The sequence below is a fragment of the Oxyura jamaicensis genome, chromosome 7 (assembly GCF_011077185.1).
Source record: "Oxyura jamaicensis isolate SHBP4307 breed ruddy duck chromosome 7, BPBGC_Ojam_1.0, whole genome shotgun sequence".
NCBI classification, from domain to species: domain Eukaryota; kingdom Metazoa; phylum Chordata; class Aves; order Anseriformes; family Anatidae; genus Oxyura; species Oxyura jamaicensis.
The window spans coordinates 37,494,240-37,610,862 of NC_048899.1; the positions used below are offsets into that span (position 1 = coordinate 37,494,240).

The following is a 116,623-nucleotide window of genomic DNA, read 5'->3' on the forward strand; positions in this document are numbered from 1 at the left end:
GTGCTTGAGGTGCCCCAGTCCCTTTTATGGCCACCACTTGATGAGACCTGCCAGTATTTCCCACAAGATGTGCTCCTCTGGCCAAAGCAGTGCCCAGTATTTAACTGGGGATGCCGTAACTTCCTTCTCGAGTGGGCTTTCAGGCTCCTGCCCTCTCCATCCAGACACTGCCTGCTCAGCACCCAGCTCTCCTCCACACCCAGCCCTGACTAAGGCCTTTTGCCCAGGGCTGCCATCTGCCTTTCAAATCACCTGCCGCAGCACTCGGTGTCCCGGCTCTGCCCTGGACCCCAAAACACTCGGTACCTCGGAGCAGGGCAAGGAAGGGCATCGTGTCCTGCCCACGCAGAGCTTTGGTCCCCCATCCCTTTACCAGACCTTTGTATTTATTGCCCCTCCTGCTAGATGTTTCCTCTCATTCCCAGGCATTTCTTCAAGTCGTCCTTCAGCTGACCTGTGGGATGTGATGGTCTGTGGAGGTCAGCCCGTAGCTTTTTTTTTAAAAAACTTTAATGGGTGATCCATTGCACAATATTTTTCCTGTGAAACTACAGAATCTTTAAAATGAATGCTAATACTACAGCTACCCTAAAGGAGTATGTGGACCTCTGTTTTCCAAGTTGCCACGCACATAAATCCTAAGCAATCAGTCTAAAGCTTTGCAGCCTTTCCAATGAGCAAACCTCGCTTGTGTCGACAGAACAACTCTTGAAAAAATGGAATTACACACAGAATCGGGCTCAAAACCCCCCAGAGGACAAAAATACCTTTGGCCGTGTTGGAGAAGTGCTTGAGAGAGCTTGCACTTGCAGATTATGTTCCCGTAAACATGCAGAGAGGAAGCAGGAGCAGGAAATACCGGTGCTGCCGCGCCGGGCTCCCGCCGGAGCCCCTGGTTTGTGCACAGGGAGCAGGAGATGGGGATCGGGGACGGGCTGCGCAGCTTCAGCATCAGCAAGAGCCTCCCTGCCTCTATGAGCAGCTTCCAACTGGCAGCCAGCGCTGATTTAATACTAATGCTTTTTTGATGAATTGTCTCTTAAGTCTGCTTTGAATACTTTCTGCATGACTAATTAATGTACCGAAATAAATGAAATTGCCTTGTTCAACTTTATGCTAGGATGTACAAACAGGCGGCTGGTAGCCATGGCTCGCATTCGATATTTTATCTAATCTTTGCACTCTCAAGGACGGGGCACCGCTTGTTATCTAAAAGCCACTTAACTGCGTGAAAACGTGATGTCATGCGTCTCTAAATATGTGTAGGTATTTGTGCTCAGTCTGTTGAGAAACAGGCTTGAATATAGCGAGATGTACGTAATTACATTCTTGTAATGATAACAAAACCCACTTGAAATTGGCAAGAGATGAAAACCTGCAGCCTCATATATGGAATTTTGCTTGAGTAAAGCGTTCTGTAACATTATGCTGGGATAAAACAGCGTGATTCATCACTGGAAGGACACTCCCATCTGGAGCAGATAGTTAGAAATCATTCGCCATTGACCCTCCTGAGCTGTGGCATCGGCCCCTCCGAGAGGAGAAGCAGCAGGGTAAGGAATCGCACGGCGGGTGGCTCTGCGGTGCCCGGGCACCTTGCTGCGGAGAGCAGCTTTGGGATGCCATTCCTCTCCCTTTTGGCTGCTCTCCCAGACCTGGCCGTGCTGCGGGGAGCTCGGGAGGGGGGAGCCTCTCTGCTTGCCCCGTGGGGCTGTAACCCCCCCGTGCAGCGTCTCGTCTCCTGCTTACATTTGTGCGGCCACGGGGCTCCGCTCCCACTTTTGAATTTACACTTTGCCATCTGCAGATTTTCTTCGTAAAGCAAGGGAGACTTGTGCGCGAGAGCAGAACAGCAAAACAATTGGTTGATTTATATATGTGCATATATATATGTAGGCTTGAAATAGTTTTGCATCTCATTTCTAACGACGCCTGAAAGGAACCTAGGGCTCAGCACAATCTCTGCCCTGCTAAGATCCTAATCTTCCCCCCTCTGCCAGGCAGCGGCCAGACGTGCAGCGGGCACGTTTGCTCCATGACGGAGCAGCCTGGCTGCCGCAGGACGGAGCCGGGGCACTCGTGGAGCGTGCAGCCGGAGCTCCCAACGCGGGGAGCTGGGAACCGGCCGGCAGAGAGCACCGGGAGGATGTGCCCGGGGTCCCTGCTCTGCTGAGAGCACGATGGGAGCCCCCTGACCGGCGGGGCTGAAAATACATGGTGCAGAGGTACGTCTCTTTTTGTTGTAATCTCCTCTTTCTAAACCTTTTTTTTTTTTTTTTTAAATTATGTTAAAAAAGTGATCTAAGTGTAGAAGTCAGTTCAGTTGACGCGCACTTAGTAAAAACATGTTGTGTTTTAATTTAAATGTAAATGTTTTCAGCACTGTACGCATAGCAAACACCAGCCAGACTATTTAAATTCAGGTTATTTACCAGCAGCTCCACTAAAGGTGGAGCAGTGGGGCGAGCCCCTCCTGCCCACGCATGGGGTTTTGGTACAACAGGGCAGGAGTTTCCACGGCTGCGGGTGGACCCTGGTGCCGAGGAGTGGGCTGCGGAGTGGGGCTGGCAGCACAGCCCCATCCCATGGGGTTGCAGCAGCTTTGCGCTGCTCTCAGTGGCTTCTCTGCAGCGTGGATGTGCCTGCCTGCAGGGCTCAGCCCTGTGATGCTGAGAACTGAACCTGGGAGACGCGTGTGCCCAGCTCTGGGGGTGCTTTGTCTGGGCACTTTGTCCCATTCGGTGCTGGTTGGGTGATGGAGCGTGTGGATGCACAGTTACGTGTCTGGCATGGACTGCCCTACTCCCCAGCGCGGTTATTTTGGATGTGGCAGGCGTTACGAGGTGAGGGGGGTGATTCCTGAGTGTCTGAAACCGTGGGTCTTCACCAACTGTTTTCAAAGTAAAAGCAAATGCAGTAATTATATACGGTATGATTCTGTAAGAGAGAACTGCGTTGCTGAATATAAGAAATATGAGAAATAATTGCCTTTTCAGTTGTATCCAGAACATGCCCTCTTTTCTGATAAAATATGCTTTATTTGGAGGCAATATTGACAGCTTCTTAATGATGGTTACGCTCTATAGCTAGTGGGATGAAAAGTATATCACTTGCAAAATATAATGCTATATTATTCTTTCACACAGCTGTGTGATTTCTTTCATGTCTTGGAAACTCTTCCTCAGTAATGGATGTGGACTGAGATAAAAACCTTCACAAAAGTGGCAGTACCTGCAGGAATATCCATCCTGCCTGATACATTTTTTGCTGTGTATTTGTTGATTTTGCAGCATTAGATGCCCAAGGCATGCAGGGGTGTTGTGGTTTGTGATTTTTGCCCACACAAGATTTGTTGTAAGACCAGGTCAGGATTGCTATTTGTAGTAAGGACAGGTTGGGTTGCTGTCGTGGACTGAACTTCCAAAGGGCAGAACTGGCAGAATAGATGTATTCTCTCAAAAAAAACAATTACGTCACCTCAGAGAGCTTGTTCCGTGGAAATTAATTGTAAATAACAAAGGTCTTAGTGCAAACTGGGCAAAGATCCCCAGTGTTGCCATCAACGTACCTTCAGAAAGATTGTTGTTGAATTTTTTCACTTCTCTCACCGCGGGAGCCCCGTTTCGCACTGACACAGCTACGAGGTCGCAGCAGAGCCCATGGCCGCTCCGCGCGGCGGTGTCGGGAGGTTGGACGGGCCCTGCCTACTGCTCCACTTTCAGGGCTGCGGGGCCACAAGGATGTCCCACGTTGGTGTTTGGCCTTCTGGGTGACAGCACAGGGGTGCCATCCACCACGTAGAGGGCACAGGCACTGAGGGGAGGGCAGCAGAAATGAAAACGTGGGTGTTTCTGCCTCAGGAAGCCATGAACTCGCACGCCAGAGAGGTGTCGCGAGGAGGTTTCCTCACTGGATCTGCCTTCGCATTGCTGCCAAACAACATAAAAAATAAAGCATCGGCGGGATGCTCATGGGTGGGTGATCACTGCAGGAATAACAGCCATTTGGCTCATTAGTGCTGTTCAGACAGAGCAATTCCCAACCCGCCGTCGGTTCATTACACAGACACCGAGGACGGGCCTTCAGCCGGCCTTCTCCTCTGGTCTAACCCCGCGGCCTCCTGTAGGGCCGGGGATGTGCCAGCGGGGAGGGAACCTGACCCCTCAAGTTTCCACTGGCTTTTTTTAGGCCAATGCCAACATAAAAACCTCTGAAAAGTCGACCTGGTTGGGATACAGAAGAGGACTTGTTTGCTGTAAATCTAAAACTTTATTTATGCATCAGTGATCCGCTTGTTTAATTATCTGGCATTCGCACGTTTGATCTTGAGCCTGATTTCCTTGGACTCTCTGGTGTAAAAGGCAAAGTAGAAGTTACTGTGTAGTTTAGAAACAGTTCTTTTTGTTTGTTTTCAGTCCCTGCTCATGAGTAGGGTTGGGGTTTTCCAGTGGAAACCCAAGTCTGAATTTCTAGATTTGTCCCAGATTCCCACTGCTGTTAGAAACTGGTCAGCAAGGCTGGCAGGCGGTTTAAAGGGTGTTAACATAATTGCTGTACTTCCTTCAAGACGCTGTTTTATGAACCTGGCTGTGGTAAGCCGTAACGCACCCACCCACCCCTTTTCCTGGCCCCAAAACATCGCATCTAGCATCTGACAAATTGATGTGATGGAAAAGGCAGAGCAGCTCGCAGAGGTCAACCGAGCCAGCCGCAGAGCTCGGGCGATGTTGAACTGTGCAGGAAAGAGTGAAGTGTGTATTGATAGGCCTGATCGGTTAGTTCGATAAAACTCAGCGAGACGTATTTAGTTAAAATGAGCTCATTTTCCTTGAAACCAAATGCTTATTTTAATCCTAGGGTGGCTGGATAAAATGTGGCGTATCTTGATTGCTGATAGGTATCTTCCTTTTGTAAGGAGCTATTTACTAAGTGAGAATAGCACAAAGTAGGTGGTAAGGTAGAATTGCTGTTACTTCTTTGGCACTGTAGATAGATTTCTACATTAGACAATACCTTCTTGTGATATAATTAGAAAAGAATGACGTGAACACTAATATATTCCATGTTTATTTCATCATTTTCTTTACTTTGGATTAGATTATTTCCCCGGGAAGACAGGTTAGTTTGAATGACAAGACTGTTTGATGTTGGAAAGCCTTCTTTCTCTTAAAAAGCTAAAAATTCTTCGCAGTTTTCCTTTTTGCTGAGTATTAGAATGGTTGTATCGGTTCCTCGGTACCCATTTTCCCCCCGTTGAATTTCCCGTGTTCTTTGTTGTGGGGGGTGACCTGCTCACAGAAGAGCAGGGCTCTTATCCCGCAGTCACCATATGCTCCAGCAACGAACACCGCTTTCCGTGAGTGCCAGTATTTGTTCTCTTGTACATATGCAGTGCTTTGTTGTCTCTAGTGCAGCTCTTACAATGCCAGTGTGGAACTGTGAGATGTATGCTTAGAGGAGGAACAGTTTCATCACGGACCCTATATCACTGTTACCTTCTGAAATATTGCTGACGTTTGTATACCAAATGAAATCGTGACTAATTGCTTGGCACGTGTTAAAAAGAGAGAAGTTCCCTGTAAATGGTGCTGCCACTTGGATGTTGTGCAGCTTCATGCCTACGTGACCCATGGTTAATCTTCTTCTTCGGTGCAGCAGGGTGTGATTTGGTCGCAGACCACAACGCTGCTGTTTATTTGGATCGCCACAGAGCCGAGGCTGCTGTTGAGGCTGTGCCTCTGTTGGAAGGGATGCTGCAGATGCACACGGCAGGAGCTGCACCTCGTGCCAGGCATTTAGCTGGCTGTAATATGTGGAAAATTCTTCATGGGAGTTTAATACTGGGATGCACATTGAATGAAGATGTGAACCGTCCTGCTTGCTCCTCCACCAGCATGTATTTCTGAGTAAGCTGTGGCAAGGGCTCGCCTTGGTGCTTTGCCTGGTTTTTATATTAAAGAGGGTTTATATTAAAGAGGGTTTGCACTAGATAGAATGGGATGGGAGGAATAGAGTCAAATATAAGTAAAAGTTTGATTCCCTCCTCTTTCCTGTTCATATACGTCTGAAGATAATCAATGACATTCAGATTCTGGGGGGGTTGTTTGGCCTATAGTTCTTCTTCTATACAACTGCCTTTCTTTACCAGAATTACATAAATTTCTGTCATCAAACTCTGTCAGCAGTTCCTTTATATCAGCAAACGTTCTGCTTTTGTGTGCACCTACTTTCATCTCATTAGCTGCCGTGCAGACAAATTGTGGCTTGTAGGTAGCTGACTGCCTGCCTGCCAGCTGACTCCCCGTGTACCAGAGGTATCTGGCCAGCAAAACATCAGTGTAAATATTTCAGCGTCAGGCACGTTACAGAATGACTTGGGTTTGTACCGACAGGGGCGTTTCCTTCCTAAGGCCTATGCTGTGCAACAGGTTAACGAACCGCATTACGGGAGTTTAGGAATCAGTTTATAGTGCGGTGAAGAAAATATTCTGGAAGACTGGAAGTCATCTAAACCTGGTATTTTGCTGGTGTTTTATACCCAGAAATGCTGAAGGCTGCATACCCATGACCTTGCCTAATTTAGAGCTTATTAGATATGGCTATTAAGTGCCCAAGGACACCATAAAAATTCCTCAAAAGAAAAAATTAAACTTGCATGCCTGAGTTTGATCATTAGCCTCTGATTTATTGCAGGAACTCTCAAACACTAGCACAGCAGCAGTTTGTGTATTTTCCCCCTTCAGTAATAGGAAATTGCTAACTCCAACCCCGGCTCCCTTTCGCTGTTATTGTCCCGCTGCTCGTGCAGAGCCTTTCAGATGAAACCGCTTCCCGGACCGGCTCCGTGCTGCTTTCCAGGACTCGCATTGAAGCGTGGCCAGGGCTGTCTGCAGCTCCTCGTCCCTTGATGCCACGGTGTTTGGCTTGCTGCTGCTGCTGAAGGCAGTGCTCTTCTGCCTGGCTTTGGAGGGAGGCACTCATTTTGGGAGTTACATCGGCGGTAGGGTTGTGGGATGTGTGTTTTTATATCAATAGCTTGTGTCTGCAGTTCTGCTGTGGGAGCTGAGGTGAAGGCATGCCATAAAGGCGTCTGAAAAGAGGTAGGGTGGGAAGGAGAAGGGAAACTGACCCAAAGTGTTCTTCACTTGAACAGCTGCTTTTCTTAACCTCTGCCAGTTCCACATTTTCATCTGTTTGTTGCTCAGTATTGGCATGGATGACTTTTGAAGTAAATGATGCAGATTCAGCTGTGGTACTTCTCCGATGTTATTTTTGCACAATCGTACCCATCTTCTTTTTAAGCTAATTTGGCAATTGTTCGTACCACCCGTTTCCCAAAATAGCACTGATGCGAGTGGAAACAATAGCCGTTGTCTCTGAAATAATGGCAGTTCTTTATAAAATTTCAGCCTCTTAAATGTCGGTGCGCGCATCTGTTGCTAAAGTCATACGGTCGCGTTGGCTTCCAGCAGCTTGGTTGCAAAATCCCAAGGAGCAGCAGCTTAGTCTCAGTCCCCCAGATAACTCGAACCTTTTCAGCTGGCGTCCTCCTTCCCGGCGAGTGCGTGGGTTCGTTTGGATGCGCTAAGCAGAAGCGGCGGCGGCTGAGATGCTGTGATGTGTCGGTGAGTGGTCGGGGGTGAGACGCGGGGTGTTCGGGCTTCTTTTGGGAAAGTTACAGCAGTGCTCACTTTGTTTGAATTGGTCAGCCAAGTGTGTTTAGGCAGGATAATCGGCCTGATGGCTCTGATGTGCAAATGCAGCTGATTTAGACTGGAGCCGTATGCATTGTATAAATACCCACCTTAAATGGTGTTTGCCTGAGTGCTATCGGAAGGGGTTTGTGCTACTTCTGTGGGTCTAAATGAATGAAATAAAACAGGCTGTCTGACTTTTCATAAACAAGGCAAACCTTCATGCAAAGGTGGTTTTGATATGGGTGCCAGTGAGTTTTCACACCCGGTTTGGCTAATGCTGTTATTGCGGTGTTGCATGTGTCTAAATATTTAAAGGAGTTTGAGTTATCTTTACGTACTTTGTTTTTACTACATCTAACAAGAGCTTTGTTTTTGTGTAGGCTGATGAGGAAGAGATGTTAAAAGCACTCTCAAACTCTCCTAACCTTGAGCATTCAGCTGAGGAAGTTTCTTTTCCTAGGAGTCTTGGGTTAAGAGAGTCTAAAGCTAACCAAGTAGGGGGCTGGGTTTCGCAGAAATCCCTGCTGGTTTAAGAGCGTTCTTTCCAGACAAACATTCGGGGCTAAACTGCAGAGGAAGCAGATGCCAGCCTGCAGCCACGAGGAGCTAATATCTCTTCAGACGCCCTCGAGACCCTGAGGATTCTTCCTGTGGCCAGGTGAGCGCGGGGCAGCTCCAGGCGGCTTCAAGGCACGTCCAGCTGGGGAATTGCTGCTGCTGTATTTCAGAGGGAGAGCATCCGAGCCAGTCAGCTAGAAACAGCATTTTTTGGGGTGTGTGTGGGGGGACTCTTATGCTTACCCCCAGCCCAGGAGAACACCGAGTGTCCTTGTCCCCGTCCTTTTACTTCCTCTGCTAAATGATGAGTTTACGTGGATTTGTTGGTTGGTCTTGAAAGACTGAAAAGATTTAGAGGTTGTTTTATCAGTGCCAGGCAAGCTGCTATACACGTGTGAAAGTTTCCGTTGCTATTAAGTTGTTTTCAACAAGAGTTTAGCTTGCTTGCTCCAATTTCTGTGGTGCTTTAGCATATGACTTAGCACAGAGGTTTGTGTCTTTAAAAAGTTTTTAAAAACCTTACTGTAATTTTCTTAATCTTAACACGTTCCCAGATAAAGAGGTTTTAAATACCTCTATCTCAGTATACCTCAGTCCTAGATCTTTCTCGTTGTTTTTCCATGGTACTGCTCCATTGAACGCATCTCAGGTGAGGCAGCTACGAGCACTGTTAAACCAACACATTTCTACCCACTTAACCACGGAAGACTTTTGTCTACGCTAAAACATTTCATCTGGGAATGATGCTGTATGTAGTCTGGTGTTAGGCTTACCAGGACAGCAGATCTCTGGCTCTCTGGAGCTGACGAAATAAAAATGTTTCAGCATGAGCCAGTCTGACAGCCAAACAGCCGGCAGCGTGCGTTGCCTCAAGCAGACCACGAGCCCCGTGCCTGGTGAGACCTGTTTCCTTGTGGTTTGGGTCTTCCCGTGGTTTGTAATTGAATATTTTCTATGATGAGGGCACCCAAATGTTTCCTCTTCTTGCTCTTGCATCAGGTTGCTCTTCTGCCTGTCTCCAGTGCCAAAAGGTGCAGAAATGCTGGGTGACCCTGGGGTGGCTCGGTGCACTGACTGCTGCTGGCACTGGAGGTGGGAAACCCTTGTGTATGAAGCTGTCAAACGAGCGAAAAGTTAACTAACAAACTTGTTTCCCTCACCTTGACTGTCTGGTGCCGATAAAACTTTTTAGCACTTCTGAGGATATAAAAATACTTATTTTCTAGCTAGCTTTTAAATGCCTTTTAGTGGATTAGTTTGGATCACATCAACTAAGAGCTTGATCATCTGCCAGCCGCTAGAGTTGGGCCAAAGCTTTGTAAATTAATGAGCTCGAGGCAATTAGGACAGGTCTTGGTGCTATGGACTGCACACCAAATTGTTTGCCAGGCAAGATGTGCAGTACTGTATGCCTGTCACCTTTTTTCTCTTAATTTTTGTACTGTGAGGGTTCTTGCCTGGCTTGGCAGTCAAAATAAATGTGAAAGGCTGTGGCTGTGATGCCAGTGAATGGAAATTATATTGAAGTTCCAGAAACTAGGACCAAAATTATGACCACCACTTTCTTACAGTGATGCTGCTACAGCTGCCGTGATTCTGACTCCAGGCCAGACTCTGCACCAGTTCCAGGACATGTGATGGGAAGAAGATCTGAGGCCTTGCAGCAGCCCTCCGGTGTTGCTGTTATGAACAGGAAAGTGTCTTTGATCAAGTGCATTTGTACAGCCCTTGCACGGAGCTGTGGAAGGCTGCCTGGACCCAGGGACCCCAGCACATCTCCCTGCCTTACTCCTGGCTGTTGGTTATGGATTCCAGGCTGCTGTCTTTAGCATCTCCACTCGTGGAGGACAGCCTTTGTCTTTAGCTTTCCTCCCTGATCAGTGTCCTTACTACATAATGCTTTTCTGAGATCTTCGCAATCCTCTTCTTTCCATGGATGTCTGCAAACGGTTTACACTTGTTGGATATCGTAAGCTTTCTTGAGGGAGGATTACTTTCAAGGTGATTTGTCTTGAAATGATTGCATGTGCTTTCAGCGGCTGTCAGCAGCATCTGGCAGGGCAGGACCACCAGTTAGCAGTCTTAGATCTGTCTGATCGCCACTCATTCGTTGGATTTTTCGCATTATTCTCAAGCATTTCAAGTAAGACTTTAATATCCGCTTGTTCTTCTCAAATCCTAAGTACCTGCAGACCAGTGTCAGTTAGTTTTGTGTTTCTCAGGGCACCACATCCCACAACATGTCCCTAGAAATGGGTTCATTACTCAGGGCTGAGGCTGTAGCTGCAGCCTCCAGGGGAGCACCACGTCCACCTGCGCCTCCAGGAGGTCTCAGTGTCTTTGGGCAGTCCTAGGTCACCACATCTCCTGGGGTTTGGGTCTGTCCTGTGGGATTTGCCCAACGTGGGACATCGCCGTGCTCTGTGTGTGATCGTGCATGCAGCAGCTGCTTCTGAAACACCAGAAAAGTCGTGTCCCACAGGCAGACCATGCACGACGTGAGACTTGACTGTACGATACAGCGTCTCCTGTATCACCTGAAATGCTTTGCTCCTCTGGCACTCAACATGAAGCATCGGGACTGCTTCAAGCAAGCGTCACCACCCTAACTTTGGTGATCTTTTGACACAAGGATGCTGCTTTTACCAAGCCTGTGCCTTTAGGGATGGCTTCCTCCATGGCTGGTGCTCAGGGAGGTGATAACAGAGTGCACTTGTGCATGCAAAAATGCTTTTAAAGTTAAGCAGCCATTGCCTGCCTTGAGCAGAATTGTAAAAACTGCAGATTATCTCCTATTCTGACCCATAATTGTGCTCTTTAACATGGTTAAACCCCTGGGTGCCTACAGTTCTCAGGGTTGCATTAAGGTCTGAACCATTTATTGCAATTCAAACCCAATAATAATTCTCCTCTCTCCAGCTGGGGTTTTAGGTTACCCCTTCCAGCCCTGTGTCATGGGCTCTGAATTTGGAAGCGGGGTTTGTTGCCTGCCTCTTGTGGAGTCTCTGCGCCTGCCTGTACTTAACTCCAGGCACACTGTGTGATATCCCACACTGTAGTTTTGTCCTGTGCATCTAGAAGCTGATAATACGATAAGATGGTGACTGCATCTTGAATTAAACGTATATATTTCTATCAACCCCGAGGGGAAAGTTGTAAAAACGCTCTTTTGTTTCCAGTGTAGCACAGGAAGCTCGTTTTGGCTTCATTTAACATCACTGCTCAAATTGGCAGAGAGTCAGAAATTTAGTTACATGACATCATATCTCTGGCACAGCAGCATGGCTTGGAGCTTCTCAGAAGCCAAACCCTCCGATAATAAATCAAACGCCGAAATATCTCTGCAATTCTGTCATAGCAAGAGGCGGCTGTTTGTCACATTTTTAATTTCTTCTCTTCCGTTCAGAGAAGAAAGGGAAAAATTTCCGAGGGTCAGGTTGACGGGGATCCCACGGTACTGAATCGCTGCTGCAGGAGGGCTCGTGGCGTGGCCACCACTGCTGGCATGTCCCAGGGCTGGGGGGTGTGAAACCAAATCATAAATCTTCACCGGCAGAAGAACCTGGACAGCCTTAGCTTTCAAGAGGTGCGGCTATTTTCCTTCTGGTTTAAACTTGATTTTTATTTTTATTTTTTAGCTGAGAGAGTGCAAAGCAAGCACTTAAATCACTGTTTAGTTTTCTCAGCTGAATGATTTCCGTGGCCGCAGCGAGTGCAAAGTTTGGGCTTTTGTAGCAGGTGAGTCTGGAAGAAACAAGTCCCTTGTGAAGGAGTGAGACCTTTTTTGCTCTCCTGTTGGTTATACTGGAAGGCTTCAGAGACACACAGGGAGTAAAGAGAAGAGCAGACTCCATGCTGCTATCTAGTAATTTTTTTCTTTCATTTCTGTAACTTTCTTATCTTGATCAATGCATTTTTTCCCCCTATGAGTGTAAATAGAGTAATAGGTGCCAGGCTGTTCTGGAGGAGTCGGCCCCGGTGCCCGTCTTCCTCGTAAACAAAGCAGCGGCAGAAGGAGCGGACACCTGATCGGACACGGAAACCCGTCGTCTAATTAATTCCTGGTGCTTCTCACGCGGCTGTACAACTTTATAAGGTGTTCAGAAAGCTCCTATTGCCCTGGCCCGGGAGCCTTGGTTACTGCACGCCTTATCCAGCACATCTCGGCAGACCGGGATCTCCTCAGTTACCTGTCCTTCCCTGCACAAAGGTAATTTTCAGAGGCACTCGTGTTATGCCAGAGCTGATGGAGGCAAGGCTCCCACACGCTTCTGCAGCTATCGAGGCTTTATCCTTAAATACAGAACCAGGCCCTGCCAGACTTCCAAGGGATGGGGCTGACCATTTGTTGGAGAGGGACTGCTTGCTCAATTTATATCTCAGAATAACAGGTATTTTTTTATTTTTATTTCTCACAGAACTCTCAGCTCCACTGATGGTACCTTAGGGAGAATAATTATTGGAAAGGGGATCTGCCTGTGAAGGAGTCACGGATAATAAACTAGTTTTTGGTGGAAAAAAGGAAGGAAAAATAGGGAAGGGGACAGGGCGGTGGGATGACATTTCAAGAATTAGATGAAAATATTGCAGTGCTTGCGTGCACGTCCTCTGGTCACGTAATCTGAAATCCCCAACAGCCCTGAGGAGCCGGTGGAGGTACCTAGGAATTACGATAATGCAAACAAGGGCAGAATTTGTTCCCATGACAGCAAGAGGATTTCGGTGATATTATTTGCTGAGCTGTAATTAAAAAAAAAACATAATCGGACAAATCTGTTGGGGAGCTCTTCAGGGAGTAACCCATGTTGTGTGCGTAGGGAAAAACCTAACCCAGTAAGCAAACTTTGTGATCAGCAAAGCAGTGTATTTTGTCCAAAGGTGGTGGTTTGGGTGTGTGATGCTGCCTGAGAGCAGCGTACGGATGCCACTGAGAATTGCCGTGTGGGATTCAAGCATGGGGTGTAAATCCCTTCTGATTTCAGGAAGTAGCTATTCAGAAGGGAAACCCCAATGCAGCTCTTGGTTTTGGTGGCCTCAGCAGCACCGTTACTTCCCAAATACATCTTGTGAGCGAGGTTTATGTGGGGTTTGCGGTAGACTTGGGGCGTTATGGCCAAACTGCTGCTTACACCATTCTACTGCCTTGAGCCGGCTTCCATGCGGAAATGCCACGGGACTGTGCCTGGTGGCTGCTCCCAGTCTCTCTCCAGATTTTCTGTCCTTGTGGGATGGCTCCGTGCTGAGCATCCTCAGCGCTGCCTTCGTTCCTGGGGCCGGTGCAAATGGTGCGTGCCGGAGCTTTAGAAAGGCCTCTGGTGCTGCTGCAGCTGTGAGCTCTTTGCTGGATATCACGTGCTGCAGTTGCATTTTCCAGTGTAGAATTTCATCAGATAATCTTGCTGTCTCTTCATAGTGTTGACTTGCTTTGTAGTATACTCTCAATTTTTATCATTGTTTTATAAAATGTCCTTCTTGCCCTGGTAGTTTGAGCTATTAAGAGATAATGCATGTTTTCCCAGAAGGAAAACAGACATTCCTTCTGTCATTTTTCTTTAGTTAGAATCCAATGTGGACTTGTCACTGTTTTTACAGCCAGTGACTTGTAGCATAGCTAGAAATTACAGAAATTAAATCAGTCTTACAGTGCCAGGATGCATAACTGTTGGTGAGAGTGGTGGGGATGATCATCGATGTAATCTGTGTTGGAGATAGAATATTCTGGGAGAGGCCAACATTCTCTACAAGCAACTTGACCTGATTTAATTCTTCACAGGGTCTCAATACCATATAAAAGAGAGGGTAATTAAAATAGTGCCATGGAAAGCAATTTTTAATTGCCCTCATCAAATGTATTCTGATGTGTCCTGCAGTCCGGCAAGATTTCTGAACGTTCAGTCCATCTGCTGGTTAGCTTCTCTGCTGGCTTTAGGGAGTAAGGTTATCATACGTTGTTCTAGGCTGATGGAAATACTTTATTTTTTCAGTGATCTGTAAAATCTTTCAAGCAATCAGTTCTTACTAGTGCTTCACTTAGAGTGTTTTTTCTTTCCAGCTAACGGTGTGGACCACGTGTGCTGGCCTGGTTGCACCCAGCTGTAGGCATTGCGGGGTGCAAAGGAGCCCGCAGCCTTTTGGGGCAGCTTCTCAGGGCTTCGGGAGGACTTGGAGACGTTGGTTTTTAGTGCTTGGGAACATTTATGCCTACGGTTTATCTCGCTGTAATTTGCAGATAAGGAAATTGGAAGAGGATGATGGAGGAAGGTGCAGTTGCTGGAGCCAGGCAGCACCCCTGCGGCTACTGTCGGCAGGTGATTTTGGCAGGCTTTTGGGAAACATAAGGGAACAGTGCAATTGTGAATGTGTGTATTGAAGAAACTGGGGAGAGTTTAAAGGTGAGGTCATGTACTCTGCACTTGGGAGCCTTGTAGATGGCTTGAAAAAGCCAGTTTTGACAAATAATGCCTCTGGGGGAAAAGGGAGTCCCTCTGGTTGCTTCAGTCCCATGGCCTAATGCTGACATTGGCACAGTGCTCGAGATGGAAGACAAAACTGTACAAAGTCTCAGTGCAGATGTTTCAAAGAAATTGTTCTTCTTTGTGTTAAATACTCCTCTGTGCTTGTTCTGGTAGAAGTGCGGTGGTGGTTTGGCTATGACCAGGGGTTGTCTTTGCTAGAAGGCTGTCTTCTCCTGAGGCCAGAGGAAGAGATGTCCTCTCAGACCCCTTATCTGTAGAGGCATACCCTTACTGGCAGTGTTGGAAGTGATTGCCAGAAAAGGTCAATTTTAGAGAAATCAGTAGTCGAAGAGCCGTGCATCTCCAAGCCAGAGCAGCGTCTCACTGATCAGACCTGTATTCCTCAACGAGGTGGGGGTGGGACTGGGAGCAGCGATCGGGTCTAATGAAAACCAGTAAATCACGGTAATCCAGCAGTGAAAATGTCAGCCGTGACATAATGAAAGCTATATATCGTGGCCCGAGGAATGCCGGATGATCCATGTGTGAAAGTGAAGCAAGTGGTTAAATCGGGGGACACGTTTTGAGAACGACAAGCGCTTTAGCATGTTCTGTAGGCGAGCGTTCAAGGCAGATGAGTCGGAGCATGATTTTGAGGTATTCTTCAGCTATGCTGCAGATAACATCTCTCCGTTGGCAGACTCTGGAATTACCGATGATACTCCACAAACACTCCGTGCCTTGGGAAACTGGACTTTGTAATGCCAAGATGATGAGATATTTGGATCTAGCAACAGGCAGGGCAGATGAAGGGAGAAATGAAGGAGCAGAGAAGTCTGCAGCGAGGGGGTGGAGGTTTGGTGGAGCGGTGTCTGCACGTGGGAAGCACACCGCGGTCTCACAGGCTAAGGACACCGCGTTCCAGCTTCCCTTTGTGAAGGTGACTGAAGTTTTTCAGTCGTCCCTTTTCACCCACAAGTTAGAAAAATAAAGGAATTCAACGTGGCGTATCCCCCACCCCACCCCGGGGACAGGAGCCAAATAATTAATTGAATTCAAATAACTCTTGTAAGTCTTACGGAGCAAAGGGGGAGCTGTTTGTTTTGGGTTACGCCGGGTTTTGTTTTTTGGAAAAGCTATTGAAAACCTTAATGAATTAATGATGCTGGATGGGAGAGTTTGTTTACTCTGTGGATTAACCGGACAGCTGAAAGAGCACTAATTGGTCAGTTCTAATTTGGGTTTCTTTTACGTAACTTTAATGAAATGTAGCTTTTCTGATGTTTATACCAAATAAAGCATGCTTTAATATCTCGGGATGGAATAACTGTAGAGCTTTAAGAGAAAAGTATTTCAATTTCAGTTTCACATGATAGAAAATATGAAATCGGTTTAATTTTGTTTTTTAATGTGACTGATGATGGAAATTTCTGCAAAGGCAGATTTCCTACGATGTCTGCTACAGTCCCCGTGGAGCAAAGGGGGCAGCAGTGCTAACAGCAGAACAGTGCAAGAGGAAGGTCTGATTTATTTTGATGCACAGCCCAGGTTTTGGATGCCAGCTCTGACTTGGCCTGATGGGGATGAGCACAAAGGTGAACTCCTTTTTCTATCAGGAGGTAAACGGGGTTGGGATGCTTACTGTAAAGGATGGATGAGGCTGGGCTCGTTGTTTACTAACCTCGATGTGGGCGCTGGCAGCGTGTCGCTGGAAATCGCCCGTTTCCAATTATTTCCAGTTGCCTTGAGGGCTGGCTGCTGACACCAGCACCTCCTCCTCCCTAGCCCGGCTTCAGGCTCACTCTTTGGAAGCGAACAGAAGCGGGTCCCCACCGCGTCCTGACCGTGTTTGTGCCAGGATTCCCCTTTTGGTCGGCCACCCGGGCCTGGCATGAACTCTGGGTGAACCGCCGGGACCGTCTGCACGCGGGCTGGGCTGGTGGAAAACTGCCCGGGGTTCGTTAGCGGCCGCAGAAGCACATCACATTGTTCTGAAAAAAAAAACAATCCACGGCGCTGTGGCATGAATGGGCAAGGCAAGGGTGTTGGGGAGCATCTCACCCGTCACGAGGAGCAGGAGCGGGCTGATGCTGCTGACGCTGATGTCGGCGACAAAGCTCTCGTTTTCCATCCACGGGGGGAAAGCCCAACTTCTCAATTATTTCATAATAAAACCATCTTCTTTTCCCAACGTCAGGTTTTTGGGGCTGTTCTCCCGGCTTTTACAGCGTTGGGTGGGTGCTGGGCAGCCCGTGGTTTAGTGCCTAATCTAGCATGTCAAATGTGCGGGGTGATGTGCGATAAGAACTGTCACACACAGCTCTGAAGATCTGAGGGCGAGGGCAGGAGCAGACCGAGGACACAATGGTGCAGATTGATGTATGGTTTTATTAAAGCACAGTTTGTTGCATTATGGACAGGCATTTCAGCTCATTCTTTAGCAGCAATGTCTTCTGCAGTGGTTAATACTGCTCTGATGCCCGTGTCCTTGGCAGCTTTTATCAGCAAAAGAAGTTACTTTTTGTCGGCACTGTCGGTACAAAACTGCTGCACCTAACCCTGCTGGAGAGCAGAAAAAATAAGTATCTTTCCTTTGAGGATGCCTTTTTTTTTTTTTTTTTTTTTTTCTCCCAATTAGATCTTGCGATGCCACTAAGCTGTTTTTTAATTCTGCCTGAGCATGCTCGGTTAATTGGGCCGAGCTCGTTTTGTTGATCAGGTTTTGGTGCTTTGGCTCTCCGCTCTGGTCTCTCCCCAATTATTCCGTGTAACTGTCTCCTCTCACAGCCGGATCTGTAATCCCACCCGTCCGAGACTGACGGCCTTGTTTGAGACCCGTTTTCCCCATTCTCCCAACCATTCTCTTGCAATTTTTTACAGCCTGAATTTTCTGTTGCTGGAGCACAAACAAACTGCTCTGTGAGTTTATCCAGGACTGGCCTCAGGCTAAGCCGTCCTGCCTTTGATCTTTTAAAAACACTGAGCTTGTGCTGACGGTCTCCTGGTCCCTAGATTGCCCCGATTCCCTAGACTTAATAAAAATGTAACCTGAAGAGCCTAGCAGGATAAGTTGATCCTTTTAAAACTCCTGTGTCTATATGCTAACCAGGTACCTGGAAAACTATTTTAGTGAAGAGTTTCACGTCTGGGTTGCGGATTAGATAATTACCAGCTCTCTCACATGGGATATTGACTCCTGTTTGGTTTGGTTTCCCCTCTTACAATTTTATCATTTGTGTTTAGCAGACTTATGAGAAACTTTGGTCTTCTCGTGTGTCTTACTAGGCAGAGGCTTCAGAAAATGCCTTCATATTGTAAACTTTATTGGCCACTGCTATTTCACTTGTCTCTTGGTTTATTTTGGTGTTTTTAGCTGGTAATGCGGTGTGATTTTTTTCCCCTTTCCTGGCGCACACATTGCACAGAAGTGCGGACAGCACTTCCACCTGCTTTCACTGGAGTATTTCTTGCTGGAAACTCAGATAGGAGGGATGGGACTAGAGTGATCCTGCTGGACGTTGCCTCGTTTACCCGTCTGGACCAGATTAGGGGGCTGGAGATTGTTGTGGGAGACACCAAGATTTCAGCCGTGGCCCAGCAGAGCCCACGTACTCGCCGTGCCCCTGCCCCGGGCACAGCGGCTGCTTCCTACTGGCTTTATCTCAAGGAGCCGTGTGTGGTGCACTCAGACAGCATCCCCAACAGGAGCCCTTGCAGCCATGCCAGCAAACTGAAATCTTTGTTTGGCAGCAGAGAATTTAACAATTTAAGCCCCCCTCCTCTTTGCAGAGGGGCCCAGACACTGGGACTCGACAGATTTTTTTTTGTTGTTGTTGTTCTTATTATTATTAGTGGGAAAATCCCAGGATTTCTGTGCTCATGCATGGTTTCCTTCTCCGCCTGTGTGGAGCCGGGCTGTCTGGGGCTCGCGTGCATCGAGGTCAGCCCTGCGAACTGCCACCGCTGCAGCGGATGTCCCCACGCCATAACCCATCACAGAGCAGCGGGGCCGCCCGCCACAATTCCCAAATTGGGCCAAATCCATTGATTTCAGGGTTTGCTGCCTCTCCTGCCTCTGTGGCATGCTCTCAGAAAACTGCAGTATAGGTCTCACAATGATTTTTTGGATCTTCCCTGCCCATCTTCCTAATTCAGGACTGGTGATAGTCACAGGCTTGAATATTACATCTAATTAAAAATAAAATAGCTGTGGCCCTGCGCCACTGGGTTGTATGTGGTGGAGTGAAATGGGAATGAATTATGTCACACTTTGCATTTCTCACCTTCTCAGTTTGACAGATTTTAATTTCCATAAATTGTGTTTTCTCTCATGAAGATTATGCCCTGCCTGAATTTTAATCTAGCTTTATTTTCCTTTTTATTTTTATTTTTTTTAATTATTATTATTTTTTGGCCTTCTGTGCCCAATACCAAGTATCTGAAGCATGCAAGTAAAACCTATCTACTTGATTTTTCTTCTGTATTTACCTGGAGCCGAACTATCCTGCTGGGGATGTGTGAATATAAGCGAAGTTTTACTACAGCTCATTAAAACAACTGCACCTAGGTCAGGTGTTTGGACAGGTCCAGACAAAACGCCAGACTTGTTGTCAGACTGAAAGTAGAAGCAGTGAGGGTCATCTAACGAAGATGTCTTGCTGCTGTGTCTTGGTAAAGATGGGATTGCATCAGGGAAGAGGGTGGGAGAGGGAACATATTGCCCCCCCTGCACTGCCCCAGGATACGGGCTTTTAGCTCAATGAACTGCAGGCTTTGTAATTAGCAGCAAGGAGATTAGATTGTCCACGTTTCTGGGAGTAATTTGAGCGCTAATTTTGTTTGATTGTTTAATGACTCTTGCTTACTGGGATGGAGGAGAGGCAGTGAACTCTCTTCAAGAGCTCCTATGGGTTCTTCAGACAGAAGTTGCGTGCGCCTCGCTGCATCCCGGAGCATCGGGAGGCTGGTGTGTATTCAGACATTCCCAGGGCTGAACCAGAAAGAAAGTCTCTAAAATGCAGGTGGAAAGAAGCTTAACCAAGGTGCTGGTGCAGGGTTCTGTGGGGTGGGAAGACTGCAGCCAGAGGAGGTGCAGAGCCTCTGGAATTGCTGCCCAGGATCCCGCACGGCTGCTGAAGCTTCAGCTCACATTTGTCTTTGGACAGCAGGAACATTACGTGTGTAGAGGCTTGGGTTTGGTTTTTGGAGCTGTGGAGAGATGTGCATTAATGCATATACTGTAGTTTCAGAAGTGGAAATTCCTACCTGCAGCGATAAGGGAACAGCATGGAGGAAACACAAAGAACATAACTCTTGAAGGAACTGGGAAACTCACGCTGGTAACGTGCCCGAGGAACAATTGCACAGCATCCAGGAGCAGATCTTCCAGCATCGCCCTGTGTGTAGCTCCTTCGGCTTCACGTACCGCTCATAAATAATCATCCTAGCACGGCGTGGTGTAAGTCGCTACAGCTGCCCTTGCACGTGCGGTGCTTGTGGTGTGGTTTCTCGCAGATGTTGCTGCTTTGGCACGCTGTGCTTTGTACCTCGGGGCCGACACGTCTTACTGCTGAGAGGGAGCTTTCATTTGCTCCTGTTTTCTGCTTATCTGGAGGCAAAAATGCTGCTCTAGGGCACTGAGATGGAGGATCTTCCATGCGAAAAGATAAGTGTAAGATCAGAGAAATTTGGAGATGGGGCCTTGAGAGCAAGGAGGGGATGTAGGAGGAAGGTGGAGACAAGATGTCAGCAGAAGTTGTCTCAAGCCTCCTGCAAGACTGGGCAACCTCCATCTGCAGCAGACACCCACCTCCCACGGGGGGACCTGACTGCTGCAGCCTGTGCCTCACTTGTACAGAAATGCCCACAAACTGGGGATTCCTTCATGTCTGAGTACTTGTATGGGGAGAATTCATGTTTACAAGGTACTACAGCAGTGGCTTGCTGCTCCTGACCTTCAGTGGAGGCCAGCTAGGAGGCCTGGCACTGGGCTTTGGGGCCGGGGACCTCCCATTGTCTGCGGCGAGGTGCCGGCGAGGACGACATGCCGCCTCCCTAATGAGACCTGACAAACGGGCCATTGGGCTGCTGCTTAGGGAATTTAGTGGTTAATTTCCACAGCGGCGTGTCAGGGCAGAGGGCAGGAAGAAGTAATCCTGCTGCGGAGCGGGCCGAGGATGCCTTTCCGTCTGAAAGGTGCTGGTGAAGCTAGAAAGATTGAGTTAACTGGGGCTTCTGTGTCAGTGCCCCGGGCCTTTTGTAAACAGACTGTATGATCTAAATACCATGCGACTATTTCCCCTAATTACGGCCCAGTATCGAATTCAGACCGGGCCATGCCGTTTACTGTTTGGCTGGTGCGTGTACTCTGCTAAATCTGGAAGGGAGCGGAGGTAATTCAGTAGAAAAAAATGTGTCACCGTGAGCTGAAGAGCAAGGCAGCAGCTCAGCAATGGCTGATGCAGCAGCTAAAGTGGTTTGGAGAAATATTTTTGTCCAACATTTGGTGATTTTGGCTGGAAGCCATGAACTAAAAGGGTCTTGTTGGAAGGGGAAACTTTGTGTCCTTAATATGGAACTTCTTAGGGGTCGCAGGCTTTATGAATAGAAGCCATCCTTCTAGAAAAATATCAGTTTGGAGGGGGTAACTGAAAACTGGTTTTAGTCAAACGTTTGCAGGTTTTAAGTAAAAGATTTGCATCCATAATGACTTATTTTTCCTTTAAAAATGAAAAATATGATACTTTGTGTGTGCGTGTAAAAACAGAGAGAATGAGTGTGAGCAGTAATTACTGATCCATTGATTTTATTTGAAATTATTTTTGGTATTCCACTCTCCATGAAATATCAGCATTACCTTAAATATCAACAAGTATTTTATCAGTCAGATGTATTATATTCCTATGTGCATTTTGCCTATATAACAGAACTTTATGTGTACCCACCCATGTGCGTATACCCAAAGTATTGGTAAAATATTGTATATTCAGGTTTCTGACAATAGGTACTTCTAACTATGCCTGGGTATCTCCCTTCACACTATCTTTGTGTGTATTTGTGCAACAACCCGCTATAAAATGCTTGCTGTGAAGAGCAGTGTCTGCAACAGGGGCAGGTGTTTTGTTAAATAACCAATAACTACTTCAGCAACCCTTCTGCTCAGGAATTTTTGTAATATATATGTATTTTTTAATTCCTTACCTATAATTAAATCTGCTTCAAACATACAGAATGGAGGTGGGTAAGTGAATTCTCTCTATTTATTTGTGGTTCTTGCAACTCCTCGGAAGTGGTGTTGGCAATTAAGCTATTTGATTACAAGAGGCACGACTGGGGTATTTTTAGCGTGCAGCTGGAGGATTTCTGCCTCCCTTTCACACAGGACTAACAACCACTTGTCCCCTGGTTCTGACAGCTAGGCAAGTTCTAACAGCTACATGGAAATTTGGCTGAATAAGCAGCTGGTTCCCGAAAATAAGGAGCGTGCATGATGGAGGCACAACTGGTGTCCTCATCTGGCAGACTTTGAGCAGTACTATGGACACAGACACCTTTTGTGACTATGCTGGGGAAACCAAATAAATTGGTTTTTGTATTATATGTGGGAGGACGTGGCTACAGAGCCTAAACACACCTTGTTTGCTTGCGCTATGTGGTGTGTGACTTGTATTGCATGTAGATATGTGCCCCGAAAACAGGAGTATACCCGCTTGGTGCCATCACTTGTGCACTCAATGCTCCATCTCCTCGCGTTGCCCTCAGCTCAGAGACATCAGGACAACTGGTGGTTAAGCTCCAGGTCAGGGTGTATTTGGGCACGAGGAGCTCAGAAACGCGACTAGCCCTAAATGCAGGCAGGTAGCCCGCTGCCTCGCCAGGGTGGGCTCCGGATGGCTTTGCCGGGGCTCTTCCTGAGACCACACAGGCAGCCACCCGTCCTCGTTGTCTTTGCTTTCATGTGGCTGGGAGAGGCTCGTTTTATTTCCTTTCTGTTTCTAATCACGATTTCATTTTCCCCTGGCTGATGCACATCTGCGGAGTAGACCCGATGGAAACGGGCATTTCCTTCTCTGAAAGGTTAAAACAACAGCAGCTAATGCACCACACTAAGTGCTATCTGCTTCCGTCAGTATTTTTATGGATTTCATGGTGTTTTAATAACGGGGCTGTTTTCAGAGAAGAGCCAGCCCCAACAACAGGCCCCCAGCAGCCGTTGTGCTGCCGGTCCCACGCGGGCCTCGAGCGAGAAACAACCTCACCACCACCAGATGCAGGTTTGGAGGCAGCAGCGGGAGGCTGTGTCACGACCCCTGGACTGCCTCTACTTAAAAAAAAAATAAAAAAAAAATGTTTGATTTATTAAATAACGTTAAATAATTAGTACGTAAATGTTCCCTGGGCTGCAGATCTGCCCTTCAGAGCCTCCTCTGGCCAGAAGAGGGCTGGGCAGGGCTCAGGCTGGGGCTGGGGATGTCACTGAAGAGGAGCCGAGGTAATTGAAGGATGGTTGAGGCTGGAGGCACTGCTGGGTCCATCAGGCCCAGCAATGATCCATCCATCCTGCTCGAGCAGGGCCACCTACAGCAGGCTGCCCATGACCACGTCCAGGTGCCTTCTGAGCCTCTCCAAGGAGGGAGACTCGGCCGCCTGCGTGGGGGCCGGGGGCTGGTGGGAGCAGCCTGATTTTGGCGAGGTGGGGTTGCTCCATCCGTGCCATCTCCTCACTTCTGTGTTTTGCTCTCCCTAGGTGAGCTTTCTGACCGCTGCCGTGCTCCCAGGGCCACCGCATGAGCACGGCCTCGGCGGGCGATGGCCTCGCAGCCCAGGCTGGCCCGCATCCTGCTGCTCGGCCTCGTGGCCGGCTGGCTGAGGGCCGCACAGCCCCGGGACTTCACGGTGAAGGACATCGTCTATCTCCACCCCTCCAGTAAGCACGACCCGCTGGGTGACACCAGATCTTTGCTTCCCAAGGGGATTAAAGTGCTGCATGCAGCGTGCCAGGGGCTCTTGGTTTGCTGTGTTTTTTTGCTTCAAGGGTTTCTGGCCACCTCAGCCACACGGTTTGTCAAGGCACATCGATAGTTGTGAGCAAGAGTCAAATGTGACCATGCGCAGCTGTGGCACAGACTGTTCACAACTTTATTTCTGTAACTGCCTGAAATAATGATATAGCAGTGTTATGCATCTTCAGGTCTTCCATGGGCTGTCCTTTTAATAGTTGGTCTGTTGTTCGTGTACAAGCTTTGATTTAATTCCACGAGAGTGCTAGCAGAGCCGTGCCTGCCATCTGTTCCCAGAAAAAAACTTCTCCTTTCAGAATTTGGCTGAAAATTTTATATTCTATACAGGCAAGATGAAATTCTTACATGGTAAAGCCCATAACCATGATCTGCTAACTGTCCAGGGCAAGGTGGGTGAGTTTAATCAGTGCTGTGCTGTTGTCCCACCCCAGACTGTTCCTTTAGGGCAGTAGCAACCCAATGGAGATGCTCCCACCTGAGGAGACTGGGGAAAGGAGGACAGCTGACAAGCAGCGAGTCCTTCTGCATGGCAAAGGCCACCTCTGGTACCCAAAAGGGGTCCAGCCCACACCGCTGTGCTCTGGGAGAGGGCAAGGGGAGGTGGTGGGGAGGAGTGAGACATGGCTCACGAGGCCTCAGAGACTCAGCTTGCTTTGCCTCATGAAGATAAATGTGACCCAGTCACCATTTGGCTTCTGAGATGGTGGCAGCATCTTGAAGACGTATTGAGTGTGCTACAGAAACCCTGCCAGGAAACCACTTAGAAGCTGGGCTCTTCATTTGGTGAGATAATCAAGGATGGAGGCTGCTGTTAATGACTTGGAGGTTCAGCAGATTGATATTTTTTCCCTTTGGGAAAAATCAGACTGCCTTCAAAAGTGGTCATTCATTTCCTCGGTGGGACAGTGTCCAGAAGTGTTTAATCCATCTGATACCACGTTATCAGGACTGGTAGAGTAACAGTACTGGATGCGAGCTCTGAAACCAAGAGAACAAACACTCCTTGCTCTCATTAGTACCCTTTGAAGTGGGTAGTAGGCATTTTTCCTAGGTAAACACGGCTGAACAGTGTCCTTATTGCAGGCGTACGTGCCCTCCTGGTGCTGCCAGTGGTGGCAGGGCTCTTACAAATCCTGACCAGTTCCTGGTAAAGTTCAGTTCTGACAAAGCTAAAGCTATATTGGTAGTACGATATGCCTGAAAAGAAGGAATATTGCCATGTGCCTTTGAAAAGCAGAACCAGATTAACTGGGTCATTTTAACTGAATATAGTATATTCCTTTCAGCCACTCCGTTTCCTCACGGATTTAAATGCTTCACCTGCGAAAAGGCAGCAGATAATTACGAATGCAACCGCTGGGCTCCGGATGTCTATTGTCCAAGAGGTAAGCAGCCACGCGCTGGTGTTACCCTACCTTGCAACACCTGCTCGATGCCCCGGCCGCAGGGACAGCGCTGAGCTGTTCTTCCCTCTTGTCTGTTGTACTGCAACGCCGGCGGTCGCTGCTCCTGTTTGTGAGCCTCCCCTACGTGAAAGATGTGTAAGTGATACAAATAATCCCTTAAGCTTTTCTGTGCCTTTGCAGTGGGTGAAGTTTAGGACTTTCATCTACTCCCCGTACTCCTCCAGCTCAGTTACAAATCAAATCAGGCTGGCGTTTATTTAAGGGTTGTACTTCTTTACTGGTGTGTCTGGGACCAGTCCCTGCTTTGTTCACTTCCCTCCCTTATGGCACAAGGCTCCACCTCACTGACACACCTCAGGGCAGCTGAAACCACCTCTTTTTGGCTGGCATTCAGATCTTCGCAGTGTTTTGGGTTATTAACTCCCATCACTCTGAAGGTGAGGACACCTCAGGGCGTTGGGTGCCTGTATCCAACATCCAGATATCAGCAAGATCCTCAGCAAGCTCCCTCACCTTGCTGAGACCCTCAGGAGACATTAAGGTTGTCCCCAGCTCCTGATAGAGCCTGTTCACAACCAGAGGACGTGGGCAGTGCTACTGCAGACATGGGAACGGAACCGTGCTGGGGACACAGCTGTCCCCATGGCAGCGGGATGCTGCTGCCTGAGTCACCCCTCTGCTGGTGCCCTCTACAGGCTCAGCACCACTGCTCTGCCTCTATCTGGCACCTCTCTGGTCTCTTGGGGGACATTCCGAGTGACCTCGTGAAAATATTTATCTTGGAAAGAAAAAGACAGTAGCTTGCATTCCAGACTAACCAGCTGTGTTTGCAGCCTGAGTCAGAGAGCTTTATCTGCTTCAGAATTTATTTGCTCAAAGAGCTCAAATTGGTACAACATCAACAATAATAAAACGATCGGGCTGGTTGGCACCAGATGAGACCAATACTCCTGGACACTCCCTGTTTTGACAACAGTAGGTGGTATTTGAGGTGATTAATGACGATGTTACCAGCACACAAGCCCGTAGCTTGTGTAAGGAGACAGGCGTGACTCCGAGGCCTGCATTTAGCAATAACCAGCAGAACTGACTTGACCAAAAACTGTTAATCTGGAAAGAGAAGTTAGTGCTTAATAGATGTCAGGGGAGGGGAACACCCTGCCATGCATTTTCCTTGTTTTCTGGTATTTACTAGCTTCAGCTCAAACAGAAACTGTTAGTGATCTAATTTGTATGGGAATACTGCATAATACTCCCAGTCCTCTACCTTCGGACGTCCTGAGGGTGGGTCAGCAACTTGTGCAACAGGCAATCACCACTGCAGTGGTGGCAATGCTCCAGCCACTGAACACGGTGGCAAAAAACCCTGCAGGAGGTGGCAGTTTGGGAAGTTGGCTCTCAAAAGCCAACGTGCTGCTCTGGGCCACGTGGAGTACCAGGTCTGGGGTTTCTGTGCCCAGCTTAAAGCAGAGAGGTCAAACTTCTCTCGCTGGGCACATCCGAGCCCTGCTGGCTTGCTTCAATTTGGCCTGTCTGTCTGGGACCTGACTCGCCTTTTTGGAGCAAGCTGACTGTAGCCTACAGTACTACAGTGCTTAAGAGCATCACCTTTCATGCTGCGACATCTTGGTTGAATTGCTCTGAATTTCTGTTCTTTTAGGTAATAAAAATGTATAGGAGTTGTGCCCATGAGGCACACGGGGTCCCCCTCTGTCCCCATCCCCAGAGCAGTACCTGTGGGTTAGGCGTGGTGCTTCACGTTGTGCAGGGGAGCAGACGCATCTCCAAGATGGTTGCACAATATTTGCTAAAATACGTGGGTAACTGTTAACCTAGACAAGCTTGGAAACAAGAAGGAAACCACCCCAAAAGAGTTACAGGTTGCTAGAAGCTTTATTTGTTTCATCTGGGACCTGAGAATTCAGCAGAGAAGTGAGAACTGTTACCGTGATTATCCAATGTGTGCGTTGCTTTAGTTTGTAACGTACTGACCCACATTGCTGCTGAGAACAAATCCTTGAGTTCCAGAATGCTTTGAAGTCTTGGCTTTGGGTCAGAGCTTGCACCGTGCGTTTAGTGACATCTATGTATTGTAATAAATACAACAACATTCTCTTTTTTGAAATGCTAAGGTTTCTTTCCTGTTTCTTCTCGCATGTAGACTATCAAAGGCCTTGAATTTGTCAGTAAAACATGTTTTCCATGCTTTTTAGGTACGAGGTACTGCTTCAGCCAACACATGATGAAAGTTACCGGAGAAAGCGTATCCGTCACCAAGCGCTGCGTGCCACTGGAGGACTGTCTGTCTACTGGATGCACATACGTAAAGCACGAGGAATACAAGGTTAGAATTGCCTTTTCCTTGTATAAACACTGGGCAGAATCTCTCTGGCCCCCGTCAGGAGTCTGACTGGTTCGGTGGGTAAATCAGCCTCGTCAGAGATGGAGTTTCTGTTCTTAACGAGCTCCAGCTCATTTCCATTTGTTAGGGAAACAAAGGAATAGCCTCTCCCAGAACAAAAGCATAATCTCTATAAATAAGTGTCCTGGCAGCAGCTCAGAGGAGAAAACCGCTCCCCTCTGCCGGGAAGTGGGAAGTGCTTTGCCTGGTGCTGCAGCCTCTGCTCTCTGACCTTCTGCCTGAAACGGGCAGGGGAAAGCCCCCAGCCCACAGCAGCAGAGGTTTGTATCTGAACAGAACAGTTATGCATTAAAATTGTTTCTGAAGGTTGATATTTAACCTTTCTGAACTTCTCCAGCGGGTTAAAATCAAAGAGCTTTCTGGACGGTCAGGCACTCTGCAGTCCCTTCTGTGCTTTGCTCATGCTTACGTTGGTGCTCTCGGCCTCTGGTGCATTAGTGGCCTTGTTGCTCTAAATTTGTGTGCTCCAGCAGGGAAATATTGCAGCTGGGCTTTCCTGTCCCCAGGGAGCAGAGCTGCAGGCAGGCAGTGCTCGTGGACAGCCACGAGAAGCGTCTGTCAGCCCAGCGCCTGCATACAAGATGAAGGCAACAACAAAAAACCTATGGGAATAGTTGACCATTTCTTTGAGTTCTGGCTCCACTTCTGCCAAACAACTTTTTTTTTTTTTTTTTTTTCTTAGCATGGAGAAAACAAAAATAACCTATGCAGATGGACATTCTCTGTAATAGCCAATGAGTTGTTCCTGCACAGGTGGAAGAGCTTGCTAAATCATTCTCTAAGTAGCTGGGCTTAAAAGAAACCAAATAAATAAATAAATAAAAAGTCATTATGGTGACTGTGCTGGTTTGCAAATGTGATATAATTTCCTGTCCGTCTTTATTCAGTGGCAGGGGTATTTTTCAAATAACCGAGTTAACACCTTCTTTCTTTCAGGTATGCACTTCCTGCTGCGAAGGCAGCATCTGCAATTTGCCACTCCCGAGAAACACGACAGACGCCGTGTTCACGACCCTGTCCCCCCTCAGCAGCACAAAAGGACTTCCCAGTCCCGTAACGCTGACAGCCATGTGCCTCCTGATGGGGTTCCTGTCGTAGCATCGCCTTGTGCCGCTCCACGTGGCACACAGGCACGAGGATCCAGCCTCCTCACGCGTGCTCAGGATCTGTGTTTCTGAGCTGCCTTTGAAAAACTGACTTTTGTTAACAGTGAACTGGTGATCCTGGTATGTAGACAAATCTGAAAGGGGTTAAAAAAAAACATGTATCTTTACCATTTTGTGAAGAAACTCATGCAAAACGTGCCCAGAATTAGGGCTTAGACTGATGCATACCCTTTTCTAAATGTCTGTCTTTTCTCCAAGATATTTTTATTTAGAAGTACTCCATCGCTGCCACCTCCTGTTATCGCCACTTGCGCAGTTGAAACTCTCTCGTTGTCATCATTTGGCGCAGCAGTTGCTCCAGCTAGCCCGTTCTGAGAACAGACAGAAAATCACGCAGGGCTGCTTCGCCTCTGCAGGCTCCACCTCTTCTCCTCGTGTCAGAGGGGGGACAAGCCATGTGCTGCAAGGGGCAGGTCGGAAAGGAGCCGTGGCAGCTCGGAGCCATCCAGCACTGCGCCACACGGGTGCTTTCTCTGAGGCTGCCCGCAGCCAGCAAGAAGCAGCACCCCACAACAGCCCATGCTCGGCCATGTAGGTGGGTTGTGTTGGTGTGTCAAAGCGGAGCGACTCCAAAGCTGGAGCTCCTGAAGCGGTGCTGGGAGGGAGGTGGGTGAACGAGCCCTGACCTCCACGCGGGGGGATGGCAGCTTTGGCTTCATGGTGCCAGCACGGGGGCATTTACACGTCTCTGAGCTCTGGTGCGCGGTCCTGTGAGCTGTCACCGTGACCTTGATGCAGCAAAAGAAGCTTGAGCGGGACTCCAAGCACGAGTAACCCTGCTGAGCTGCACACCGAGGGCACGTTGGTCCACAAGCGACGGGGAGCGGCAGGTAAGCGAGGCGAGGCTGGCCTCTGCACGGCTCCTGCCATGGGGTCTCCCCAGTGAATTAGTGTTGGTCGTGTCTTCACGAGAGTTACGCAGGCAGCATCACTGAGGTACCGGGAGCCTTAAGCTGGAAAGGTTAAATTAAGAACCAGGGGTAGATGATGGCAGTCTGGACAAGGGGACACAAGGTGAGAGAGGCTGGATCCTGAACAGCTTGTTCAGTTTGTTGACACACTGCCATTGCAGCGTACGGAATACCACTGGCTGCAGCCGTATGTTGGTGACCTGTGGTTCTGCTTTTGTTTGGGCATCATGTATGCAATATTTATTTTTGTACATTGAGGAGGCTCTGAAGTGTTTGAACAACACTTAACACAGTTATTGCCAGGAAAAAAAAAAGGTGGTTTTGCAAGTGGGTGAGCCTGTAGTATATAAATTATCGCAAATATATATATAAATATATATCATGTTTTGCATCGCTGTTGAAAAAGACTTTGTTTTGCAAGGTCAGTTATAAAAACAGGGTGTCCACAGACTTCTTTTAAAGCTAAACAATTATTATTTTTTTATTTAAAAAAAAACCACCGTAGTCATAAATTGTTCTTTCATGGGCTAATTGTGGCTAGTCGTGCTCCAAGGTAACCTGGACATTTTGATGCGAGATAAGTATTTTTAAAATCTACCTGTATACTTATTGTCAAAATTGAACTTTGAGCACTGGTTCTTTCCTTTTTTTACCTTTGCATATAAAACTGACCTTCCGAGGACAGCCTAGCTGCTGGCACTCAAGGCAAAACCTTGCATTGTGAAGCCCTTTCAGTTCTCCTGTGACTTGCTCACAGCTCTCTAGTGTTAAGGGGGTAGTTGCAATCTGCTGTTTCATGCCAGCTAGACGTACCTTGGAGACCCTGAAGAAAAGAAAATCAGCCGTGCTGTGTCCGGCCCGTGCCCTCCTGTGCCAGCTCTCGGGAGCAGAGCTGGCTGCTGGCAGAGCCCCTTGCTGCGTGTACCTTGGGAGGAGGAGGACAGAGGGGACGAGTTCTTCTCCCGCTGCAATTTAAATATTTATTAATTACTATTATCCTGCAGAACTGGAGCTGAAGTTGGGAATGCCCTCGTGCTTCAGCTGCTCTGGCGTGTGGCATCGTGGTATTTGCCCCATCCTGTGCAGGTGGTGGCTGTTCGGCAGCAGGATTTGTAACCTAACTCACCCAGCCTAACCCGTGCTATGAGAACTCAGCCCGCTGCCTGTAACCACGTGGGTCACGCTGCACAGGGGCAGTTTTGTTCCCAGGGAGCTGGAGAGGAGCGCTGCCGCCATGCGAGGAGGTGCCAGCAGGGAGGTGACACGTGTGCCGCTGCCTGATGAGTGGCACGTGGCCACCCAGAGCAGCTGGCAGAGAGCTGCCTTCGTGCTGTGCTCGGGTGGACCTCAGGCAGACCAGAGAGGTTTTAGGGCACCTGGCAGTGCTCTCTGCCCACAAAGACTACGACTCCAGCGATCCGGGTCATACATCAGCACCACGGAGGTGCTAGAGCCAGCTGGGCACTTCAACTCCCTTTGCAGTCAGTGAAGGATAAGGTGGCCTTCTTCGTATGCTAAGGTGGGGGCAAATTCCGTCAGCTGCGGCACGCGATGGGACTGAGAAGCGTGAGTCCAGGGGATGGAGAAGAAGCTGAGACCCTGCACATGACTCTCCCCCTGCCGGGGGTCTCTGATTGCATTTAATGCTGAGCTGCACCGTATTTATTGTCAGGCTCTAGATAGGTGATATTCTTTTTAAATGGCTAACTTTTTAAAACTATTGTAAAATGCTGTACATTTGTATAAATAAATGTTTTAAATCTCCCGGTGACGTGTGAGGTGTCTGACAAAGGCCTCGTTGCAACCACCAGCCCTGCTCTTTGCAGGGACTTGCCCTCGGCCCCTTCTTCCTTCCCCAGGGTCCAGAGAGGAGCTGCACTTTGAGCGCTTTCACTGCTGCTGCTTCAACTCCTGCTCTGGCTGATGAGCCCTTCCTCCTGCCAGGCTCCCAAGGATTTGTTATGTGTCTTTTTATAGTGACCATTTAACAAACTAAGTCTGAGGAGGTTGCTGCTTTGTTTGTGACCCATGGATCCTCCTCTCAAAAAGCTTTGAGTTTTCCATACTCTGCTGCTGCTCGCTTAGTCCCAGTGCCTTCTGGTGGTTGTCATGCAGTTATTTCCCGTTTGTACTCCTGAAACCAACACTTATTTAGATGTAAGCTAGTGAAAGGATTCTGACAAAGTAAGCTTTGAGTTCTACAATCCATAATAATAAAAAAGTTACATGTTTTTATAAGTTAAAGATATGGGACTGTATCTGTAGTACAGGTTATGCTGACAGTCCCTGTTCCTCCCTGACGCAGACGTGAATTTCCACGTTTTTTCCTAATTCTCAGTCTGTGCCGAGGCTCTCCTGGCCACAGGAGGATGGGAAAGTAGCACATCAAAGCTTGCAGGGGCACAACGGCAAGGAACCAGGAACAATGGGTGAGCACATCGTGCAATTAATGCTACGTGCCTCAAGCAGCAGCAGGAGGCTTTAACAGTGTCAAGACGTTGGCAGGTCTCGCGTCGTAACAAAAGATGTGATAGCACCTTACGTGCGAGCTTTGACAGCTTGCAAAACAGTTGGGTAAACTCCTGACTAGGACCTTGTTTTGTTTTTCAGCTAAAGAATAAAGCAGCACAGCAAAGGGCACAAAAAAGGCACATCTCCAGCCTCTGGCCGACGGCTCACGGAGCAGTTCTGCCCCACCTGCGTGCACATGGCTGTAGCCGAACAAATGCAATTTACAGCAGTGCTTTTAACTTGGGCACACTGGCTTACCACTCCTGAATCCCCCCTCTAGGACTGAAATCCATTTCCCTGAGGGTTCGGCATTTGGTGCCCCTTTCACCTCGCCACATACCTGGAGGTCACAGCCCCTGTTAGCACATCTCAAGCAGCCCCCGGGTGAGCCGCAGCCCTGCAGCACTTCCCCAGCGCGTTTTGTTAACCACTGAGTCCCACAGAAACCAGTTTGGGCAAACTGGCCAGGCACAGCAGGGCCCTGCACTTTTTTTTAAAAAAAAACAAACAACAACACAAAAACCACAAATAAGTATAAGAACCAACCCTCTGAATCCAGGTCCCCATACACTTCACGATTTTGCACTTACTTGCAGCTGCACATCAAATTAAATCTCTTTCAGCTTATACATATTCATGTGGTTTACGATTTCTATCATTATTTTTTTAAGCCTTCATCAGGTTTAAGCACGTAACATTTCTACATTTCATCCGGGGGTGCTCAGACCTGCAAGTCTTACACCAAAACTAGGGGGATGCCTTCAGCACAGCGGAGCCTGCCCACAGTGAATGCAAACAAACGCAGCCGAGGTCTGGTGGTGGAAAGACAAGGAAAGGCAGTGGCACCGAGCTGTTAAAGGCTCCCCCAGCGAGGGTCCACGGGCTGAGGGGCAGCAGCCCGGCAAAGCCCGCTTTGCTGATGCGTGTTAACAACTCACTGCTCAGCGCGCAGCTGAAACAGGCACTGGTTATGCTACCGGGGCCCCCACCGAGCCCTGCTGAAGGCAGACAGCACGCCAAAACTCACTGGCCCCAATCATATAGAAACTAGAAATGGTGAGCCCCAGCCCCTGCCCTGGGAAGCGGGGGTGAGGACGGCGCCGAGGGGGCTGTGAGATCGCACGGCGAGCGCTGCGGGGAGCAGGAAAACACGGGCTTGGTTTTCCTGATCGTGCAGCAGGGGTCAGGGAAATCAGCAGCTCTCCTGCTGCTCAGCCCCAGCTGCCATCAGAGAACAGGTCTGATGAAGGAGGGTGCACCTTTAAAAAAACAACTGCACCAAATGAGCATTTTTTGCAAAAACCTATGTTTTTTTGCTTTGTTTTGTTTTTCTCCTCCCATGCATAGGGAAAGCAGCAGCGATTCTTCCCCGTCCCAACAAAAACCCCGGATGGCCGCAGCAGGCTGGCGGGGGGAGCCAACACCGCCAGAGCAGCTCGCTGCCTGGCCCCATCCATCAGTTCCTTGGGGAAACCAGCCGCGGAAATCCTCCCTCACGAAGGACTCCGACCTTCAGAGACCATGTTTCAATCTCCACAATTGCGCACAGGCATAAATCTCACCCTGTGCAAGGGGCTGGCAGGCACGCTAGCACCTATCTGTCTATAAATATCATACGTTTTACACACAGTAAATTTAGACCACGTGTCTAAAGGCACATCGCTTCGGACAAACAAGAGCAGGATGTGCGCGGGGAGGCACGAGCTGAGCACAGGTAACTGCTGACCATGCACAGTCGGTTCTGAAGGCTGAGGTCCCAACCGCCCAGGAGCCCTGCAAGCTCCTCAACACCTAATAAATAATTTCCCAAACAGAGCAGCCAGCTACATAGCCGGTGATATTTTATATGTTGCTTACCATTAAGCAATAGGCTGGGCACACAGAAGGAACTTTATAGGATGAATCATCAGGTTAAAAAAAAAAAAGCATAAAATCTGAGCAGAGCCACACGCGGCACGGTCTGGGCAGGGCTGGATCAGCAGCACGCCGCCGGCCCTCCCTGTGGTCCTGGCTCCCACCCAGTCCCCCCACTTGTTTTTTTTTTTTTTTTTTTTTTTTTTTCTTTTTTTTCCTAAGGGCATTACATTTCTGTCAGAATCAGCCCATGGTAATCGCGGTTTTGTTTCAAAGAGCGGCTCCGAGCCACTTCACAGCACCAGGCTGGCGTTAGCGCCCCGGCTCTCCTGTGCTTCCCGCCCAGATCGTGGCTCCGGCTGCGGGAATTGCTGGTGTGAGAGCGTGCTTCTGGATGTCCCTGAACCCCAGCCTTCCCCCATCTCCTCTCCCTCGCCTCTCCCAGGCTCCACGAGTGCCGAGCCAGCAGCGATGCCGTGCTCGCCCCTCGCACACCACCCCGAGCTCCTTTCTGTGCCATCGAAGCACGATGGGGATAAAAACACACTGGCCACAGCGCTCTGCTAGAGAAGGCAAAAATCACTGAAAAAAACACAACCAACCAACCCAAAGCTCAAGCACACTGCTGCAGGTGAACACAGGGGCTCTGAAAATCACTGCCCACACCTCCAGCTTGCCAGCTCCACTCCAGCACTTAAGTTCCATTCAAATTAGTAAATAACTGGCTTCAACTTTTTTTAGCTTCAGGTTTTCCGAGCTAGGACACCACTACGGGGCATGTGGCAAAGCCCTTAGGAAACCCCAGCTGGGACCAAACCACCCAGGTACGGCAGCACAAGATTTCACTGAACGTCTGGAGGCTTTTCTCCCCTCACCGTGACGCTTTCTCGGCAAATACTGCACCAGATTTCAAGCTTGGGTCGCCTTCCTCTAACTGTTCAATTATTTTCGGAGCCGAGAGCCTCCCGCAGGACACAACTTACCGGCTCCAAGGATTACCAGCAGGCCGGTCCCAGGAGAGCCGGGCTCGGTGGAGCAGCTCGGTGAGGTCTGTGCTGCAGGACGGAGCAGTGGGAAGCAGCTGGAGCTCAGGGCCCGTTAACCACCTGCGGGATCGCTGCTTCCCCCAACAGCAGGTGGGCGAGGGTGTTTTTTTTTCCCCTCTTTAATTTAAGAGCTTTTGTGTTTGGGTGTAATGTTTAGGGTGTGATCACGCAAACACTTCAGTCATAGTCATCGGATTCAGGCAGACGTTAGCATGCACACGCTGAGCTTAGACCCAGGTGAGAAAACCCTGGGCAAACTCGGCACCCCCTGGAGCAGCTGGAAGGGGACACGTGGCCACGCTGCGTGCAGCCCACGGCAAAGATGTGCTCCTGACAAAGACCCCTGTCAGACGCCGTTACCCCCCGGGGAACAAAGGGAACTATAACAGAGCGGGACCTCGTGAAAAAGCCAACACATCGCTGCTCTTGCAGCTGATACAAGCCGCTGTTGTTGGCCTCAAGCAGCTGCTGCAAGCCTGGAGCGCGTGGCTGTGCGTGTGTGTGCATGGGGCTCCCGGGCACCTCCCAGCCGCACGGAACATTTCCCTGTGCGAGGGCTGCGAAAGCTCCGACCTTCCTGCAACAGGGAGCCTGATCAGCTGCACCTTCATGTGGAGGAAATCAGAGCAGCTCAGCTGGCTTCAGCGGCCCCCAAGTGAAAAACAAGAGGCCCAGGGGCCGGCAGAGGCAGCAGCTCGTGCTCAGGTGTAGCAGGTGTTGATGATTGCTGCTCGAAGGTCTTGGGCCAACAGGGGCAACGTGTCGGTGCTTCACTGCTAAATGCAATTAAAGGTAGTTAGCCTCGCTTAAGCTACGCTCCTGGACAAAAGGTAATCACTTAAGCTGCCGGCCTTTCCCTCTGTATTGTTATTTGTAATTAATTCTTCCACCAAGCGCGCGTGCAGGGCCGCAGCACCCCATCTATACACGGCCCCTTCCCCACGCTCGGTCCAAGAGCAGCCCACAGCCGGCTGCAACACACAGTGACACATGATGAAATATTTATGCTAAAAGATGGATCTGTGGTAAAAACAGCTAGTCAGAAAGAACATCAGCTTTTTTTTTTTTTTTTTTTTTTTTTTATGGCTTTTGACTTTGTGTAAAAAAAAAATGGAAAAAAAAGTGTGAAAAAGAGCTAGAAAGATATATATATATATAAATACCCATGCATTAAATGTTTCATTTGGGGGCACATGAGGTATTTCAGCCTGCAATTATTCACTTGCCAATTATGTCACGCAGCGTTTCTGCTCCTTCACCAGGACAGCGTGAATATTTATTCACCTTCCTCATCCCCGCAGCAGTGCTGGCAAGGCATCTCCAGCACTCGCGGGGTCTCAAACTGCTACCGGTGTCCACTAAGTATGAACTTGAGAGCAAGAGAAGGAATTAATTTAATACACGGGGTCACACGGGCGGTTTTGAAGTGTTAACACTAAGGTTTAGCAAGTTACCTGATTTCTAAAGGGGATGATTTCCGAAGTATACGCTGGGTATCCTGTAATATAATGTAATAACCCCCTCACCTATATCCATCAGACATTTTAGAAGCTTCAGTTAGACCACACAGCCCCGAAAATAATTTCCATGCATATTTTGAACCATCAGCCTTCGTGTTTCTTTCAGTCCTTGAGGCAGCACGGAGTTGCCCTGCTGCTGGGAGCAGAGCTGAGGAAAAAGAGCCTGGGCAGAGCCTCTCAGAGCCAAACGAGCTCAGGGCGAGCTCTGCACCTCACTGGGACAAAGCAGCTTACGTCCCGCAGCCTTCCCTTGCGGGAGCTGTCTAAAGTTACAGCGGCGCTTCCCTGCAGGTTTATGAAGCAGAGTGTCTCTTGTTGAATGATGCTGCAATTAGCAAGAAAGGGCAATGAGCCTGCCGACGGGACAGCGCGTCAAAGAAAATGGGCCTTCTCCTGCAAGAGGCACCTTTGACCTCACGGATTATTTTGAGGTGGTTTTTTTTTTCTCCAGCCAGCTGGCTGCTGGTGGAAGGAGAATAAGAGTTCTTTACTGTTTAAGCTCTTATAAATAAGAGTTTGATTACCTGGTTTATTTTTCCAGTGCCCTACAAATGTATGCACGCGGGCTGTGAGTCTGATTGCCAATTTTGAGGATGCTGAGTACAAAAGAAGTGATGCTTAATAAAAAGAGGCTTTAAAAGGACTGAGCACAAGGCAAGCAGTGCAAAGATTTTGCTATTACATTTCAGCTCCACATCACCACTAACAGGCTTTCTACTCCCTCCCTCCATGTGATGGACTATACAGAGGTGATTTTAAACTCAGAGAACAACTGGTTTCTTTGCTCTCTCACAAATGAGCTAGTTGGGTATGAAGCTACGTTCCGAAGCATGCATGAGGATGTATCAGGAATAAATGAATGGTAAGTGGTTGAGTAGAAGACTGTGAATTCACCATAGCTCTATACACAGTCCCCAACGTGCTAAAATACTATCGCTCCGTCCAACCCACCACAGAACCATCTGGGGTTATGTGGGTAACAGCACGACTCCTGCAGTTAGCTCTTATTGTAGCACAGTGAACTTGAACACTCACAGCCCCAAGAACAGGTTGTGTGCTGTTTACTGAACGCAGAAACTTCTTTGGCACTTGCTGCTTCCACATTTCTACCAGAGGCCGGGTAAAAGTCTCCACTGAGTCCCAACTTCAGGAGCCTTCAGGTGGAAAGAGAGAGCTCCCCATCACAGGATCACTTCTGCAGGAAACTGATCACTTCTTCTGAAAAGAACCGAAGACCTCGAGATATTTCCCTGTGCTCCTTCAACTGACCAAGCAACGTCATCGTAATTCATTCTGAGCTCAGACGTGCAGTGAGGACTTTCATCTTCTACAGGACAGAAACCCATCTCCATCCAACTGCGAACCGGCCATTTCTCTCAGGATCTTGTCCTGGGTTCAACTTTTAGCCTGGTTAAAAATTTAGCTTTGAAATTTAAAATTAAAACCCTGTTACCACGACTGTCCTCAGTAGCAGTGCCACCCGCTATTTAGGACTACACTGGTGCAGAGCTCCAGCAGGATAACAGCTCACGTTAGATGAAGCATTTTTAAGGAGACTAAAAATAAACAGCTCTGTAATTTCTCTCTCCACCTTTAGTAGGAATTCTTTGAAAAGATATTTAGCTCAGTTCCTCCTATCTTAAGGCCCCTAAGTGACAAAAACTTCATCCCTAACGTTTCTTCAGCCTTTTGACTAATATGAATGATTTTGACTTGCAGCATTTTAAGTATATTCACCACGCATACTGCTGTGCTTGCAAATCTACCTACACAGTCACAGCACTCCTCTTGCGATGCTCAGCACCGCTTTACTGTATTTTTAATGAACTCATTCATTTTCTAGTAAATATGCCAAGTTTTTAGAAACTAATAGCCTCTCCAAACTAAGAACTTCCCCCAGAACATTAATCTTTGCTGGAGACAGATGTGACCTTACATGCAGCATCTCTTTTCATTTATTTCTTTACCGTAGAAACTAATTTTGTAACACTGATTTTTAATTATCAGAAATACATTTAATCACACTGCATTCAAGAACTTTTATTTCACAATAGCAAGTAATATACATTATAGCTCTTCTGATGTGAAGGAAGTAGAACCAGAGCAGTTCTAGCCTCTTTCGAGTTTTGACAAGCTTGTATGTACAAGAAAATGTTATTTAGAAAAATACCCCAAAATGCTACTGCCCCTCAAATTCTGGCAAGAAATACTAGTAACAGTGATTTCAAGGCAAAAACTCCCACTGGCTTCAGTGAGATTTTTGCCTTGGGTTAGAGCCATTTGAAAAGACAGTGCTAAATTCTTTTTTGAGTTCATACCCTGTGAAGTATCATGCTGGAAAACTACTGTCCCACGTTTAATTTGGATAGCTGCCTGAAAGTCCACCCCGCTTTATAAAACATATAAAGGCAAGTACAGCAAAGCCACTTTAGGAAAAAAAAAAAAAGACAGTATCAAAAGCCTTTGAGATATCTAAAATATATGTGAACCCGTTCACAGAACTTATTTTTCTAATATTTATTTCTCTACAGTTGTGTATACCTAGACACTAACCCTTTTTGCCTCTTGCCTCAACAGCCACACGCTTTTCTTGGAATGTGTGCAGGCCAAAGCCAACAATGATGACAAGATGGCGAGACGAGCTCTGAAGGGCTGGCCTAGCTATGGTGAGGTAGAGAAGGCAGCACTCACTTCTCCAGCAGAGCCTTCCTCAACTGCACCTCTGTGATGTGGCGATCATTAACAAGGACAGATACAGGCACTTGTAAAAGGGTTGGGTTCTAAACCCATTAGAACCAGCAAAAAAAACTTTGGAGATAACTGGCTTAGGTGCTGAGTAGGGAATAGAAGTAGCATACAAACCTAGTACCAGTTTTAAAGCTGTAGTTGTTAATATTGGAAAAAAAGTGAAAATCCCTAGCTACTTGAAAGGGTGCTAAACCTCTCAAAACATCTTCTTGGCAATCATTATCAAGACAAAAGTTGCATTAAGTTTTGTCTGAGTCAAGACCGAAGGATTCCCATTGTTGCATAATAAAAAATGACGGCAGTGACATTAAAATCTAGTTAGCTAGTCTCAGTAGGGAGGCAGCTGACATTTCTGGAATTTCAGGTACCCTTAATTTTTCTCACTACTCTTTCTGGAATAACTTCAATTGACTTGATTATTTCTATGCCACCTGAAGATATTCCAACCTTCCACTTGAAATATTTTTACAGTTGATGAAAATTGCAAAAAAAAAAAAAGTAATTGATCATAATTGCTGTTTGCTCAGGCATTTCTCAATTCCAGAGACAAATCTCAACTGCATCCAAAAAAACCCAATGATGATACCCAATCATTGCCCTATTATCTTTTTTCCATATCAATGTATTTAATGACCTATAAAAGTTACAAAAGTAACTCTAAATTACATTTACATATATAACACTGAGAAAATAAAAGCCCAAGCAACATGAAGACAACAAACATTGAGATGACTGATTCTAGAGTAATTTAAGACTTTTTACAGTCTCAGGATGTAGCAACCACGTGAACACTTCCCTCCTGAAGTATAACTTGTACAACTTTTGCCATTTATTGCAGTAAGTGGTGAAATTCCCAGGAAATTCAGTGGTATCAGGGTTCTTTAATGCAAAGAACCCAGATTTGTCAGGTATCAAAAGGCAGAACAGTGGGTAATACTAAAAGAGGCTATGCAGATAGCTACGTATGCATTCAAGTGAGTTTAAATACATTGAGGATAAAGAAAACTCACAGCTTAAAATTCATCTGTCACATACAGGTATCTCATAAAATGTTGTCAAATAATATTCTAAGTCACATGTGGTGAGCAAATACTCACAAGACTAAAATAAATAACATACTTTATTATCTAGGAATACTTCAGATTGTGGTATTCCTGACAATGCTTGTACAGAATCATCAAGTATGAAGACGAGTGAAACCCTGACAGTTCCTAGTTTCCACTTAGTTTCCTCATGATAGGGCTGTCAGGTTCAGCGTTGGTGAAGATGCTTCCTACAACGACATGAGTACCCCAGATGTTATGACGAATAACTTTGCAGCAGCCAAGATCATCAACGGAGAATCCGAAGTGGCGGTAGCGTTCATCTGTTTCAAACAGTGTGTTGTTTGTGTAAGGTCCAAAAAACTAGGTGGAAAAAGAATTTCACTTAATATTTCCAAGAACATTCCAGACTAAGCCCAGTAACCACACATAAGTTTTAAAAAATGTCCTCAGCCCAACAGTATCAGCTACATTTGTTGGAAGAAATTTTATGAAGATTTTTGTGCAATCTACATGCAGAGCACCTCTGATTGTACTGGTAGCCCATATTTAAAGGTTTCCTCTTACTGCTGACAGAGGTCTGATGGCCTATCAGCATGTCCAAATGTCCAATCAACCCTAAATGCCTTGAAAAAGTAGCAGAATTTTTTAAAAAATATTTAGGATAGAAACCTCCTGTAAAATAGCAAAATTAAGGCATACCTTTTCAACGCGCCTCCTATAACGAAAATGCTTTCAATAGTAAAATGTTATATAATGGTAACAGAAAACTGTTATTTCAGTTGCTTTATCTCAGAAGAGGAAGCTTCTGACAAAAGCCTACTGCTGCTGAGCAGGGTATGGGTAAGGGTGTTACTACCGAACTGCAGCCCAAAGACATCTTACTTTTATTAACCTGTCACTATTCTTTAAATGCATGGAATTCCCAGGGAAGCTTTTAAGTACTATAAACACCTTCAATCGCTTGTTTAGCTTATAAACAATCCCTGTTAAACCTATTTGCCTCTGATGACACAATATATCACAGCCTTTCATGGTATTTTTAAATAAAACCATGCTAAAATGAGCTTTGCCATGATTACGTTTAACTATGATATGGTTTTAACGCTTAGTTCTCAGACAAAAGTGCATGTGAACACATGTTTTAATAGAAATCCTCAGTGCTGCCTTGTAAATTTTAAGCCACTGTTGCATTTTACAGATGTCTTGGGAAGAAACTGTCAGCTCTCCAGAGAACTGGTGTAATCTGGAAGCGAATGCCAATGCTGTTTAAACAGAACAAGCCATTCGTTTTCTCTACGTAACAAATATTAACTAGTGCAAAGGTTTTTTTTTTTTTTAAAAAAAAAAAACAAACACATCCATCTAGACAGAGAGGTGTATGGACTGCCAAAAGACCGTTGGAGGGCACAAGGCATCAACCATGTTGTGATGAAGAATTTTTAGGCATCAAATTTCTAGTTACCTAAAATTCAACTTCATTGCTGAACGATGTTCTCAGAAGTGCCAACTGCAACAACAGCTGACATAGCGTATGAAGTGGCTGGGGGCCACTTCTAAATTTAGGAAAGGAATTACCCTATGGTAACAGCTTTTGATCAATATGAAAGAGTTGGATTTAACCCATATAGAAAAATACAAATACCATTGCTAGTTAGGACAACAGGGTTCCGCGCAGCACATAACTTACAGCCAGTCCTGAAGATGGATCAATGAAGTCGGCCCAATAGCCTTCAGAACAGATTGCATAGCAAATTTCCTTGGCACCATTAATGAACTTGAAGGAACAAAAAAAAAGTTGATACCTTTTTTTAAAATACAAATAGATCAGAATGCATATACAATTTTCCAAAAGTAACTTTCTATAAGTCTTAGATTTATGTGTTTTCCAGACCAAAAAAAAATAAAAATCAAATTTAAAGTCAGCTAAGGGTTAAAACAGATTTAAAATCAGTTCTGTATTTTGAAGTTTGCTGGCTCTGAAGGTCAACTGTCTTCCAACTTTATATCAAAATGTAAGCAATCCATCTGAAGGCATCATTTAAGGCGTTACATTTCTGGTACAACACTAGATCAAAAGATGCAGTGTAACAGCTCCACAGCAACCTCTTAGAGTGACATTAATAAATGCTTGAGATGAACCACTGTAAACACTGAGATCTGACTGTAAATAACCCTCATTGCTTCAGCACAAGCCTCTCACATTAGATTAGTATTTTTAATGTTACTTCTAACCATTTATGAAGCAAACAAACAGACCATTTTCTGGTGAGTTTGCTGTTAGTAACCTTTAGGCTGGGAGGTTACAGCTAACATCCCAACACCCCTACAATGACAGTATTAGACTTGACAGGGAGGTGCACAAGGAAGGAAGATGCCAATTAACATATAATTAGACCAGATTACAATGCCAAAGACCAACAGACCATAAATAATTCAGAGAGAAGAACACACTAAAATGAAGGGAATTTTAATTTGTGTGTGATTTTTATGTTGATCCTTCAGATTGTTTCTTCCTTTTTTGTGGTGACCCTTACATTGCTTCATACAGACCACATCTGCACTTTCCAAGGTTGAAAAGGACAGTAGCAGACTTATTTTCAAACATAAATCTGACCTTCACTTCTCAGATGAAAATCCCGTAGGATGATTTTACTGATTAAAAAAAAACCTACAATATATAAAAGTGCTGTATTTTAAGGTACAAAGAAAAACCCACCAGCAGTACTGAACATCGACACCTGCTGGAGCAGTCAGAACTCTGAAGAATGAGAAAAAGCTATTTTCGGAGAGACCTCTAGTGGCAAGAGTAGACAGCTCATGAGGCTGGTTAGCATGTAGTAATGGTCACTGATACTTAGATCATACCTATTATCAGAAGGTGAGGATGCACTCACTGACAGAGCACATGCTGGAATTTCAATTACATCACAGAAAAACACAGAGCAGCAAAATCCTACAAAATGAGTTGTACTACAGGTGAAATAAGGCAAGAAAATACTTGCTGCCCTTTAGATGCAACAGGACAACCACCTTTAGTTAAAGTGACAAAGCTGGAAAAAGTGGTCTCCATTTTGTCTGAAAGAGAACACGGCACTAACTCAGTCATGCAATACAGAATATTACTGCCAGAGCTAGAAATGGTCTGAATATACAAATCAGATTGATCCACAAAGATAAGCTGATACTTGTGTCAGCTACTTACGTTTTCTAACAGCATTTCTCTCTCATCTTCTACTTCTTGGCTCCATGCAGTCATATCATTTTTAGTCTTCTGGGTAACTGTTAACACCGTTAAACGGCTGGCATTCACTTCTGGAAACATTAACTCGAAGTCTAAAGAAAAGGAAACCAGCATTTTATGATCTCTCTTACTTTATTTAGGACTTCTCAGTTTTAGACAAATTATCAACCCTACTTCTGTGGTAATGCACATTGGTAAGGCCCTGCTAAAGGTCACTTAGGGGTTGGAGTTTGCTATTCCAAGGTCTCCTAAGATGACAAAAGCCCCAGCATTCCATACATTCAGAATATGCAATCAAGTAACTTTACTTGCAAAAATATAACGGTAACTATAGAAACAGTTCCATATTTTGAAGCTAGGACCACCACAGTTCCCTGCACACAAGATGCACAGATTCGTATTTTCTGGCTACACCACGTTACTTCACACATACTGATTTTTACAGTAAATCTCATGATAAAAATGTCTCAGATCCACTTCAGACTCTTCCTAGGAGATGAGAGCAAACTCACAGGATGCTGCTAGTTGGGACAGAAAAGGGCCCAAAGATTCCCCCTCTGGAGTACAAAGGGGAACACACCAAGTGACAAACAGGCTTCTTAGAGCCTTGTTTGCACTGGGGGAGAAAGCAGCGCCTTCCAGAATTAGAAGTCCAAAGGTCCAATCTCTTGCTCTCTGAGAAGTCTGCCCTCTTCAGTATCTGACCTAGGATTTCAGTCTTTCGTCAGCACTTCTAAAATCGGGAGTTTTTACTCCAATTAAATTCCAATCACTATCTTTTAGAACAGAAAGAAAAAATATAAAACCGATGCCTTCAGGAGCAATATGATTTCCATTCACTCTTTTAGTAAGAAGTAGTGCCAACACACTTGATTTTGTCACAACTTGTTTTTTAGGTAATGAATCAATTCCACAATTTCTTGACCCTACAGAAGCTGACAGAAGTCACTTCCCACCCCAGCTGATCTTAAATTTAATGGCATTGAATTTTATATGAAATGCAAAGTACCGTCAACAGCAAAATCTCAGTCTTCGTTTTATAACATGTTTTTCTCTTGTAAAATACTGACTTTGGATTACCTTACTCCATTACACATTCTGTCAATTTTATCATAGCCTTTATTTACATATTTTACTTCTTTTTTTAAAAAATACATTTTTTGACTGCCAAGAAAATACATACCTTTTTGTAACAGTTCAGGACAAGCTTGTACTGCACATTCTACCTTTGCGTTTTCAAAGTATGTTTCAGCATTATTTATTTGCTGCTTCTGTGGAACATCAGCACCCTGCGAAAAATGAAAATTTTAACTTTCCTATTAATACTCAACACGAGTTAACATTGCACAGACTGTAATTTTGCAACTGTGTCCACTGATACACCCAAGTAGTTTCACATCAAGTTGATTTGCTGTGACTTAAAACTTGGTTTTCAAACATTGAAATAAGAACTGATACATATAACCTATTACTTAAACAGAAATTTAAACTTTAGCTGTGTTATTCAAAGCCTTAGCCAACTTCTTTGAAAAACACCCCTTTGAAATAATAGCCTGAAAGTATTCAATCCAATGACCATTGATAGATTACAGACATACACATTGTTACTTGAACTAGAATAAAACAGTTCTAGAGCTCTGAACTGCCAGTAATTTCTGCTTTAGCAGCCTAAAAATCAGAAGTGTTTTCCAATAATACTATTTTTACTCTCTACAGCTTAGTTCTACAGTTTCTTAAAAGAAAAAAAAAAGATTCTTGCGGGGATTCTTGCAGGTATGTTACAAATTGAGCACTGTAAGTCAGATGTATAACATTTAAGCTTACAATGTTCTTAACAGGGAAGTTAGAACAGCTGCCTCCTTTGGCATAGCAACTGCTAGGGAACACTGGCACAGAATACCTAAATACAGGTTTTCTATCTTTAACTTTGCCATAATTTACAAAGAGTTTCTCTTAGGACTGAAATTACAACATAAAGTACATTGTGTCCTATCTAACACACACTTATATCTCCTAGTTCTCCCTAGAGCAAACTATTGCACTGAACACAAAGCATATTTTTGTTTCTGTTCTAGAATTTAAAATCAAGAACAGTAGCAAAAAAAAAAAAAAAAAGAACCACAAAACTCATGTAGACTAACAACAGACATTAACTGCACTTCATGTTTCCCCATGTACCTTGCATTGTAACTGCAGAAGTCAGCTCAGATGGTACTTTAAGCCTCCCAAATCATGCGGTTATGCTGGTGCACCCTTTCTGTTCTTCCTAATCCCAGGATGCTTCTCTTACTAAGAAAGGCATGGTGATGCTCGACTCCGATTTGTCTGCTGCTCCCATTCCATCCAGCTAATTTCCACCTACACAGTACCTCCACTTACCATGCATGCCATCAAGAGACAATGGCCATTTTCCTAGCATGAACACCATGTTTCATACTACTGGGCTGGTAGGTTCATTTACTCTGTTTGCATCAACTAATTTATCAGTCTGAGGTATAGAGGGGCCTGAGGGGTTTGCCATTCCTCTGACTGCTTCAAGGACAGGTGCCTGAGCTTCAGTGGCACCGAGCTTTTCTCCTGCTTGCTGCAGCAACCTGTGGCAGGAGGTATCAGCTGATGCCCAAATCTGGGTCTTCTCCAGAAGTGCCTGGTTTAGCATTTTCACTAGCAAAATGCTGCTTGTGGATTCCTGAGCAGCACTAGTATTAAAAAGAGCTGATTTGCCACACCTGGTTTGCATTAAAGAGATGACCAGAACTTTTTTTTGGTCTTTTGACCAAAGTTATGATCCACAAAAGTTGAACACAAATCTGTGAGCTCACCAGAAGTGTTTTATAAACATGTTGGAATAAAATATCACATTTACAGAAAACACTACACAGCATTTTTACAGCAGAGATTTATTAGCTGACTTCTGGTGTCTGAGCACGTCAGAAACTCAGAGGGACGGGAAAGCTGAATCAGCAGCTAGTAGCAATAAACATTTGTTGAAACGCTCTGATCATGCAAGTCAAGCTAGCAATTAGCAAGCTGCCTGTTGTTAATAAAGCATCTGACTCGCTCAAGTTCTGTAATTGCCAAAATGCCTTCTCATTTTGAGACATGAGGTTGAGCTGTGCTGGTCTGCTTCTCACATCTGAATTCAGTGGTAGTCAGAACTGAACAGGCAGGTCTAAGGACACTGTCTAAACTATGTAAGCCCAGGTCCATTAAATGAAATACTGAAGTTTAGAAACTACCAGTCCTACTTGATAAGAGGTGTTGGGGCTTGGTAAACAGTACATTTTGAACCTGAAGTTTTCTTTTTCACACACCTATATAGGTCATTACTAAGATACTATTTCACTAAGCACTACTTAGACATGCAGTTAAAAAGAAAAAAATAAATATTTCAGGGTTTGTTTTTGTATCTCCTAAAAGAAAAAAAAAGCCAGGTTCTTTGCAATCTTCCCCTCACCCTACCTGAAACTCATCTTTAATCACCATCTAGAACATCATCAGTATCTTTTTTTCAGGAGGAATAATTATGTTTCTTTTGGGCAAGAATTATCAGCCTCACAGGGGAAGCCTGTTCTTACCTGAAATTCATTTATGTATTGTGCCATTACAAATTCATGCCTTTCACTTGGTGAAGGCTCTGCTAATATATCGGGCAGAGGTTTTGGAATTTGGCTTTTCTTCTGTGAAGCAGTACCATTTAGGTGACAGTCAAACCCAATGTTACCAGGCAACTGGAATCTCTGGTCTTGAGGACCAAACGGACCCATTACTTCATCTGGCCATACAGTTCTTGGACCTGTAAGAGTCAAGGCCTTGCTTTAGTAATCACATTATTTAACAAGAAAAAAAAAAAAAGACAAAGAAAACCTCTCCCATTCAAATATCTGTATTTCAGCACAATCATATGTAACCAAGGCAACCAAAACACAGAAGTGTCCTGCAAGAAAACACCCTTCAGAATTCCCAGTTTTATACGGGGTGGACAGTTCTGATAGCACATGAACTCAAAGAAAATGAATTTGCTTTTTCTTACATAAATCAGGAGGTGTAGCAGCAACATGAGGCTCATCTGAGCCAGAGGAACCTGCTGTAGAAAAAGCCTTGGGGTTTACAACTCTTTTGACTAAGGAATAAAACCCCGGTAGGTAGGTGACCAATCTTGCTCTGTTACAGAGCACCTGAGAAGACAAAAACAAAAGCAAGTATTATATACTGCTAGCAAAATTACTAGTTTAAGTACAGTTTTGTAGATCACAAGAGAAAACCTCGCTCCACAATTAAAATTGTAATGTATCATCACTTGTTTTTGTAAAATCAGTATTTCAGAACATATTATCATCATTTTAAATTAGTAATAGTATTCTAAGTAAAGGAAAAGCCTTAAAAGCACTTAGTGATAGGCCTCCTCACTTTAGGAAAATAAAACCAAAAAATTTAAATAGCACCACTGAGACCCCATAACTTAAGTTATAGATGTGAAAAAATCATGCATTGTTTCCATGATTACAATTCAGTCATGTCCTTCGTTACCAGAAATATTAAGTAAGTGCTGATATCCAAAAGCTCTGCCCTAAAACTAGCCCGAACATTAGTTCACCTATAGTCCCACTTCCTAGAAGACTTGAGGGAGACGCAGGATAGCATCCCCACAGATACATCTTGCAGCTTTCATCTAGAAGCACACATACATATGTGCATACACACATTGCTTCGCCAGCAAAGCACGCGCACAAACAGCTCTGAGCCATACAGGGGGACATGCATACCAAAACAGGTGGGTATGGTAATTTCTGCTTCTGTATTTTGCTCTTGAAATCCATAAATATTTAACACGTGCAAAACTTCAGCTAGGACAACCAATGCTATTCCGATTTGCAAGCTCAGCACATTCACATATTTATAAACAAGCACTACTGCAAACAGCTCAGATCAGTACCCTGGGCAAACTGCCAATAAGCCACAAAACCTTTACGAACGCTGCGGTCTTGGAATACACCAGAAAATCTGCTTCACGCCACAGAACTCTACTGTCAACATAACTTTCAGTTGCAGAAGATGACTCTATCAGAAGCTGATTCAGCCACGCAGCAGACAGCAAGTGATGCAACGCTACCTCCCTCGGCACACAAATGGTCTCAGCAAAGGGCTCCAAAGAGCTGTTGGCTCCTCACCATGAGGATTAACTCTGAAGCCCAACGATGGTGTGTTATCTCAGCAGCATGAGCAACTGTCACTCATCTTTGTTTTTTTTTTTGAATAAAACATCCAGGTGACCCAACTAAACAGAATGGTACAGTCTATTTTTTATACTTTAAAAAGGGATGGATTACTTTCAGGACACAGTTCTGCACACGTAACAAAAGTAACCCATCATACACGCAAAAGATAAAGCATAATTTAAAAGATCTTAGATGTAGCACAAAGCTACTAACACTTTTGACTAGTTACACAAAACCACACGTTCCCAAAAAACATAAGCCCCCCCGCCACAGCCTATGTGCTTTCATAAAGCTTCATTCCCAGGTGAGAGAAAGAAAATTATTTCAAGAAACTGAAATTATGGGTTCTTCCTTAAAAACTGTACTACTCACATGTTCAGATAAAGACTCTATTTAAAGTGTCATGACCTAAGCTGGAAGCACCTGCTTCTTACATACCACCTCTACACAAACATACATTGTCTAATGCATCTTACTAACATCACGGAAACTCAAAAACATTAACACAGTTAATTTACTAACATCATCAAGTTTTCACAGTTAAGGTCTCAAGTTGTCTAGGTCTAAAACTGCAGGCGGTTTAAGATTCGCGTAGCAAAAACAAACCCTGCCGATTCCACTTGAGCCTTTTCCCTACCACGTAAAAGCACTGCTGAAGTAAGTTTCTGCGTAACAATTACACATATTGCAGATTAAAGTCTACAGAAATAATTACTGGTGACACATAACTACAAGAGAAACATTTTTCCTTATCAGCAGGTTCATTTAAGGCGGAGATGTTACCACTATTTATCGATACGTTGACTTAGCTCACTAGTCCAAATATTTACATACCTGGCGTCACCCCAGTAAAAAATCCCGCTGAAACCAGTGAGTATCCCCATCTCGATGACAAAACAGACTATATTAGTAAAGTATACTTTATGTTTCAGTCTGAAAGCACCCCAGCGAACCTGAAGGCTTCGCCTTAACACACGATACACTTCGGGCGCTTAGAGGGGTGAAGGATGACACTCCCGACGACCTCTTCCTGAGAATGCCTTTTTTGTTTTTAAAGGCTGCTTTAAAGGGGGAAGGAAGACGGGGACGCCCCCATTCCGCCCTCAGCCGCCGAGGGGGGTTGCTCACCTTGGCCATCGCCGCCGCCCGGCTGCCCCGGCCCCCGGCCCGGCTCCCCCTGCAAGAGAAGCGAACGCAGCGGCCCTGAGGCGCCCGGCCCGGCCCCGCTCCCCCCCAGGGGCCGCCCCCCGCTGCCTTGACAGAGGCCTCCCGCGGCGACGCCCGCTCGTCCCAGGCAAACAGCGGCGAGGACCGAGGGGGACCAGGACCGAAGGGGACCAGGACCGGCTCCGCTCCGCTCTTCCTACAAAATGGCGGCCGCCACCGCCCCGCGGCGCTCCCCCTCCGCCGCCTTCCCGCCCGCCGCCAGGCCCGGCCAGTTGCTCCGCCGACACGTCGATCAGATGGCCAGGCTAAGCGGGAGGAGATGAGAAGCCGGTCATCGATTGCTTGAGGCTGGGCGGGGCGGTGGCGGCGGGGCTCTCCTCAGGGCGGCCGCCGCCATGTTGTCCCCTCAGAGACCGCTGCCTGGTGCCTGTCGCTGCTTCCCTCTCGCCCGGGCCGCGGCCGCCACCCGTCTCGGGCACCCCCGGGCGCAGCGCCCTGCCGTGGGGTCCCTCACGGGCCGGGGGAGCCGGGGCCGGCTGCTGGGGGCGGCGCAGTGCCCGCCCGGAGCGCCAGGGGTCAGCAGCGCAGCGTGCTGCCGCCCCGTCCCCGAGCCGTGCCGGCGAGTGCAAGGAGAGAAGCAGGGCGAGAGGAGGCGGTGTTACCGGGGGGAATCAACCGGGACGTCTCAGGCCCCCCACAGGCCTTTAGGTGCCTTGAAAGTGAGTCAGAACTGGGAGCAAAAACGCCATTTCTGCTGACAGAACAGGTCCTCGAAGGGTGATCCGTACCTTTATTCAATAACTTCAATAAACTTTTCTTCAACAGACCAAAGTCTGTGTTTATTTTTTCCCCCACCTCATGTTTATAAGCTGCCTTTTCTCCCCAGTCCTAATTTTTTGGTGATCTGCCATGGCATGTGCTTGCAAGCAAGCCTTCACTTAAAGTTTTACATTACAAGCTGCACTTGTGCTGAGGTAATTCCCTGCACTTATTGCTCCCAGAGAAAAACAGGAACTCATATATTATTATTTTTTTTTTATTACAGGAAATCATTTATTATTTCATCCCTACTAACTATATGTATTCTACTCGGTAGGTATGTCACTATCCACAGGATGTGTTGACTGTACGCATGACGTTGGAGTGGCTCAGTTAGGGTGCTGATTCCAAAGCCCTCTCCACACAGGTGACAAATGCCGACACGTTCCCCCTTCACAGAATCGTGCTGGTTTTCTTTCACATCTTCAAAATGTTTTATACCTTCACAGCTCTGTGACATTGGTTCAAATTGTCATCCTTTCTTTTTTTAAGTCTCACCTGGAACGTGAAGTGTTTGTCCTCTGTGGCCTGAGATGGGTCTGTAAGAAGGATCATAGGTCCTTCTTTTTCATCTTTTTATTATTATTATTATTTCCATGCTTTTTCCACGTCCAAACACTGTCCATCATTCCATATCTACCAGTTGGAGTTGGACGCAGTGATCCTTACTGGTCCCTTCCAACTCAGGGTATTCTATGATTCTCTACCAACTCCACGGTTGCTTGTATGCTGCGTCTTTCCAGCTTTTCTAAGAAAGGTCTAATGATCAATTTTCTAATTTGGAGTCTGGAATAGCCTTCTGCAGGCACTGTACTGAACAACCTCCTTGTCTTTGTCTACAAGTTCACTCTGTTTTGTTTGCCTAGCACGGCGATCACCCTCTGTGTCTTCCCTTCTAGTAAATCTTGGCAGGAATGGAAAGGGGAAAGGAGAGAGCTTTGTAGCTAGCTTAAGACTCAGCATTTTGTTTTCAGGTAGCTTTTTTATCCTTTTTCCAATAACGTGATTTAATTTAGATCGTGAGTTCTTTGAGGCAAAAACCTCCCTACTTGCATATGTGGAAACTGCTGCGCATACTAATGGAACAATTTAAATGCTGAATTAAAAATGTCAGGGGAGAGGTGCCCCAAACCAAATCTTTAAAGCTAATATAAAAGAGCTGTATTGCTGTTTGCTTCTGCAGCAGAGGGGAAACACACAAGCCATGTTGGAATACTAGGATTAAGATCCTTCTTTCTTATGTTTTGCCACTTCTTCGCTGTCTGTTCAAAGCAGTGATGCTGGTTGAGGAAAGAGAAATTTAATCTCTTGCCTTCAAAATAAAAAAGACTGGGCGTTCAAATCCCTCAGTGAATGTGCAGCTTAATTTACTTCCATTATAAAACATTTCTGGGCAATTTTGATTTTCCTTTGCTGCTGGGTTGTTAGTGTAAACCAATTCTAAAGGTTGGAATACATAAATAGTAAAAACAACGAAATGTTGATAGTAATAGTACTCAGCCCTACCATGTTCTTGCCTTAATAAATTTCTGCTAATTTTATTAGGAGCAAGACAAAATTCTTGTATTCAGTCCTAAACAACATGATATGTTGGATAAATATGATGTCATTTTTATTTTTGGATTTTTTTCATGAGAACATTTGCGCACTAGTGCATGCTACTCAACTATTTCATTACTTTAATGCTAGCACACTTAGTTCTCATTTGCTTTTAAATTAAATATTCATGTTGAATCTCAACTTCGGTAAAAAAAAAGGCTAGAGAAATGCAACTTTAACTCTTTGCAGAATGCAATTTATCTCCTCTAATAGGAAAGCGCTCTGGATTACATTCAGTCTGTATTGCCTTGTCCTTAAGCCATCCCAGTTTATCCTCTCTCCAGGGTTAGTGCTTCAAGATACTCAAATCAATCAATGAGTTATCAACCCCTGAAGTTTGTGGCCTGAATTCATAAACATTAATTTCAATAAAGGTTCTACCTCTATTCGAAGGAGTCTGCAAAATCAAACGATCCAATTACAGATTTATCAAATATTAATCATTAAAATCTTCCAGATCTTTCCGATGCCAACATTCTTCTCCCCTGGTGTCGGGAAAGTAATTAGCAGCTGGCTTTGATTAAATTCTTCCCTCAGAGATCACTTTCCTCAGTTTGGGAGAGAGAAAGGAATACACACGGGATTTTGTACACAAAATCTTTCCTGGAAAATATGCGTAGGTTCAGTTAGCTGAAATTATTCTTTCCATGAAGACGGAAGAAACTCGGTCTCCGTCCAAGAACCTGCAGTGATTTTAACGTTGAAACCCGCAGTGCACAACCTGGCTGTCGCTGCTGAGTTTCTGGATGCTCTTTTTCTTTACCAGGCGCCTGTCTGGTGTCGGTGGCTTCCTCTCAGTGGTTCGAACAGGATGCGGTGCAGGAAGGAGTCTGAGCAGCTGCAGCAACACCAGAGCAGGAGGGACGTGGAGGGGAGCCTTCCCAGCCACCACCGCCTTCTGCCCCAAAACCCAACTCCGAGCCCCAGCTGCTGTCCTTCAGCATCTCCAAACTCGCCAGATTCCTTGGTCTGCAAGCAGAGGAGTCAGAGATGCCTCTGAAAATCAGGTTTGGTGCCTAAGACAAGCAAAGGTGAATCTTCAGCCTTTCCCCGCTCTGCTCTTCCAGGGGCCCAGAGAAGCCATGGAAACATCATGCTTGGAGATCTTCAGAACTCAATGGGATGAGACTCTGGGGTTGGGCTGAAGACCTCCATGCATCCAGACTGGAAATATGTCTTTCCCTGTCATCAGGTGCTTCTGTTTTTGTGAGAATCAACAGTCTCTTCTCACAAAAATGTCAAATGCTCCTGGGCACTTTAGCGTCTGAGTGCCAGCCAGCACCTGCACCCGTCCAAGTAGACGTGGTGTCTTCAGTATCTGCTCAGCACCGTGGCGCCCCTGCCATCACCTGCTTACTTGGATAACGAGTGATGGTCCTGGATTTCTGTCCTTCTCAGCACAGGGAACACTTGCCTGTCTGCTGAGGACCTCTTACTGTTTTTAAGTGTGTATGTTGCTATATAAAGCCCAGCTGCGAGGACATTCTTGTGTTCTCTTCAGTTTCTGGAGGAACAAGACCGTAACGAAAACCTCTTTGTTTTCATCCTTATTCATTAGCTGAGAGGTAAAATATTTTTAAGCCTGTCTAAATAGAGGCTTTTGGATTTTTTCCATAAGCATTGAAGTTGCAGCCTTTGCTTGTTTTCCCAAAGCCAGGGTTTCCTCTGTAACGTAGGGCTTTGCTGCTTATATGGCCCGACTTACCTTGCGGTTAATTGGGTGTAATTCATCTGAAGACAGTGGAGTTGTACCTGATCGCGAGGGTGGTGGTGGCTCATTTGTAGGTGCTTATCTTAATACTGCAGAAGCTTGTTAAGTGGTCATAAAAATGATGAGATATCCTTTATTCCTATGGTACTCGTAAGAAACCTCAAAACGCGTTTTAAAGCATCTCCATTTCTGTGCAATGACGGATGGTGCTGGCGCTTGCAATTTACCTAATGGCACCCATTAAACTTCATTAGGACTTTGTTAAACCGCAGTTCAGATCACCGACGGTGATTTTTGATCTCTGGAACCTGCTCACAGCGAATCAGTAACCGAGCACACCAACAGCCAGCCCAACCTCGTTCATTCCCTCGCCATTCCCCGTGGCTCCAGCGTGCTTCAAAAGCGAGGGGAGAGGGCAGGAGGAGGGCCCCCCGTGGCCCCGTGACACCGAGGAGTGCCGTGGGTCTGACGTCCTGAACTGAGCCCCCTGCTCCTGCTTTTCGAGGTGACAGTCTTCAGCCACCCCTTCGCATCGCCTGCGTGTGTCACCGCCCCCGTGGAGAGCTTCTAATCTTTAAGCTCTGATTCAGCCGCTTTGTTTATTCGTTTAACTCCCCGTATTTATTTTTTCTTGAATATACAACTCTGGCTCACCCTTCACTTGCCCTGCTAAGCCTTGTGTTTGAAATGAGGAGTGTCTGTTCCTAAGTGCCAGTGAAATTGTGATGAAGTAGACGGGAAGAAAGGTTTTAACATACTCTTTTTTCTAGAAAAGTAAACATCCTCTGGCTATAGGAAGAGTAAACTTCCCCTGGAAATATGTGTGTTTATACGAACAATCTCTTTTCTTCTGGCATTTCCAGATACTAGGCTGGGAGATTTGTTCATTACCACCGGGAAAACAGACTTTTAAGTAAGTGGTGCAAAGGCATGAGATAAGTCTTTGCATGGATTGTTTTCTTTTTGGAAAGACACCCCCAGGATTTATTTGCATGAACCTGAAAGGGATTTCCTCCCTTATCTCTGGGCATTGCTCATTCAGCTCTCCTGCCCGTCTGAATGCACCTCCAAAGAGAACAGACAGAGGAAGTGAGCATTTCCCTAATAAATGACTTGGGTCCAACTCAGCTGGAGCTTAGGGAGCTTTGCTGGAAATCTGTATGGCCCAGCCTACCTTCCCCTGTGTCTGTAAGCTACCAGCCTCTATTCTCTCCAAAGAGAGAAGTTTATCAACCATATGAAACTGGGATGTGCTGCTCCCAGATGTGGCAACCTTCAAACAGGAAACCTGATGTGTGGTTATCTGCATCTGGGGCTGTAAGGTGTGGGCATGAATTCATCTCAGTTTCTTGTTTTTGCTTTCAGTGTTCAATTGAAGAGGGGAGAAGCTGAGCTTTGAGAGACTTATAACTTGCGTGGTGTGGGTTAAACAGACGTTTTTCCTGGGATGGCAGCATCAGGTTCCTGGTGATGTGATGAAGCTGCTCCTGGCTTCAGCCTTCCCCACTCGCACGTGGGGAGCGAAGCATTTCCATCTCCTTTCCCCCGGGCATCACCTCCATGGCCACATCCAGCACAGCTGGGCTGCCTGGAAAGCTGGCCCAGGGGATGCCTGCAGGTTGGGTGTTTCAGGAGGTATTTACGTTTACATTTACATTTGCATTTGCATTTGCATTTACATTTATGACTGGGAGTCGCTTCTCCCTCTCTGCGTCCGCCTCTCTGTGGGGCAAATAGGGAACACAGGTAACAAACCGCCAGTGCTCAGGCTACCACCGAGGTTGGGGGGCAGAAGAAGCCTGCAGTAGCCTTGGTGTAACCTGAATTTGTTCCACCCTGAACTTGAAAATGAACAGTTTTGAATCAGGTCTACACCAGAGCGCGGCTGTTCTGCTTGCCTGAGGTTCAGCTGTCCAGGTCTTGGAGGGGGAGATCTGCAAGGAGGATGAGGAGGTGGTGGAGCTCTCCTGGTGGATCTCCTGGTGGGAAATAGAGCAGGCTTGGCAGGCTGGAAGTGCTCCAGGTCCTTGGCTGCAGTGGTCTTTACCATGCATCTGCTCCGAAATGTGGTCTTCCAGGCGCTTGGCTCAGGGCCTGCATGCCAGATGTGCTGGGTGGCAGGTAAGGAGACAGGTTCCCATCAGAACTATATCAAAATTGGTGTTTTTATAGGGCATTTCTATTCTGGTAGATCTTTATTTTTCCATCTGGAAAGTGTTCTCTTAGAAAATCTGAGAGGTCAAAATTCATGCTTCAGCGTAGTGCCATCCCTAATGGACTACTTACTCCGTGGGATTCCTCATTTATCGTTTTTTAAATATAGGGGGTCATACTTTTTAACCCTCGTGGTTATGAAGTATCTCTCGCAGAAAGGCTTATGGCATTGTGCGTTGCCTGTGAGTTATTCGACTCCGTTCCTGTCTGGCAGCGAATGAAAGAGCCCGGCATCTGGCGGCATGTAAAACTGATACCGCCAAACTTCCCACTTGGAGGGGATGGGGTGTGTGATGGATGCTGTGATAAAGTATCTCTTCTGACAGGGCAGTTGGAGGCCCTTTCTGTAAAATTTACTGAGCTTAACCAAACCTCCTGGCTGGAAATTTGAGGAAATCAGTCACAGTGAAGCATGCTGCTGCCATGCGATAGGAGGAATGCATAAAAACTTGGCCTCTTTCGTCCTGGGCTTTCTGAACAAATCCCTAGTGAGGTGAGTAGTGCCTGGAATTCCAGGGATCAGTCCCTGGAACCTGCGTGCAAAGGTTTTGTTACCCACTTTCAGAGCCTGTTGAAATCAACAGAAGACCTTCTGAAGACTTCAGTGAAAAAGAGAATGAAAAATAAGATACGCCATATATTGGCATTTCCCCAGGTATTTCCTATCGTGAGTCACGCAGTATGAAGTCTCTGTCCAGGCTCTCCCAAAGGCAGTCTGGTACTGAGAGGGTAAAATTGTTTCTGTAGAGTAGCCTTGGGTAGAGACAATAAAATGAAGTAATAATCACTCCAGCTATTACATTTTGCCTTCTAATGCATCCAGAGCTAAACCTATTAACTTGGAGAGCATCTTTATTGTTCAAAGCAAAATGCTTCTGCCGACAAACCTGCTGCGGTGCTGTTACATATTTCTGTCACCAACTTCTTGCTCCTACTTTGCTAGTTTGCTAATGTATTTTTGGCCTAGCTCCATGACACGACATCTATTTATGCTTTAGAAAAAAAAAATAAAAAGAAAAGAAAGAATAAGAAATTGTTTAATTTCCATATCATGTTGCTGGTGGGTTTAATATCCTCTTTTACCTGTTCAGGAATAACAAATAACTTACCAATTTGTCACTGACAGATTCCTTTTCTCTAGCTGAAATGACTAAAACAAATGCCAGGAAAGTACATTTTGCATGTGTCAACCCTCCTCCTGTTTAAAGGTAACCTAAAATAAAGGCTCTTCATTCTCCTACACGAACTTCAGAAGAAAACATCAGACATCTTCTTCAAAAGTTAAGATACGAACAGATGAGACACATGAGATGATCAAAGGAAGACTAAAGGTAGCTGAAAATGCTCCGCTCATATGATGAAAACCATAAAATGCTCTGGATTCGCATGCTGCATTTCAAAGTTAAACTTGCAAAGAAGAGCTTAACTCTTACTTATTACAGATCTTTTTGCAGTTTTATTTGTCAGCACCTTTAAAAGTACTGAAAAAAAAATAATCAGTGGTGTAGGTGGTCAGTTGATTCTGTTTTCCTCCTGGACAAATACTGATCGGAAGACATGGATCTAGTGGGGACAAAACTGCAGAGCCACCTTGGGAGTCATCATCCCTGGCGCGTGTTTGCTGGCTCCCTGCTGAGCCGTCAGTGGCATCTGCCATCACTTCACAAGGAGACCAAGGCCACCGTCAATGCACAACACGGACAGCCCCAGCTTCGCCTGGGGGAGGTGTAGGAGCTGGGGCTGAAGTATTGTTTAGCTGGAGCTGACTGACCATTTGTACAAAACCTGCTGATGTGAGACCCCGAGGAACAGCAACATGCATACAATTTTCTCAAATGTATAGTTTTTTTTTTTAAGATCCATAGTGCAGACCCAACGTTTTATTCTGTCTCCTAAACGCTATCTTTAGCTTCCTCCTGACAGCGAGTATAAATCAGTGACTGGGGTGTCTAACAAAAGGCATCATCAAGCATATCGTTGTGCATTTGAATATTCAGACTGGCATCTTTATTCATCTTCCTACAGTGGTTCCAAAGTTGCTCATCACCAACTATGGTGATAAACTCCCGGAGCTGTGAGCTCATGAAAAGCTTCTCCCTAGACAGACAAAGAGCTCCCGTTAGGTCATGGTGAGATCATCACTTCGTGATGCTGAAAGGAATCTGCCGCGTCCCCGGGGAGCAAACCCAGCACAGCTACCCTCAGCCTGCCCTGATCAACCTACACCGCAACGTAGAGCTTGGGAGAAAGGGGAAGGGAGAATTTCTTTGGGGTGAAATATTCAGCTTGGTACAGGGCAACCGACAGATGGGCTGAGTCTCCCTTTTGGGAAGGGATTTTAAGCTTTATTCCTTTCTGCTACATTCACTTTTTCACCAGGAAGAGGCTTTATGGCAAAGCACATGGAGCTGGGTGGTTTTGGCACCCTGCCCCTGTACGCCACCAGTTGCACAGGGTTCCCGCAGCCACGCTGTTCCTCCGGGGGTCTTTCAGGAGGGAAGTGACTTGAGAAAACAAAATTCCTTGTAGGAAGGACACTGGTGGGTGACATTAGGAAACCAATGAAGCAAATTGAGTAGGAAGGTCGGTGAGACCGAGTGGCTGCAGTGTGTGCACCCATTACTGCCTGGCAGCCCCGTTTCAGGCTTGCCTGTCCCTCTGGCTTTCCTGACGATGTACATAAGGTGTCTGTAGCTTGTGCAGGGCAGCACTGCATGACTGGGGCTGTCATCCCCTGAGCGAGAGGGCAGAGGAAATGAAAGCTCTGTTCCCTGGAGCACCTTGTGAATATTTATCGTGGAAGTGCTAAGCATTTCTATCAAGCTGCCCAGCCTTAAGGGTCTGGAACTGATTTTGCTGCCAATGTTTACTTTTGAAATGCATGACAGGAAACATCCAAACCCGCAGATGAAATGTCAGTGCACGGCAGTGACAGGGTGCCGTGGCAGATGTCCTAGCAGAGACCCCGTCGCTCTCATTATGTTGGTAGCAGCTCCTGCCCCTAATGAGCCTGGCAGCAGCGCCGGGGCTGGAGACCTCAGGGCAGAGCTGATGAGGAACAAACTGATCACACCCGCAAAGACCCCAGAGTGCAGGTGGGGGGGCAGAACCGTCTCATGGCACCTGAGGACGCATTTTGTGAGCTGTGAGCTGCTGGGGAGAGGAGCCAGCCCCGCAGCCTACCTGTGGTGCTGCTCTGCTCCTACAGCCCAGCCAGGTGTGCCCTCAGCCAGCCGGGCACCCATGGTGAGATGCTTAAATACTCACCAAGGCTCGGAGCTGAGCACACCAGCCCTTATCAGTAATTGATGTCAGGGATGTGTTTTGTGCCCAGATAGCTTGGATCAAAGAAATGTGGGTTAGGCTCAGCCTATTGCCGTTGTCCACATTGCTGACCTTTTGCCATGCACATTGCATGGCCTGCAGGCGGATGAATGGGAATTAAAGGTTAAGAAACCTCTCTTGAAAGAGTTGGTGTGCTTAAATGTTTAAAATGTTTCATTTCTACCGTAATTCCAATATATATTAAAGCTAAAACCCTTCTGAGAGGCTATAAAACAGCAGTGGAGAAGATCATTGGGCAGATTAGGAAGAAGAGACTTAAGAGCTTACCCTCGGTGCTCTGACTTTTATACTTTGTTCTTATTTTACTCTGAAAATCTTCTCACTGCTTCTCACTGCGACTTTTATTGTGTTTTTATGGAACAGAGCCGGTGTTGCAAACTACTTGAGGAAAGCTTGTTGCCGTTTAGCGGAGGGGGGGGGGGGAAGAACATTCCTTTGCACATTTTTCAGTGTTCCTGTTACATATCACATTTAGAAAGCAACAAGAAGTAGCATCCAGTTTTCATTAATGCTTTGGGGATTTCTTGGTGCACATGTTTTCATTTCCAAGCGTTCGCATAAGAGGCAAAGGAGAAAATATGAAATTCCTCCTTCCCAGCCACCAGTGGAGTGTATGTCTTGTCATAACCACGGGGATCCCTGGTCCGTGGTGTCAGGTAGCCGCCTGGTGAGCTCCCTTTTCACTTTGCTCTAGCTCTAGATCCAGCAGCAACGGGAAATACCGTGATGGTATATTAGGACAAAGGCTGCAACGTGATTGCTTCCCTTATGTGAGTATTCCTGTTGACACAGCTTGGCTCATGGCCCGTATTAATTTGCTCCAAAAAGAAAAAAAAGAGAGAAGATATTCACATTCTTGGGGGAGCTGCATGCTCCATCTGGATCCTGCAAACCTGCTAACCCTGTCCAAACAAATCCCATGTTCACGTTGCTCGCTGAGTGATTTTTATGCGTTTTGTCAGTTAAATATATATGTAAGCTCCTAAGGCAAGAGCAGCATGTGAGGGTGCCTCGTGCCCATCGCTGCTTTCTGCCAGCCCGAGGAGCGTCCTTGAGGAAGGGTCGCATGAAGCATGTCCTCCCCAGTTAAATCATGGCAGTGCAGGCCTTGAGGTGGGGTAGGCCTCAAGTCCGCCTTGTGATTGTTGTAAAGTTACGGTGGGATTAATCTGCAGCAATTTGTGCCTGTACTTAATCTTAAGTCCTTGTCTTTCAGTTTGAGAGAACGTAAGATGGCAATGGACATGAAATCACACCGTCTTCCCCTTCTTGGCTGAGCCAAGGTCAGCGTGAGACCGGTCATGGACGGGGACGGCGCCAGGGCCGGCGTCCACAGGGGATGGGACAGGGAATGGCTTAATTTCGATTGATAGGGCACTGGAGGAAATTTGCTGGAAAAGATCCACATTTGGGGTTGGCTGTGCCAGCTCTGTGGTGAAGGGGCCGCCAGCCTTGGGGTCAGGCAGCCGGTCCCTGGGTAGCTGCCCATCCCTTTCATGCCCCCCCAGGGTTTTGTCCCGAGGAGCTGTTGGTGCCATCACCCTACACAACACAAACGTGGAGGAGAAATTAATACAGGCTGTACACAGCTCTCCTTTACTTCTAGAAGTCTCTCCCTTTTAAAGACCTCTGAACGAGACGTCCTGGTGACAAAATGCCAAGACGTAATCACAGCACGAGGAAAGGAGGTATCCAGGCCATGGGAAGCTTTTGATTTGGCGTTCCTTGCATGCAGATCCAGACTCCACAGTGATTTAACTGGCAGAAATAAATAACTTCTTTGCGTATGAGAGAAAGCAGAGCAGTGGCCTTGTGGGCTTTGGAGAGCCGGCTAAATGTAAACCTTAATGGAAAAGAGGTGCTGAAGGAAACTCCAGGGCTGTTGCTCACTGCTGTGCTGGCAGGTGTACGGACAGGATGATGTTAAAAGTCTTTTCTTTCTCTTAATTTCTGTGTTTCTATGGAAACAGATACTGAACAGGAATTGTTCTTTCCTGCCTTTCTCTCTTTCTCATCGTGCTTTTGTTGGTGGGAAAAAGTGAAAGTCCAGATGAAAGCCAGAGCACCCAGGAGTACGTGTTTTGGCGAGAGCGGGTCCTCACTGCTTACTCCCATCAAATCTAGGGACACAGAAATAGAAATTCAGAAAGCCTCAGTTTTCATAATTTCTCTCTTGGAAGCCAAAAGTGACTCCCGTGACCGTGGCCTCGGTCAGAGCATTGCCACCAAAATGAGTTTTAATAATATAAAAAATATTTGAAAATAAAATAAGTCACTCTAAGAGAATTTGCATGAAAACAGCTTGGGGACTTACAGGCCAGCCTGTGCTTGTGGGAGAGAATGAAAGCCGGCTGCTTCCTTTTGTCTGGGGATATTTGGGTCTCATCTTCACGCTGATCCTGCTGTCCGAGCAGCATGGGGCCAGGCCATGCGTGCTGGGGTCAAGGCAGGGAAGAGAAATGCCTTGACAAGTTGCCAGTGAATCTCACAGCACTGACTGGGTGATGGAAATCCAATTTTCACATCAGTGATCTTCACCCATCCGACTCAGCACTTCTGAGGCATGTCCCATAGCCGTGACCGCTGTCACTCGGTGACAGCAGGGTGGCACTGTCCTTGTCATGACTGCTAGGTGTGTCCACTAATGGGTGGCACATCTCACACCGCTCTGCTCCTGCCAAGGGTGGCAAATCCTTCAGGAGCGGCTCTTTCAGCACCTGTGGGAGGTGGGGAGTGGAACAAACCCCAGCAAGTCAGGATGTTACAGATCCAACTGCTGCGACGCTGGCTATGAGTACAGAAGAGATGGGAAGAAGGAAAGGAGCATGGAGGTGGAAGAGGAGCAGGTTGTGCACTCAGTCCCCAAACCAAACAGGGGCACATCACACCCCAGAGTCTGTCCTAGGTTCGCTTGTGAATAAATCACTTTTTCAAAGATTACTCATTTCTGTGGCATCCAGAGGCTAAGCACGGCTGTCAAGAAGACCACCTGGTACTGATAACTGGGGTGGGAGGAAAAGCTTTCCATTGCCCTCTGAGTCCCCCTCCGAAGGAAAGCAGAGCTGCCTGGTGATCTGAGGTTTTTCTTGAGTTGCCCTATCCAGAGGCATGTCCCTGTGTTGGGTGAGGGAAAAAATCAGTTCTTCTTTATTCATATAGCAAAGAGTTAATCTCTTTTTTCTTCCTTTCCTTCTTTATTTTTTTTCTTTTAGAGGTTGTCTTCATATAAGTCTTGGTATTTAAAATTAATGAAGAAAGTGAGAAAAAACATGGATCAGACTACTCACCCTCAGCTGTTCTGCCTTTTCTGGCAAAATGTTGGTTGCAGAGTTCTGGGTTTTTTATTTTTCTATTTATTCATAAGCACTGACGTCTCTGATCATGTTCCACGTAACTCTTTCTCACACGTGGGTGGCCGCTCGCCCCAGGCCCTGCTCCTCAGGGCTTCCTTCTCCAGGCTGCTCTCCTTGTGAGTCCTTCCTCCACCCTGTGGGCCACTGATGGACAGTTTCGGAGACTCATTGTGGAGTTTTCTCATGTAGATACATTAATTAACTTGTGGCTCAACATGCTGGTGTTAGAAAAGAGAGAATTTACAGCTTCGCTTCTGCTTTGCCCCTTCCTGCCCTGAAGGACCGCGTGCTGCACCCTTCGCAGGTCCTGCAGATAGGGGATCAGGGAATCCCACGTGATCTGTTCGGAGTCTGCCAGGGGATAGGAGACCTCCTGCCTTCTTGTCTTCATCCTTTGTACGGCTTTTGGAGAAATCCACTAGATCAGTGTAAGCCACAAAGGGACTGAGATGGCTGGTGAGTCCTCTGTCCCTGCCTGCAAGCGCGTGTTGCTCATGCCTTCACCCCCCCTTGTCGGGGGGTCCTCCCTCCTGGTTGACTTTAAATACCCACTGAAAAAATAAATTTCTTTCTTTTACAGTTAGCAATTTAGGGCTATTTTGAAAACTGAAGCAGTTAGGAAAATGAAAAATTGTTAAGCTGAAGCAACCGAGATGAGCCTTGACCTGTGAGCACAGGGCTGGCATACCGGCAAGGAAGAGCACTAAAGCTGCTCGCAAGCTATGCAAAACACTCTGGCACCCAAATAAGTACAATAAAAACTGCAAAACTAATCTTTAACCTTAGCTCATAGCATTGGGGTTATTAAAGTTATTAAAACGCAGTCGTTGGAGAGCTTGGGGACTCTGTTATGGTATCTGCAGCTCATTGAGTCTCATGTAGGAATTTTGCCCGGGGGGATTTTATCGTTAATGCATATGTTGACTGGCAAATTGCTTTCTGTCTGCAGCTCTGGCTGGGTGACGAGCTGGGATGTTTCCATATGGAGGCACTGCTGCTGCTGATTGAGGTGAAGAGGACAGAGGGGGGAAAACTCTCAAGTAATTCAAAACCCGTGTGTGATTGAGCCTCCTGGTGCTCTAGCCCAGCTACAAATATTAAGCGTGGGTTTGGGATGGGATTTCAGCCTGGCCCGGTGGCTCCTCTTGCAGGCACGCCGCAGCCTCATCAATCTGCTGCTGGCAGGGCAGACGCCTTTTGGGGGGAGCAGGACTCCTCTCCTCTCCCTGCCCAGCTTCCCCCTCCTCCCATTAATCACACTAATTGCAGGCTGAGGCAAAAAAAAAAAAAAAAAGCATTTTAAGATTCACCTGCAAGGCCGAGCTGGGAGCGGAGCTGCTTCCTTCCACCCCCACCTACGGCCAGGATGCGAGGCAGGGTGGGAATACTGAGGGCTGGGGAGGGCGGTGGGTATGGGGCATCCCCCGGGGGGCTCCGAAACCTCTCTGCTAGGGCTGCTTTGGAGTGGTGAGCACAACATGATGCAGAGCTGCTTGCAGAGAGTCCCATCACTCTAACACCTTAAATATTTCCCCTGTCCCTTGTAAATGTAGGCATGTTACGTTCCACAGGATTCGGTTATGAGGACAAAGCCAGGACCCCTCGGGCAGAGGGATGCTCTCCCAGGGCCATCCTGGGACATGCCCCTGCCTGGGTTTTGCCACAAAAGGCATTCATATTTGGGCAAGAAAATCTGTATTGAGGTGTTTTTCAGTGATGGAGAAGGCACCACGGAGCTGGGTAAATTCCTCACTTTATTAAGAGCACTTGAGGTTGGAAGGGAATCGGTTCAATTTAAGCCGTACCAGGCTAAATGTGGGCATCCCCCTACGGTAACTGCTGGTAACTTTGCCTGATCTCCTGTAAGATTTCAGAGCACTGTGTAAATACTCGAAGATTATGGCCAAGACACCGGCTAACATTTTCCATGGTGAGAAGATTAATCTACTGAGCTTCAGTCTTTTGCTATTAAAAACGTAATTTGCGTTGTTCCTGGAGTGTACAATGAGCCTTTTCAATATTCCTCCCTCCAGAAGCAGGATGCAATTTTCCTGTAACAATTTTACAAAGCGTAAGTGTAAAACTAATGCCCCTTCACACCTTCCTGCTGTCCGTCAGCCCCCACCCTGCTCTTGTCGTCTGCAGGCCTGGCAAGGAACAGATCAGATAGCTGCGGCAACTCTTGAAGAACATGTTTGTTTTTGGTTGTCCCAAGAAAGCTTTGTTTCCCACTGGAAATGGGAATCTTTGTAACATATAATCCTATTTTTCTTCACCAGTCCCTATGCTCGGAATGAAATAAAAGCCTTCTAATCGCTGCCATCGGAGCTGGAGGACTGCAAACAGCAACTCGAAGGAGACTGTGTGGCGTGGAGCCCTTGGATCCTCAGCACACGTCCGTGGGTTACACCGGGGGGAGCCTGGATCTGTCCTCTGGCCTGCCGGGCACTGAGCTCGGGGGGGAAGGAGGGGCCCAGCAAAATATTCTATGATGAAGCAAGGCAGCAACGCGTGCCCAGCCCTCCCTTTGTGCAAAGACCTCTCGCCAAGGGCCCTTGCAGAGCCCCCGAGGTCCCTGCCCTTCTGCCAGAGTCCCTGCCGCCACTGCCAAGTATTTCCCACTGGAATCATTTTTAATAAGAAAAAAAAAAATGACTTTTGGTCAAACCCTGCTTTGCAAAGTGCGTGCTTTTCGCATAAAAGCTTGCGTTGTGTCAAAACATTTCTTTCCAGGCTCTTAAATATTAGTGGTTTGCCTTGCTTGGCCAGCGCGTTCGGAGTTCTTGCTGAAAACGCAAACATTTGCGATATTTCTACAAACCCCAAAGTTATTTCATTTTCTTGGAAGACCGTTTCAGGGAATAAAGAGAAAAAAAAATAAAAATTGGAACGGCTTTTCCTGGCTAAGCCTGAGAGAAGCTGCAGGAGCCCGTGTTCGTTATTCACTTGTGCAAAACACGCTTAGTTGCACAGGTGCCGGTTCTGCAGGTGTGTTAGCAGGTGATAAGTGCTGCTCACGCGCTTCGCAACGTGCTGCCCGGAGAAATGACCACATTGCGGATTATTTTCCAGCCCTGACAGGTACCGTAAGGGAAGGAAACAGCCAACGCAAATAGATGAAACACGGCACCTATGTTTAATGTATGAAACTCTCCGAAGACCTCCGGTGCTAAAAAGCACTACATGAAAATGCAAACTCCCATGTGTTGGAGCTGAGCCCTCACAACTCGGGGGATTTTGCAGGCAGGAGTGCTGACAATTATTGCACCGCGATGCTCTCCTTCCCTCTCCCCTGCTCACAAGGCTGCTGTGACAGACACACATCCCTCGCAGCCTCTGACGGCAATGAAAGCAGCCCATAAAGCTGTGTGTTTGGGCAGAGCACGGCCATTAAGACGATGCTGCTCCATAATGAGACGTTGCAGAGTGCAGCTCCATCCAAAGGGGCTTAAATAATGTTAACATTGGATATGATAATTTTACGGGGAAATAAAACCCCTCTCCGGGTCTGTTTGTGCCTCCGAGAAGGAATCAGTTTTCTAGCTCATAGCTTCCCCAGCCCGCACCAGGGGTGGGAAGCAACCCACGGGTATTGCTGCCTGTGAGTTTCCTTCCAAAGGGCCTTGCCTTCCAGCCTCCTGAGCTGTCTGCGCCGTGGCTTCACGGGGAAATACCCAGCAAAGAGCAGAAGCGGGGAGCCCTTTTAATCCCACACTTCATTTCCTTTCCATTTCCCCGCTCCCGCAGCAGCCGAGAGGGGAGCGCTCCCCTCGCCGCGCTCTGCGGCCGCACAAACCACGAGCTGACATTTTGGGGTGGAATTACGCCTCTTCGTGCCAACTTCTACCCACAGTCACCGTACCGTAACCCCGGGGGAGTCAAGATTAATGGTCTTTAACGAGTTTCACGGGGAATGAAGCCCCACACGAATCACCCACAAAACACCAGGAGGTGGAAGGGGCGCGCTGGGCAGCGGGGCGCCCGCCTCGCCCGAGCTGGGGCTCGGGTGCTGGAGGGGAAGATTTAATGCAGAAACACAACTCGGAAGTAATTTTCCCCGTAAAATTCCAACTGCGGAGTGTCACGATAATGCGCCGTAATGACTGGGAGGGGGTGTAATTTTAGAAAGTGGTTTTAAAACGCAGTCCTGGAATACATCTGGATTCTCTTAGGAACAAGCAAAATCTCATCAGGGACCACTTCAAAGACCATTTCCTCATGGTTAAATTATCTCGTGCGAGCCTGCTGTTGCATGTACATTGTTACATTATGTATGATTTTTGACTGCTCCTAATACGAACAAACTGCACGCTATTCCATTAGCACTCCTCAATTTGTACGGAGCCGTGAGCCCCGCAGACAGCCTGCTTTGCTGCCTTTGCTTTGTAGGTGCTGGCTGGGGAACACTCGCAGCCCTCTGACCCTGCTGTCCTGCCCGGAGATTTTGGGCAGGGGAATTAATTGCGTTTTCAGTAAGCATGGCGATGGCGGTGTCATTACAGCCTCCGTCTCTCGACCCAGAAATCGCTGCATGTTGAATTGGGAAAAGAAAGATAAATGTGAGGTTTCGGGGTAGATGTTTGGTGGGAGTAAGGCAGGGTCACTCCATCCTGGTGTTTGTACCACTGGTTAATGCTATCAGCTTTCTCTTTCAATCAGACCCAGCTCACTCTGTGGTTCGAAATCACCGGGAGGTTTCATAAATCTACAGGGTAATTTTTTTGCTTCGTTTTCCTCCATTTCCATAGGTATGGGACCTCTTTTAAAATCCCGCCAAAGACTTCTTGTTCACACAGTGACCTCTGAGGCACAACTCCCTCATTTTGGGCCCATCCTCGTGCGTGTGTGGCTGGCGCTGGGGCGGGATGTAAAGGCTGAACATCTGCAGCAACCCCCTGCCCTTAAGGATAGGGGATTTCCAGGGGCTGTGGGACGTGGATGCATCGCTCCTGCTCTCCTCTTGTCGACATCTCTCCCTGGGGCCAAAGTTGTGCAAGCAGCTGATGTGCATCGGTGCTCTCCTAATACTGCTCGCCCAAGGAAGCAGCTGCCACCGCTGCCAGTGGGACTGGGGATGGAGTATAAAATGCCTCCATGAAGATGTAGCCTATGCTCTGAAAAGGCTAAAATGCCCTGCCTTACATCATCTTCTGCCTTCTCGGCACGCAATATACCCTCCTTTGTATTCCCTCGCGTGTCATTCATCGTGGGGAGCAGGTCTGAGAGCTCTCCCCGGGGCCGGCCAAGCTTTTCCCCATAGCTGCCCCCAGCCCTCGCCTGCCCCCAAGGAGCTGGTGCTGCCTGGGGACTGCGTGGAGCAGCTCTGTGCACTGACTCCTGCGGCAGACAGCAGTAATTCGAGCTAAACTGCAGATGAGAAAATCCCGACTATTGTCCGGACCTGATGAAATTAAAGCCGGCACCTTGCACAGCTGCTGCCAGCCCCGGCAGCGCCGTTTCTTTGTGTTCATGCATAAGCTCGGTCCCGCTGACAGCCCATGAGGAATGCCACTGACATGGGCGCTCGGTCTGTAAGCCCTCTTCAATTTTGGAAGGCGATGCAATGAAATAATATTTACTCATTATTCCGAGTGACTCAAATCCTCCAGGCTGTAGCACACGTTTAGCGTCTCCAGCAGAGCCGCGCTTGATCATTTCTTCTTGAAGTGTGTACGTACGCCTCTGATAAATATGTACACAGCAGAAAACCCAGCAGCAGCCTGCTGCCTGCGCACGTCCCACATTCACCACTCCAGCAGCTGCTACACGAGATGCACCCTGCAGCCCGAACCCTAACCCCAACCCCAGCCCTGCTGGGGGCGTGAAGGCAATGCCCAAGGGGTGAGGAGGGCACGAAGGGCAGGAGGAGGAGGGTGGGTGGGAGGAAATGTCACCTCCAGCTCCTGAGAGCAGAATATTGATCAAACATCCAAAAAACACACACACAAAAAACAAACAAACAAACAAAAAAAAACCCACCCCCCCAAAAAAAAACCTCGCAATGCAGATTTAATTACGGCAGATATCTTCTCTTTTTATCACTTAATCATTTTGTGTGCAATCTGAGTCACTTTTGTATGAATCAAATATAATCATCCCCGTAACACGAGGTAATTAAATGACTCATAAAGCGATGGCAATTACCTCCCTGCTCCCTGGGAACAGCTGATCTGGGCTGGCGCACACCTGGGCTGGCAAACGTGCAGGGAGCCATCGGGTCCGGTCGCGGGCGTGCGGCACCGTGCCACGGGGTGACCCCAAATGGGTAGGGGTCAACAGGGCCAGGGCGTTCCCAGCTGCACGCAGAGCAGGGAAAGAGAAAAACACCCGTTCCTTTGTTTTATAGGTATTAACGGAGATATTTTCATAGCCCATCAACACACAAGGCTGTTTTATTCAACGTGCTCTCACGCGCGCCGTGCACGGATCCAGCACCTTCAGCTGTGGCAGTTTTCAAGGATGCGATGAACCCGGAGCAGGTCTTTTTTAATTGACTGCAATATAGCTTGGGGTACTCATCTGATACCCTGATGTTACTTCTGATTTAATTTCCTATGCAATTTTCTAAAAGCTATTTGACTTCCAAATCAGCGCTTCTGGCTATGCTTTGTTTTCCTGTCACTGGTGGGTTTCGGGGGAGTTTATACCCCAAATTTTTGCTCTACCATGAAAATTCATGACTTGTGAATACTTACAGGGATTAGATTTCCAGGTAACTCAGAAAGCAGAGGGTGTAATTAAAGTGGGGTGGATAATGGATTTAATTTTAATAAAATAGCCAAACTGAAAGAATGTAGGCTCAAGTGAAGTCAAGAATGTATTTATTTCTTTAGGGTCAGCCCAAACCATCTCATTATATCCTAGATGAAAAGTGTGTGTGTGTGTAGGGGGATATTTTGGGATTAGTTAATCTTGCTGTTTAACCTCTTTTCTTCTTGAAGGGAGTGAATTTTGCTATTTTTAAAAAGAGTCAGAAGGAAACATTCTGGCATTTCTGAAAGACTTTGACATTTGCTAAATTCAGCCAGACTTCGTACATCATTTAATTCCTCCCGAAACAGTGTTCTTCTGCGAGTGTTTAACTAATCGCTGACTTCGTGCTGCACAGAAGGAGCAGAGAAGAAAAGAGGGCCTTGCATCCATCCCCACCGAGCTGCAGGAGCCCCAGGACTTGCTGCTGAAAGTGTGAGCGGATTCACAGCACCGCCAGCATCCATCCCCCCTCGGGACCCACCCCCCGGCCTGCCCCGTCCCAAATATTTCACTGGGCTTTGCTTTGGCTGCTCTGGGTGCTCCCAAACCCACCCTGGCACAAGCTCTCGCTTCATCGGAGCCCTGTTTAAAAAAGCAGGCAAGGAAAACACAGCAGTGATGGGTGGCGATGGGACCATCCAGTGCAATAATCTGATTAAATTCATGGGTTTTTAATAAGGCGTTTCAGATGTTATTTCCAGCCTGGATCTTCGCTGGGTACCTGGGTATTCAGCGATTCTGTTGAAAAACAGAACAAAACAAAACAAAACCAACAACAGACCATGGCAGGAATGAAATTTTTCACAGCTTCCCTTGCTGGGTAAAGTGAAGGATGTGAAATGTTTATGATCTGTCACAAATCGATATAAATCTGGGAAGCCTTTGACACCTTCATATTTCTTACGAAGGAGTGTGAGCGATGGCAAGTAGTGGAAGAATAATATCGAGGAACGCCGACACATTTGTTTGTGATCTGATGGGATGTGACTGATGCCCCATCAGCCGAGCAACCTGGAAAAATAGGAACCGCCAACGACAGATCGAGAGCCGAGACGAAGCCAGCTCTCCAGCGGGTTGCCTTTTATTAAAACAAATGACATCCATGTTTTATGAAGTGCGTGGCAAATCTATCCTATCGCCGAGCAGTCGGGTGATTTTTATTCTCTGGCTCGAGAACTCGGAGCTGTATTTGTATCTCTGCTTCGGTGCAGAGGTGGCTGGAGCCGGGGGGGGAACGTGGTGCCGCCGCCGTGCCCGGGGTGGGCACTGTCCCCCCATGGGAACGGGGCATGATTTCTGCCCCCTGGGGCCTTATCAAGCGGCTCCGAGTTGGAAAACGCTCATTTCTTCACAACCTAAACTCGCAAAGACCCAAATTTGGCAGAGCTTAAAAATATTCTCTGCAAAGGCTTCTCGGCTCGAGCTATTACTCTGTGGGTTTGTTGGGAAAATGTGTGCTCAGGAACAGTTTTTACACATTTTGCGTACTTTGAGATCGTTTTGTGATTTAATGTTTTGTGCTAAAATCAGCCAACATTTTGACAAGGTTTGGGATGGGTTTTTGACAAAACGTTGGTGAGGTTTGACAAGTCTGTGAAAAAAACAACGAAAACCAGTGGTTTTGGCTGAGCTTTGCTCTGAGCTTAGGATTTGCATTCGGAGCAAGGGCATACAAATGGGAGCCAAATGACTGCTCCTTGGGGCCACCACAAACCCCAGGTGAGCGCTGCTGGCCAAGATCCTCCTCAAAACAGGGGAGGGAGCGGCTGCAGCTTGGTGGTGGAGAAATGTGGCGGAGAGGAGATGTGGGCAGGCTCTCAGATCCTCCTGCTATTTTAATGCAGGCAATTCTGCTTCTTCTGGTGCTTTAAGGGATGGAGAGCTCGCGCAGTTGCAGAGCATATTGGGGATTTTCAGCATTCCCCATCTGCGCTGGGATACGGGTGATAGCTTTGTTAAAGTAAAGGAGCGATGGAAAACTTTGCTCCCATGCAGAGGCACTGAAGGAGGCTGGAGCACCACATGGATCGCATTTAGAGCTGGTCTGATTTACACAAACAAAACACGCGGTGTGAGGAGACCATGGGAAAATTCAGCTAGGCTTTCCCCTGCTGCAGCTCCTAGGTTTGTCCTGTATCGTTTCAAAAAACAGACAGCCGCTTAGAAATACCCCGCAATTGCCAAAGTCTTTGTTTTCTGTCGGAGACATCTATGGCTGGTTATGCTCCACGCGCTTGGCTTTCCTGCAATCTTCTGGCCGTTTAGCGGGGAAATAATGTAATCCAATTTTCTTTGTTGCCATAAAGGCCTTAATTACGGCTTCACGGGATATGGTAATCAGAATCCGTTGGATTTTCTCATATGTCAAAGTGACGTCTGCTTCAAATTCATCAGTGTCCTTGCGTTGCTGTGAGCACTTGGACAGCCTGGAGGTCACGCCTCGCTCCGCGTGCCGTGGGAGACGAATTTATTCAGCACCGGTCCTCCTGCAGCAGCACAGAACACGAGCCTGCTTTGAGTTGTCGCCTTTATCTTTAGGTTACTGCGGCGGGACCGTGATAATCTCTCATTTGTGCCCGTGCTGATAAGATGTGTCCCGCTTTGATTTTCCCATTTGCATTTGCAGGCAGGGCTGCCAGCTCCCCGGCCGCACTCCTGGCACTGACCCGGCACCGCCGGGGGCTGCTGGGGGTGTCCCACGTACAACACCCCAGTAAACTGGTGCCCGTGCTTTATTTCTGGAGCAAAAACTGCTGGCGTTCTGGGGGAGCACGGCTGTGGTGGGCTACAGCCATTTCGCAGGCTTAATAACTACATTGAGCATTATTTTGTTTCCCAGAATTAATGCTTGAGCGGTGCGTGTCCAGCCCAGGGAGCCCGCTGAGGGGTGCCCGTCCCAAAGCAAACCCAGCAGGGTGTACAGAAGCCCTGAGCCAGGCACGGTGCTCGTGGCTGTTTCGAGCCTTTTCCCAACCTGGGTGCAAGAGGAAGAGCTTTGGTGTATTTGTAATCCTGCCCCTCTCCCTGCGAGCAGCCCGGCTCCTATCGCTCCACGTGGCATCCCGCAGCCTGTCTGGGGTCATGTTGTTTGAGTGGGACCTGCCCGGCCGTTCCCCAGCACTATCAGCTGCATCCCCCGGTGGGTCTTCTTCTGCACGCCCTGAACTTTTAGTGTCAAACAGGTACGGGAGAAACCGGCCTGTGGAGGACCCGCAGAGCTCTCGGAGGTGGCAGCACGGCCACGGCTCCGCAGGCAGAGCCGCTGCTCACATCTGAGAGCCGCCGCGGCTCCGGCACATGAAAGCCCAGGCAGGCGTGCGTTCGCCTGCACGACGTTGTCTCTCATGTTTTTTTCTCCTTCATGTTCTCACTCGTCTTCTGCATATGTAGAGTGAAGTGCCGCAGAAGGAGCCGGAGAATAATGAGGGTCGGATGGCAGACTTCTCACTTGTGAAGAGCCCCCTTGTCTCCTTCAAAATAATTTCCAGCGTTATTGGGTAATCAAAGCCCAGGATAAAAATCGTAAGATCAAATGAACACGGGCAAGCTAACGAAGCTCTATATACATGCCAGCCAATGTCAGGAAAAAAAGGGTCAGGCATGCAAATGCCTCTTCATCTTGCTCCCCAGGGAAAATTTCAGAGAGACTGGAGGTCACCTAGACATGGAAGATGGTTATGAAGGGATGCAGGCAGGAAGGCTCACAACAGGAAGCTTTTACTTGCTTGCAGGATGTGGTCCCGAAAGAAGCCTTGAATCTGAAATGAGCCATGGCATGAATTCGTTTAGGAGCTGTAAGCTGGGAGGTGTCCGTGTCCATTGATGGGGAGCTGGGGGGACACCTCTCGTTCTGCCGGTCAGAAATTGGTCTCCTGTTAATAAAAGCGAGGAAAGGATCGCTCTTTTTTTCTGGATATCACGAAACAGGCTCTGTGAGGTCTTTGCATGCAGCCCCAATCCGCTGAGTTGTTTAATGGTGCACAGGAGGACAGGCTCCTAAATACTGCCCTCCTAAATTCTGCCCTGACAGCAGGGGTGAGTTAGGGGACCTGGTTCTCTAAAGCAGGGGACTGCAGACTGCTGCATCCTGTGTGCTGCCTAAATACTGAATCTTTTCTAAATACATCTGAGAAGGTATCCTGACATCTCCGACGAGCACCTTGAGCAACAAATGTATAAGCCTTTTAGTCCTCTCATTTATAAACAGCTTAAAACACTCCGAGCAGCCTCAGCTCAGTGGATTTACTGCTGATGTACACGGATGAAAAACGAGTGAGGCAAGAGCATCTGACAAAAGCGAATAAATAAATATTTAGCACATCCCCAGCATGAGCCGTCGGAGCAGGGAACAGCACCGCTGCTGCCAGCCACCTAACGAGCCAGGACAGCACTGCCCCTTCGTTAGGCGGGCTGGAGGAAGGTGCTTAATTACGAGGGTCCCAGGGCTCATCCAAAAAAGCACGTCCGTGTGCATGCAGGGACACAAGTCCGTGGGGTCCCACTGCAGCCCCGTGGCTATGAACAAAAAAAATCCTGGATGGTTGGTTGGGACTCTGTGTGTCATTGGATTGCTTTTTACACGGTGTTCCCTTGGTTGAACAGTCACTGAAAGTGTCCTTTGCCATGTATTTGCCATGTATTTGTATATTGCCATTATCTGAGCTGGAATTTTGATGAGAAGGATTCTAGTTATCGTTTATCTGGTTATCTAGTTATCAGTTACCTGGTTATCTAGTTACCAGTTACTCAGCCTTCAAGAAAAAAAAAAAAAAAAAAAAAAAAAAGAAGAAGAAGAAATAGAGGTTTTAATAAACAAACCATTTCTCTAAGTACTCAAAAGATCCAAATCCGTATTCTGACCAAATGCCAGTAAAGAGGGATAAAATTTCAGGAAGATGCAGAAAACAGAAGGAACCCCACTTGTTAAGCTCTATGTGTGAAGCCCTTTTCTCCTTGCTTTTGTTTGTTTGCTGGGGTTTCTCCTGACCAGACTTTCTTTTCCTCTCTGCCCCTGCTTGCCCCCAGCACGCCATGGTCCGAGGGGCCTCCTGGAGCACCTGCCCCAGTGCTTCATCGCATCCAGGCATGGGCTGCTTGGCTCTCATTGCTCTTTTCCCCTCTCAGGGAAGAAAAACAGGCTGGATCCAGGCTCTGGCAGGTCTGAGTGCGTCCCCCATGAGCTCCTGGGCAAGGAGAGCCCATGGGGCAGCACCGGCAGGGCGTCGCATTGCGGCAGCCTGGGTCCCTTCCCCGCGTTGAGCTGCCTCTTGGCTGCTCTCCAAGACGTAACCCTAGTTCAGCGCCGGGACTTGGGAAGTAATTTAAAAAGTGTTAGCTCTAATGTTGGGAATTTGGGACTCCCGGAGCCCGGGGCCTAAAAGGAACATTGTTTGCCGACTCGCTAGCCCTCCTGCTGACCTCTGCTGAGGGCCTCCCTGGGCTTTCCCACCAGTATCGCTTCGTCAAATGGGGCCGAGGAGGAAAACCTGCTGCAAGCATTAAATGCTTTCTGATCAGTCAGATGCTTAATTATGGCTCTGTAGGATCACATTTACAGTCTGCAGAGCTCTTACGGCTGTTTCTTGTGTTACAGCTGTAAGCCCTGCGGCCGCTGCCGTCCGTGGAGGCTTGGCTTTGTGGTGGCTCGTACTCACGGCCGATGTGTGCCTCTGCTGAGAGCCACAGGGAGGGAAATGGGGGAGAAACAGCAAAAAAAAGGTGGCCAAGAGGTCTGTGCAGGAGGGGCCGTGTAGGATTTAGGTCTTAGCGGGTGGGAAAAGGCACGCATTTACCTGTGGGACCACTGTTGTCACCTACCGCTGGCGCCAGGCTGTCACCAAAAGGACCAGGTCCCATCAGGAGGAATTCCCAACACCTGAGCCCTACTGCTAGTCCCGGAGGATGTCTTCGGGGTGTGCAATAGCAGGGGCTGTGTGGCTTTCCCCCTGTGCTGGGCTCTGGGAAAGCCAGGAGGGTCAAGGGGAGAGGATGGAGGATGCAGGAGCGCACGCTGGGGTTGAGGGCTCGTCTTGCCAGCAGAAGCCTGCAGTTTTCTGAAGCTATCTTAAGGTGGCAGGGTTGCAGCCTGCTGCAGGCTGGTTGGTTTGCAGTCCAAAGGGAAGAAACGTGTTTCAGAAAAATGATCATTTGTCCTGCAAAGCAGGCTGAGTTTACAGGACAGGGGAAAAAAAAAAAAATCTGAAAGCAAATGATCCTATTTTAACTGGATATGTGCCAGCATCGAAATACCCAGGGCACTACAAATTGGTGGCTCCCTTTGAATCTGTCTCAGCTCGTGGTCTTGTGCAGCCTGGGCCAGGCTGGTGTGGGGCACGTGCCCCCTGGGTGCTGGGCACCATAATGTTGTGGCAGCCTGGGTGCTGAAAACCTGAGTCAAATCGCCTGATTTCATCGCAGAACTGGAAAATGAGCAGGAAATGACACCCGGGCCGTGTATCAGGTGTCGGGCTCGCTGGTACACACTGGGACACCTTCACACCCCTCCACGTGGTTGCCAGAGCAGGACAGATGTCTGAATCCTGGAACATTTATTTATTTATTTTATCTATTTAAGAAAAAGGAGACTGAACCACGTAGCTGTTAGCTGCGCGTTTGTTATCACTCGCTACGCGTTATTTCCTAATTCTCCGCGGTCGCATTTCTGGATTCCCACCGACGCAAATCCCCTTCCCTGCTGCTTCTGCTAGCAATGCCCTCTTGAGAGCCCATCCACACACCCCACATAGCGGGCGATGAGGTGCAAACATCCAAATGACTTGAAGGCCGGGGGGCTGCGTGCCCTGCTCCCCATCGCCGCCTTCCCTCGTGGCTGCGCGCTCGCAGCAATCAGGCGAGCCTCTGGCAGGGACGTTGACGGATTAGCCTCATCAGTCCCCTGCTGGGACCGCCGAGTTCCCTTATATTAATCAGAAAAAATAGCTCCCTGATTGCCATTTAAATTGCACAAAAGATATATTTGTCTTGTGGTAGCCTACGACGTTTCGGCGCGACGCAAGATTGCGGCTGCTTAAAGGAGCTTTGCTGCTGTGCTTTCTGAGAGCTCGGAGAAGCAGAAAGTGCCTCCAAAGTAACATTTTGCTTCACTCTGTTGTTCTCAGGATGAACATGGGTCAATAGAGAGAATGAAACACCTCCGAGGCTGCAGTGACAGCATGTAGATGGCACTGGGTCGTGTTAAATATGAGCATCCATGAGTTGTTATGGCTTGGAGTCTGGCTTGGGCCCCCCACACCCTCCCACTTCAGGATGCAGCATTCGTAATGACTTTTTTCCTTTGAGCTGGCAAGAAAAGCAGTCCTCCCCTATAACTGACCGGGCACTGTTTGGTTCTCCTTCTCCCATTAATGCCCTGCATTAATTGTTCTGGCCAGCGATGCCTCTGTAACGGAGCTGCTCGGTGCCACCCCATCACGTCGGCTTGGACAACGCTGCTTTCAGCTATTTATTCTGCCCCAGGGTCCTGCCCCGGGTAGGTCCATGTTAATCTGCATGAGCCAAGGAGCTGCCTCTTGCTGATTTTTCAGTCTATAAAGCAAAATCACTTCGAAGGTGTCTAAAATCCAGCTGGTTTTTAGAAAAAAAAGTAGCTGATGGGATTTCCTGGCCTGCCTGGATGGGCACGGGGAGGCCTTCGTGCATCCAGCCCCCACAGCCTCACCACTCTCTGCTTTCCTTCACTCCGGGATTTATTTTCTTCCATCTCTCACCACCCTCCGATTGCTTCATTAGCTGCTCATGTGCTCCCATCTCATTTACTCACCGACCTTGCAGGCTCCCATCGTTTCCGGGAGATTACATTGCAACCTTATTTCACATGATCTCTCAAAGATCCCAGCCATAATGTAAAAATTATACATTAGGCCCAGATACAATATAAGTACATTTTTTATGGTAGAAAATAGCTTTCCACAAACCACGGAGTGACGTGAGAGAAAAGATCTGTTTCCATCAAGTTTTACTTATTTTGTAAAATATTCCCGGATAAGCTACCATAGATTTTGTTTTCTTAGGGAAAAAAAATCATGTCCTTTTTCATCTGGAAACTGTGTCTGTGAAGATTTGGGGAATCTCCTACGCTTGTGCCATGGACTGGGATGTCTGCCTTCCCCCGCCGGGGCTTCCTGGTGCCTGCGGCTCTGGCTCAGAAATCCCAGCCCCAGACGTGGGCCCCCCTGTCCCAAAATTTCTAATGATAGCTACTCTTGACAATCTATCATTTCTGAAGGATCTTATGCGAGCCCGTAGATTCCCAGCCGACCCAAACACACCCGTCCACAGCCCTACACACGAGACACATGGCAGAGCCGTGGCTTTCCCCAAAAGTCTTTTTAAATTCTTTCCGAGTGCTTCGGCTGCATTAGCGAACGCCTTCCCCGTGATAGCCAGATAAAAAGCAAAGATAAGAAGCAGACCCAGTGCTGAGAAACCAGCAGGGTGTGCCGAGAAGGGGAAGTTCAAGTCTTAGGGTTTTGTTGTGGGGTTTGATGGATGAGAGCCCTGGGTCCCCCGGTGCTCCCCGAGCGAGGGCTGTAGGGTTTGCCACCCTGGTGGCATGGCCCCTTTGGTGTGCTTGTTGGGAAATTCGTGAAACTATTGACTAGAAAGCGCATTCCCCAAAGATGTAAGTGATTCCAGAAGAAATTCCTGGAGAAATTTATCGGTTTCAACCTCCGACGTGCTCCGGGGGGTGATGCTGCCGATGTTACTAACGTCACTGAGCCCCATGCCAATTAATCAGCAGTTAATCAGACGGGTGATGCCGGCGTGCTGTGGGGGCAGCTTTGCACAGAGCTTTAAGGACAGGGATGACGGCGTGCTCTCGCTGTAGCTCCTGGTGCCCACTGTGGATCTTCCATCTGGAAATGCCAACCTGCACAGGTGTAGCTTCCCAGCAGCCTCTCAGCTGCAGGGGGACGAAAATTTTAGGCTTTGGGGAAATCTCCTGACATCAGGCATTTAAATTACATTTGAAATTAAAATGTGCCCCAGCTCACGCACACCTTTTAATAGACTAGACAATAAGAAGCCAGCAATGCAGAGCGATTCCAGTTAAGTGTGAGAAATGCAGTGCCCAGTGGGTTTGAATAAACACCGATATTTTTGTCCTAGGAAAACATACTCAAAATATGAACAGATACCTTATATTTTAACAAAGAACATATGCCGAGAAATAGCTAAATCTCCTAGCTGTTAGTGTTTGCACACACATGCTAAGAAGAGCTCGCCATGAACCTGGTCCTTCCTCTTCAAGGCACATCGCATCAGACCTCCCTCACCGTCCTCTCTCGCACCGCGTCCTTCCCCAGGGCCCTGCAGCCGGAGCTGAAGGACCTTCGAGGTCTCCAGCTCTTTGTTAGTCCCTCTTTGCCTTTGTATTTGCCCGTGCTCCCCTCCTGCATCCCTGCTGCTGGTGGCGGGGTGGTGGCCGCCTCTGCCCACCCTTTTCTCCCTCGCCTCTTCCAGCCCATCCGAGAAGCCTCCCTGCCTCCCGGGTGTCCCTTTTGTCCCCCAGTGCTGGCTTCCTGCCCTTGTCCCTCCTTTCATGTCCTATTGCTGCTGTCATTCGTAACAAAGAGGACAAAGGTCTTCCCGTCCTTTTTATTTATTTAATTATCTCTTTACTGGAGGGGTTGGCATAGTTTTTCCTGCCTGCTTTGCTCCTCAGCCCCCTGCTCAGACTCAGTTTGGCTAACCCTCTTTGTCTCTGACCGTGAGTATGATTTGCAAATCCACTCTGCCTTCATTCCCTGTTATTACCTGCCTGCTTCCAGCATCTGACTGGAAATGCTACATCTGATCAGCTAAGGCTTGTACCTTTTCCTTTTCCTGCTTTGTTTGTGAAAAATAAATAAATAAATAAATAAAATCTAAGCTGTTTACCCAAGTGACTTGTCTTTACAAAACCCTAAGGTCAGAAAAAGACAACGTAATTTGCTACAAGTGCCTTGTAGTCCTTCATTTGTCTGTGAAGCTGTGCCAGCTTGCACGCAGTTGCTTCAGTGCAGGTTGTGTCGTTCCTCCTCTTACATCCTCACAGATGCGTGTGTGACAATAACGGTGCTGGGACGCACCGAGGGGCTCGGCGACGTGGGCACGTACGCGTTAGTCACCAGCTTTGGAGAGATCAGCCCCCAAGGTCAAGAACACATCCGCATCCAGCTGAAGCACGACAGGATGCTGAAAATCTCTGCAAAGCGCAAATATAATTAAAATCAACATCGGCTTTTCTCTGTTCTGTCTACCCATGAACCAGCTCTGTAATATGATTAAAGGTTTTAAATGAATCAGGTTTTCCTACAGTCTTTATTGCCTTCACGCACGCTCTTCTCACCCAGGCTGTCTGGGCCCTCCTGTTTGCACGGGATGTTGGTTTTTTTTGGAAAATCCCACACAACCCCTGGGTCGGTTCTGGCCCTCGATGTGGTATGGAGTTGCCACCGGTGTGCATCCCCGGCAGACACGATTTTCCCTCCGGCAGCACCTTTCCGCAGCGGCTCCTCATTAGCAGCACTAAAAAGCCGTCGTCGCACCTCCCCTGCCCTCGCAAACCGCCATGCAAATGGCTCTGGCTGACAGCACAAATAGACTCATTTCGGGTGTCGCTCTAATTGATTCTCGCTCATTAGGAGTGATTTTGCCCTAATTTGATAAGGAAGCGTGAAGCCATTTTTCCCACCAGCAGGTCTGTTATTTGTGGAGGTATGAGGACGCGTTAATTAGGCGCGGTGTCGGTGGTTCGGGGAGCGCTCACCGCGCCAAGCGCTGGGCTCCCAGACAACTGCGCCTGTTGCTTGACGCAGTTTGTCAAATTAAGGTAATTATGCCAGCAGAGGCGGCATGTGGCACAGATGGATGTGTGTCAAAGACAGCGGCACACCCCTTCGGCTCTGCTTTACGTGACTTTCTAAGCTGGAGGCACGTAAGCCAGCGGTACCTGCTAGTGAGGGCTTCCTCCTTCGACACCGTCCCTGTGCATCAGGTTGTGTTGCCTTTTTCCAAGGCTTCGTGGTCAAGGCATTGGTTGTTTGTGTGGGCACGGCAAGCCCCATGTCCAGGAAATGTCCCCAGTTTGCCACCGAAATGGCAGAACAGTGGCTGAGTGCCACCAGGCTGGGCTGTCCCGGGTGCTCCCAGGGACCTTCTGGGTCCAGAGCTCTTTGAAAGCTGGGATGTGTTTTACTGCAGATCTGGATGTTCTGAAAACTGCTTTAATTGCATTTGAAATAAAGCCAGATATTTCCAAGCTTACATGAGGAATTAAAGTTTTTTTAAAAAAAGTTTTGAAAGCATTTTCTTTCCAGAAAGGGATCTTCCCAAAGCATTTTTTTTTTTTTCTGTAGAAAAAGTCTGCCATTTTTTTCATGAAAAAAAAAGCCATATGTGGAAGAAAAATAATGATAATAATAATAATGTGGGCATAGCTTGGGCATTTTCAAGGGGCTTATGGCTTGTGGGGTATGGAACCACCGTGGGTGACAGCGAGCAGGAGAGGCAGAGGCTCTTACATGAAGCCAGGGCTGGTGGGGCTCGGATGTGTGCACGAGCACAGGCACACACACATGGAGGCATTTTAAGTAGTCCTGAATCAGAATGAAATGCTTACCAAGGGCATACGATTGTGCTGTTTTCAAGAAATGACACAAATTAACGATGGGGCTGAGAATGTAGATTGCTCGCAGATGGCAGCTGGAGGCAGGAACGGCGGTGGGGCATGGGCTCACCAAGATGAGAAAATAAAGGGGAAAAAAATGTAATAGTGTCATAAAGCTGAGTAAAAGGTAATTGATGTGAGAGCAGCAGAGAAATCATGTGTTTCTGCTCTGCTTTCCTCCACCCTCCATCATGAAGGACCCATCCCTCCTCGCGAAGCCCGTTGTCCCAGCCTCTCGACCAGTTCATGCTGGACTCTAAATGCGCGGGAGCATGCCTGAGCTAACTGAGTGCGACAGCCTCGCGCAGTGACCCCAGACATCTCTCTTAACGAGTTTATTTGTTCTTTTATTTCTTTATGTATTTCAAACATCTTTTGTTACAGCAGACGTGGAAGGACCTAAGGCACAAACTTCAGACAGGTTGAGATTCAGATCTCCACTTTAGGCAGGATGCCCGGACTGGGCATCTCTTCCCTTTTGATCAAGTTCTCTTTTGATTGCTTGCAGGCTAGGGCTCCAGTTCCAAAAAAAGAAAAAAAAAAAAAAAAAAGAAAAAAAAAAGAAAGGAAAAAAATGAGGTTCCATAAATTTTCTTCCAGGAGGCTGAGCTGGTGCAGGCTGTGGCCTTGCGCAGTGTGATGGTGTTGCCGGAGAGGTGCCAGTAACGCTGCAACAAGTGCACTGCATGTCCCAGACCAAATCCATCCACCAATTCCTCAGCAAACCAGCAGCACGAGGCCAGGAAGGACTTTGCGAGGTCACTTTGTCCATTCTTGGCCATGGAGGAGACTTGGTGATGCCATGTCCCATGGCAGGGGGTTGGGATTAGATGATATTTAAGGTCCCTTCCAACCCAAACCCTTCTGTGATGCTATGAACCATTTTATGCCCCCATTCTGGGCACATCTCTCTCAGCCGTCCCTAGAACCCAAGGTCCTCCATGGGAACGGGGGGCCCAGTCCTGCAGGCATTTGGGAGGCTGCCCACCAGGGAGAGAGGCATCGAGCACGTGCAGGAATATGTTGCAAGAAGAGAAACCTTCTGTGTGACAAACGGCCTGTTTTACCACTAATTCCCACACAGATGGTGTCCCAAACTGTGCAAAAATGCGATATCTAAAGCCACACTTAAATAGCTCATCATAGCGCATCAGTGGCTTTTCCTTCTATTTTTCCCAGGCTTTTATGGGAAAATCTTGATGTCCTGACCTGTGAGAACCACGCTTTTGGTACAACGTGAGGTCTTCGTTAAGACGTCCATTCGGCCCAGGGTGCTGGCAATAGCACGAGCAGGTACCACCGCCTGCGAGCCGCCCAGCCCCAGCTTCCCAAGGCATCCACGCTGTGCTGCTTCATCCTGCTGCTGGCAGAGAATTCATGCCTCGGACCTCGTTCCTGCTGCTCTTATTTTTCTTTTTCTATTTTTTTTTTTTTTTTAAACTCTACTCTTCAGGCTATATTTGGCTGACAGCAAAATGACAGGTGTATTTTTATGACTGTTTCTTTTAGCTTGACAAAACACATTCGTTGTCAAAATGAACGGTCAAATTATCGCATCTCCTCATTAAAGCTACCAGCATTAGAGTAAATGATGTATTTTGTTTTTCCCAGCTTTTCCAGTCCTAAACCTTCCAGCATGTTTTCTGAGCTGCTATATTCTCATGCAAGGGAAACTATTTCAGCTGGGTCAGAAGCACCAACAAAGGGGCCTGGGGACGGTGCAGCTGCAGGCTCTTGTGAAATGCAGGGGCTGAGCTGGGTGAGATCTAATTTCCCGGTTAAAAAAAAAAAAAAAAAAAAAAAAAAAAAAAAAAACATTTTTCACTATTCATTCCATAAGGAGGAAAAATAATAACAAATATGCAGCAGCAGAAACCCCTTCCTTCAGTCCTGTCTTCTACCAGACCCTAATAGTGATGGTTTCTTACCTGAATTTCATGTAAGTTGCCTTCTTTACTGTAGGTAGGTTGATTGAAATGCAATGCCTTTGCAACAAACATTTGCAGAAATAGCTAATAAATGTCTCCACCTTAATAAAGAGCACAAGGTCTGCTTTAAACATAGCCCTGCCACAGTGCAGACTTGGACTGCACTGGCGAACTCTGAGCCAGTCTGTACTGCAAAACAACCACAAACATATAAATTTGATCTGTTTTGCAAAATACTATAGCACAGTTAAACAGATTCGAAGGCAAATATTTTTGAAATATTTTCCAAGTATATATGCTTGGCAAAGAACACTGTAAGCCTTCTGAGCTGAGCTGACGTTTCAGTCGCTGCAGCAGTGGCAGAACAGCTTTGCACTGGTCAGAGCTTTGCACAGGTTAGAGCCTGTTCCTGATCCCACTCACTTCAAACCCATAAAAATTAGAATAATCCCATCAGAAGAGTGAACAGAGAGGGAGTCGCACGTTCATTATCCCATCGAGGATGTGAAATTCCTGAATGTGCCTGACTTTCATCCACTGAAAGCCAAAGAGTGATTGTTTTTTGGAAGGTGAATGCTTGCTCTTTCTGCAGCACAAGGAAAGCCCGCAGCCACCCCTGCCCCACTTTCCTCGCTGAACATTTGTTCCAGGCAAGGACAGAGAATATTGTATCAGAGTATTGATCTCTATAAATCGTATTAAGATGTGCTGCGGTTTCAGGCATGTCTCAGAAATACATTAGCAAACTTCCCCTTTTTGGTTTGTTTGTTTGTTCCTGTTTCTCTATTAAGCTTTAATTTAAAACAATCAATGTGCAAATTCCTCCCATGCATACACACATATTTTTCTCAGTGTTGTTTGAATTGAAACAAAGTGAAAGCCTGGGCTGAATGTGACACCCAGGATAATCCCATCTGGGAGGAGAGGCTGGCATTGTCTTCAGCCCCGAAGGTAAGTTCAGCTCCCAGCCTCTCTGCTATGAGGATGAAATCCTCTTTTCTCTCCAGGATGGAAAGAAGCCGCAGTCGTTGTGCAGCCTGCAGTTCAGTACACAGTGCCTTGCTGCAGGGATGGGATGCTCTAAATCCCAGGGGATGGCTCCTGAGGCTAGTAGCACACGAAGGCATGGAGGTGCATCATCACACCAACACATTTCCTCACTGGGCTTGAGAAATTCAGTTGATCTCAAGATGTCCTGACTTCCCAGGGTGGATGCGTGGAACGGATGTGCCCTGCTTTCCTTTCTGAAAGCATAAAAAAAAAAAAAAAAATGCACTGTGTTTTGAAGTCTGCACCCAGAAAACACCATCCAAGGGCAGGACCGTCCAGGTCTCGTCATGCAGAGCCTGATCCAGTAGAACAGAAACGTGACGGTGGCAGGAGCTGGCACTGTGCCCAAGGGCTTGGTGGGACCTCTCTTCTCCCAGCTAGGCTAGGAAACTGCCTCTTTTTTTTGGTATTCTGTCTCAAAAATTATTATTATTATTATTATTATTATTATTTTTTTTTTTTAATCCAAACCCAATCATCATGCTCAACGCCTTTCTAAATACTCGACTGGGGTGGTGGTTCCAGCTGTGAAAGCCACTGACCTGAACTTAATTTCATCATCAAAGGGACACAGAAATGCAGCCTGTTCTTGGTCAGGATGTTGTCCTGTTTCACTCTCTTCTTCCCTCACCCCTAACTCATTCCAGCTAAGCACAGCAAGTCTCATCCATAGCCCAGGTCTGTATCTGCAGCATCCGTTTCTGACCATCCCTCCTTCCAGCCAAGCACCACGTCAAGGAGGATAGCCAGGAAACTCAGCAGGCAAAAACTGCTCAGCCTCAGGTCTGACAAGACACAGAAACCCAGCACCTGCAGGAGGACAGAGGTGACCCAAGGTGAAGATGTAGGGGAGAAAGGCGGGTTTCCTTGAGGGTGCCCTGACTGGGAAGTTTGGTGTTTGGTGCTGTCAGAAATCTCGCAAGGTGCCTGCAAGCTTTAGCTCACAAATCTGTCCTAAAGAAAAAAAAATGTTTTTTTTACTGAATTAATTGTCTAACTTAGGTGTTCACAGCTCATCACTCAGTTAAAATAAAGTGCATAAAACAGAAATACTCAGAAAACACGAAATAAATCTACACCAGATTTCACCCTCAGACAGGCACAGCAAACTCCCCGTGACTTCAGGGAGACATTCATGTCTTTGGGTAAAGCAAGGTCCTAAAAACTTACTGCCTATGGTCTGTTCTCTTAAACCTGTCCAATCTGTCTAAACAGTACCTCAAGGACGTAGAGAATACACGGTCATCTCTAAATATACGTTACTGATTCGATCACGTAAATCTTGGAAAACGCCCTTCTCACCCCACCGTAAGAGACACTAAAAAAAATGACTCAGAAAAGGCAAGCATTAAAAAAATTATCATCAAACTCTCTGAACAATGACCCCCATCCGTCCCCAGCTCTCCCATCTACACGTTTTCCGTAGAAAGTAGCCCGGTATGAAAAAAATATGGATTAAAACGTGATAAAATCACCAGATGACCTATTACAAATGACAAGGTTAATACTCTCCTAATCAATCACCATACATTTCCCGACACGACAGCTCGGATAGCTGCAGAACGGATTTGTGCATTCATCATGAAGACGGCAAAGGCTATTCCCCATCTCTGCAGGCCATCTGGGTCTAATCGAGAGCGAGGGGCCCCGCCGCCTCCCCGCTCACAATTACTGCGTCCTTTCACTAAACAAACTGGCGTGTGGTTTTGGGAAAAGCACAGGGGATCTGCGCCAGGACTCTAGAAATTCTCAGCTTCTCCTCTGGTGCCTAGTGAAGATCGTATCTCTGAAAAGATGTGAGCTAGCTGTGCTGGGACAGGCCCTGAGCCGGCAGGTGAGGAGGGCTGCCTCCTGTCTGTGAACACACACGTTCAGCATGCAGGAGCAGGAACTCATGGACGTGGTCCCACCACCACATCAGCTCACTCGTTTCGCTACCAAACCCGAACACAAGGCACCAGGGAAGGAGCTGGGTCCCATCTCCACGTCCTCCAGGAAAGACTTCTTGACGAGGGGCTGGAAAACCTGCCTCCTGGTGGGGCCTGTACTGTCCACATTGCAGAAGGGTTTTTCCATCGCTGAAAAATTCTCACGCCAGGAGACACTGATACTGTTTATTGTCTTGGCTTTTTTTTCTTATTATTAAGGTTTTGTCTCATTTAACTAGAGCAGTACAAGCAAAACAACTAAATAGCCACCACTTCTTAATGCGTGGTGCACGATAGCTTTGGTTCTCAAAGTCAATCCCTTTTATTGCCTCTCAGCAGACCAACACATGGATGATTTCAAGACAGCCCTGCTAGCAGGCTCACAAGCACTGCCTGTCCATGTCAGTCCCCTTCTCACCATGCCACGGTGAACCCACTGCCTGCTGAAATCCCCCCTCCGCCCCGGGGCAGCTCCGTGGCCCAGGGGAGCTGTGAGCCCAGGACACCCTCGTGGGGAGCCCAAGAGGACCACAAGGGTGCTCTGAAGGAGTTCTGTGTGTGGCAGAATCACCTTCTTCTTCTTTTTGTGTGGCAGAATCACCTTTGTGAGTTGCCTATTTCCTGATGCAAGGCCAGGCGATGACGGGGGAGTAAACTGGGATGAGGCCTGGGCCCTTAAAATTACATTTTACAGGACGGGGCTTCCAGGCCCGTGCACCACGGATAAGATTTGCATCCCCAGCTCACTAACGAGCAGTGCGGTCTGAGAACGTAATGCGATCAGACACGTAGTTACTTCCATGTGTGCCTGCCAGCCCAGCGAGGGGGAAAACACGAAGAGACACTCTGAAAGCTAAACCGGCCCATGGTGCGTGATCAATAATGGGGATTGGCAGAGCAGGTCCCCAGCAGAGGCCGCTTGCAATCAGTCCGTGTGGCCACAGCGGGGACAGCGCACGGTGGTGAGAAGTTAATCACCCTTTGGTCTTCGGTTAATCACGCTTTGGTCTTCCATCAGTGAAAACACGGCGAACGGGACGAGATGTGTTGTCTGGCAGCTGAGACCACGGCTTTCCCCCAAGGTGCCTGGGCATGTACAGCTGCCGGAGTGAGCGGCAAGCAGCTCGCGTTTGTGCTGGCTGTGAAATGCCTCCCGGGGACGGCTTTGTCCTGGCCGTGCGAGGTGGTCGGAGAGGACAAGGGTCCCAGGCAGACACCTTGGGACTCAGGCTTTCCTAGAAACTTGGACTCTGCCAGTCAGGTACTGGGGGAACGATGTGGAGACCCCCAGGGGGAACATGACCAGGGCTGCAGGGAGGCCAGAGGGTGGATCTCCATCCCTGCTGTAGCTGGAGGTTGGAATTAAAATATAATTATTATTATTATTTTAATTTGTCAGTCTCTCCCATATTTATGTGTCACTCACATAGAAATATATGTTCAGGAATGGACTTGCTGTTGTTTTCCTGTATTTAATCCTTCCTGAGGGTCAGACTCTGCCCACCAGCACCAAATCTGTCCAAGATCTCTCTGGCAGTGCAGGGAGCTGCACACGAGATGAAAGCTTTGGAAGTCGCATTGCAGCCAGACAATAATTTGGAGGCCGTTGTTACAGCTGGAAAAGCATCAAATTAGTTACGAGCAGTCTAATGAGATACAACTAGTCAGCGTCTGCCTGCTCCTTCTTGCTCTCTCTGGATGCAGCACCCCCCGATGAATAAATCAGACATAGCCATGCAAGTGAGCTAACCTGCTGTAAGACAAGCAGCTGCCAAAGTGGCAGGGTAATGCCAGGATATGATGGGACAGCCAAGCACACAAACACTCTCTGAGCTCCTGGGGCTGTGAGATGGGCACGATGCAACCTGAGAGCAAATCGGCCGGAGCAGCAGCATGCCTTGTGTCCAGCAAGGAGGCAAAGCATGTCACTCCAGCTCATGCCCACCCCGGAGCGGGGCTGCCTGCCTCATTTGTTGCCTTTGCTGCTTTATGGCTGGCAGCCAAGGCACCGGCATCATCCTGGTGTGTCTGTGGGCTTCGTCTCCGTTGCATGGCTAATGAGGGCACCGTGGGTAGGGCATGCAAACCCTTCCCAGCACCTCTCCGCTCCCGCCACTGCATTAAAAATATCCTGAGCATCGAAAAACTGATTTGCAGCTTTGCTAAAATAGGTAAGTAGGGAACAGGCTTGAAATACTGCATTTTGAAGAAGGAAAAGGCCACTAGCGTAGGCTCTGCCTGCAGGACTGGCACAGGACTCGTGTTGGGCACATGGACTGTTTTTTGCACTGCTCCTCCTGCCAAGGCTTTGCCTTACATGAATGAAGAGCAAGAAATTATTCATCTGTAAATGGCAGTGGAGAGCAGAGCTGCTGCTCGGACCCAAACGAGTGTTAGCACAGGGGCAAAGGGTGGACGAGAAGTGACGGAGCCGTTTGTACACAAATTAGTCCTCCAGCCTGGTGTGTGCCTAATAGCTACAAATGACACATCTGTTTTTGTATAAAAACATAAATATCTGTATTTTCTGCTGCCCCACAGTCAGTGTTTAGGTCCTGAATTCGCTGCCTCTGCAGCGTTCCCGTGCCACGGCGGGGCTGTCACCCAGCCCTCATGGTGCCCCAGCCCTGTGCCAGCTCCTCCACTGCTGCCCCAAAACAAAATTCAGACGAAATCCTCAATATCTCCCAGGATATTTCCTTATGGGATTGTCCCCCTCCTGCTGCACGCCCGGGTTAGGGCACAAAATGAGGGGAGCAGGGGCAGGAGGTGTGGGGACGCGGGCAGCCCGGGCACCGCTCTGCTCAGCGCGCCAGGCTTGGGCTTAGATCTGGGCTTTGGGTCATTATCTCATCTTCTCATCCTCTCCTCACAGAGCTGTAAATGCAAATGAAAAGTTAATGGTTGCCAGGGACTCTGCCAGATAGCCTCCTTCCCTCTGCTGATAGCACCAGCGATCTAATTAGAGCGGTGTGCACGCTTAAATATACATGTCCTGGAGGTAGGGTTTCAGCACAATTTTAGGCTTGAAGTAAAAGTTATTTAATGTGTGCTGATTTGTGTAACTGAACGCCCTTTAATATCTAATTTTCGGTACCAACTGCCAATAAATACTTCATTGCGCCAAGGAAACACCCAGTAATTACTGTTTTAAACGAGATCAGCGCATTATCCAGACGGCTGCAAAGGCAGACTCTTCTGCAAAGAATTTAATGTGGATAAGGGAGGGAGCAGGGCTGGAAAGAGCAGCGCCAGCTGATGGCATTGAGGAGCCTGAGCAGCAGCGGGGAGGATGCTGCAGCAGGATGCGGTCCTCTGTGCCCAGGTCCTCTGTCCCCAGGTCCTCTGTGTCCTCCTGCCAGCTGTGTGCGTGTGCAAGCAGCATCTGGGGAGATGCTGGGGTCACCAGAATAGCTGTGGGCACCCAGTGCTACCAGCTCGGGGAGGGTGCGTGCCCGCAGGGTGCAGGCATGAGCTGGTGGGGTCACCTCGCTGGACACAGGGACACCGGGGTGAAATCCCTCTGCTCGGGAGGCTCCTGCCCACAGAGGGTGGGCAGCAAGGAGCAAATGGACAGTGCAGGGACAATAGTTCTCCCCCAGGCCGAGTTTCAGCCCTCCAAACAAAAAGCAAGGAGAGCAATGGGCTGAGTAATTTCTTTGAAGTACTCTGCATTTTCTTAATTTTTTTTCCCCATACGCTGCTTTCTCACCACGAGAAACTGGAAGTCATTTGGCAGGAAGTGATTTGTACACAAGACCTCGTTTCAGAGCACAATTCCTCTAAAACCTCAATTTGAAAAATAAAAAATCCTGGAAATCTTCCTTTGAACTGCTCCTTCCAAGCCCTCCCTGTGCCAGATTTCTTGACTGTTTTGATTCTGGTTCCATTATGGCTTGTGGATGTCAGGATCAGAATGAAATGCACGTGCTGGTGGCTTTGTGCGGGTTTAACGTCCAATTCCTTTTAACTAAGCTCAGGAGACAATGTGGATGAAAGAGGAGACCCTGGCTTTATTCCCAGGGGAAGACATGCGGGGAAGCAGGAGGCACCGGGAAATAAAACAATCTGGAGCATTTGAAATGGCAATGAAAGGAAGAGGGGATTCGAGCCTGGGGAGATGTGAGGAGCGAGGAGAAAGGTGGACGGTGCGCCGAGAAGCAGGGGAAGCATGAAAGCAAAAATGGGCTGGGACAAGAGAAAGGGAACGTGCCAATTAACTGCGGATGCTGTCTCACAGGACCCCCTCCTCTGTCGGTGCCGGCAGCGATCGATGTGCACTTAGGCAGCACTCAGCCCCCGTCCCTCCAGCAGCACCCGCTGCTCCTACCGAGGATGCTGAGAGCAACGGGGGGTTGTGTTTGTAGCTCCATGCCGTTTAACAGCGATGTCAATGAGAGATGCACAGGCCCAAAACCTCAAATTTCAGGGCAGCTTGTACTATAAGGGCACGTCCCCTCTAGTTTGCCGGGCTTTCACACCCTGCAGCTGGCTGTTAAGGGAGTGGTGCTTTCCCTACTGTGCCCTTACCACGGCGTGCAGCGTAAGAAGGAGTGGGGAATTCACATGGAGAGCCAACAGGCATTGATGGGGAATGCTAAATGCCCCTCGCATCACTGAGGGCCGGCCACGGAGCCGGTCACCCTGCAGCAAGCACGGCTGCGGCCGCCCTACAGCTGCGGCCAGCTGACCACCTTGTGCTCGGGGGCACGGCCAGCAGACAAAGCTCGTAAAATCAAACCGCTCGGGAAATGCTTGGGAGATGCTTATGTGCATTCTCGTAAAACACTGATTAAATACGTGGCAGTATTTTAATCTGTCACTTAATGTTGACATAGCTTTATCTCCATTTTTCATTCCCTGGCAGACAGCCGCGTCTCGCACCGCGCGTGTGGCGGGAGCAGCATCCAGCTGGGGAGGAGCGGGGACCCATTAGCGCCCGTGAGCAGCTCCTGAGCACATCCCTGGGCCCTGGGCGGTTCTTTATCTGCACAATACAGTGACAATCACCTTTATTTTCTGCCTAGCCAAGATGAGCAGAGGCTGCTGCTGCGGCTCCCTCCCGGGCTGGCATCCCATGGCTGCGCCGTGCACCCGCCGGTGGGAGCAAGGAGTCCATTAAAAGCGCTGCGGGTGCTGTGCTGGGAAGCCCAGCTTGTTTTCACTCTGCTCCCTCTCGTAAAGCTGGGCTCACTAAAAATAGTTCGTCTTATTTAAAGAAGAGTGTGTAAAAAGCCCTGAAATTCCCTAGCCATTTCAGACATGGAGATAAAAGACTGAAAACTACGACTAGGCGGTATGAATGGCCTGGCTTAGTCATTCATTACCTCGAGCAGAACCTTTTTTCCAGCTCTCCCCACTGACTGCCAACATTTCCATCCACGATGACACAACCTTCCTGATCACAAAGGCAGAGCAGACAGACACACGGGGACCTGCCCGCGCTGCTCTCCTTCCCCCGCTGACAGCAGCAGCATCAGCCACCACGATGGATGAGCGGTCCTGATACAGATTTGATTTATACCCTGGCTGGACCGCAGTAAAAATGAAAATAAGACTCGGAGGAGTTTCTCCTGACAAATACCAACATTATCAGCACAGTTCCACTGAGGTCACTTATTTTCTCCCAGCATTCGGCAAGAGCCAAGGAGATAATGTACGGGCCAAGGTCTTTATGAGGATAAATAACCATGTTTTTATTAAGATAAAAGGGAAGCTTTGGGGAAAAGAGGAAAAAAAAATACTTTATTATGTTTTTAGTAGCTGGAGCTGCAGAAATCCTGGCCTGGGAGATGCTGGCACAGGCGCTGGGACAGCGCTCGGGCCACCCGGCGTCCCTTGGCACACCGGCATCACTGAAACAGCTCGGGCAGCGCTTCCACCTAACAAAAGTTAGCAAACACAATGCTTTGGTTTCCACGGAAACTGAACCTTGGCCTTTAGTCCCATATTTCAGCGCATTTCATTATCATCCCTGGGTTTAGGATAATGAATTGCTGGATGCTGCTGCGTGCCTCGTGGAGGTGTCCACTGCAGGACACCGGAGATGGGATGTCCTTAGCGGAGATGTGCCACAGGCACCCAAGGCATCAGTGCCCTTTGAGGGGGGGGGGGGGGCCTCTCCTGGGTGCAGATTACAGAATATTATGGCCCTTAATGAGCCACTCGAGCTTCTTTTTTATTGCTGTCAGTCTGTCTGCTTTCTGCATACATAAGAGGCATTTATGGCTTTCACTGAAACCCTTTCTCAGCCAGTCATGTGGAAGAGTTTTTATATTATACCATTTATACCTTGCATGGGTTCTTTCAGCTGATTGCATTATTAATTACCCGTAGAACCTATGACGCTAAACAGGGTTTAATGAGTGCCTCCTGATTGGGATTATCTGCTTGGATTTCTGCACGAAGGGCTGGGTCATTACCGCACCGGTTGCTGCTATAAGCAGAGCTCGTAAAGCACAGAACTTGGAGCAAAGCCACCCTTACCGCAAGATGCTTGCTGAAATCATTTCTGCCTTGTTCCTTTTATAAAAAGACCCCCAGGAAACGTTGGCCAGCTGGGAAGGCCCTGCTATTCAGAATGACTTGATATAAATACAGGAGTGCAATAAAAGCCAGCATGGAGCTGCAGGGCTGCTGTTGTTACCCTGGGACCGGCCACAAATGCCTGCAGTGGGCTCAGGCGGGGCTGCACGGGCACAAACCCAAACCTTGCAGACCTGTCTCCCCCTCTGGACACCTCCGCATGCCATCAACACCCCAGCACAAATGGCTGGAAATAGCTGGTTATTGCCATTTTCAGCGGGGGAACGGAGCAGAGCGGAGATTTCCGAAGGACACTGGTAACTGCAGTCACAGAGGGACCTGCTGCTGTTCCCAGAACAAATAGGCAATGGGAATTAGGTACTCAAAAGAGTGGCTGCTCATTTTTATTTTATTTTATTTTTAATAAATCAGTCTCTAAATGAATTCCCTGATGTCACTTAGGAAAGGTGGTTGGCACTTGGTTATAAGCCCGCCCTTCCTGAGCAAAGCCAAGCCGAGCAGCTCAAATAATGAAGAGAAGCAAGTCTCCATTCGCTTCATTTTAGCAAAAGTCTGATTTTATGTAATGTTTCAAACATTTTTAAATTATATTAAAATTTATTTTAAAAAACACTGTAAAGTTTTACTGCATTGTTTCACTGCATTTTGAAGCCATGCTACCAAATGCTTTTGAACTGCCTGTTCACCTTGACTTACCATTTCTTAGAGTTTAAAACTCCCCTGAAACATATCAGGAAGTCTTTTTTCTGACTGATATTTCCACTTGAAGTTGTTTTAAAGGAAGGCTGGGAGACAGTGTCTTAAATGGAGGCAAACATCACTTTCAAATTTTCCCACACAGTATCGCAATCCTATTCCTAAAATCACAATTGACATTTTCCTATTAAAAAAAAAATAAGTAAAAAATAGGCCAAATAGTGGCTTCTTCCAGAAGAGCAGTTCGAGCACCCCCAGCTGCTGATGCTCAACTTGCTGGGCTTTTCTTCCAGCAGCCCGGGTGACCCCCATCCCACATCTTGCTGACTCTCCAGCTCAAAACACGTTGCATTTTATACTGTGCACCCTATACACAAGGTTATTATTTTAGAATAACATCACATTCTGTCCATCTGATGCAATACATCTACATTACTGAAGCTTCAGACTCCTTGAGAGATCTCTTAGGGTTTAAAGAAAATTCATTTATTTAGTTAAGCCCATTTTTTAATTTTGGGGGGAAAAAAATAGTGTGAAGGAAAGCTTGAAAAGATTCAGAACTCACTGATCAGTTATGGTGACTATTTCAAGCTTGTTGAAGGTGGAGTTGTGTTATTCGCTAAAGCCATCACTACAAATTCAAGAAAAATTCTCCTGATGCAGGTCAAAAGGATCACCTACGCTTTTTTTAGTGGGAAAAGCCTCATGGAGACATCTTCCAAAAAAAAAACCTGCAGCCACTGAAAAGGCAGGGTTGACACGGGATGTCATGGGCCATGCCACTGGTACCTGAAGTCAGACCCTGGAGTTAGAAATAGCGAGCACCGCAAGGAGGAAGTCTGCCAACATGCACTTGTCTTGAATTGGTGCTGGGGCGTTTGCAGAGTTACGAGTTATTGCAAATCTGGGGTTAAATTTGGGTTGTTTTCTATTGGAAATATGCTCTGGGAATTGGAGCTCCATGTCTTGCATTGCACAAGAAAGGAATTATTTTAAATCTTGGCTTCCGCTGCCTTTTTTTTTTTTTTTTTTTTTTTTTTTCCCCTTTTGCAAACACTCTTAGAAGGTTACTTTTCCTACGGCGTTTTGCAGTGTGGGCCAGGATTTGACAAGTGACTCATCATTTTGAGTGCCAAGGGTGAGAAATGTTATTTTAGAAATTAAACGCTCAACACATTCAGGAAACAAATCCCCTTTAAGGTGTCTTCTGAAGTGGATCCCAAAAGGAAAGTGTTTGCAATTAAGTCATCGAAAAAAAATGTTGGCTTCTGTGCTTAGTGACTGAACGTCTTTCGTCTTCTCTTTGTAAATATTGGTAGTGGATTTTGTAAATTCTAGCAAATTCACCATTTCACCTCATAAATGAACTGACAATGAAACAAGATGCTTGAAAATGTAGGTTGTATTTTCTCGGTTAATTATGTGGCTCGTGATGGTTGAAGTAGCCCATAAAGTCAGAACAGACCGAAGAGCTCTGATCAAATATGGTCTTCATTTTTGGCCACATATGGCTGGTGTCTCTGTGCAATTAGGGCTAATCCTAAAGTACACAGTTTGTTATTCGGGCTTGTTCTTTTATGTTTCCCATATGTATTTCGTTTTGCAAGCAATGCATTTCCACTTTGCCTGATTTTGTCTTCTTTTTTATAAAACCAGCAAAATACACAATCATTAAAGGGATTCTCACACGATGGCTTCATTCTGAAATAACATCTGATGGACATAGTTCAGTGCAACCCTCACCTGCTCTTAATTTATTGCAAATATGATTAAAATTTTATCTTTTTTTTTTTTTTTTTTTTTTTTTTTTTTCCTGTACTTAGCTCTTATTACTCCTCGAGTGATTTCTGCAAAACCCCTCCTGCCCTTCATGCTGATGGGGACGTGCTCATGTACAAGCACAGAGAGCCACGTTAGGAAGCCCAGCCCTGCCACCTTTACAGGGCACGTCTTGGCTTTCACTCAGCCTTTGCTTCAGGACTCAGCTCTGTTCACCTGCACTTGTACCTGTTGAGAGCAGCCAAAATCCTTCGTTGGCTTCTTTAGTTTGTGCATCACCACCACCCCTAAAAACATACTCTTGGCTCCAAGGGGATGGCTCATAAATATCTTGCAGGCTCTGGTGTCCCACATGAAGCACACCAAAGCGCCGTGCAAACAACAGGTAACGCAACAAACAGCACGGGGACCCTCTCAAGAAGCCTGCCCCAGCATGGGACCGCTCACCTTGGGGACTGCAAGCTTCATAAATGGAACAACGGCGAGGAGCCTTCCATTTTGCCAGCATCTCCAGCACCGCTGCTTTTCCTCTCGCTGTGGATTGTCCATAAAAGCACACAGATGTGGTTATTACATCCCTGGCATGGAGATTTGCTGCTGTAAATATAATATATTGTGTTCTATGGGCAATTTACGGTGCCTGCGTCCTGCTTCTTTATCATGTGCAAGTCTGCCAGGACCGGGCTTAGGCAGTTTGATAGGCAGTCTATGTGACGCTCAGTTTGGGGATTGTGGTTTCTTATACATTGAATTTCAAACCAGGGCTATATTTTACACTGTGCCAGCACCCACAGAAGCTGATGCAATGCTCCTCGCATAGGACCAGGTGCTCTAGTAATACTGGAAGTGTTTGGGGCTGGAGTAATACAGCATCCCCTAACCGAGCATCCCTGAGCACTCCAGAAAAAAATGCCTTAGCCCCGGCACTGTTTCTGAGGAGTGGGGTTAATTAGCTATCCATGGAATGAGCCGGATAAATCAAGCGTGATGGGCAACTTGCAAATTTAGGGAAGAGTTCAAAGATTGCTCTTACGTGACTGCAGCGGGTCAGGGCTGCAGCCACGGGTCCCCACGTAGCCAAATTGATGCCTTGGCTCAGTGATGGGCTGCGGTGTACCTGTGCATCCCAGCCTGCCCTGCTCAGCTCAGGGGCCAAAGGCACCTAACGAGCATCCTTTAATTACCCCTTGCAATGAGCTGGGTACCCCCAGCATCCCTACAGCATGCAGGGTTGGGGTGAGCCCCCAGCATTGCCTCCAGGCATCGCTGCTGCCTCTCTCAGCACAGAGCAGAACCACATCCTCCCCTTCTACCCATAGCCAGAGGGGGAAGCGTTTCAGAGGGCTTAGGGCCAAACATCTGCAGGATCTTACCTGCAGGAGGAAGGAGAAGGACAAAGCTCCAGCCAGGTGCTGTGCAAGGCCAGGGCACATGCGATGCTGGCTGGGCTCCCCAGCTCGGCCGCTTGTTGCACATCGTCCTTCTGCTGAACCAGCGGGCTGAGGGGGACCTTGGCTCCCAGCTAACCACAAAAATAAACAGGGAAAAGGCATTATGCATGTACGGGAAGAGGCTGAGCTAATGAAACATAACCGCGGTCTTCCGGACTAATGTAACATTTGCATTTTTCTAACTTTAGTAATTTGCCAGACTTCGGCTCTGGCTTCAATGAAAGAATAATTACTCGTTTTCATAAAGACGAGTGTTGATTTAGAAATGCTAGCTCCACTTTGTGAATTCAAGGGGAAATGCTTTACTTCATATCAATCAAGCTCTTTTAAGCAATGCAAGCTCATTTCACGCTTTTCTCCTTGATTTCGGTACTCTGTGTTCAGCAGCAATGGCAAAGCACAGAAATAAAACGAAGCCTGTTTTGCAAAAATAACTTTTGCAGAAAAACATTGCAGAAATTCAAGGTTTAAAGTGAATGCCTCACTTTGTTCTGCCTTGTCTGTGAGAGATAGGCAGGAGAGTGAGGCAATCGAGAGCATCCTGGTCCAGGTGCCCGACTGAAATGCCACTCCAGGTGTCCTGTGGGCACAGCAGAGGCACCTGCAGAAGATGAAGCCCACTCGAAGTTTCAGGAAGAATTATAAAAATAAGCTTTGAAAGCATACCTTCTGGTATCTGGCTAATAAAATCGGTCTATCTGCAAGGTGCCCGTGCCCGTGCTGCCTCCACACTGGGGGCTGCTGGCAGACACCCGCGGTCGGTCCATGTTCACCCCTTGGCACCGACTCCGCTGAAGCCCTTGGAAGCTATGCCTCATCTCTTAAAGGTGTTTTTTGTTGTTGTTTGTTTGCTTTTTTTTTTTTCTCTGTCTAACCCCATGGTTGCACTTGCTTGTCCATGGTGAAACCAGATCTGGTCTAAACAGAAAACAAAACAAAACAAAACAAAACACTTATTTCTAAATAATTTATTTTTCATCCAGATTTATATCCCCATGGGAAAAGCAAGGGTCAGCTGGCAAGGTGCTGATGCCAAGGCATCCTTTGGGAATCCTTTGTGGGCTAGGAACAAAACCCCAAGTCCAGGGCAGGGTGTAGCACCCATGCATAGGGGCTCCTTACTAATAATGCATTTTGGAGGTAAGCATCTCAATTCTTTTGATAGAAAGCTTCTGTTTGGCTTGTCTGTAGATTAGAGTCTGGCTCTTTTTTTCCTGGGTAAACCTCACTTTGCAGGCTGGAATATAGATGTATTTTCCCTTTTCTATCCTATTTAACTTGGCAAGACAATAATTGTTCCTATAAACCCTGATTACCACAGGGCATGCTGCTAAACTAGATGGACTCTTTCCACTTCCAAACCCAATGCCTACAGTGCTTTACTGCGTTTTTAAATCTCTTTCTTAGCTATTGTTGCAGAAACCTACTATCCTTTAAAGTGGTTTCAGTTTTGATATTCCTGCTTATTGCTCATGAAAGCAAAAGAGGACTGCTCCTTTCCCTTGTCTCCTCTCCAAGGCACAAAATGAGCAGCCTTCTTACCCGCTTTTGTAAATGATCACCGACTGACATTTCCTATCAACGTGCTTCCAGGAGTGACATAGCGTAAAAAATAAGAAAGGACCAGGAGAAGAGCATCCCATTCAGCGCGTCTGCGGCAGCCAGCCGCCGAGCACTCAGCACCCATGCATGGCTGGCTGAGAGGTAGCTTTCCTCACAGGGAAAAAACAAAAAAACACGACAAAACAAAACAAAGAAAGAGAAAGGAACCGGCCACGTTCAATCTGCTGCTCATTTTAGCAGTTGTGGAACGATAATTGAGTGTATTCCCAACAGCCCCACTGATGGGGGTTGAACGAGACATGGGCCAAAGAATACAATTGCAGGGCAATTTCTCGCCGTCCTTAATGGACTTGCATTGTGCATGTAGGCAGCGGCGTGTCCTAATCTCTTGCTGGGGGGGTCTGTCTCACCTTGGGGTCATTGCTGGGACCCTCTCAGCTTGGCCTGGAGTAGCGAATTCCTTACGGGCCAGATGCTGCCCTCTCCATCCACGCTAAGTGGCATCCACCCCGGGGCCGCGTGGAGCGGGTGGGTTTGGGCGATGCTCGGAGCTCAGCGGGGTGCTGTGGGGTCCTGCCGAGCTGCTCTTTTTAATGGGGATCTATCTTTTATCTGAGCAAACCAAGGGATTTCTCCTTTTCCCTTAAGCAAAGAGAAAAGAAAATAACAACCCGAAAACACAGCAGCTAAAGGGTACTGCTTCCTAACTGGTGTCCTGCTTTGCGGGTGTTTTCTGCAGTTTTCGGTATTGTTGGCTAATTACATTATGAATGACTGAGTGCCCCTCTCTAAAGCCTTTCTGCAGCCTTCCCTGAAGATGTTCTCTAAAAAAAAAATCAAAGCTGTTTTACCCCTACGCCTGGAATATATTCTGCACGTAGCGTAAAAAACCAAGAGAGCCTCACCTTTCCATTATCACAGGGTACTATTACCGCAAAGTCACATGGAAAATAATAAGATTCAACAAGAATTGTTTTTAACTTTCCACCAGAACATGGAGAACATGATACAACACAGCTGTTCGCAGGCATTTAGCCTCTTTATAGGGGGAGCAAAGTCCTTTCGCTTGCTTTGGGCTAGTTATTGCTGCAGAGGGAAGAATGAGGTCAACAGGAAGCCTTGCGAGCGGGGTCACCACAGCAAAATCTCACATTTTTGAGCAAGGAAAATAGCTCTGCATTCCTGTTTCTTTCCAGCTCCTAAAACATTGACCTTTGGTTGCTGCCCTGGGTGTCAATGGCCCTCCCTGGTGCTTGCACAGGCTGTGTTGGTCACACCATGCTGCTGCCTCCTGCAGCTCTTGGGAACTTTCTCTGCTTTCCCCTGGAAAGCCAGGGATGCTCCCTCTTCTTCGTCCCCAAGTAGTTGCTTGTTTAGTATTGGTTTCCATCAGAGGTGCAATATGGACGTAAATGATGGAGGTATTTGTGCGAGATTTCAAGAGCTGAGCTGCTGAGCACTCAGAAACCTCCAAGATCCACCTCATGAGGTTAATTGAGCAATTACTGTTTCTGCAAACCGTGAAGGAAAGATAGGACCTGAAAAACATGGAAAAAACACTGACTGAATCGCTCTCTCTTCTTTGTTGTTTACCTGACCTTAGGAGTTAATGGTGGAATCAAAGAGAGAGAGAGAAATGAGAAGGAAATTGAAAAACCAGCCGACTCTTGGAAAAAAAAAAAAAAAAAAAGAAAAAAAGAGAGAGCTGGTAGAGGACTTGCCCCTGTCTTTGGTCATACAACGAGAAGTTAACTACCTGTATCTCAAGCTGAGTGCTACAGTGCTACCATTAAGAACTCATTTTGTACTGCTATTTCTTCCCTTTTTTTTTTTTTTTTTTAACTAACTGTTTGGCAGCACTTTGAATGTATCTACTCTGAATTGTATCTATGCTTCTCTTTGCTCTTCCCACCAGGCAAAAAGACTTGAAACCGGAGTTGGATTGGATTTGTAAGGTTTAGAAAACTTTGTGTTTTTGAGATGGATGTTGCACTATCTCCATGGCTGTTACAGCTATTCCACCCCTACTGGAAAGAAAGCAAGTGTGCTTTGTGAAGCATAACACTGGTGTTCGCCACTTTGAAACCCTGATACATTTTTCCTGAAGCCTAATGGTGGAGCACTGAGTTGCTGGTAAAAAATAAAAAAGAAAAAAAGAAAAAAACAAAAGACACAAAACCGAAGCCAACAGAACAATGCAGCTGACCCGTCCTTTCAGAGCCATTATTTCCTTTTCATGATTACTACTCAGCTTGCTGGGGAAGCTCCTCTCTTCCGAGCCTCCCAAAGCACACACGGGGTATTCGCTGCTTGCATCTGTGCCCGAGTGCCCAGGACGACATCTCACGCCTTTCGCTCCACCGTTGCGAGTAGTTCCTCCCATAAACACGAACATTTTCTATGTCTGTCACGGGCCTCCTCTCACGTAGATTGCCTTCAGGCTGAACTTTTGTGTAATACATTTTGACACCCCATATGGTCCCCACAGTTCTCTCAGGCACGAGCTGAAATCTTGCTTGTGTTTTTGGCAACTGCTGGTATCTGGAAGCAGTCTGTCTTTTTTTCTTCTATGGCGATATTCACATTTGGGAAGATTAATGTGATGATCAGGCACTGGCAAGGAGATGGAGTAGATGACCTAATAGGTCTTTTCCATCAGTAATTCCTGTGTTTTATTAGGAGGAATTCTTTGTTGCCGTGGCACTAATTTGTCTGAGCTGTCACTGCAGAGGGGAAGCAGAAGAGGTGGCACTAACGGTGTCATCTAAATCCATCTTTTTTTTTGGCACCTCTGCCCCTGTGAATCAAGCATACCATCTGGTGAGCGGGCAACCTGCCATCCCAGCAGATGGGCAGGAGTGTATCTAGCGATGAGACCATGTACGATCATCAAATGTGCTGCTGGGCGAGGATTTCCAGCAGGAATATCAAAACAACTTTTTGTAATGAGCTTCTGGTTCCCTGGGTGTTTAGCCATTTAGCTCCCCGGGAAGGGTCCCCGAGGACCTGCCCAAAATTCAGCGGTGGGGCTCGGCAAGCAGTGTTTTGCAAGCAGAGGAGGAAGGCCAGCTTCTTCCTCGCCACGTCGCTGGGTGCTGCAGGTATGCCGAGCGCATCCCAAGGCACCGCGTGGTGATCCCGCCTGGAGGCAGGAGGGAGCAGCCAGGTATCCAGTTTCTTGGCTCAGAGCCGAAGCCCCCAACCCGAGATTTTCATGGAGAAAAACACATTTTTTTTTTTTTTTTTTTTTTCCAAGAGTTCTTCTAGGAGCAGGTACTTAATTAAAAAATTAATGTGGTAACTGCTGCACACACATCATTTTTACACCAACGCGAGCATTTGCCTTCAGGTCTCGTTCCTGTTGCTGTGACATAAACACTGACAAGGCACTATTGGTGCTACGGAATATTTTTAGCAGGGCATTTATTATTATAAAATCATTCCTTTCCCTTGAGATACGGGAAGCTATTTTCTCTTAATTTCTTTTGATTTTATGATCCCAAGTGCTCTCCACTGATGGTGTCAGTACGGGGATGGTCACCACAGTGGTATCAAGGGGTGAGCCACGGTGGGCATCTCAGGACGGGCTCTGTGGTTAATTTTCACCTCCTTACACCAGTCCCTTTCCACTTCTCCCAGTCTCGTAGCACCTGGCCAAACACACACACGTGCAAACGGTCCTCACCACCTGGGCAGGCTGCAGTTGTGGCTCCCCGTTACGCCGGGGAGCGTGGACAAGATGGTGCTGCTGTTGAAGCCACCTGCACTCTACCAGCTGGGTTCGTCAGCGTGGGCTCCCTGCCACCCAAAAGTGGCTGAATTTGTCCTGGGTCCAAGCTGGCGAGTGGTGCAGCACAGCGCTGCCGTGCCACGCCGTGCCTGGGCTAACGAGCCTGGGCACCGCTCGCTTGGCGCGGAGCCGGGCCTGGTCTTCAAAATGTGGTGCAATTAGTCTGAAACCAAAGAAACTGCCCAGGAATCGCATCCAAATGGAAACTCACTGAAATTTCTAATATGTGACCACGGCACTTGGAGCAGCTAGATGGTTTGGATAGATAAACAGGAGCTGTGGCAATAAAACCCACAGCCACCGCACCCCCGTAGCGTCCTCCATGAACCCTCCTGTGAAGCAGGCCTGGGGGAAGCATTGCCCAGCTTCACAGCTGCAAGCCCACAGGTTTCGGTAGGCACAGGGCTACATGCTGGGCCTTCAAACCAAAGCAATGGCACAAGCTGAGTTAGACATGCAGCACTGGAGCCTGAAGGCAGACGGGAGCATTGGCTGGGCTTGTGGTCCTGCAGAGGAAGGAGCACCTCCAGCAGTGCTCGGCGCAAGTGACCGGGCCGCCTTGTGCAAGCGCTTTCCTTTGTTTTGCAACACCCGAGCAGAGATGGTTTTGATAATGAGTGAGTGATGTTTCTTGCCTCACTGTAGCCGGGGGATATATGTGGAACAGGATCCTGTGATGTAAAGCTGTTCTAATGCTCTCCAGATTGCTTTTCTAGTGGTTTCAGTGACCCGTCCTCAGGTCTCCTTCCAACTCCCCTCCTTCCAGATGGCAGATCCTTCTGCCCCAGCACCATCCCTTCTCTTTGGGCTGGGCACCCCTCTCCTGGGCTGCCCACAGGTGGTGCCCACGGGAACTCTGCGACTACCCTGGCCACCGTCACCACCACATCCAGGGATGTCCTTCAGGAGAACCTCCCCAGAAGACCTCCCTGCTGGCCAGGAGGGCAAGGTGAACCAAGACATGCCGTGAGCTGGAAACAGCATCACGGGAATGGTAAAGCCACGGAGATTCATTAGAAACACTTTATTTATGGGGCTCCTGCTTGGGTCTCCCTCACTCTGCACAGACAGCTTACTCAGTGAAGGCATCATCTGAGGACATCTCCTCCCTCCTGCTTCTTAGCCCAAGCTCGCAAGGACATGCAGGAGGACTATGACGTTAGGAGCAGACCTTTCTGTTGCTCAACCCCAACAGGGATAATTAGTGAAAGCCCTTCGTGACTGCTGATGCAATGAACCCCATGCTTTCCCAGCACAGACATCCAGCAGTCCTCGTGGTCCCACAGCCCCAGAAGACACGATCACCCTGCAAGGTGGTGTCTCCAGATGTGGTTTTCAGGCTAGAAACAATGAGATGAAGTGATTTCCTTCCAAAATAAGATTAAACACAGATAGAGGACTGGTTGTGGTGACATTTGAAAATAATGTGAGCCATTACTGTATGTTATGGAAAATAGACCTGCTCCCAAGTTCAAGTGCTCCATCTAGACAGCTGGCAGTGGTGTGCCCATGGACAGCTGGTGGCAGTGTGCCTACGGATATTGCCACCAGCCTGGCAAGGACAGGAGCAAGTCACTATCACTGGAGTGCTGGCAAAGAGAGCTGACCTGTGGGTGCCAATATCAAATCCTCTACCTGGGGTGTAAAATAGTTGTGTTCTTCCCTATTTTTTTCCAAGGACTATGTGTAATCTGGACTTGATCAACTCATTTCTTCCGCTCCCTGCCCTCTGTATCCTGGAGCTACAAGCAGAAGGTGGCACTCAAAGGGCTGGCAGGCTCCAACTGTGGTGTTTCCTACACAGAGTAGGTTGATGCGTTTCCCAGGCAGAGGGTTTCTGGGGTCAGAGAAGGCAGAGCCAGTCCCTGATATCTCGGTATATAGCCAGCTGTGAATTTAATGAAAAAAAAAATGAAAAAAAAAAAAAAAAGGAAAGAAAAGAAAAGAAAATAGAAATAAGAGACTGTGTCAAATGGTTTTCATTAGCACCACAAAGTTGTCCAGCCAGGACTGATTTGTAACCCGTACAGATTTCCCAGTGGAAATGCAAAATGTCTAATTATGCAGCAATGGTGAGGACCAAAAGAAGAGCAATTTCCAGAAACAAATCTGCTGTGCAGCATATAAATGTGTTAAAGGCATCTCTCCTCCAGAATGGAAGCCAGATCAATTTATATTTATTCCTCAGACCATTGGAAAGTCCGGTCTTATGTGTGAGATTAAAGTTCAGAAAATACCTTTTGCTAATAAATAACTCACTTTGGAGAAGCAAATAAGGAAAAATGCAGCATAAGGACCTGAAAAGGCTTTTGGATGAAACAAAGAGGTAAACAGCATGACTGAGCCTTCACAAATAGAGCTCCTCCATACTGTTTGATTTTAATTTCAGATCTCAATTAGAGGTTAGTCAAAGGTAATTGAAAAATAGCTGAGATGTGGAATTAAATGGCAACTGCCCACACATCTTCAGACTTCAGCCAACCAGCCCCTCGCAGTGGATGTGTTCTTTTACCACAAGCTGGGCACATTTGTTCCTGTCTCATTAGGAATAATTCTGCCGAGCACCAGAGTCCTTTGCTGCAAGCAGAGTCTAATTATAATAAAAGACCCCCCGAACATCATTGCCTGTAGTAAACCAGAGAGAAGAAGTCGCATCTGGCTTTGGGGTTGCTCTTAGCCAGGGAGCCAGCTCCTACCTTTTGTACTTCTGAAATAAGCCCGTGCTCACACGGGGTACAATACACATGAGTTTAGCCATAACAACAAACAGCCAGGATGAAAATAATCCAGAAAAACCCATATGAAGTCGTTTATGAACAGAGGTCCTTCCTCCAGTGTTTTGCTAAACTTTGCAGGGCTGTTTTTCTGCCAAATTCACTTTGTGGTGTTGAAAAATAGTCTTCTTTTTCGTTATCGAGATAGTTATTTTCCACTTGGCAAACACTGAGTTTTATTAGTTATTCCTAATGGAGCCTGAAATGATCATGTGGTGGGTGGTGTGTGGTTTGTTGGTTTTTTTTTTTTTTTTCTTATTTCCCTTGTATATTCATCACGATGGAAATGATGAAACTGGATGATTTTGGTGAATATTGCCATGGGACTGACTGGGAGTGTGGTGCAACGTACTGGAAGAGCGACCATTTTATGTTTCGTTGTGCTACAGTAACTCTGTTAGGCACTAGCATGTGTGTGTATGTGTGTATGAACATGTTTGCATTTTATATGCAGGTGCCCCCAGCAGGACTGAGCAAAATCTGAGTGATGGGGTCTGGCTCCAGGTCTGTGACCCGAGCAGAAAAGGCAGCCCAGCACACGCCGCCGGCCGGCCACCAGAGGCTGCCGGCGACAAACATCACAAATGCTGATAATGGATTTTCTGAGAGCAGGATCTGAGCTTTAAATCCTGGTCCCATTCCTGTAAATCATCACGGTGCTTTTATCCGTATCATCACTCCTAATGGACTTTGTCCCAGGCACACGGCTCTGCAAGCAAAGCCTCCCCAGACAACCCTTGAGCAAAGCTAGCAGGAGGGTTGCACTGATGTAGGCAAACTGATAAATGCCCAGCACCGTGTCACACCGTGTCACTGCCCCAGATTCCCACTGAGCACACCCGGAGCTGTACCAGGAGCTGTTTGCTCGTTCTCAGCCCTGCTGCGGTGCCTGGATGGGAGCGCAGAGCCTGGTGCTCCCCGCAGCAAACCAAGGCGCAAAACGCAGCCAAACGGGGCTGTGCACAGTGGTCTGGAAAACGAATGCAGAAACCCCTGCAGGCTCTGCAACGGGATTTGCAACCCCAGGAAAGTCCGTGGTCAAATGGAGAAGTTAAACTTATGGCCCTTAGGCACTGTCGTGGAGAACTCACCGAATGCATGACTCCCTCACCTCGCCCCAGCCCTTGGTTGCAAAGCCACGTCCCGACAGCTGGAGCCGTGTTTTGTGAACTTCCTCTGATGCCAGCTCTCCCCTCTGTAACTGGGTTCAGGCTCGTTTGGTTTTTATTTTTTTTCCATTTTATCCCCACAGAATTCTCCCCTAAATTTTTCTCTGCTTGTGAAGTGTCCCACGACAGCGCTGCAGGGCAGGAGGAGATTAATGCCCGGTCTCATTTATGCATTGGTTTGGGGCTAGAAGAGCTCAGCCAGCCCTTTGTAATGCTTCATTCTTCTGCTGGGGGGAAATTAAAGGTTTACTGTCACAGAAACACTGCATTGTCCCAGCCTGAGATACTGCTCATAGAGAAATTCCCTTTGTCATAATAACTGCTTTATTTAGGTTGGCTGGGTACGGAGCAGTTGAAGTGGGTGATCCCTGCCAGACTCATTAAATGATTCCTAATGTTGACGGAGGACTTTATGTTGTGGTTATAAACGCACGAGGTTCGGTATTTGCTGTAACAGACTCTTTCCCAAGGGTGGCCGTGAAGCCTGGGAGGAAGCCCTTCAATGGCATCAATATGTAACCAATGAGCAGAGGAATGCTTTGGGAAGCCTGCAGTGGGAACTATTTGCTTTGGCATCATTTTGGGGTGACTGGCAAGTGAGGGAAGCCTCCGGGCTGGGCTGGGGAACCAAGGCTGAGGCCACCACTTTGGGAAGCCCCCAGGGACCCACGGTGTGGCCAGACCCAGGAGGGACATCACGGGCGTGAGCATCCCAAGGGCTTGCACATAGCAGGGGAATGAGGAAGAGCAATTAATCCCTGACTGAAGTCTAACAGCAAAGGAGCAGCGTGAAGTGCCCAGCCAGGGAGAGGGGGAAACAGCAAATCCATTTGACAGACTTATTTACGCTCGGTGATATGAATACCACGCTGCCTTGTAAATTGTGTGTCCCTTCGAGACATTTCTAGGACTAAAAGTGGAAAGATAGCCTTGAGAAATGGCATAAGGAAGAACTTCAGGCTGGGAAATGGATGAATGAAGATGTGCATCAACAGGCTGCTGCTGCTGCTGTGGGGATTCACCGTGCGATGCTCTGCAGCATCCCCAGCTCCCGGTGGCCAGGTCTGCATGGGGACAGCCCTGCAGCCGGTGCTCCTGGCACATTTGTCTTGCGGAAAGCAGATTTTCAGTCAGCTGTAGCTTGAGCATATTGCAAGGGCACATGCGAAGCCGACATAAGAGTGACAAGTGATGTATCAGCCCTGGATTTACAGCCACAAAGAAAATCTGTGCCTGGTTCCCACACCATGCACCTTCATTCTGCCTCTCGTCCTTCCAGCAGGCTGGAAATAAACTCGCAAGGATGCTGTAGCCAACCTCATCTGGTGTATCTATCTACACACTTTTGGTAGAAAGGAAGCAGGATAAGGCTGGGAACACCTGGGAGCAGCCACTAGAACCTGCTGCTTTCCTTTTGGTTGCTGAGCTTTAGCATACCTCAGACCAGATAGTGCATGCCTGAAAAATCTCCATTTTTCACTCAAAGTGTGCCGTGCTGCGTCCTGCCAGGCTTTGCTGGGAGCCAAGGTCTGTTCGTGTGTTGTCAGCACTGCAGGAAATAGCCAGGACATTTAGGGCAGGTTGGGGAAAATTTGGGGGCTGATCCCTGCCCCGTCCCCTCACAGTGACAGCACACCCCTGGGCATCTGGCAGCATGCAGGGGGTTAAAACATACAAAGGAGAGGGAATACGGGCTTTCAGAGACCTGTACAGCTCAGGGCGGACCTTCAGCCCTGGCGAGGCCCATGGGACCTCAGCAGTTCCCTCACCAAGCAGGGTCCCCCTTCTCCTCCTCCTTCTCCTCCTCCTCCTCCTCCTTCTCCTCCTCCCCCGTCTCCTCCTCCTCCTCCTCCCCCTTCTCTGCTGGGGAATCCACAGAGAAACCCAAGCCGCAAATAAAAGTTCAGATTTACGAGCAGAGATCACCAAAAAGTGGAAGGTAATGAGACAACTTTTATGGACCTTTAAGAAACTCCTATTCATACTTCAACCAAATATTTAGTCTGTTTGTTTGAATGCATTAGAGAGCATTTACAAAACCAAAACCTTCCTTTACCCAAAGCGATCCATTTTCCAATTATTTTCCATCCCTTTCCTCCTCTCACCTCCCTTTCCATCCTGTAAAACCCAGGGATAAGTTTGCTTTTCCCTGGTTTTATAAAATAAATAAACCCAGGTTTATTATTCCCTGGTAAATAAAATAAAATAAAATAAATATAAAATAAAGAACTGGTACAATAGCTACATAAAAAATGTCATGGGAGGGATGAGAGCAGGAAGAGGAGGAGGAGGAGGGGAAAAGGAAACAGAAAGGGGAAGAGGAAAGGGAAAGGGATGGCTCCATGCATTCCCAATGGCTCCAGGCACTGCCCACTCCTGCAGCCACTCCTTCACAAGCCTTCCTTAATATATGAGAAAGAAGCCGGAGTCTAGTCGCAGCATATTTTTCCTCCCCCACTTTTTAATTGCGGATCTCCCCAGTCCTGAGCCCTCGAGCAATTCCGTGCCACCTTCCATCTTCTAGTATCTCAGGTGGAGGCCCTCTCGCAGCCGCCTGGGGATGGCAGCAGGGTGGGACAAGGTGGGACACGGCTTCCCCACCGTGCCCTGGGACGTGGCTCACCAGGAGCTGCCAGCCATCACCACCCACTGCTGGGCATCCCAGCGTGGACCAGACAGTGGAAAAACACCCAAGGGGGCTTTAACTCAGCCCTCTCTTTCCCAAGCTGCAGGGAAATTCTTGATTTGCTCCCGCTTCTTTGCTGGGAGGATTTCTTACGGGTGAAGCCACTGTTTGAATCCCACATAGTAACATTTTACAGTGGGCTCCTCTTAAAGAAAAACTGAGGGGAAAAAAAATAGAAAGGGAAAGAAATAATCTAAACAAATGGTTCTCCCGAGCTATTTTCCAAATGGCCTTGCTGCTGCGATTTCAGATGTGATTTCTTTTCCTGACATTAGGTACACTTACAGCTCACTTGAAAACGAGGAGAAGAATTGCAGATGTTAATAGCCATCTCAGAAAATATATTTCAAATTATTCCCAATTACTCCAGTGCAAGAGAAACCTGAGAACATTACCTCTAATAGGAGAGCCGCGGGAACATCAGAGAGGCCCACTGAAAATACAAGGGAAATAGATACCGAGCCCACCTTTATTAAAGCCTTTCCCCTCCCCGTCTCAGCGTGAGCATCTCGCAGCCCAGATGCGTGCAGTGCACTGAGATGAGGGAGAGCTCTGAGACCCCACGCCGAGGAGGGGTGAGACCAGGAGGAGATCGTAGAATGGGTTCAGAAGGGTGAGATGCTGGGTTTGCTCTGGATTTGCCCCAGGGCTGCTGTCTGTGATCATTACTCTGCTCACCACGGTGAGGAACAGCAGCACAGGATCAGCCACTGCATCACTTTCCAATATCCTTTTCCAGGATAACGCCGTGCTCAGCTCATGAAGCCTGATGCACATCCATCAAACCCCATTTCATTCTCATTTGTGCCTCAGTTTTTGTTCTAATTGGGAACTGATGGCTTTCTTCTGCCGATAGCCGTGGCCAAGCACCGCTCTCCCCACATGCACCATTCTGCCCTCTCTGACGCGTGCCGAAGCAGTGAGCTGCCATGCTTCATCTGGGAGGCAGCTGGAGAATGCCATCCCCCTCCACTGCCATGAGCCCAGAGGAAAAAAGCTCCATAATTTGTCCCCAGAACAGAAACCGGCCCTGGGGAATGGGACCAGGACACGGAGGGCATGAGAAGGGTGCCCAGGAGGAGCCCCTGGGCCAGGAGGGCTACCAGCCCCACTCATCTCATTCTGCTGCTTCGGTGGCACAGAGCACTGACTGAAATTTGGCCTTCAACATAGAGCTGAAACTGGCTAAAAACTGCCACAGCTCCCTGTCAGAGGTATTTTTATTGTATAATTAAATGAGAGCTGAAAGAGCATCCTCAAAGCATACTTACTGCTCTCCTGAGCTGCTGGCCACGTTCCTCAGCAACCCCCTAACTTACTCCCCAAGAATAATCTACCATCTGTGGACAATTTCCTTGCTCACTAATAAAATCTACTTCATTTGGGGGCCTGCTAATTACTCGTACAGCTGAGATGCCAGCTGTGGCAGCCCCTCGCACCCAGAGAAACCCCTGCCCCAGCCCTTGCAGCAAAATATAAGTTTCAGCAGCCTAAACTGAACATTTCTCAGCAGGTTTTTGCTGTTTTGGGGACAGCTGGGGACAGGCATACACCCCAGTTGGCAGAGACACTACCTCTGGTCCAGCATGTGGGAAGAACAAGGGAACATAAAGGAGCCCCAATATGACCGTGCCCCTCGTGGTTCGTCTCCAGCAAAGGAGGGAGAGTCTTCCCCTTGACATACAGGGAAAATGTCATGTGCGAGGCATGTAGGGTAGGAGAATACAAAGTAATGTAATGTTTTAATTTGAAAAAGTAATAATCCGGAGGCCAGGAAAAGTGTCATGTGTATTAAATGCATAATAACTCATTATCTAAGCATTGTAAAATCATTATTTTAAATAACCGTGTTTCATCTCGGCGGCTGGGATGGAAAGCAGGATGTATTTTATGTAAAATAGATTTGCGTTATTATTTATTCATGAGTTTTAAAAGGATCATTATTTTTGATGGACAGCTCCTGTCAAAAGATTTATATAGGGAAGCTCGTGTTTTCCCATAGTAATGATTAATCAATAAACATTTGAAAACAGCGCTTAAAATTCAGCGTTACCAGGATACACGTTTACCTCTAATTAGGAACAGGTTTTCGGCCTGGAAACCGGATCGCTTTCAGATTCCTTTTAATTACAGGCGCTCTGCGGAGGTGCCAGGTGAGGCTCCGCAAAGCGCCTGCGCGCGGGGCTTTCCCCCGGCCCCGGGGGGCTCGGGATGAGGACGAGGGGCCGCTGTTAATTTTGACGGAGACCCCGCTGCGGGCGGGGAACGGGTGGTTTAAATGCTCTGCAGGTCGCGCACGTCCCCGGTGGAGGGGAAACCCAGGCTGTGCTGCAGCAGAGGACAAAGCAGAGCCCCTGCCTGCTGCTCCTTCGTGTTTTCGTGAAGGCAATTTCAGGAACGGAAACCATTTATTTATTTATTTATTATTGGCATTCCCCAGGTTTTACCAACAAGCTGCTGCTCTGAATAAGAGCAGCGCAAACCCAGTGAAGGTCTGAGCCTGGGGCTGCAGCCCCCATCCTGTCCCCGTCCCCGTCTGCGTCCCCTGCATTGTGTTTGTGTGCTGTCAGAGCTGGGTTTTATTAATGCTCGTCGCTCCTGCGGGCGCTGGAGCTCCTACACGATAAGATGTCAGTCTGGGAATCACAGCAAATCCCTTCCCGTTCGGGAGCAAGGGGTTTGTCACGCTGCTTTCCCAGCGTGTAAGCTGGACAAGCCCGAGTACAGCGAGCGTCTCCAGCCAACCGAGGGATTAGGGAGCGCGGGGGATTTTTTTCCCCCAAAGTCTTGCTAAGCCGCAAAGCCAACACGGATCTGTAACACCGTTCGGGCTGGTATTATCCATGTTCAGGCTCTTCAGAGCCCGGATGAAGAAATCAGGTGAAATCGGGTTAGCTCACCGTGCCTTCTCAGCCTGCCAAATTATTTATCCTCCACACGGGCGGCTTGAAGAGGCGTAAATGAGAGGCAAACACCTGTGAGCACGAACAGCACCCACCACCAACGCTGCGGAGCCGGTGCCTGCTGGCCAGGAGGACCTAGGCACCCCAAAGCCTTCCTTCCTGACCCTAGATCAGCCTCAAATCAAACGTTTTCATTATTTTTTTTTCCATTACCATGAGTGCTCCGGAGCCCTTCAGCCTCCAGCAGTGCCCGCGGCTGCACCCCTCAGGACGTGGGGGCCCACGCTGCCTTCGCTGCCCCCAGCCCATAAAGGTGGGCAGGAGACGTGGCAGAGGTCTGCTAGCAGGTTAGGGGCTTCTCAGTTAAACGCTGCTGAAATCATTTCATTTTCAATATCCTTACAAGCGGAGCGAATGCCTTTGGTAGTGTTTTATGTGGTGCCGCGAGCCCTTTTAATGTAACGGGGTGAAATCTGGAGGTTTTGTGCAAAGAGGAAAATTAGCCCAAAGTGACAGAAGTCACGTGCGTCTGAAACGGCTGCTGCGCTCTGATCATGAAAGTCTTTACAGAGATATGTAAAAATCCAGAAACTCATTTCAAATTAGCTGACTTCAACATTTTCTAACCTAACAACTGCATAGCACGAGACTGCTCAAAGGCGGGGAAAGAATTGACCTGAAATGCTCATTAAAATTACACCGAAACGAGGCTTTAAGGAAAGCTGCTCTTTTTCTTTTCTCGCAGGCACGATGCGGAGCAGTGGCAGTGTGAGTGCTTGGCACATTGTCCCCTTCAAACACCTCCCTGCCAGTGCCCAAAAGGCATTTTCAGGCTGTGATAGCCCTGCGGGTACCCGGCATGGGTCGAGGAGCATCATTTTCTGCAACACGCTGGGGATAAAATGGGAGAAATGGGGCTGATGATACCCCCGATTTCGGGGCCTTTGGTGGTCATGGTGGGGCATGGGAGTGTTTTTATGCCACCCTGCTCTCCCCCAGCACCAGCACCTCCCTGCGGCACCAGCACCATGGGAAGGGTCCCGCCGGCACCGCTGCCGCTTGCCGCGGCCGGGGGCTGGCTGGCAGCCAGCAGCCGAGCAGGCTGCGATTAAAGGAGGCACGTTTGTCCTGCTGGTAATATCAACATTTTATGAATGAGCGCGTTCCTGATACCAGCTCGTTAGGAGGGGGTTTTATTGCGGCATCTGTCACCTGGCGTTAAGCGATCCATCCCGCGCACGGCGCAGAGGCTGTCAGGGGGCGTGCGGTGGGGATGCTGATGCCGTGCCACGCTGCTCACCGTGCCTCAATGGGCTGGGGTCAGCCCGGGGTTTTCACGGTGATGGATCCAAATAAATGCTGCCCAGCCCTCGTGGCCATCCCACTTCAATCTGGCATTGTCTGGGGTCCGATCCCACGTACAGATGCTCTGCTCCATGTGTGTGCAAGCGCTGGGGCCGTGGGGAACCCACGTGCTGAATAGTGGGGAAGGTCTGAATAAAATACATGAGCATTTAGGTGCTATGGGGTAATCCACAACGCTGAGGAAAATCTTATTTGCTTATTCTGTGAAGTGCTGGAGCAAAACCTCTGTGCGTGCAGAGGCAGCGGTGCTGAGCTCGGGCACCGCAGGGTTGTGGTGGCTCTGTTCGGGGCGGTCGGGGCTGTCCCCGTGGCCGTGGCGCTGCTCGTCATCCCGGGGCTCCGAGCTGTGTTAAGTGGGGCTCACATTTTGGTGGTCATAATAACAGCCTGGGGTAACCCCAAGGGGAGGTTTTAGGGGTTTCTAGCAGCGTGAGGTGGAGGAAAGAGGGATTAAAGCTCCCGGCAAGGGGTGAAGATTTAAAGGAGGAGGAGCCCCAGAGCCTGCGCAGAGGAGGTGCTGGTTCTTGCCTGCTTTTAGGAGGATTTTATGTGTTGGGCAAGTAAATACACGGTAGTTGGCTTGTTTGCATGTGCTTCTGCAGGAACATTTTGCCCCACGAGGTGCTGACCACGAGGCCTTCCCTGCAGGTGAGTGGCAACGGAGGGGCAGCACTGTCTCTGGCAGCTTTGCGACGCTGAGAGCTGGGAGGTGTCTTGCTGAAATAAAGCAATGTGCCGGGACCTGAATTCATCTGAAGATTTTTGTGGGACCAGATGCAGCCACAGCAAGGGTTTGGCTGTGCCCTGTGCACCCCTGGGCTGTATGATGAGGCTCGGAGGGGGCTTTGCTGCTCCAGGCAGCGCCACGGGGAACGGGATCCTTGCACAACATCGCTTCCAGCCCAGCTGCTCAAAACCCCCCAAAGTAACCAGAAGAAACGAAAACAAACAAAACTTCAAAGGGCACCGCGAAGTTTTCCATCTTCTGTCCAAACCGTAATCTTAAAAATTAAGCAAGGATTAAAACGCAAATATTGGTTTTTGGTGCTGGGTGATTTAAGGGCCCGGGCAGGGTTTGGGATGCAGCCCGTGCACTTCATTTCCTTTTCGCCAGGACAGCACATTGCTGTCAGTGCTCCTCCTATTTGCACATCTGGAACCAGTAAAAACGCACAGCTGGGAAGAGCTGCTAGCCACGAGGCATGTTTTGCTTTTCCCTGGGGAGCTCAGAAAATGGCCCTGGCACAGGAGTAATTAGGCAGGATAGTTAATAAAGCCACGCCGAGACGAAACGCGAGCCGCGGTGCCACCAGCCCGGGCACACAGGAACCACTGCTGACTGGGCTGCGTTTCCAGCAGAGGAGGTGTTTGTGTGAATTAATCCACCCAGACGAGGCACCCCGCGTTGTGGACACAGAACATGGGGGTGCTGGGCCCCAGCTTTCAGTTTTCTCACTGTGACACTCTGTTAAGCAAGGCACAGGGCTCCTGGAGAGGCTCCCTAGCCATCAGCAAACCCCAGATCCCCGCAGTAACTGCACTTGCAGCCACAGTTCGGTGCTGGCTGTGCAAAAAACACCAAAAAAAAAAAAAAAAAAAAAGAGGAAAATTCTTCCTCTCACCTCTCAGCCTCTGGTTGCATCGATTTGGGGACCATCCTGGTATTGAAGCCTGGTGGTGTGTGACCTGATGTGGCTGGCGGTGCCCATGCTGGGACTGGGCAGCCAGTGGGGTGAAGCGGGGCTCTGGGGCACTCTGAGCACTGGGTGCCCAGCCAGTCCTTCAAAAAGCCGGGGTTATAAATACCAGGCGATGCCAAATTCAGGAGGGTTCAGTGGTCTGAGAAGTCCTAAATCCATGTTTATGCAGGGCAACTTTCCTCAGGGCAGAGCCCCGACCGGTCACAGAAATACCTACAGCAGCAACACCCAGGGGAGCCGGGCGAGGATTTGGCTCATAGGGGGAAAAATAATAATAATAATAAAATAAACAAATAAAAATAAAAACAATAAAACACCACAATAGCCAGGCAAGTAAGCGAAGAAGAAAACTAAGGTCAAAATACAGCTACACAAACCAATTCCTATAAAACAGAAGTGATGGGAAAGGATTTTTTTTGGTGGATTAGGAAATGTATTTTCAGGAGGCGATGCCTGCTCCTAGCACTGTTTTTTTTTATTCTTAGTAGTAGTAGTATTATTGATTGTTTGGTTGGGTTTGATTGTTTATTTTTTTATATATCTGCCTGGTGCAACGCTGGGCAATTAGTCCTGATGAGCAGATCACAGCCGTCGTCAGCTGCTCCTGCACCACGTCTGGGCTCATATCTGCAGCGAGAGGGACAGTGCTAGATTGCCAGCCGAGCCCCGAATCATGAGGGACTCAAGGCAGGATTAAGCAATGCAGCTAATTAATTGTAACAGCTGATTTCAGCACGGACTGGGAAGGCTGCGCTGGGCTAAATCCCCGGCTGAGCGTCCTGGGGCAAGCTCCCCAGCCCGCAGGAGGCTACCAAAGAGGATCTCAGGTGGCCAAGCACATCTTAAACCACCAAACTGCAGAAAATGCAGGTCGGGAGCATGCCAGCGAGGACGGCTGTGGTCATCCTGTGCAGATTTTGGGGACTATCGACCCCGAAAGAGGCAGTGGGAGAAGGCTGAAGGAAAGCGTGGTGTTTAAGCACCTCCTGCTCTCGGTGCTGTTGTTGTTGGAACTCTTCCTGGCATTCTCTGCCTGTGTTTTTCAGCTCTCAGCTTCGGGTATTATTTTCATAGCTTCACCCAGGGCCGTGCCAGGAGGAAGTTATTGGTCAGCATCCATCAGGACAGCGGAATTTGCTCCTAAGTCAACAAAAAGATGCTGGAGCGTAACTGGGCATGGCCGAGGTGAGGGGAGGTGATGGTTTCTGCTGGTGATCCCTTCCCAAAAGGGACACCGCACTCAGGAATTCACAGCGAGTGTCCGTGCGAGGTGGCAGGGTGGGCACGAGGCTTTTTGGGGGTGTTTTAAAGGTAGGAGTAACACGGGGTGAAAAAAGAATGAAAATAAGAGTGTGAATGAACCCAGCACAAGGTCCACACACACGGCCTATTCAGATCTGTGTTTTTAAGGGATTTATTAAATTTCTGGCAAATGCATTGTTTTTACGAAGAACCACATGATATCTCTCACCTTTCGTTAGCTGGGAAGGAATGACAAGCACAAACACGGTACCACCTCAAACACAAATAAACCGACATCCGCCAACACATCTCACATTGCTTTGTGAGAAAAAAAAAAAAAAAAACTGGAATTGGGCTTCAAACTTCTATTAGATAAATCCTGCTGGAGTGAAAACAGCTCTGTGAGAAACTTAAGCAGCCGACTGGGATGCTGTGTTTTTTTTTGTTGTTGTTGTTTGTTTGTTTTTTCAAATAAAAAAATAAACTTCTCCTCTCCCAGGTCAGAAACTTCCCTGCATTACTGTTAGCCTTCAAAGCCATTTCCATCAAGAGGAAAAGAAGAGAAGAGAAGAGAAGAGAAGAGAAGAGAAGAGAAGAGAAG

The 116,623-nt window shown here is 47.7% G+C and overlaps 2 protein-coding genes across 4 annotated transcripts; one reads left to right on the top strand and one right to left on the bottom strand.

Moving 5' to 3' along the window:
• The first annotated feature begins 555 nt into the window (after positions 1-555).
• LYPD6 (LY6/PLAUR domain containing 6) lies at positions 556-28,821 on the top strand. 3 transcript variants are annotated; one of them, XM_035332285.1, is made up of 6 exons: positions 556-1,553; positions 2,001-2,225; positions 23,457-23,636; positions 25,017-25,115; positions 27,350-27,480; positions 28,495-28,821. In XM_035332285.1, exons 3-6 carry the CDS (start codon positions 23,519-23,521, stop codon positions 28,654-28,656), a joined length of 510 nt encoding a protein of 169 aa, XP_035188176.1. In that variant the 5' UTR covers positions 556-1,553; positions 2,001-2,225; positions 23,457-23,518; the 3' UTR covers positions 28,657-28,821. The 3 variants fall into 3 exon arrangements, with proteins under 3 accessions (XP_035188176.1, XP_035188177.1, XP_035188178.1); XM_035332286.1 differs by having other exon boundaries at positions 2,005-2,225; XM_035332287.1 differs by lacking the exons at positions 556-1,553; positions 2,001-2,225 and adding an exon at positions 7,438-7,625.
• An 11,089-nt stretch (positions 28,822-39,910) lies between these two features.
• On the bottom strand, positions 39,911-50,106 carry MMADHC (metabolism of cobalamin associated D). The gene is made up of 7 exons (XM_035331833.1): positions 49,949-50,106; positions 47,635-47,779; positions 47,180-47,397; positions 44,785-44,890; positions 43,563-43,693; positions 42,048-42,134; positions 39,911-40,720 (listed from the first exon to the last, which is right to left on the bottom strand). The coding sequence occupies exons 1-7, from the start codon at positions 49,955-49,957 to the stop codon at positions 40,526-40,528; spliced, it is 891 nt and encodes a 296-aa protein (XP_035187724.1). The 5' UTR covers positions 49,958-50,106; the 3' UTR covers positions 39,911-40,525.
• Between the last annotated feature and the right edge of the window lie 66,517 nt (positions 50,107-116,623).

What these genes read in the sequence shown, in the direction of transcription:
- MMADHC (XM_035331833.1), bottom strand. An exon ending in TGCTACACCTCCTGATTTAT is followed by an intron (nt 47,398 to 47,634) that starts GTAAGAAAAAGC and finishes TGACTCTTACAG; the next exon opens with GTCCAAGAACTGTATGGCCA. An exon ending in ATCCATCTTCAGGACTGGCT is followed by an intron (nt 40,721 to 42,047) that starts GTAAGTTATGTG and finishes TTTTCCACCTAG; the next exon opens with TTTTTTGGACCTTACACAAA.
- LYPD6 (XM_035332285.1), top strand. Translation starts at nt 23,519, where the DNA reads ATGGCCTCGCAGCCCAGGCTGGCCCGCATCCTGCTGCTCGGCCTCGTG. An exon ending in GGATGTCTATTGTCCAAGAG is followed by an intron (nt 25,116 to 27,349) that starts GTAAGCAGCCAC and finishes CATGCTTTTTAG; the next exon opens with GTACGAGGTACTGCTTCAGC. An exon ending in TAAAGCACGAGGAATACAAG is followed by an intron (nt 27,481 to 28,494) that starts GTTAGAATTGCC and finishes TCTTTCTTTCAG; the next exon opens with GTATGCACTTCCTGCTGCGA.